Below are 144,179 nucleotides of genomic sequence, written 5' to 3'. Positions count from 1 at the left end.
CACCATGAATATTGCCCCCCCAAAAGTGTCCCCAAGAGACAAGTACAGCTCTCCTTGACACTGCTGAAGGCTTATTGGCTTCACTCGAGTTGGACCTGTGCAACAGGGAGTGAAAGCTGGGCTCGAAATATTTACCATTCAGTCAAGGAAATTCCTCCCTCAGCATATTCATCTTTAAATCTTGGGCTTGTTAATGAACCCCATTTTCTGAGCGGGTGTAGCCAGCGTTGCTGATAGGATAAGACAAAGAAAGCTGGTTAGAAAAATGGTGCTGAAGGCTTTAAATGGCTTCTCCACATGGCTAGGCAAGGATTCATTCTATAGTCCATTTTGCATTCATAAGGACTCATCTGGGAGTTTTGCTCAAATGTGAGTGGAAGTTAAAATTAGCCTGGCCATGGGTAAAAATGTTCTGAAAGCTATTCCTGGGTGAGGGGAAGGGGAAGAGGAGGTGGGTGTCAGCTAGATCGCAGATCCATGCAGCCCTCTACAAAGATCTGCTATGCTAACGAAACGCTGCCTTGTCGTGCTCTTGTACTGGGGAAGTGGCTTTACACTGAGCCAGAAAGCCAGTTATCCTGGCCACCAGAAAGTCATTCACTAATCGAAAGGCAGGATGAAATAAAAACTCATCTCGCCAGATTCTGGCTCATGCGGAGGCCTCTCCCTCCTTAACGGTGCTCTGAACAGGCTGTTGAAGGTTCCCCTTGTGCAGTTGAAAGCTGTCACAAGTTGGAGCTGTCCGAAGGTTGCTCTAAATTGCACAGGGAGGCAATTGCAACTGGAGGCATTGTGGCGTGCAAAGGCGGTCTGGCACAGGGTCCAAAGTAGGTCCAGCACACTTGTGCCAGGACAGGTGCTCCCATTTGGCCAATTAAGAGGGTGGGGTCAGCACCTGAGGCTCTAAAGCACGAGAGAGAATCAGATCCAGGGAGAGACCCAGTGAGTTAGAAGAGATCCAGTGAGCTGGAGAATCAGAGCTGCCTGAGTCATGGGGGGCTGCCAGAGACTGTATGTTTGGGATGTGGGGGATGGTTGGAGGCAGAAGGAGCAGCAGAGGGATTACCTGCTGCTCTAAGCCAGACAGCTGGAGCCAAGGACTAGAGCATGTGTTCACACTGAAATAAAACACCCACTGCTGCCCGTAACAGCTGACTTTTCCTGGAGTGGCTTCACTTGGTGGATGCTGCTTCTGGGCTTGGCCAGCTAGCAATGACTGGTGGGACAGGGAAGTGCTGCAGACCTGGGATAACCAGCAGTAGTGACAGAACTGTAGGAGGACAAAGACCACTTTCCTAGAAATCTGTGTGGTGCTCACCCTGGAGCTGCCCTACATGAAAGCTCCCCTCCACCAGATCCAGAAGTGATCCAGAAGTTCACTACTCCTGATTGTGATCACTTAGTAGCTAACCTGTTTGGCAGATCAGCAGTCAGGGCTGTTACAGAGGTGTTACTGAAGAGTGCTGATGCTTCCGCCATAAAGCTTAAACCTGTCCTTAATTGACTTAAGCTAAATCGATATGTCAGGTTTATATCGATAATATCCATGCAGTCTCTTGCACCGGTTAAACTAAATTGATTTAAAATAACACCTTTGGTGAAACCAGTGCAATTCTGCATGTAGACAAGCCCTCAGACAAAATTTCCACTGAATTGGAGCTTCACCTGAGTAAGGAAAGGAGAATTGAGCCCAACTAAAGCCAAGTCGCTGGCACAAGCACCTGTGGAGATGCAGCTATATTGGTGAAAGTGTTGATATATGTTTGTAGAAGATTATAATTTAGAGAGGCTCCCTCATAAGGAACAGTATAATGAACATAGGAATTTGGAGATGTGCCCTGAAGGCAGGGGTTGGAAACACCCCCTGGTTGTGGGCAGCAGTTCACCAGAGATGCTTGCCAGTTTGATTAAAGTTTAATTCCTTTCTCATTCACTGGTTTGTTATTTAATGAACCCCATGATCATTACATGGTGTCAGAAGTGCTAAATGAGAAGGAAACTGTAGTCATTTTGGTGGTAATTCCTGTGTTTGCTATTGAAAGCAGAGACAAAGGGAGACAGTAGAGAAGCACATGAAGCACCAGGCACAGAGGCTTTTGCAAGTATTTGGTGAGCACAAGAGCAGCTTGACTAGCTTAAGAAGGGGGTGGGGCCAAAAATGGGTGTGTTGCAACCTCCATCCAGTCTGCAATTGTCAGGCAAGATTGCAGAGAACTGGAAAGAATTCAGACAGAGATTTGAATTGTATTTAGCAACCACAGGGGCAGAGGAGAAAAATGATAATGTGAAATCATCGATCTTTTTGCATGTTATTGGGAAGAAAGCACTGGATATTTATGACACCTGTAAGTTTGAAGGAGGAGAAAACTTGAAGTTAAGTAAAATACTGACTAAATTTGAGGAATATTGCATGCCAACAAGGAATGAAACGTTTGAGAGAGACAAATTTTTTACATGTATGCAAAAAACTGATGACAGCATAGGACAGTATGTCACAGAATTAAGGAAACTCAGTAAAACCTCTGACTTTGGTGAGCTGACAGAGCCTCTAGCCAGAGGTAGAATCATTTGTGTCATTAAAGACAATGTGTTAAGAGAGACTGCTCCATGAAGGTGTTTTAACTTCAAAGAATGAGAAAGCTGCAAAAGTATGATTTGGTTGTGACCTTCCTGCCCTGTACATTCATGTTCACTGTAGATGCTCTTTCCAGAGCAGTGACTCCCACTACAAAACCGGAGAAGACTTTAGAGACACAGATGCAAGCCTATGTAGATTTGATTGTAAGGTCAATACCCACAGCTAACAGGAAACGGCAACATATGAAAAAAGGAAGTGAAAAAGATGAATCGTTGGGAATCCTTAAAGAAGTGATAATTAAAGAGTGGCCTGAAGAAATAAGCAGTTGCTCTCCGAGTATAAGAGACTATTGGAACTGCAGACATGAACTTACTGTGATAGATGGGGTGGTTTTCAAGGGCAGTAAGGTTGTAATTCCAATGAGCCTCTGAAAAGAAATGCTACAGAAGATCCACAGGGGTCATTTAGGAATTGAGAAGTGCAAACAACGAGCACGAGAATTTCTATATTGGCCACGGATCAATCATGACATTACTAATGTGGTAGGAAATTGCTTTTCATGCTTGAGATACAAGCCATGCCAGCAGGCAGAGCCACTGAGACCTCACCCAGTTCCACAAAGGCCTTATGAGAAGGTCAACACTGACTTATTTACCTGGCAAGCAAAGGATTATTTAATAGTCACAGATTATTCTCTGTATCCAGAAATTTGTACACCGCACAATGCTAATAGTAAATCAGCGATAGCCGGCATGAAGGGAATCTTCTCCGGACATGGAATTCCAGATGAAGTCTTTAGTGATAATTAGCTGCAGATAAAGGCAATTTGTCATAGATTGGGATTTTCATCACAAAACCCCAAGTCCATATTACCCCAAATCAAATGGACTTGTGGAATGGTCACTATGGACAGTAAAGAACCTTATGAAAGACTTTTGACAGTATGGGTTGATTTGTATGAAGTGGTTTTCCAAAGTACACCTCTGGAGAATGGCTTTTCTCTAGCTCAGCTGGTAATGGGAAGAAGAATCAGATGTAATTTACCAGTTAGTGATAACTTGCTGAAATCTCGTAACAATAAAACCATACAGAAGATGAAGGAAAATCGGAAGCGGAAGTAGAAATATTATTTTGACAAATGGGCCCATGATCTCCCATCTCTTAGCCTAGGTAATAGAGTGTGCTGGAGGAATCATACCTCTAATACTTGGGGCTGAAGGGGTACCATTAAAGAACAGGTGCATCTAAGGTATTATGTAGTCCAGAAGGACACATTTTGATGTAATCAAAGGTATTTATGAGTAACACATTGACAGCAGAGTGGACTCTGGCATATCCCATCTGACTGATCCTTTTTCATCAGTGCACAAAGAAGAAACTGTCAAGGAACAAGAGAACAACTCTAATGAAAGATCAGAGTGGGAGATTAAACACCCTGAAAGACTCAGAGACTTGCTAACCTGCCTGGAGAATGGATATTTGAGGAAAGTGAGTGGTAAAGACTCACTCGAGAGTGGTATAGACTCATAGACTTTAGGGTCAGAAGGGACCAATGTGATCATCTAGTCTGACCTCCTGCACAAAGCAGGCCACAGAACTCTACCCATCCACTTCTATAACAAACCCCTAACCTATGTCCAAGTTATTGAAGTCTTCAAATTGTGGTTTGAAGACCTCAAGCTGCAGAGAATCCACCAGCAAGTGACCCATGCCCCACGCTGCAGAGGAAGACGAAAAACCTCCAGGGCCTCTGCCAGTCTGCCCTGGAGGAAAATTCCTTCCTGACCCCAAATATGGCAATCAGCTAAACCCTGAGCATGTGGGCAAGACTCACCAGCCAGCACTCAGAAAAGAATTCTCTGCAGTAACTCAGATCCCATCCCATCACCGACCACTGGGAATACTTATCTGCTGGTAATCAAAGATCAGTTGCTAAAATTAAGCTATCCCATCATACCATCCCTTCCATAAACTTATCAAGCTTAGTCTTAAAGCCAGATATGTCTTTTGCTCCCACTACTCCCCTTGGAAGGCTGTTCCAGAACTTCACTCCTCTAATAGTTAGAAACCTTCATCTAATTTCAAGTCTAAACTTCCTAGTGTCCAGTTTATACCCATTCATTCTTGTGTCTACATTGGTACTAAGCTTAAATAATTCCTCTCCCTCCCTAATATTAATCCCTCTAATATATTTATAAAGAACAAGCATATCTCTCCTCAGCCTTCTTTTGGCTAGACTAAACAAGCCAAGCTCTTTGAGTCTCCTTTCATATGAGAAGTTTTCCATTCCTCGGATCATCCTAGTAGCCTGTCTCTGAACCTGTTCCAGTTTAAATTCATCCTTCTTAAACATGGGAGACCATGCTGGTAACCTCTCCTTACTACGTAGTTGAGACATTGGGTTTATGGAAATGTACAACATGGGTTGAGAATTTAATGCATGTGTTATTAAATAGTTCTTAGCTGTTTATATATATGTATGTATGTAAGAGTTCATTTGTTTTTCTTTAAGAGGGAAGAGGTAGAGAGTTTGTAGAGATTATAATTTAGAGATGCTCCCTCATAAGGGATAGTATTATGAACATTGGAAATTGGAGATGTGCCCTGGAGGTGGGGGTTGGGAGCAACTGCTCTCTAGTTTGTTCTATTAAAGTTTTATTCTTTTATCATTCACTGGTTTGTTATTTAATGAACCCCAAGACCGTTACAGACAGGACTCTGTGTTTGTGGTGATGTGTTAACTCTGCCAACAAAAGATCGCCTTATGCTGGGATAAGTTGCATCTCAATTTGGGGGCACTGTGGGTGTAGTAGTGTAGTCAAGATGCCATTTTACAATGTTCATTTGAGCCTCTTCTCCAGTTTTAACTGGGGGGTCAAGGGAGTTGTATGGGAAAGGGAGAGGAGCTAGTTAAATACAGATCTTACTGGGTTTATCATGCAAGCACAAATGCATTTTCAATAAAGCAAACACATTAAAGTTTTTAATTAAACCTTAAAAGCTTTTAATTAAAAATGTAAATTATGGCAAACTATTTTATTTTAAATTGTCTCTGTGTGTGTCTCTGTGAATTTTCTTCTGGCATATTCTTATTGACTTGCAACGCTAACAAAGCACTCTAAATGATAGCCCCACCTCTCAGTTTGTACCATGACCTGTACCTTGTTGTGCTTTAGAACAAGCAATGGCACCATAATCAGAGGACATGTACAGTAAGAACCTTACCCACCCCTTCAGAATGTGAAGGATAATGCAGAATGATTTGGAAGTTTCGTTATTCACTGAAGTGAATATATTATTTTTTATACATGACTGATCCACTCCATGCTTCATACCGTTCATAAAACACATCGAATCTCTGCGTACTGGGTTTCCTATGGATAAAATGCTGCAACAGTTAACTACCTCTCGAAATAAATTCTTCCCTCACGCTAAGAAATATAGCATCTGTGCAACCAATTATTTCTAATATTGGATCACAGTTGCTACATTGCCCCTGAAAGAAATACATTTTCCACCAGACCAGTTATTGCAGACCAGTGATACAATGGATATCTACCCCTCCATGTCACATCAGCTCTAGACAGTGCAAAGAACTCTTCAGTATTTTGTCTGACCTTCCCACTGACGGGTTTGATGAAAAGAATCAATGTGAGATACGTGGCTTTTTATCAGACTTGAAAAGAATTTCAGGACACTACCATTAGTAGCCTAGACAGTCCATCTTTTGGAACACAAAAATTGGTACCATCCTGTATCTCCTATCTGCAAACTCTGCCATCTTCAGCTCTTTTTTTTCATTTCCATGCTTGTGTAGGGTGAAATCCTGTCTCCATTCAAGACAATGGGAGTTTTGCCAATGACTTCAAGGGTCAAAATTTCACCCATGAATTCTAAGGCCAGCAGGGAATATTTTGATCACCTGCTTAACACAGCAAAGAATCCTGTGGCACCTTATAGACTAACAGACGTTTTGGAGCATGAGCTTTCGTGGGTGAATACCCACTTCTTCAGATGCATGTGGTGGAAATTTCCAGGGGCAGTATATATATGCTAGCAAGCAAGCTAGAGATAACGAGGTCAGTTCAATCAGAGAGGATGAGGCCCTGTTCTAGCAGTTGAGGTGTGAAAACCAAGAGAGGAGAAACTGGTTCTGTAGTTGGCAAGCCATTCACAGTCTTTGTTCAATCCTGAGCTGATGGTGTCAAATTTGCAGATGAACTGAAGCTTAGCAGTTTCTCTTTGAAGTCTGGTCCTGAAGTTTTTTTGCTGCAGGATGGCCACCTTAAGGTCTGCAATAGTGTGGCCAGGGAGGTTGAAGTGCTCCCCTACAGGTTTTTGTATATTGCCATTCCTAATGTCTGATTTGCGTCCATTTATCCTTTTCCGTAGAGACTGTCCAGTTTGGCCAATGTACGTAGCAGAGGGGCATTGCTGGCATATGATGGCGTATATTACATTGCTATATTATTATTGCGTATATTACATATTACATACTGCAAGACAAACCCAAGAAAGAAACCAACAGGACTCCACTGGCCATCACATATAGCCCCCAGCTAAAACCCCTCCAACGCATCATCAAGGATCTACAACCCATCCTGGACAACGATCCCACACTTTCACAGGCCTTGGGTGGCAGGCCAGTCCTTGCCCACAGACAACCTGCCAACCTGAAACATATTCTCACCAGTAACTGCACACCGCACCATAATAACTCTAGCTCAGGAACCAATCCATGCAACAAACCTTGATGCCAACTCTGCCCACATATCTACACCAGCGACACCATCACAGGACCTAACCAGATCAGCCACACCATCACTGGTTCATTCACCTGCACATCCACCAATGTAATATACGCCATCATATGCCAGCAATGCCCCTCTGCTATGTACATTGGCCAAACTGGACAGTCTCTACGGAAAAGGATAAATGGACACAAATCAGACATTAGGAATGGCAATATACAAAAACCTGTAGGGGAGCACTTCAACCTCCCTGGCCACACTATTGCAGACCTTAAGGTGGCCATCCTGCAGCAAAAAAACTTCAGGACCAGACTTCAAAGAGAAACTGCTAAGCTTCAGTTCATCTGCAAATTTGACACCATCAGCTCAGGATTGAACAAAGACTGTGAATGGCTTGCCAACTACAGAACCAGTTTCTCCTCTCTTGGTTTTCACACCTCAACTGCTAGAACAGGGCCTCATCCTCCCTGATTGAACTGACCTCGTTATCTCTAGCTTGCTTGCTAGCATATATATACTGCCCCTGGAAATTTCCACCACATGCATCTGAAGAAGTGGGTATTCACCCACGAAAGCTCATGCTCCAAAACGTCTGTTAGTCTATAAGGTGCCACAGGATTCTTTGCTGCTTTTACAGATCCAGACTAACACGGCTACCCCTCTGATACTTGACTGCTTAACACAAGCCATAGTGATTCCTGCATCAGTCCCATAACTTGTTGGGCTAGAGCCTATAAGGAGGACATAGCATCACAATGCCAGCTATCTGTGGCCACTTCTTTAATTTTTTCCTCTGTCAGCATACAAAGAAGCATGTCGGCCAATCCCGGAGTAGAGTCTGTTACCTATAGCAAAGCCCAGAAGTGTACCTGCTGTATCAATGCAGCTGGACATTCTTCAGTCACTCTGGGGTATAGGTATATATGTCCTCACTATCTTTATGTGGGACCAGGTGAAGCATAACGGCAAGTGCCAAAGGTGGTGTAAAGTTTACAGAAACAAATATCCAGGAAGACAAGCTTGCTACATTAACTACTGAACCTGATACATCAACGTCTAAAACAGCTGCATCAACAGCGGTATGTGATGCATCAACATATCTATTGCAAGTTGGCAGAAGTCACTGTCAGTCAGCAATCAGGCAAAAACCCAGTCTCAGGTGTAATAGCTATTTGTCAGGTCTTCTGACAAGGCCTCAAACACAAGGACGCTCAGTGATCTCAAGCTCCATCCCATTAGAATAAAGAAGGCTATGCTAGTGATAAGTCAAAAACATATATTGTTCACTGGGACACTCGTTCTGAGGAGTAATGAAAATCCACCACCATGGAATAGAAGTGAATTTAGAAAGGAAATACAAGCATGGACGTGTGCAATATACTGGGTTAAAGCACAACTACCTTTGCTGCCATTCTCGCTGCCGATCAGCTGGAAATCAGGCCCAGCTGGAAAATATGCGGGACTCCTATTCACTAATGTATTAGGAACTGTCATTTCACCTCGCTTCACAGAAACCAAATGATAGCTCTCTGGAGACTGCTGTTGCCCCTGCCTTGGCTTCTGATTCTAATAATTTATTACCCCCAGCATCTCAAGGCTTCCTATCTTCTCCCTGCAGTCAGCATCTCATGTCCCCTTTGTAATCATTGCCCCCCTCTGTTATAGGAATACAAATCTGAACAGGCTGCGTGTTTCTAACAATAATGAAAAAATCAAGAACTTTATAATGGGTTAAAAGTGTTTTTTCCAGGAAAAAACCTCCAATTTTAGAAAGATTCTTTTTTTTTTTTAAATTGAACAATTTTCCTTTTAAAGTTCAGTAATATAAATTCAGCCACATTTCACCAAGTGCCATGATCGTTGTTGTTATAAGATCTTAGGATAAGGGGTGTATTTGTGTGTACCAATTGTGCACATTAAGAAGACAGAGAGTAGATAATTTTTCAATAAACTCGTGTAGAACAATTACTGAATCTAAGTTAGATGTGTGTTCGTAGTTATCTAGGCTCCTTAAACTTCTTTAATGCTACATATTATACTCCTAGTAAGAGCCATGCATTTTACAGCACTGATAAATGGATCTGTTTGGAATTATATTATTTGGTACTAACCATGTAAGTACATGGTGATTACCATGCATTCTTAGGATAATTCATTGTGCAGTTATTGCTGTCTTGTAAAGTAGAGGATTATGAGATCTGAAAAATGCAAGATACATGGTAAATAAGCTTTGGTTTCCTTAGTAATGTAAATTGTAATTGTAAAGTAAATTGCAGGGACAAGCAATTACTATGCACGGTATTTGCAATTCAATTCAATAATAGTTGCATGGTTATATGTACTCTGTGAAATAAAGTGACGTAGCAGTTTGCTCAACTCCTAGCAGAGAGTCAAAAGCATTTTGTTGATTTGTTGCTGAATTCCCAGGTTGCTCATGGTCCTGCCAGAGAGAGACCAATGTTGGACCCTCCATGGTCTCTTCTGTTGCAGCAGGAGGAAATGCTATCTGAGGACAATTATTTAGGGCCTTATCCAAACCCCACTGAACTCAGTGGGAAGCTTTCAATTGAAGTCAATGGGCCATTAGTGTGGAGAGTGAAAACTGAAGCCAGTGTAGACTGGATGCATGGTAAGTGGAGTGTGTCACCCTGAGTGTAAGAGACCAGACCTCTGGGATCTGCACTGGCTCCCCCTGGCTTCTAGGCAGAGTCTAAAGTGCTGGGTTGGACCATGAAAGCCCTAGGTGGCTTTGAACCTGCCTACCTGAGATAGGCCTCTCTCTCTGTGCTGTTCCACCACACATTAGATCAGCTGGGTGCTTGAGCTGGAGTGCAGTTGGCATACATGAGAAGGGCCTGCTTGGCCCCATGTTGGAATTCACCCCTTCCCTTGCTCAGAAATAGCCCCAGATGAATGCCTCTGAGGGTATGCTGCAAAGCTCAGCTTTCCCCCCCACAGACATTTTTTTGAGGGGTGGAGGAAGGTTGTAAGGGAGGGGAGGAGGATTTGGGTGTCTAAGGCCATGGCTTTACTGCCAAGAAGGGTGTTGTGTTTTACCTCAGACACATGCGCTATCCTGAGGTGAAAACACAGCAAAGACCAAGCTCTTGAGTCTAACCATACAGTAAATTTGCCAAGGGCAGCCCAACATCCCTTCCTGGCTTTGGCTAGAGTGAGTTTTGCTGAGAGGTAAAAACTCAGGTTCCTGGTCTTCAGTGTTTCTACCTGGGGGTAATTTGTGCACATTAGTTACCCCAAGGTAAAAAGCGCAGCTTTATTTGGCAGTGAAGACAAGGCCTCTTTGCCTGGCTCGCTGGTGGCGGGTTGTGTTACGTTGTATTGTACTACAGCACTCTGGATGGAAGTTGACATTATGCCAGGCATGCCTGGAGCATGGGGACAGGAGCACCTTAGAGCATCTAAGTAAACAAATACAGATCTTTTTCTTACTCTTGGCTTCAGCCTTAAACCCACACAATGGAGCAAATTTCCCCACTGTTTACAACTGTGCAAAGGTGAGAGAGAAATCAGCATCAGATAAGGGGGAGAACAAAGCAGATTGCAGCTTGTAGAGTTGGGATGCAAGGGCTAACTGACAGCAACAACAATAAAGAGACTAGCAGTTTCGTATTGGGGAAATGAGGCGTGCCAGAAAAGATGTGGGTTAACATAAAGTGGCCACCTCTGATTACTGTCCCTGTCATTCCATTGCCACATGGCTAGTGCCTTTTCTCTTATCAGCTTGCAAACTTACTAGGTGATGCCATGGCAGCCTCATGGGTGTATGTGTAAATGAGATGGCTAAGCCCGCCTGTCTCCAGCTCCACAAAAATTGATGCATCAGGGCAGCGCTCTCCTTGCCTTCAGTCACAGAAGGAGCCCTTTTTAATGTTTGGTGTGCAACTAGAGGGCTCTGAGGATTTATGTTCCTCCCCAGATACCCTGATTTTTATTTGCACAAAACGAGAGTGAGGCCTTTTATTTTAATGAATGTTTCAACTGACCTTAAATATTTTTACTCTTTGAGGTTGAGACAGTTGTAAAGCAAGTAAGAGAGGCAGTTCCTGTGTTGTACACTGCAATGCTCCTCAAAGAAGAACAGAAGCGTTATTTGCAGTCGTTTTAGAAGCCTTAGCAAAACAGCGTCTGCTTTTGGAGTTGGCTCAGTGCCTTTAGATAGTAATCACATGATCAGTTTCCTCAAGGAATCCATGCGTCAAATTTGGAGCTGGTTGATGTGTTTTGTCATCAATAGAAACACATTTAAATACTTTTACTTTGTAAAGTCTATTGTTAATGCAGCTAGAACCCCTGCCCCCCACCTAATTTCTCAAATAACTAATGCCAAGTTTATTTTTTAATATAAAATGGTGTTTACAAAAGTCCAAGTCATAGTGATCGTAAGTCATAGCCTTTAGAATCCCATTGAGATGCAAAACATCTGCAATAATTTTTTCCCTTTGTTTAATTGATTTAATCTTAATAGCAATAATGACACCTCAGGATGTGCTAAAGGTACTTTTTAAAAAATCAGACTTGTGCCCCTTTTTGATATATGATGTAAAAAAGGCCTGAAAGAGATCCCGCCCCCCCAATATCTTTTCCTGCTTGTTTTTTACATTAGAAATTCACCTCTTGTCTTCCCTGGAAGATTCTATGATGCCCAGACAGCTAGGGACATCACCCGAGTCAAGAGAGTGCAAATGGGTGAGAAAGGGATTCTGTAACTCTTTATTTTTTAATTTACATTGGATGCCTGAACTTCAATGTTTAACATTCTCACCCCAATTCAGGTGTGAGCATTAGTAGCACACAGCTTTGGAGAACCTGAGGAAGTTCCGAGAGCAATGGGCTTGCCAGTTCTGAGAATTCTAAGCAGAAAAATAATAATCTGGTTCTTTATACATCATTTAAAAAAAAAACAAGCCCATTTTCCTCCTGTTCATGGTTCACTTTTAATAGAGTAAGATATCGCTTCATTTAGGATGCTTGAAAACTAGTATCTCGTGCCCCCGTCCATTCTGTCAGCTGGATTCCACACACCGGTAGTCACATAATAACAATAGTCATTAAGAACAATTTAAGAGCCAGGGATACAACCTAGAGTCCCCTAGCCTAGACCATGCTGCCATCTAATAGGTATCTCCCTGCTGATTATTAGCCCACACCGACAACGAGACTGCTTCCAGGAATCAGGAATTGTCAGGTGAGTCAAGGGTTGCAGGATTGGGCCCTGAACTGGGAATGAGGCAGGTGGCTCACTGGGAGAGTTGCATGTAATGCAGAATTTAGCCCACTGTCTCCCTACATGGCCTGATCCCGTTTTCATTGAAGCTAGTGGCAAAGCTTTCATTGATAAGCAGGACTGGGCTCAGTTTGAGCTTTGTTCTGGTCCAGGCTGAGAAACCTCTCATGTTATTGTCCAGTGTGAATCCTGACAGCAGGTGTTTCGGGATGGATAGAAAATAATAATGGAGACGAGGCAGCTCCTTGCCCCCAAAATCAAAGTCTCTGGCAGCAGGGATTCTTAGAGAAGGCTTTTCACAGGATGAAGCACTCTGAACTGTCAAGAGATTCCGCTTTGCCTGGCCAAGTGCTTTCTCTGTGTTTCCTAAGAAAAGTAGCGATGGTCGATTATTTAATTAGGTTGAGTGAAGGCTAACAGGGACCATTCACAGGTCTTGCACATCATGACGCTACGAACTGGCGCCCCAGGTTACAAGGTCACAGCTGCACTATTGCCAACATCATGTATCCAAAATTCAGGAGTCAAGTCCCTCCTCCCCACAAAAAGCAACGAGATTATAAGGTTTTAAAAGAATAATAAACATTGGGTGCTTTTGTTTTGGCCTCTGGTTTCTGAGCTCGGAGGGTGCACTCGGGTCACATTTCAAAATTTTCACAGCAACCACAAAGACTAGAAACAACAGCATACAGGGGTTGGTTGTAAAGAGGCAGCAAGTGGCTGTGGGAGAACTCAATGCAGGAGCCGGGCAGGGCTGATGTATGTGGCCATACACAAAACCCACTGCCCCCAGCAGCCCAGTGGTAAGGGTCATACTGGAGGCAGGGTGTGGAGGGGGCATACCTAGAGCACTGAGCACTACGGGGGTGTAACAATGCCAGACTTACCGCTGCGGCACCTCCTGCTGGCCTCGCAGGGAATTAGCTTCCAGCCTCTGGATCGCCCTCTGTTGGCCGGTGTCTTGCTACTGCTGGGCCCCTATGTGCCCCTTTCTACTAGGGTGCTGCCCCCTGGCAGTAACCCCACAGTCTCTGGGTCTCCCCCTTCCAGGAGAACCCCCACCCCCCTATCCCCACCTTGCCTCAGTATACAGCTACTGCCCAGTCCCCATCTAGCCCCCGTTAACTGGGGCAGACTGCAGTATATAAGCCACTTATCTCAGGCTAGGGGGGTTTGCACCTCCTGCCTCTGTTTACTCTTGGGCTGCCCCTGCAACCCCAGTACCTATTCTGCCTTATACTAGGCCTGCAACCTGGGGGGTTTCCAGGCCAGAGCTCCCCAACTCCTCTGGCATTCCTCCAGTCCTGCTCCTGCTCCTGCTCCTGCTCCTGCTCCTGCTCCTGCTCCTGCTCCTGCTCCTGCTCCTGCTCCTGCTCCTGCTCCTGCTCCTGCTCAGGTACGCTCCCCAGCAGCCAGGCCTCTCCCTCTCAAAGGCCAGAGAGAGAGTGTCTGTCTGCTCCTAGCCACTACCCTCTTATAAGGGCCAGCTGGGCCCTGATTGGGGCATGGCCACAGCTGGGGCTGCTTCCCCAATCAGCCTGGGCTGCTTGCCTCCAGTCGCAGCCCTCTCCTGAGCTGTTCTAAGCCCTTTATGACAGGAGCGTGTGACCACCCTGCTACAGGGGGATTCTGTGTGGCTCTATGGGAGGTTACCTCTGCAGGGACTGTTCTAATTTATTCCAAGGGCCATTCAGGCCCTCAAAGCCCCCCAGAGTCCAATGGGACCTGGGCCTGGGCTTGACAGGCTCACGTTACTGACTAGCTCATGCTATTTTATCCAGAGACGTAAGTCCACTGAGTGAGGCCTCTGACAGCCTGGGGCGATCCATGCAGCTCAACACACCCGGCCAGCTACAGAGTCTCCACAGCACCAAGCTACACAGAGCTCGTCGTATGAGCTCCGGAAGGCATCTCTTCCCAGTGTGCTTGTGGTGGACTCTTACCAAGTCACCTTTATTAGATCGCAGTCGTGCCTAGCGAACCCCTCCAAGAGCGGGACCCCGCTGTGTTAGGCGCTGGGACAACACAGACACAGGGCAGGGGGAAACAGAGGCAGTGACATGCGAAAAACACACAGAGAATTTAAGGAGAAAAAGCCCTTTTGAGTATCTTTTGCACCAATCCAGTGGCATCACCCTAACAGCAGCAGACCTTCCTGCTAGAAACTAACCATTTTAAGATACAAGAGATCTCCCCTAGTGGGTGACATGCCTTCTCTAATGCATGAGGTTTGCATTCTAATTGATTTGCTTTCTCCAGCTTAGGTTTTTGTTTTTCAGTTTGCACTTTGGTTTGTTGCAGGGACTGCCTTCCCCATCAGCCGCAAACAGAGACACACATAGATCCAGTCTCATTTGCTTTATTACCACCTAGGGCTCCTACAGCAATGAGCATTTAGGAGAGAAATCCTGCTGCATTGTTTGTGGGTTTGCTGGGTCTAAGAGACAGTCTTTCCCTACACACTTACCCAGGAAGATGCAGGGCTAGAGACCCAGCTAGTATTTAGATTAGCACACGGAGGTGGGCTCAGTTATCAAGTGGGTTTGTGTTATTTGAATGACTTTTGCAGGCTTCTTTTATGTGTTTAAGCTTGCAGTGGGCTCTTACAGCCTCTTTTATCCAAGCTATTCTCCTGTCCTGTTCTCACGGTTGACAGGTGAGTCGTCAGAAAGAAGGAACCCTCTTAAGACAGCGCATTCCATTGCTTCAGTCTGTAAAGGCCAACACTAACTGTAGGAGGTTGGTGGACTATTTATAAATATCAGAGGCGTAGCTGTGTTAGTCTGGATCTGTAAAAGCGGCAAAGAGTTCTGCGGCACCTACTAACAAATGTATTGGAGCATGAGCTTTCGTGGGTGAATACCCACTTCGTCGGATGCATGCTCATCCGAAAGCTCCTGCTCCAATACGTTTGTTAGTCTATAAGGTGCTACAGAACTCTTTGCCTATTTATAAATAATTCATATCTATCAGATCCAGGTATTTCCTGCTTGTCAGTTGCCCACAAACACATCACATTAGCCTCTATCTGTGCATAACGGAGGAGACTGAGCAGAAATGTGTCGTTCAAGTGCATGGTTGCAGCCTCTCTTTTCTCCTGATGTTCACCTTCAGCAGGATCAGGAGGTTCTCCCAGGTTCTTTTTAAAGTCTTCCCGTTATGCAGTCCTCTTTGGCTCCATCTGCCCTCATTTAAACTAGGGTCGGGGGGGAATAACTCCGCTGAAGTAGCCAGAATCACAGTACCAGGATAAATGAGATCAGAAACTTGCCCACCGTGGTGCTCATTTACACTTGCTGGGGACCTGACCCTAGGTTTAAAAAGAAAACCCTGATGAAATCAGCATTGTAGGGGAGTAAAGTTATTTCGCTGCTTCACCAAGCTGCCGCTTTGGTATTTCTTTCCTTTCTTCCTCCTAAGACATCACTGGAAAGACCTTTCTTTAAACTGCCCCCTTTAGTTAGGCTGAGTACTGCTGCTTTTGATGCCCTGGAAAAGAAAACAAAGGAAACCGAGTCAGATAAGCAGGTCTGACATATTTAACCTTTTTGTCAACAAGAATGTTCATTGGCTTCACACTGTGCGTAAAACTTTTCATACAGCTCGAGTAAATAGTCTCCTGAAAGCTACTTTTATTTATAGCTCTGTTGGCTACAGTGGAACTGAACTTGGTTAAAGAAAAATAAAGACACATTTCATTTTTTTCCCAGGTGCAAACATTTTGTATTGTTAAAGTGCATTAGAAAGTCTGGTTATTTTCTGAACTGTCATTGCAGGGGACAAATTATCGAAGGCAGTAAAATGTTAAGTACAAATAAAAACATATTGAAATACTACACAAAGTTATGCATACTGAAGAGCACAATTAAATTAATAAATTCACAGCTGTTAATCCCAGAAGGGACCATTAGATTATATAGTCTGAACTCCTGTATAACACAAGCCACAGAAGTGCATCCAGTTATCCCTGTATTGAGCCCAATAACCTGTGTTTAATTCAAGTGTGTACTGGAGTGGGAGAGAGACCCAAACCTGTCTTACTGAAACCAAATAATGTCCAGAAGATGCTTCATACAATACAACAGCACAGAATGTGAGTGAGCCCAGTGCTGAACAGGGCGATAATCATCATCCCAACAGAGCAATATTAACAGGAAGAGAAGGCAAAAACTAAATGAAAAATAGTAAAACAAGGCCCTGATTCAGAATGACCCTGTCAGGGGACATGTGTGTTGGGGGAAGGGCTGAGGGAGAAAGGGAAATGCCAAGATGAAAGCAGCCGGCAAACAATACAGATCTATCTCCATGGTGACACTCAAGAAAAATAAGCCAAATTAACTAAAGGTGTGAATTTAAAGTGCATTAGTTAAAGCGCATTAGACCCTTGTGTGGGCACTCTTGTTCAGAAGGAAAGTGGCCTTATCCCCCTGCTAGTGTAGTTTGGCTTAACTTTCCGGAGGATCCCCATGGAGCCAAGCCCTAAGTGCAGTGGGGAGAGAGCATGCTCCTATAGACATGCCTCAATCACTGCCACACTCACCCATACTGACCCCTCACAAAGCCCTCCCTATGGGATGGGTCTGTGACCTCAGATGACCAAGCCTGCATTAAGCCTGGGTCCACCTGAGAAGAGGAGGAGGAAAAACTGATCTGATTCAGAACCACGTCGGCACTTGATGAAGAGAAGTGGAGACTGGGGAAATGCAGGTGGTCTTCTTGGAGTTCCTCTGGTACTAAAGAAGGAAGGTGATGCTGGATGCTTGAGGCTAATTGTTGGTGCTGAAAGGAGAGTTTTGGTCATACACAACATTGTGATAGCTTCTGCGAGGAAAGTCTGTTTGCAGTTGGAGCGTTTCACTTAACCAGGAGAGGTCCCTACTTTCTGGATTCAAAGCTAGTAGGGTTATTTAGAAGAGCCTCCAGTAAGGTGTTGCCTGACACAAATAACAGAGCAGAAGAAAATAAGGCAGAAGGAGGAGTTTGTTCCCAAATAAAAGAAGACTTAGAAGAATATTGATATGTTAAGAAATGCAACAGGTACTGGAAACAAAGCAAATCAAAACTGCTACAGATGTTGGCAATTATAATCTATTGAGTATAACTGACACCTGGTAATTCCCACAGCTGACCCAACATGTACAGGAGAGAGATAAAGGGAGGAAGAGGCAAAAGGGTGGCTTTATATTTGCTTAGGCAGTAAGATTTTGGAGCAGGTCCTGTCTTTTTACTGTGTGCCTAGCACAACGGGGACCTGGTCTACAACTGGAGCTTCTAGGCCCCACCACAGTACAAATACGACTAATTTATATGCCAAAAGCATCTACACTGTCATCTGAGAATGACCAGTGAGGTGGTGTAATCTGGGGGTTAGGATACAAGGAATGAAAACAATAGAGAAAGCATATGGTCATGAACTGGTGGGGAGGTGAAATCAGGCCAAGATCTCAACTAAGACCTAGTCTAAATAATGACAAAGTCTAAGAGCTATTGTTCTAGATGTACCAACTGTGTATTCTCTATTGCTAACTTCAGTGTTCTGTCACTCCTGGATCTAAATGCTACCAACTCTTAATATTGATATTCCTAAAAAAAGATATATACACACACATATATACTCTCCCCCTTCCCCGCGAGATCAGACAGATGTTCAGGCATATAAAAATATTCTTACCATAAAATAAGGAGGGGTAGGACCAAGGCCTGATAATAGCAGCGTACACAGAGAGACCAAAATTCTCAGTGGATTTATCCCTCACACTGAATAATTAGTACCTACTTTGTCTTCTTGGTGCTGTTAGAAAGTTACACGTTCATATACTTAGAGGATTCTGTGGTCAACTACAAGGAGACTGTCACTGGCTGTTTGTTAGTGAAAAAAAGCCTTTGGCCACTGGTTCTGGGTCACCTGACTGCTGCTGCTGTGTCATTAGCCCAACTGAAACCAGTTGCCCTGTGAATAAAGCCTTCTAGGAAAAGATGAGCTGGGTTGGTCCCAAGATTCCTTCAGGAGATTTGATTCTTTTAACCCTTCAATTTCATTTGCTAGACAACTGCTGTTCTTTACACTAGTGCTGTGTGCACTGGCGACTCCCAGCCTCCAGCTCCCCAGAATCACAGAAGTAAGAGTTAGAAGAGACCTGTTAGATCATGAAGTCCAGCCCCCTTCCAGTGCAGGACTGTTCACCAGCTCTGAAATAATATGGGTACACTTGATATGCTAGACCTCAGTCTTACAGAGCCAGGGCTGTTGGGAGTGAGCACCTCTCAGGCAATCCACAGCTGTCCTGTTGTCTGTTACCACGTGGGCAAGTGGATTAGATTACTACTACTGTGCCTAGTGAGGGTGAATATAGGATGCACTCCACTAGGGCCTAAGGTGTCTCAGACGGCCTGCCTACATAACAGTCTCATCCTTGGAATCTGCAGGCAGCTACCTGGTGTTCTGTTCACACATTTAAGGAGAGCTACTCTCAATTTGACATCTAGAGCCAATGATTGCACTTCTGCAGCCAGTATTTCACTGGAACTCCTCAGCCCACCTTTTGCATCCTGGCGTCCCACGAGTAGGAATATACAGAAATCACTATGAAGAGTCTATTTGCATTGCTTGTAACAGTGGTTCACTGAGCGCGCATGCAGCCGCTCCCTGCCTGCCTTCCTCTCTTCCTCGCAGCTCTGCTGTAATAGCACTCTGTGGGTGAGTGGGAGGAACTGAGGCAGCTGGGGACACAGGGACCATTTTATAACCTCAGCTCTGGAAACAGTGCCAGGAGAAGGTGCTTGAGCAGCCGTAATGGGCTCTGCTTTCCAGAAGATTCCTGCAGCACGTCCCCCAAGTGTGACTGAGCAGAGGAAAGACTCCTGAAGAACCACGTTTGCAATGGCAATCCCCTGTTTCCCACCCCCATCCCCCCCACTAATAAGGCCATCAGGCAGGTATCATCACCACTGTCATCGTTGCAACATTGGTTATGGTATTTACTGGCATCCGAAAGACCCCACTAATTGTGGCATCTGGATGCACTTTAGATCAAAAGAGAATAACCTTTTCACCAAAGCAGGGTGCTTATATGTCACGATTCACCCCCTGCAGCCCCCAAGCAATCTCCCTGAAAGGAGCACAGAGATCGCCTGTAGGCTGCCGGCCTGTTGTGCCGGCCCAGGAAGGCTTGATGCCCTACCCAGAGGCTGGATCAGGCCCTTTTCCTCAGCAATTCATTTATTATTTAAACAAACACCTCACAAAGTAATGCTAATTCCCCAGTCCTCCTTCCCAGACATCTGCCTAGGAGCCAGCCTGCTTCCTCTAGCTCTCCAGCCCCAGCTGAGCTCAGTCCTTCTAGGAATCCCCTGTCCCTTTCTCAGCGGGGTCTGATTGCTGCCTCTCTCCAGCCTAAACACCTGTTCTTAAAGGGGCTTTGCTTCTGAACAGCACTGGCTGGCCCAGGCTGCCTGGCCCTTAAAGAGACAGCCAACTCCATTACAAGGGCATAGCAGCTAGAAGATTAACTGGCAGGGGAATCAGACCCCTGTAGTTAGTAGGGAATCTGAATAAAGAGATGGTAGTACCCGTTTAAAGAGTCACTTAAAAAGATGTCACTCATATCCGATTTTGAAATAAGATACTCGCAGTAAGTGGGAGTCCCTAGTCTAAACACTTTCTTAAAAGAAAGAATTTAAGAGGCTTTAATTTTAAGGGGATGTTGCTCTCCAGAGATTTGTGCTGTGAAAAATGATCTGTGAATGGTTTACATGAAAAAGGAAGAACGTATCTCAGTGCATCGATATCAGCTTGCCAGGACAGTACATTCTAGGAAAGGCAAAACATAGCAAGATATCACTGTAGGGTCAATAATACAGTGAGATAAATGTGTATCTTATGGAAGCATTAGTTCTTAGGATTAGTCTAAACTGCCGTCAACTCCTAAAGTGCACTGTAATTCCTAGCAAACACTACCAATAGCCTGTTCTTGTACTCTATGGTCAGTGTTTGGTGTGTATGGGGGAGGGGGGAAGACTGATTTAATTACTCTTATTTATTATACACATAGCTACATACTGTAGATATGCCCAGCACTGTAAAGGCAAAAAGACAGCCTTCCTGCCCCCAGAAGTTTAGGATTATAGATTTTTTTGGAATAATAACAGAATAGATTTTTTTCTGGTAGCACCCACATTGTGTTAGGTGCTGTACAAAGCCAAAAGAAGGCAAAGCCCTGCAGCAAAAGGCAAAACGCTTGGGTCATGATCCTGAAGCTGTTGATTTCAGTAATTCTCCGTATGGGCTCAGGATTCTGTCTGCGTGCTACCATATGCTGCACTGGCGCCTTAGAGAGATCATAGTGGCCATTTTTCAATGATCCCCAAAATTGTGATGATTGAGCCTTATTGGGAATTCCCTCCCAAAGACAATGGGTAGCTCTAGATGGCTGGGAACATCTTTGTCTCCACAGTGAAAAGCTTCAGTCTCATCTAGAGCACATGGAAAAATAAAACAGTCTAGTAAAAAACTGTCAGTTGGCAGGATTTGAAATAACCCTAGGCCTGTTTGTTTAATCAGTGTTTTGGGATTTAAAAAAAACACAACTTTTTCCAACATATTTTTTTCACTGTTTCTTTCTTTTCTACCCTCCTCTCTTCCTGTTCCACCTTTCTTTGTTTCCAGAAAAAAAGAAACCTTCGTTTTTTAAAATGACTGGAGAGGAGGGGAAAGGATTGAGATATAAGGAAGAGGACAAAATAAAAGTGATCAATGACAAATATTTTAAAAGATATAATTTTTTTTAAAACGTGAAAAATTTAGACAACATTTTGAAGGAAAATTTTTGATTTTGTAAAAAGACCATTTCCCAACTAGAATGCTTTTAATTCAAAACATTTCAACCAGCTATACCATTGTCTCATAACAGTGGAGCTGCCCAAGAAACAGCTAGTTCAATTTTCCCCTAATAAGGCAGAAGAAGAGACAGACTTTTTTTTTTTTGACATCTTAGACCAGGTTTTCTGTTTCAGTTCAAGCAATAGAACGTCCTTATGAAAGGCGTAGGCACAGGCTATGCTGGTGTCCCATCAGTCCACTATTTGTCATTGCCCCATATAGAAGAAAGTAGAAATATTGAGTCAAATCAGTTGAGAGGAAGAATTTAATCAGAAAAATGTCAATGACAATTGGGAATGATTTAAGAACACCTTACTAGATGCCCCAAAAGCCACAATCCCACAAATGAGGCAGATGGTTGTGCTGGTTAAAAAAAAAACCTGATTTAGAGGGGAAGTGATAGCAACAGCAAAAAAAATAAAATAAAAAAAAATATATAAAATGGAAGAAAGGGGAAGTTGATAGTAATGAATATAAATTAGAAGTTAGGAATTGTAAGAAATTGATAAGGGAAACCAAGGGACATAAGGAGACCTCTATGGCCAGCACAGTTAAGGACAATGAGAAGGAATTTTTTTAAATATATCAAGAAAAAAAAGAATCCTGTCAATAGTATTAGTCCATTACTAGATGGAAATGGTAGAATTATTCAAAGTAGTGTGGAAAAGGCAGAAGTTTCAATAATTATTTCTGTTCACTATTTGGGGAAAAAAAACACATGATGCATTCTCATCATATGGTGATAACACTCCTTCCATTCCACTAGTGTCTCTGGAGGATGTTAAAAATAAGCTACTAAAGTTAGACATTTTTAAATTAGCAGTTTCAGTTAATTGCATTGAAGAGTTTTAAAGGAGATGGCAGAGGAGTTCGCTGGACCATTAATGGTGATTGTCAATAAATCTTGGAGCACTGCAGAGGTTCCAGAAGACTGGAAGAAAGCTCCAGCTGTGCCAATTTTTAAAAGAATAAATGGGGATGATCTTAACAATTATACACCTATCAACCTGACATAGATCCTGGGCAAAATAATGAATCAACTGATATGGGACTTGATTAATAAAGAACTAAAGGAAGGTAATATAATTAATGCAAATCAACCTGGATATATGGAAAATAGATACTGTAAAACTAACCTGCTATGTTTTTTATGAGTTTTTATGAGATTTGGTTGATAAAGCAAATAGTTTTCACATAATAGACTTCGGTAAGGCATTCGACTTGGTACAGCATGAACTTTTGATTAAAAAACTAGAAATATATAGAATTAACACGGCACACATTAACTGCATTAAAAACTGGCTAACTGATAGGTCTTGAAATGTTATTGTAAGCTGGAAATCATCAGCGAGCAGGTATGTTTCTAGAGGGGTTCCATAGAGGTTGGTTCTTGGCCGTATGCAATTTAAAATTTTCATCAATGACCTGGAAGAAAACAAAATCATCATTGATCAAGTGATCTACATCACATGGAAAACTGGGTGCAAGCACATAATATGGCTAATTGTATCCATCTGAGAACAAAGAATGTAGGCCAGACTTATAGGATGGGGGACTCTATCCTGGGAAGCAGTGACTCTGAAAAGGATTTTGGTTGTGTGAGGTGGAGAATCATAGACCACAGGAATAGACGGGACTGCAAGCGCCATCTAGTCTAAACCCTTGCCAAGATGCAGGGTTTGTTGTCTCTAAACCTTTCAAAACAGATGGCTACCCAGCCTCCTTTTGAAAACCTCCAATGAAGACGCCTCCATGGCCTCCCTAGGCAGTCTGTTCCATTGTCCTACTGTGCATACAGTTAGAAAGTTTTCCAGAGATTTAATCTAAATCTGCTATGTGTGGCAGAGCTCTGACCTTGCTCCCATGGGTCCTGTGCTTCTAGGCGGTGTATGCTAGCCTCAGTGGCTCACTGTGACCCTCCACGTAGCCCTTCTCTCTCTAGGGCCAGGGTTATAGTTTACTGAGACCTTTTCATCATAGACCTACAAGGAGGTTGGTGACAGAACTCCCACAGTCTCTGTTCAGCCTCCTGTCCTGACAGAGGCCTGACTTCCCCTCCCAGGAGATGTTCCTGTAGTGGTGGGTTGGGGGGAACCTGGGCCTGCCCTCTACTCAGGGTTCTGGCCCAGGGACGCTAATGGTAGCAGTTGTTGGCAGCCAACCTTTCACTGCCAGAGTTGCTACATTTCCCTGGGCCACTTCCCCACAGCTCTCCTGCTTCTCCTTTCTTCACCCTTACCTTAGGGCTCCCTTAATGAGGGTTTGAGGATGTTTTCATTAACCAGCCCTTCAGACACCCTTCCTCTCCTCTGGCTCCCTGGCTCTCCCCTGTCTGACTGGAGTGAGCCCTTTTCATAGTATCAGCAGGGCCTTAATTAGAGTCAGGTGGCCACATTGACTGAATGGCCTCACCTGACTCTTTGCAGGTTAATCAGAGTCAGGTGTTCTCATTAGCCTGGAGCAGCCCCTGCTCTGGTCAGTCAGGGAACAGAAAACTGTTAATCCAGTGGCCAGTATATCTGCTTTCTGCTATTCTGCTGTACCCAACTGGCCTGGGTCTATCACATATGTTATAGTTTGAACCCAATGCCTTTTGACCTGACCTCTGTGGCAAGAGGAAACAACTTTTCCCGATCTTCTTTATGGCAGCCTTTCAACTATTCAAAGACCACTGTCATGCCCCCTACCATGAATCTCCTCTTTTCCAAACTAAACGTACCCAGTTCCTTCAGCGTTTGCTCGTATGGCTTACATTCCATCCCTTTGATCATCTTCGTCGCTCACCTCTGGATCCTTTCCAGTTTGTCTACATTCTTTCTAAACAACGGTGAACAAAATTGGACACACTACTCAAGACTAAACAGCTCCGAGTAGAGTGGTACTATCACCTCCCGTGACTTGCATGTTATGCCTCTGCTAATGCAACCTGAAATAGCATTTGCTTTTTTTGCAACAGCATGACATTGCTGACTCATGTTGATCTACCACAACTCCCAGATCCTTCTCAGCAGTGAGGCTGCCAAGCCAGGTATCCCCCATTCTGTATTTGTGCATATGGTTTTTCTTTCCTCAGTGTAGCACCTTACATTTGTCTTTGCTGAATTTCATTTTGTTGTCTATAGCCCAGTTCTCCAATTTACCAAGATACCTTTGAATTTAACTCTATCCTCCAATGTATTGACAACTCCCCCACGGCTTTGTCTCCTCTGCATATTTGATTACTATGCTCTCTATTCCTATACCCTGGTCATTAATAAAGATATTTATAATAATACCAGACCCAGAACACAGCCCTGAAGAGCCCCATTTCAGACCTCCTTCCATCATTCCATTAATAGTTACTCTTTGTTTGTAGTTGTTTAATCAATTATTTATCCACTCAATGGCAGTTCCGCCGAGCTCGTATTTCTCCATCTTATTTATCAGAATGTCACATGAGACTGTGTCAAAAGCCTTGCTAAGGTCCAGGTATATTATGTCCACTTCATTCTCCCTATCCATCAAACCAGTTACTCCATCAAAGGAGGAAATCAAGCTGGTTTGGCAGCTTAGTATTTATTCTTAGTAAATCCATGCTGGCTGCTAGTGATCACCCTTCATCCTCCAGATATTTGCAAACTGAATATTTTATCCATTTATCCTGTAGTTCCCTGGCTCCTCTATTCCCCCCGTTTTAAAGATGGGCACCACATTAGTCCTTCTCCAGTCTTCTGGAAGTTCTTATGTCATTCATGAATTTTATTATTTATTAAGTATTATTGCCAGTGGCTCTGAGATTTCTTCCATTAAGTCTTTCAGCACCCTGGGGTGAATAGCATCCCACCCTGCTGACTTGAATTCACTCAAATTAGTCGGAAGATCTCCGACGTGTTCTTTACTTATCCCAATCTGCATCCCTTCCCCTTTATTGTCGATGGTACTTTCACTAGACATCCGGTCACATGTTTTTTTGTGAGAAGACTGAAGCAAAGTAGGAATTGAGCAGCATTGTCTTCTGTGGCAAATTGCCAGCACTATTATGATGAGTCCCATGCTTTCTCCTCTTGTGGGGGTTCAGGGCACCATTTCTCACCCCTGAACTGGGGTATCAAGTGTCCTACTAGTGTCCCAGAAAAGGAGAGTGGAGAGGGAGGGACCTGGGCCCGCCCTCTTCTCCGGGTCCCAGCCCAGGGGCCCTAGGGATAGCGGTGAACCACTTAAACTAGCGATTCCTTCCCCTGGGCTAACTTCCCTCTCTGGCCCTTCAGCTTGTGGGGCTTCCTGCCCTCCCTCTGCTTGGACCAAGTTTCTCCCAACCCCTTGTGTCTGTAGAGTCCCGCTGCTCTGCACAAGCTGGGTTTCCCTTTACCTAGGGTCTTGGTCTTCTGGCCTGCCACAGCACTTCTCCAAACTGCTGTCTGCTCCAATACCAAACCACTCTGCTTCAACTTCTTCCAACTGTCTGATTGAAGCAGGGAGGGTTATCAGGTGTCTGGCTTCAGGTGCTCTAATTGGCTTAATTGGTTTCAGGTGCTCTAATTAATCTGTAGGAGCCTCTCTTCCCTCTACAGGGAATAAGGCTCTCATCATCCTGGGGTTTACATATCTCCCATCTATCACTCTCCTGCTGCCCTCTGCCCTCACTATATCACACTTCCTATCATTGCCCATTACCAGTTCATCTTCTCCTTTGAGCAGTGAACCCCCACCATCCTCAGCACCATATCCTGCACTGGACAAGAGGGGTTTAACCCCACAGTATGGGTGGCGGAAGTCCTGCCCCTCAGACCATGCTGGCCATGTTCCAACTATTGCCTTAGTATAAAAGGGAGCAGCCCAGCTCATTCTGGGCTGACCGCTGGAGGGGAAGGACCTTGGGTGGAGGTTCCAGCCAGAGAGCCAACACAGCCTTTGCCTGCGGGAACCAGAGACCCTAAGAGCCAGACCAGAGGGCTGCAGCTGATGGAGCTGCAGGGAATCACCCACGCTGAGGAGCCCGGGAACCCCAGTGCTCAATGGACTACGACATCTATAAAAAGGGAAATAAAAACAACCCAGGAAACTACAGACCAGTTAGTTTAACTTCTGTACCAGGGAAGATAATGGAGCAGGTAATCAAAGAAATCATATGCAAACACTTGGAAGGTGGTAAGGTGATAGGGAATAGCCAGCATGGATTTGTAAAGAACAAATCGTGTCAAACTAATCTGATAGCGTTCTTTGATAGGATAATGAGCCTTGTGGATAAGGGAGAAGCGGTGGATGTGATATACCTAGACTTTAGTAAGGCATTTGATACAGTCGCGCATGATATTCTTATAGATAAGCTAGGAAAGTACAATTTAGATGGGGTTACTATAAGGTGGGTGCATAACTGGCTGGATAACCGTACTCAGAGAGTAGTTGTTAATGGCTCCCAATCCTGCTGGAAAGGTGTAACAAGTGGGGTTCCGCAGGGGTCTGTTTTGGGACTGGTTCTGTTCAATATCTTCATCAACGATTTAGATGTTGGCATAGAAAGTACGCTTATTAAGTTTGCGGACGATACCAAACTGGGAGGGATTGCAACTGCTTTGGAGGACAGGGTCAAAATTCAAAATGATCTGGACAAATTGGAGAAATGGTCTGAGGTAAACAGGATGAAATTCAATAAAGATAAATGCAAAGTGCTCCACTTAGGAAGGAACAATCAGTTTCACACATACAGAATGGGAAGAGACTGTCTAGGAAGGAGTATGGCAGAAAGAGATCTAGGGGTCATAGTGGACCACAAGCTTAATATGAGTCAACAGTGTGATACTGTTGCAAAAAAAGCAAACATGATTCTGGGATGCATTAACAGGTGTGTTGTAAACAAGACACGAGAAGTCATTCTTCCGCTTTACTCTGTGCTGGTTAGGCCTCAACTGGAGTATTGTGTCCAGTTCTGGGCACCACATTTCAAGAAAGATGTGGAGAAATTGGAGAGGGTCCAGAGAAGAGCAACAAGAATGATTAAAGATCTTGAGAACATGACCTATGAAGGAAGGCTGAAGGAATTGGGTTTGTTTAGTTTGAAAAAGAGAAGACTGAGAGGGGACATGATAGCAGTTTTCAGGTATCTAAAAGGGTGTCATCAGGAGGAGGGAGAAAACTTGTTCACCTTAGCCTCCAATGATAGAACAAGAAGCAATGGGCTTAAACTGCAGCAAGGGAGATTTAGATTGGACATTAGGAAAAAGTTCCTAACTGTCAGGGTAGTTAAACACTGGAATAGATTGCCTAGGGAAGTTGTGTAATCTCCATCTCTGGAGATATTTAAGAGTAGGTTAGATAAATGTCTATTAGGGATGGTCTAGACAGTATTTGGTCCTGCCATGAGGGCAGGGGACTGGACTCGATGACCTCTCGAGGTCCCTTCCAGCCCTACAGTCTATGAGTCTATGAGTCTGGAAACATGGTAGGAAGTGACCCAGGGAGGGTGTGCGAATGGTACCTTCCACCCGAGTGAGGTCCGTATGTTTCGATGGAAGTCCCTGCTGACCCAGTGGCAGACCACTCCGCCACTCTCAGGGGCCTTAGTTGAGGCCCGGTGGAGTCGGGTGGACCTGGGCCTCCCTACCGGGCCCGCCACCAGGGGCCTTCCTACTCCCCAGATCCTGGCCATTGGGACTCACTGCCCCAGGCCTAAGGGCTACGATATTGATTCAGGTCACTGGGCCATGCTGCCCTGAACACAGGGGCTGCTCGAATTGACTTGGGTCATTAGGCTGCCCTGAACGCAAGGGTTGCTAGAAGTGACTCTGGCCGCTTTTGGCCTAAAGGTGGTTGGGGAGAATGTAATGGTGGTTGTAGCACAACCCTGCTCCACCCCGAAAGGGGCACAGGGTGTGCATACCCCCATGATACGTTGTGGAGAATGGAGGCAGCGATTGGACCCTGCTGAAAGGCCCCAGGGGGAGGAGATTATTATTAGAGTAATCCTCCATCACCTGCCTATTTGTCGCTTTGCCCAAGATAGAGAATGGATGCTGGAAAGTCAGCAGCAGCAGGCCCAGCTGATGCAGCAGATTGCTAGTCAACACCAGCTCCAGATCACCCAGCGTCAGGAGCAGCAGCAGCTGCTTCGAGAGTTGTCTATCCAGCCCCAGCCCCAACAAGAATTCCTGATCCAGCAAATGACTGTGCTGATGCACCTGACTGGCACGCCGAACCCCAGCCCAGTTGGACAGGACCCGGGGGCTCTTCCCCCCAGTCTGCTGATACAACCGTCAAAAATGGGGCCTAGTGATGACCTGAGGCATTTTTGGTGACTTTCAAACGGGCAGCCCCTGCCGCCCGGTGGCCACCATGTGGGCTAACCTGTTAACGCCCTACCTGACAAGGCCAGCCTGGGCAGCATACTGGGGGCTAGACCCGCAAGACGCCCTAGTATATGAGAGAGTGAAGGCCACCATCCTGGACCAGACAGGAGTCAACCGAGACATACCGACACTGCTGGGTACCTGCAGGGGGTTAGGCCCCGGGCGGTAGCCCAAAGTCTGAGGGACAACGCCTGGCACAGGCTGGAGCCAGAGAAATGGTCAGGGGCTCAAGCAGCTGTGATTGTTGTCCTTGAACAATTTATCCAGATCCTCCCAGGTGGAAAGAAGGAGTGGGTACAGCAGCACTGGCCGACCATGCTGCCAGAGGCCGTAGAACTAATGGAGCACTACTTGATGGCTGATGTGGCCGCGGAAGCCCCGGAGTCCAAGAAGGAGAGACGGACAGGCTTGGGGGATATTTTGCAAAACAAACCCAGGGGAATCACAACTCCTCCCCCGACCACCAGCTCAGCCCCCAACTCTTGAACAGCGGCACCCAATCAGCTGGACTCAGACCAACAGGGAAGGAGATCCCCAGGTGGGACAGAGTCCACTGAAGGCAGATCCCGGGACCGTTTCTGGGAGTGGGGCCAAGTGGGGCACTTTCGGCAAGACTGTTATGGGCAGGTCTGCGTAGGCCAGGAGAAAAGATCCGGAAAAACTCATAGTACTAGTTCGAGTGGAAGGAATCTCCACAACAGTCTTAGCAGACTTGGGCTGTAGTCAGACAATTATTCATGAGGGACTTGTTCCCGACCTTGAACTCTCCAGGACAAGTATAAACCTTTAGTGTATCCAAGGGGATATACAGCCTTACCCCACCACATGGGTAAGACTTGAGATCTATGGCCAGAAAGAAGCCCTCCAAGTTGCCGTGGCTCCCAGGTTAGCCTACCCTGTGGTGTTGGGATGAGACTGGCCGGAGTTCTGGGAAATCTTGCGAGGCCACAGCCAACAACCCTCCGGGACAAGAAGATGCAGGATCAACAAGGGGGAACTCCTCGGTCACTCCAGGGAAACCAACCCCAGAGAAGGACTATCTCAATCCCCTGAGCAGTCCGCTGAGTCCCCCACCACGTACAGAACACCCTGTTGAAGATGCCCAAGGGAATTGGAGCGGGATGGGGACGTTGTACAGGGAAGAAGGACGAACATCTTTAAGTCAAGCCTGGGAGCAAGCAGTGACCCCAGACCAAGAGGGAGACGATACACTACATCCCCCACAAGGACCACAGTTTGAGATTCAAGAGGACTGCCTTTACCAAGTGCTGCAGGAACCCCAAACAAGGGACAATCTCGGAGCATCTTGGACCTACAGAAAGAGAACTGGGAGGCACAAGAAATGCGGGTCCTGGGAACCACCCACAGTAGCGTTACGGCTCCAGGAGCACCTGCAGGCCTTAGGTGCCTTCACTCGAGAGAACTTGTTGTGAGCTCAGCAACCCAGGAGCAACAATATTATAAAGGGATGAAGGTACGACATTTTGAGCCCAGAGACCAAGTTCTATTATTATTGCCCTCCACCCAGGGCCGGCTCTAGCCATTTCGCCGCCCCAAGCATGGCGGCACGCCACTGGGGGCGCTCTGCCGCTTGTCGGTCCCGCTGCTCCGGTGGACCTCCCGCTGGCATCCTTGCGGAGGGTCCGCCGGTCCCGCAGCTCCAGTGGACCTCCTGCAGGCGTGCCTGCGGATGCTCCACCGAAACCATGGGACCGGTGGACCCTCTGCAGGGACACCTGAGGGAGGTCCACCGGAGCCGCCTGCCGCCCTCCTGGCAACCGGCAGAGCGCCCCCTGCGGCATGCCACCCCAAGCATGCGCTTGGCACTCTGGGGCCTGGAGCCGGCCCTGCCTCCACCTTATCAAAGCTATTAGCCAAGTGGCAAGGCCCCTTTGAAGTGTCTCTCCGGGTAGGATCAGTAGATTACAAAATCAGGCTACCAGGGCGATGGGAAGAAGTATGTATGTACTACATCAACTTGTTGAAAGCCTGGAAGGACAGAGACCTTATTCATAGTACCCTCACCCCCTGAACTAGAACTGGGACCATTAGTAGGATAACCCCTAGGCCCAGGGCGAGTGATAATGGGTGAGAACCTCAGCTCCACACAACAAGCCCCGCAACAATGTCTCATAAAGGACTTTCTGGATGTCTGGTCAACGTGTCCAGGACAGACTGTTGTTATAAGCCACCATATCATGACAAACACAGGACAGAGGGTGAGGGACAACCTTTGGCCCCTCCTCAGGAAGATGTGGGATGTCGTCTGCTAGGATTCGGAAATGATGCTTGAGATGGGAGTCGTGGAGGAATCTCAGGGTGAATGGCGAAGCCCAGTCATTCTAGTTCCAAAACCCAATGGCATCATCTGCTTTTGCACTGATTTCTGAAAAGTCAACGCTATCTCCCAGTTCGATGCATATCCAATGCCTCGCATTGAAGAACTCCTGGGGTGAATAGGAGGAGCCAAATATTTGTTGACACTGGATCTAAAAAAGGGGTATGACACCAAACTCCAGGGCAAAGACTGCCTTTCCCACACCATGCCGCCTCTTCCAGTTCACAATTATGCCTTTTGGACTACATGAGGCAGTCGCCAGTTTCCAGTGGTTGATGAACAAAGCACTGCAGCCCCTATGACCGCTGCATGGCAGCGTATATAGATGACAGTTGTGATTTATAGTGGCAATTGGGAGGACAATCTTCGACACCTAACCAGTGAGGCGGACCTCATGGCCAGCCCTGCAAAATGCTGTCTTGGGCAGGAAGAGGTGACATACCTGGGGTATATGGTAAGTTATGTCCTCTGATTTAAAGGTGCAAGCTCTGTCTAGCCAATACCCCAACACTGACAATGAACAAGCAAGTGCACCAATTCCTGGGATTGGCCAGATATTATCGGCATTTTGTACCGAACTTCGCAACAATAGCAGCCCCCTTTTCTGACCTAACCAAAAGTTCCCAACTCCGGCAGGTGCGGTGGTCCATTAAGTGTCAGGAGGCATTTCAGACCTTGAAGAAACGGCTAGCACAGGAACCAGTCTTCGCACATCCAGACTTCTCAAAGGACTTCATATTGCAAACGGATGCCTCGGCAGTGGGAGTAGGGGCCATCCTATCCAGGAAATCAATGGGGAAGAACACCCCATTTTATATCTAAGTTGTTCCCTAGGGAAATGCACTATTCAACAATTGAAAAGGAGGCCTTGGCAATAAAGTGGGTGGGCTATCGACGCCCTACGCTATTATCTGCTCGGCAGCTCCTTAACACTGGTTACCGATCAGGCACCTCTCCGATAACTACACAGGATGAAGGACGTTAATCCCAGGATTATGCATTGGTACCGCTCCCTCCAACCATATGATTTTCGCGTCTGTCATTGGGCAGGTAAGGCTCACACCAATGTGGACTTCTTCTCCAGGCTGGGAGGGGAGGAGGGGGAGATGGACCACTCGTCGGGATCCCTCTTAAGTGGGTGTGTCTGAGACAGGGTGTGCATACCCTGCACTGGCCAAGAGGGGGTTAACCCCACAGTATAGGCGCCGGAAGTCCCGCCCCTCAGATGATGCTGGACATGCTCCAACTATTTCCTCAGTATAAAAGGGAGCAGCCCAGCTCATTCTAGGCTGACTGCTGGCCAGGAAGGACCTTGGGCAGAGGATCCAGCCAAAGAGCCAGCACAGCCTTTGCCTGCAGGAATTGGAGACCCTGAGAGCCACACCGGAGGGCTGTGACTGACAGAGCCACAGGGAATCATCCATGCTGAGGAGCCCAGGAACCCCAACGTTCAATGGACTATGACGCCTGGAAATATGGTAGAAAGTGACCTAGGGAGGGTGCATGAGCGGTACCTCCCACCTGAGTGAGGTCTGTGTGTTTCAGTGGGAGTCCACTGACTCAGTAGCAGACCACTCCGCCACCAGGGGCCTTCCTCCTCCCTGGATGCTGGCCACTGGGCCGCACTGCTCTGCAGCCAGAGACTGCAATACTGATGCTAGCCACTAGACCATGCTGCCCTGAATGCAAGGATTGCTAGAATTGATTCAGGTCACTAGGAGATCCTGAACGTAAAGGCTGCTAAAAGTGACTCTGGCTGCTTTCTGCCTAGAGGCTGTCAGGGAGAGTGTAATGGCGGTGGTATCACAACCCCGCCCTGCCCCGAAAGGGGGGTGGGGCGTGCACACCCTGCAGCACTCATCCAGAGCTCTCAGTACGTTTGCCGCTCACTTCCTCTAGGACCCTAGAGCAAGTGTAAATATTTTTGACATACAGTGTGATGCCTCCTCCTTTTCCCCATACTGATCATTCCAGAACTAGCTATATCCCTCAGTAAGGGAACTCCAGTCATGGAAATGTACACGATCTCCCAGTGTGATGCTGGGGCCATAAGAGCTAATACAATCGTGGGATGCATAAACAGGGGAATCTCAAGCAGGGCTGGAGAGGTTATTTTACGCCTCTGTACATGGTGCTGGTGTGATCACTAATGGAATGCTGTGTCCAGTTCTGGTGTCCACAAGTCAAGAAGGATGTTCATAAATTGGAGATGGTTCAGAGAAGAGCCATGAGAATGACTGAAGGGTTAGAAAACCTGCCTTATAGCAAGAGACTCCAGGAGCTCAATCTATTTAGCTTAACAAAGAGAAAGTTAAGGGGTGACTTGATCACAGAGCACCTAGATGGGGAACAAATATTTAATAATGAGCTCATCAGACTCGTAGAGAAGAGTATAACATGATCCAGTGCCTGGAAGTTAAAGCTAAACAAATTGAGACTAGAAACGGGGCACACATGTTTAATGGTGGGAGAAACTAATCATTGAAACAATTTACCAACAGCCATGGTGGATTCTCCACCACTGACCATTTAAAATCAGGACTGGATGTTTTTCTAAATGGAATTATTGTGGGGAAAGTTGTGTGGACTTTGCTAGATCAGATTAGACGATGACTGTGGTGCTTCTGGACTATGAATAAAGGCAGAGCTGGGTAAAACTTTTCAAACACAACTTTTTTTCAACAAAAAAAGAGATTCAGTGGCACCAAAACATTTAGTGAATTCAGGTTGATTTCAGGAAATTGCTTTGGTTAAAAACACCCTTAAAGTACCCCCCACCCCCAAATCAAAACATTTTGTTTCTACACATTCAAAACAAAACATATTGATTTTTCAATTCAAAACAACTTTGTTTCAGAATTTGCTATATTTTTATTTAAATTGTTTAAAAATATTTAAAAAGGCTCAAAATGTTTTATTCTGACACACATTTTTTCAATTTGCAGAAAATTAAAAAAAATGTTCAACAATCATTTTCTTTTTCTTTTTTGGGCGGTGGGGGCGGGGAATTGTCAGCAAATCGAAAAATCAGGTACTCACCCAGCTCTACATGACCCAAAAGGACAAACGGCCTGATCGAAAGCCCACTGAAGTCAATGGGAAAACTTCCATTGATTTCATTTGGATTAGGATCTAACAGGCTACCACAGTCAAGTTTGAGCATCCAAGTCATAAGCAAGCCTGTACTGGTCTTTAGAAAGACAACAGCGGGTTCGTATTAAAACTGGCGATAATGCAATGGAATAATGAAGCAGGTGCAGACAGAAACCAAGAGCTGTTATGTATAAAAGGGCGTGAATATTTATGGCACTGCAGTCCAGCTGTCTCGGAATCCAGATCCTAAGGAAGTGATGAAGACAGAATTCGAGTTGGAAATGAAATTATCAGCTAGGTCAAGCACTCAGCGTGCTGTTCCGACTGCTGGATTTCCATCCTGTCCCGAATACTTGACAGTATTGATGTGCATTTGATTAAAATGGATTATCTAGTTGTACAACAGCATAGAGATTCTGCGTAACATGAAGGATGTGTTTCAGCAGAGAAAATATCAGCTATAGAAATGTCACCGCTTTTATGCTGAAGCTGGGGAAGTGGCTACCTCTTCGCAGTGCAGTAGGAATCTGCAGAATCCAAGCTATGATTTTTATGAAACATGAAGACTGAGGTTTTCAAAGCTACTTAGGAGATTTAGAGGCACAATTTCCACTGAAATTACTTGGAGTCTGTGGCCTAACTCCCCTAATCTCAGTCTCCGATTCTAACCCTTAACTGCCCAAATATCTTTCAGATTGTGAGCCCTGCACAAGAGCTGCTCTGCTGCCTGAGTCTGCAGAGAGTCTGACACAATAACTTATCTGCACCGACCATTTTAGGAAGTGTCCCTGCCATTGCTGCAGCATTGGAAAAGGCTTCCTTAGTGCTGACAACTGGATGCTAATGTAGCCCAGTTGCCAATGTTTTTGTTATTACGTTGTGCTGGAAGCAGGATTCTATGATACAAATGCTGTCAGCTGGTCTGCACTAAAGCGCCCACTCATTACTAGCACTGGGGAAGCTGTCTGGGGCTATAGTGATGGTGGGAATTTTCCAGCAATTGTCAGACTTGACCCACCAGAAGGTGAAGGTCAACTCTGCTCGGCCTTGGGAGGACAATATTTAATATAAATGTTGCCAGTTTTATATAGTGCAAGCTGGGGCAGGGGAATACGAGCTTGCCTCTTTAAATCTGAGTCACTGAAAGGGTACGTCCAGACTACCTGCTGTATCGGCAGGTAGCAATCGATTTTTCGGGGATCGATATATCATGTCTCATCTAGACATGATATATCGATCCCCAAATGCACTCCCGTCGACTTCGGAACTCCACCGGAGCGAGCGGTGGTAGTGGAGTCAACACGGGAGCCGACATCGATCCCATGCAGTGAGGACTGGAGGTAAGTCAGAGCAAGATACTTCGACGTCAGCTACGGTATTCCCGTAGCTGAAGTTGCATATCTTACATCGACACTCCCCCCCCCCGCCCCCCCGTGTAGACCAAGCCTAAGAACAGGAAACCTGCCTATCACCCACAGAATCTGCTTAAGAGCCCTTCAAAGATGCCATGAGCCATTTGAACTTCCCTGCTGTCTGAACAGCAGCATCCAAAAACCGGTAGAGTACCCAGAGACAATAGCTCTGAGGAGTCAGGCAACAATTCTCAGATGGGAATGAACCAGTGAGAAGGAAAACAAGGAGCCTTGTCTGTATGGCAAGTCTGACTAAAGGGGTGCTTTTAAATTGATGTAGTTAAATTGGTTGGAAAGCACTGTCCTAAATCCATTCACCCTAGCTGATACTGATTCATCTTAAGTCAATTTCTTGCTGAATTAAGCTAACTTGCCTTAACAGGAGAGGAAGGATGATGCAACGGGTAGGGCACTTGCCTGGGATCAAGGGACCTGGGCTCAGCTCCAGGCTCTGCCACAGACTACCTGGTAACCAGAGACAACTCACTTAATCTTCCTGTGCCTCAGTTCCCCATCTGTAAAACGGGTACAATAGCCCAGCCCTACTTCACAGGGGAGATGGGAAGCTAAATGCATTAAAGACAGGAAGGTGCTCGGATCCAATGGTGATGCGGGCCAGAACAAGTACAGAAACCAGATTAAAAAGTGTTTTGCTCCACTTTAACTAAATCCCCACTGAAAATAATGATTTCAGTGAAACCGTTACAGCTTTAGCCCTAGTCAGGGACCAGGACCCTGCAATGGCTGGCGTAGTACAAACACAGAACAAAAAGATGGGACCTGCTGTAGCGTTTGCAATCAAAATGCCTCAGGGGTCATTTGGGTATTTACCTTCCTTTGTTTAAATTAAAACAGGTTTAAACGTTTTAAAAATCAAATTGTTGGAACCGTTGTAAAACACTCTAACTGTCTCTACAAAGGTTTGCAAATTGCAGCTGGACTTGGCAAAGTGTTTTTATCTCTCATTCCTTTGGCCCCGAAACTTGCCCTTAGAAATGCCTTTTCCTTCCCCTTAAAACAAGAAATGTTGCTTTGGTGCCTGCACAATTTTGGGTCTAGTGTGGAATTTTTATAGCGTGCCAGCGTGGCTTTGAATTTCAAAAGGGATTGTTAGTAATTGGCCAGAGTCCATTTTTTAAAATTAATATTATTTTAAAAGAGGCATAAATTATTTGTGTGCCAGCATGGGGTTTGAAAATTTTGTTGGGTCTAGTTGGCTTCTTTTATTTGGCTTCTTTGGTTTCTTTTTCTGTTGTTGCCTCCCCTCCCCTTTTGTTTTAAAAAGGGAAATGTTATATTTTGCCAGCAGGCTTTTCCATTTTAAAAGGGAAACTGATTATCACCAGCATGTTTGCTCAACTCGACATCTGGAAGAGCAGACTGATAGAGAGTGCAGTAGACTGCGTAGCAAGAATCTTTCATATTATGTCATGTCTGAGGCTAAAGCATGAGACCTGGAATTCACCCTCTTGCACAAAAAGGCAGCTAATCTCACCACTAATCTGCATACCTGCTTCCCCCACCCCCATCCCCTACCCTGCATTGACTTCAAATGTAGTTATGCAGTGCTTAGTAGCTCTGAGAATCATGCCCTGGGGTGAAATCCTGGCCTCTTTAAAGTCTACTGCAAAACTCCCATTGACTTCACTAAGGCCGGAATTCAACTGTAGATGTCTAAATTCAGGCACCTAGAGTTAGGCCACTTTTGAACATCACGGCTTCAATGAATTCCTCTGCTCCTTTTACCGCCACACTGCAGCTGGGGAGGGGAACCAAGGACTCAAGGACTGGCACGACCATAGACACTTAAAACTCTACTGCTAGACTCCTGCCACTGCCCCACACGCTATAACAAGAGCCAAATCCTGAGCCATACTATCTAACCTTGACCAACCTCCGAAATCCACATCGGAAGGACCTGTGTAATCTCTTTGCACCACGAAGAATCTCAGTTCTGTGTCCCTAGGACTTTGCTCCCCTATGGAGCTAAAATCCCACGTGGGCCATGATGGTGCTGATGTAGAGAAGCAGGTTGGAAGGGCTTGTACTGGAAGTTGCAGCCTAGTCAATAGAAGCTGAGGTCTCCATTCTACAGTCGCATAAGGCAAAACCCATTTGCTCAGACTTAGTGCTGTCCCAGGCTCTGGAATTTATCTGTTGTGCATCAGTGTTGTGTTTTTTCCTCTTTACACAACTAAAACAAGGTGGCAAAAAACACACAAGCCCAGCTGGGTCCCGAATAACAGTGTTTAGTAAACATATGCTAACACGAAAGGCCTAGCTGGTCACACACAGGGCTCTGATTGGCTTCTGCCAGCTTCCAAAACCTAGAACACAGTGAGCACCCCAGTAGGGCTCACAAACTACTTCAAGAGATACTACCCTACTCCTGTATGTGACAATCAGGTCATTCTGTTTGCTTCCTTTTGAAGATGGTGCTGCTGCTGCAGCTGAATCGCCTGGACATGCCAAGTGCTAGGGCACGAGCCTGTTGGTTTTGCTCTGTATTTCAGAGCAACCTCAGCTGGGTGTTGTGAGGCATAGAAAGGGCCAGATTCTTGGCTGGTGCAAATCAGGGAAACTCCTCTCAAGTCAGCAGAGCTACACTGATTTACACCTGCCACGGATCTGGCCCTTACTGTCCAGAGAGCAAGGGGGATCTTTGAACAAGAGGTCTGACACAATGTAATTATTTAGGATTGCTAGTCTTCTTCTTCTCATATGTCAGCATAAGAAAAGGAAGAGTGAGAGAAGTCTTGGCACACAATAGCTAAAGACCCCCATGCACTGTGGCTAGCTGACTGACTGCTGCGGCCGACCAGCATCTGCCTCCATATTGCCTCTGGTTCTTAGAAGCCCATTACGTTATTAGGTAATAGCAGCTCGGTAAATATTAGAGCCATTGGTTTATGGGAAGGAGAATCTGCTCTGCGGAACATTAGTGTCTCAGCTTAGCCATGTATCTGCTCAGGAACCAGGGAGCGCTGGAGCTGTGGACTGCTAAGAATAAGGGGGACCACTTAACAAGCCCACAGGGTCTCCTCTGAGCTAGGTGTCAGGTAAATAGCTCTGGATTCCTAGAGCTAAGGGCTGCCAGAAAGAAGAAACAACAAAGGTTATGTTTCCAGGCAACAGCCTGGAAACTCTAAAGCAATAGGCTGTGCACATCAATCAAGCCAGCATCCCAGGAGTGGAGGAGCTGTGGGCTGCCAAAATACATTCAGCACTTTTTCTAACAAAATATTTACCTGTTAAAATGTCACCTTCCTCTTTGATCCGAGGCCCTGAGGTTTTGCTTCTCTGTAGGCAAAACTAGAAATGGTCTGGAGGCAGGAGGATTTCTGTTCTCTCTGGCCAGCCACAGACCAGCTACTCTCAAACGGGGCTCTGCTGGCTCTTACCTACACACAGCTCAAGTGTCTGTGACAGGATGAAAGGATGTTCCCTGTCTTCAAAACACTCCACAAAAAACACTCACTTGGAGAAAACCATATCCAGGGTGAATTTAACTAAACTGTTTCACTAGAGAATTTTAGAAAGTAAAATATGGACCAGGAGACTAATGTATTTTTTCTTGGAATGCTCTTTAGTTTTGCCACCAGCTACCATTTTCATCCCTGTGCCTCTCGTTGAAATCTCTGGAAACTACAGAAAATGGACACTGCTCCTAATATTGTTACCTCATCCTCCGAACACAAGCTCCAACCATATTTTAGCAAAACTCTGGGCTTTGAAGAATGAGAAATGTTTCGTGAGAACATTCGGATTTCTTCAAACTAAAATGTTCTCTAACTTTTACAATTTCTTCCACTGGAAATGAGAAAGTGAGGTTCTCCCACCAAAATTAAATATTTTTAACCATTAAAAATTTCAAAATTCTCTTTATTTCAAATTGAAAAGAACACATTTTCTATTCTGACAGGTTTCTGACTCTAAACGTTCTCAGTAGAGCTTCTTGGAAAATTTTTGTCAAAACAATTTTCCACTGGAAAATGATACTTCAACTAAACCATTTTCTTTTTGCAAAATCTGTCAATTTCAATGAAATTCCTTTTAAAAAATTGGAAAAGTTTTGGAAATGTTGAAACATCCTGTTTTGACATTTTCAGAACAAAAAGTTTCAATTTTTTATTTTGAAATTTACTTTTTATATAAAAATTTTTTTAAAATGTAAAAGGGTCAGAAACCAAATGAAACATTTTGAATTTATCAAACCAAACAGTTTCAAATTTACCCAGAATAAAACGGTTACCTACCTCTCGTGACTGTTGTTCTTCGAGATGTGTTGCTCATGTTGATTCCAAGTAGGAGTGCATATGTCGCATGCACAGTCATTGGAAGGTTTTTCCCCTAGTGGTACCTGTCAAGTCAGCTGTGGAGCCCCCTGGAGTCACACCTTCATGGAGGTGTGTATAGGTCCCTGCTGACCCGCTGCCTCTTCAGTTCCTTCTTACTGGAGTACTCTGCCAGAGGGGAGGCGGGTGGGTCTTGGAATGGACATGAGAAACACATCTCAAAGAACAACAGTTACGAGAGGGAGGTAAGTGTTTTTCTTCTTCAAGTGTTTGCTCATGTCGATTTCAAGTAGGTGACTCCCAAGCCTTACCTAGGAGGTGGGTTCGGAGTTCATGGAATCACTGATTGTAGCACCGCTCTGCCGAAAGCTGCATCGTCTCTGCCCTGCTGTAATGGCTTAGTACGATGAAAAGATGTGGATGGATGACCACATTGCTGCCTTGCGGTTGTCTTAGATAGGAACTTGTGCCAGGAATGCCGTGGAGGATGCCTGAGCCCTTGTGGAGTGTGCCATCAGTGCTGGGGCAGATATCTTTGCCAAGTCATAGCACGCCTGGATACAATGTACTATAGAAGAGTTCCTTTGGGATGAGAATGAATATATGCACTGATTTTCGTCCACATTTGGGAGAGAAAATTTTCAAACTCTCAAAATTTGTCACAAGAAGGAAAATCCCTTTTCCAACCAGCTCAAACTCTGACAAAATTGTTTCACAGAAAATTTCAGGCTCTCAACATTTTGTACCATTTCAAATGAAAATGAATTAAAGATTTACAAAAATTTTCTCAAATTGCTATCTAAATTTTCAACCAGTCAGTGTAGTTACTTTGGATTTAAACCAATGCAAATTCAAAGTTTCACTCATTTAACTAAATTAGTTTGTTGACTATCCTTGTGTAGACACTCTTAATTCAATTTAAAGTTGGATTATATCTACACAACTGAATGCAATAAGGAATCGAATTAAACTAAATTGATATATTGATTTAACCGAACTCCATATATAAACAATGTTTACATTTGAATTTAGAGTGCTCACACAGGATTTTGCATCAGTTTAACTAAATCATTTTAAAATTAGATTTTTATTTAAACTGGTGCAACTTTGAATATAGACAAGGCCCTTGTTCTTCCTCATTCTGTTAAGAGATTTCATTACAAATGGTTCCTTTTAAGACAAAACCTTCAGTACAGAAGCAGCCATTTAGTACAGTATTTTTCCTGGAAGTTAATTTTTTTCTGCTTATGAATTTTCCATGAACAGACTGAAATTCTCACATCTGTTGTGAGTTGAAATTATATATAAACTCATTTGGGGTAAAGTTCTTAGCCTACATTTTGTTCAAACTGCAAAAATTACTACCAAATATGCAATTTACACAATCACATATGCAATTAACTTCTGGACCTTATTTAGCAGTAACTTATGTAATTAAATGGACACTGCAGGAAGCTAGAACTATATGTTCGATGATGTCATTGGTAGAATGTACCGTGTTGTTGAGTTACCCAAGATATCCAATCAAAATAAAGAAACAGCACCATATGACTTATGTAAGTAACCAATACAGAGCAAAATGTGCTTATTACAACTGAATATAGAATTCAAAATGTACTTTCAGCATATATTCAAGAACTTAAGGTAAACATTTTGGTTTAGCAAGTAGTCATGTAGTCGAGTTTGAGCTCCTGAATATTTATGGAAAGGAAATACAAAAGGGTTGAATATCTGGTTGGATCAAAATTCCCTTTAGAATTTTAATGACTATTTGCAGATTTTTTTTTCTGCTATACACTCAGCTCCAGAAATTTGCACTGCTAAGGACTGACTAGTGAGCAAGGCCTTGTTTACACTAGAAAAGGGGTATAGCATATAGCCGTACTGGCAAACCCTTCTAATGTAGGTGCAGCCTATGCTGGCTTTTGCCGTATGATTTATACCAGCTCCCTGAGTGGTACTTTCGGAAATATAAAAATGTTGCAGGCAAACCCACAATCTTAACGGACATTACTACACTGGCAAAAGTTTTTAATGTAGACTTGGCCTTGAGGGACAGCTTAAAGGGACAAAGGAAGCTTGAAATCTAGTCAGTTTAGAGAAATGAGTTTAAAGTAGTTTCAGCTATTGCACCTGCCCCTCTCTGCCTTGCCACATTTTGTGGTTTCCCCGTCATATGTTAATATGTAATGCTTTTCTCTCCTCTGCTGCTGTCTGAAACACTCCCACATGCAGAAAAGAGGAACAAACTGATTGCAAAGGAGAGATGGTGAAACTATCTGTACACAAAATGCTGTCACACGTGCAGTGAGTGATCCAAAATAGAGATTGTTTTGGCTCAGGCTATTCTTTTACCAGTATAACAATCATAGGTGTTACATTGTGCATCAGACTGAAATGTAATTTTTTTTTAAAAAAGTTGGCAATCTCTTAAAAATCACTCTTCTGTAGGGCCGTCAGACAGGATGGGATTCACTGGTGGCCGTAGGGTAAAAGCATTGCTGCAGCTAATGTCTGAACTTTTTACCACTGTCTTCATTTCTTTTCTAACCTGTTATACGAGGCTTTGGGATTGTTTCGCTGCTTGGGTGGGTAATGTTATTTGTGCCAATGCAAAGAGGGTGCAGTATGTTAGAATTCTAATGTGGCATTTACACCAGGGCAATGTTTGTGTAAAATGAGTGTGTGAGGTGCTGCGAAATGGAGACTCCAGCCTTCTGTCTCTAGTTAGCAGTATCAAGAGCTGGGTAAACTTGTAACTGTTGTTATGACACTGAACTTTGTTAGACAATCCCCTGCTTTGAGATATACCAATCTTCTAGAACTGGAAAGGACTTTGAAAGGTCATTGAGTCTAGCCCCCTGCCTTCATTAGCAGGACCAAGTACTGATTTTTGCCCCAGATCCCTAAGTGGCTCCCTCAAGGGCTGAACTCATAACCTTGGGTTTAGCAGGCCAATGCTCAAACCACTGAGCTATCTCTTCCCCCAGTAATGCTGGATGCTCCTGTTTCTCTTTTCTTTCCGGGACTGAGACTTGCCGGGAAGATCTGTCCTTTCCGGGACGGCCCTGCCAACTGGCTGGTATGTGCTGCCTGGGTGAGGTACCGCTCAGAGCGAGCGACATCGGCCATGCAAATGCCGTAGACAGAGGCTCTGTAAGAGTTAAGTTGTGAGCTAACAGTGGTCAGAAGTAGGGTGAGTGCCCACTTCTTTTCACGTTTTCCTGTCTCGCAAACACTGTGAATGCAGTTTGCCACACTGTTTTAAGACACTTCACAGCATCTGAGGTTGAGATGCTGACAGCTGCTTGCTTGGGCGTTAAATTATAGCTGGATAAACCTGAGAACAATTCTTTGGCTTAAATTCCTGTGAATTTCACTTCCTGTGGATTTTGTCTTTTTCAGATACTTCTCTGACACCCCATATCATAGTTTCTGAGGGTCTCACAATCTTTAACATACCCTGTGAAGCAGGGCAGTGCTATTATCCCATTGGATAGAGGGGAAACTGAGGCACAGAGCCACTCTGTGACTTGCCCATGGTCAATCTGTGGCAGAACAGGGAATTGAACCCAAATCCTGGGCTAGTGCCCTAACTGCTGGATCATGTTTCTTATAGTCACAGAGTTTAAGGCTGGAAGAGACCATCTGATCATCTAGTCTGACTCCTGATACATCATAGACCACTAAACCCCACCCAGTTCTCCCTGTATTGAGCCCAGTAACCGGGATCAGACCAATGCAGCACAATCCTCTGGAGACTATACAATTTTACTGCCAGGGCATTCTCTGTTGGAGCCCCGTGAAGCTGGAACACTGTGGCCTGGCTCAGCCCAGATCTGTCAATCCCCCTGCCGCATCACACAAACACATCTCCTTTCAGAGGGCTGTTGGTGGAGAGGTTGTTGAGGGCCACTGGGGAATTCAGCATCTCGTGCGTGCTGCCTGGGTACACTGTCTCGCTGTATGTTGCAGGGCTGCTGTTTCAATTTGGATGGGTAGTGTTTGTTCAGGGTGCATCAGGGGTTCATACAGGCACCAGGTATAATCATCTACATTTCGAGCATCTCTACACTTATCATTTAAAGCAGAAAAAGTCCCTTTTTTTGAGCAAAAATCATGGGACCATCTACATCTGCCAATGACTTTTTGCGGTAGAACTCAGACATTTCAGCACAAAAAGCAGACCACCTCCAGGAGAGCCGTACAGCTCTTACTGGTGACGTTTTTGCAGTGATATGCAAGTGAAGACACTGTCTTTCTGTTTACAGAGCTTTCAGCCTCCGCAGGCTATCCCACAGTACCCAGGTGACCACTCTGGCCAGCAGCTCGGCTGCTCTGAAGCCAGGTAAACAGACGTCTGCCCCACCCCCTGTAAAGCCCTGGGAACTTTGAAACTCCCCTTCCTGTTTTCTTGGCAAGTGCTTACTTATCATCTAGCCTGGTAACAATGCCTGCTCTATGGAGCAAACAATCCCCTGCTTTGAGCAATGCTGAGTTACTGGAGCTCATCAGTATTTGGGGAGAAGAAGCTGAGCAGGGACCCAGGATGCCCCGCGATCAACACCGCCCCTTCCCACAAGATCTGTCATCAAAATGGAGAGAGCTGCACTGTGGGATAGCTGCCCTCCATGCGCTGCTCTCATCCATCGGCGATGGAAGTGCTGCAAATGTAAACATGATCTGACGTCAGCGCTTTTCTTTCACCGGCTCCCTATCACCGCTGAAACTGACAGCGCGAAACCTCTTCGAGAGTCGACATAGCCTAAGTTAGACACTAAACTGGTTTGGGGGGGAAATCTGTGCTTGTGTTTTGAAGCTGCAAAAGGAAGAGATGCCTCCCACTCCAGAGAGACGAACACTGGACTGGAGGGCTGGACTTTCAGCTCTGCCAACGAGGATTTGTCTACATGGCTAAAAACCCATGCAGCAGCGAGTCTCAAAACCCAGGTCAACTGACACAGGTTTGTGGTATGGCACTAAAAACATTCCTGCTCGGGTCAGAGCTCAGGCTCTGAAACGTGGGGGAAAAGATCTGCAAAAGACGCAAAGAAGGCACTTTTGAGATCAAAGAGACTTGTATAAGCAGCATCTGCCCCAGATATCGCGAGTGCTGCCCATGGGGTGAAGTTAAACTGGTTCCAGTGTTTCTCCTCTGGTGATGGAGAAGAAGCATTTCTTAAAGTCTGTGTTTTTGGTCCCAAAAGATAAATTAATTCTTCCCGTAATAAAGCCCCTGAACTCAGCTTCTTACACTACAGGGCTCTCATTTACCTACAACCACAATATCCTGCTTCAAAAGCAGAACACGTCATCAGCTTGCTGTTGGCCATGGTTTTCCTGTTGCTTTAGTGAAAGAAGGCTTTTTATACTAGCTCTGCTCAACGCTGTGTGCAGTGCCGAGGAGCCGTGAAGATGATTTCATATTGTCCCATATGTGGAAAGCCTGTTTACTTTGGTAAGTTTCTTCCATTGGAAGCAAGAGCCCTTTTTCATATGTTTTTTTTAAATGGTAACTGAAGCCAGGCAATTTCTGTTCTACTTCTTTTACATTTGCAGTTAGTGACCCTCCATTCATAATGGCACTTCATCCGCTGGGTATCTAATCAGTTTCAGACAGCCAGTTAAAAGCGGTTTCAGTGCTTCTCATTCCCTCTTCCAGTTTTTGTGCTTTTTATTAAAAAAAATCACATTTTTCTGTTTCTTAAAATATTTTTATTCACCTGTTGTTGTGTGAAAGACCCCCACAAACTGGAGAAGCTGACTCACTCTGACTGTATCGGGGCAGCAGACCTATGAGAAGTGCTGGCAATTGCACAACGTGAATACACTGAACAAAAATAGAGAGAAACACTTTTTCTCTAATCCCTTTCGGGCTTAGATGATACTTTTAATAACTGAAGGAAAAGCATTTTCAGACAGAAATATGATTTTTAACTTGATGGTGTTCTGTAAAGCTCAAAAGCTTGTTTCTTTGACCAACAGAAGTTGGGGTAATAAAACGTATTACCTCACCAAGCAACCTCTTTAATACATTGTCTCTCTATGTATAAATATAATCAGTTCTGAATTATGTGGCTGTCTGGATAGAAAACCTCAAGATCAGATCTCCAAAATTAAACAGGATTAATATGAATTTCCTTCCAAATTTGCTATGAAATATTTTGGCAATGGACAGGAAAAGTTTACTCAACATCTTTCAAAATGTACTATGAAATGTGTTAACTGCTTTTATTAATGAAACCGTAAGACAAGATAAAGCCACAAAATAGCTTTTGGAACCTAGAAGTGATTTACTGTTTCTCAGATCATATTTGCAGTGGTGCAGTAGGCCCGTATGAATTAGGACTGCTGCAGTGTACGAGTTATACATGTGACAGAGAAACAAGGGTGAGTCAATAGTGCAAAAAGGTACACGGAAAAGGTTTGCTCCCTTTTTAAGTTAGCAGTTGTTTCAAAGGATTTATAGGATGAATTATGGTTTATTTTAAAATCACCAGCTATCCTGAGGACCATGCATGGGATGTATTGGGCCGGGGTCGGCAACCTCTGGCAGAGCCACCTAGAGGATTCAGGGGCCTGGGACAAAGCAATTTCGGGGGCCCCTTCTATAAAAAAAATTACAATACTATATTCTCGTGGGGGCCCCTGTGGGGCCTGGCGCAAATTGCCCCACTTGCTCCCCCCCTCATAGGCGGCCCTGGGAAAAATAAACCTTCTGTATCTCGGCACAAATCCAGTTTTGAGAAAACTTCTTTACAAGGTATCACTGGTTCTCAGCATCAGCTAGTGCTAAAAGTCACTAAAGCTCATTAAAAGGGTTGGACAAATATGTGTCGTCAAAACTGTTTCTGGATCGAAAACTAGGGGTTTTTAAAAAGCAGAAAAAAATCACTGACAACGTCTGCTTTCCTTCAAAATTTGTTGTGGGTTTTTTAATTGAAAAGCTGAAATTAGTCTGCCAAAACTTGAATATGGTTTGGGGTTTCAGAAGTGTGTGGCCAAATATCTGCTGCTAGCTGTGTTTGATTGTTTAAAGAAACAATAAAAAAATTCTGCTTAAAAAAAAATCCAAAAATTTTTGAACCACCTCAGCTTGTGACCAAACGCCTGAGCCCATCCAGTCAGAGATTTTTCCAGGTTTCTGATACTCTGATGGCTTTCTTGACTCATATCTGTCTCCATAACTTTGGGTTCATTTAGGTTAGAATATATGAACAGCCATACTGGGTCAAACCAAAGGTCCATCCAGCCCAGTATCCTGTCTACTGACAGTGGCCAATGCCAAGTGCCCCAGAGGGAGTAAACCTAACAGGTAATGATCAAGTGATCTCTCTCCTGCCATCCATCTCCACCCTCTGACAAACAGAGGCTAGGGACACCATTCTGGTTAATAGCCATTAATGGACTTAACCTCCATGCATTTATCTGTTTCCTAGAGACTGGCTCCATGGGGTCCCCCACAAACTGGAGACGGTTACTGTGGGTTTGTCTTTAGGATATCTTATGTACATACTCCACGAACTGAGCATTTGAGCTTGTTCCAAATCTGGGATTAGCCTATGTTGTGAAAACTGAAATGCTCAAAATAGCACATGCATGTGAATGGACATAGGGTGTTAAAATTAAATTACCCCAGGGGTTCTCAAACTGGGGGTGGGGACCCCTCAGGAGGTCATGAGGTTATTACTGGGGGCCGCGAGCTGTCAGCCTCCATCTCAAACCCTGCTTTGCCACCAGCATTTATAATAGTGTTAAATATATAAAAAAGTGTTTTTAATTTATAAGGGGGGGGAGTGTGTCACACTCACAGGTTTGCTATGTGAAAGGGGTCACCAGTACAAAAATTTGAGAACCACTGAACTAATCCCTCTGGAGCCTCAGGAAATGTAGGGGAGGCGGAGGGTCTCCCTTGGTAGAGTTGGGAAGGATATTGCTCTTCTCATGTGATCCCACCCCCAGTGACTAATTTTAAAGGAAGCTGGCCTCCCCTGACATGAATCTCCCTATGGCACTGAATTTAAATATAGACTATAATTTGGCATTTGAGAAGTGAAAGGGATGGTAGCCCTAATGGAAAAGCTAACAGCTGGCTCTTCTGCAAGCCTCAAACTGCTGAATGAGCCTTCCAAACAGCCTGGCCCTGCCCCCCACCAACTTCCTGCCCCCCGACTGCCCGCCCCCCTCAGAATCCCCGACCCATCCTGCTCCTTGCCCCCTCACTGTCCCCCAGAGACCCTTCATTACCACCCCAGGACCCCACCCCTGCTCCCTGTCCCCTGGCTGTCCGAAACCCTATCACCCCCTCGCTGAGTCCTGACAGACCCCTGGAACGCCCAAACTCCAATCCCTCTTTTCCCTGTCCCCTGATCACCCCCTCAACCTCTGCCCCCTCTCTGTCCCCAGGACTCCCTGCCCCTTAGCCAACACCCCCAGCCCCAGCCTCTTACCTCCAACTTCCCCCTCACCCGGAGCCTCAGCCCATCCAGGAGCTTCCCTCGACAGCTGCAGCGTGGCTCCGGCGGGGCCTCTCAGCTCCACTCTGCTCAGAGCCGCATGGAAAGGGGGCAGGTCTGGGAACTCCAGGAGCTCAGCTCCTTCCGCTCAGCCTGGAGCTCGCAGCCCCGCCCCCTGACTACGGGGTTCTGAGCGGGGTGGGGCTCAGGGGCCCTGCCGGAGCCACGTTGCACCTGTCTGGGGCGCTGCTGGATGGGCTGAGGCTCCGGGAAAGGGGAGGGGAGGAAACGGAGCCGGGGAGGGAGCCTCAGCCATGCTCGTGGGGGCCCCTGAGGAGCCCGGGGCCTGGGGCAAATTGTCCCACTTGCCCCCCCTCTGGGCTGCCCTAACCTCTGGCATGAGGCTCGCCAGGGTAAGCACCCTGATGGGATGGGATGGTTTTACCTGCCGCATTGGCAGGTTTGGCCAGTCGCTGGCGAGGGATGTGCCAATGGGAGCGGAGGGGAGCAATGCGGGCGAGGGATGTGCTGGCTACGGCTTCCCGCCACCCCTCCTGGCCTGGAACGGCGAACCACAGCCAGTGGGAGCCACGATTGTCTGAACCTGCCGACGTGGCAGGTAAACAAACTGGCACCCTGGCAAGCCGTGTGCCAGAGGTTGCCAACCCCTGTATTGGGCTATGGGATGGGTTAATCAGAAGCTCAGTACTTGAAGGCTACAAAGGGTAGGGGAGCATATATTGATGGGGTGCTCACAAATCCATGCTTATAAGACATGAGGTAGCACTCGAAAGAGGAGGAGGTTTGAGGAAGATTCATTCAGCTTTTCAGGAAGAGTTTGGAATGTGGAAGAATCCATCTTGTTCCATTTTAGGCTAGTAAAAGCCAGCAGCAGCTTCTTCCATTTGCCCTTTGTCTTCCCCGTTTCCACTTCTGTTTCCTGTGGTTAAAATTACCCAAGATGCCGAGCAAAGCTCTGTATAGCAGGGTGGGTCTCATTAACATTCCAATGGATAGCCAACAGGTCCCATTTGTGATCAAAGGGTAATTCTGCACCATGAGCCACATTTCCCGTGTGCGGGCAGAGGCACAGAAAATGAGTGGATCCAGGTGGTGATGCGGCCCAGAAAGGAGGCTGCTACCTGCGCAACACTGCCTTCCTCCCATTACCTTGTGGAAGCCCCTGGATGCTCCAGGGGTATCTGTTCCCCTGGTTGGGATGGGACTGAGCAACGAATAGAGGAGGCAGAACTAGGGGGCAGGGGAGGGGGAAATCAGCGCTTCCTATAGGAACATCTGCTCTGGTCTACCCCGTGGGAGCACCATAAGCTGTTCATGGTGACCTTACCAGTATTAACTCACGTGCCGTCCCCTCCCACTCTCTGAAATGGCCCCTGAGAGGGGCTGAATGAAGCAGTTGCCTGGGGAACGATGTGCCCATTGGAGAACCAATTGGGTGGCTATGGGGCTGTCAAGGTTTTTTCCCCCACTTTGAACTTTGGAGTACAAATGTGGGGACCTGCATGAACACTTCTAAGCTTAATTACTAGCTTAGATCTGGTAACACTGCCACCACCCAGAAATTTCAGTGTCTGGGGCACTACCTGTCCCCTCAAAACTGTCCCCTCCCTGGGTTGCCTTGAGGGACTTCACCAATTCCCTGAGGAACACAGATCCAAACCCCTTGGATCTTAAAACAAGGAGAAATTAATCATTCCCCCTCCTTTCCCCACCACCAATTCCTGGGGAGTCCAGACCCAATCTCCTTGGATATTAAAACAAGGAAAAATCAATCAGGTTCTTAAAAAGAAAGCTTTTAATTAAAGAAAGAAAAGTAAAAAATTATCTCTGTAAAATCAGGATGGAGAATATTTTACAGGGTAATCAGATTCATATAGCCCGGAGGAAACCCCCTCTAGCCTTAGGTTCAAAGTTACAGCAAACAGAGGTAAAATTCTTCCAGCAAAAAGAAACATTTACAAGTTGAGAAAACAAACATAAGACTAACACGCCTTGCCTGGCTGATTACTTTCAAGTCTGAAACACGAGAGACTGATTTAGAAAGATTTGGAGAGCCTGGATGTACGTCTGGTCCCTCTTAGTCCCAAGAGCGAACAACAACAAACAAAAAGCACAAACAAAAACTTCCCTCTACCAAGATTTGAAAGTATCTTGTCCCCCTATTGGTCCTCTGGTCAGGTGTCAGCCAGGTTTACTGAGCTTCTTAACCCTTTACAGATAAAAGAGACATTAACCCTTAACTATCTGTTTATGACAGGGCCTGAGATTTAGGAGGCAGAACAGATGCAAATGGTCTCCATTCAGATAGCACTGACCTCGGGTACTCTGTGGCTTCCCTGTGTCAAGTCTCCTGTCAGTTCTGCAGCGACTGGCTGAGCGACAAATCCCATTTTCCCCATTATTAAATAATAAAAGCAGAGACTCCATGAACGGACACTCAAAATTTCCTGTGCTTTATAGTGGGGAAATCCAGGAATGGGACAATCTGGCCCATTGCTCTCATTGCATCGTGTCTTCATAGAGACATATAATGAAAAGTTTGCCTGGAAAATGCACTTTCCTGAGGTTTCTATTAACCATGAAGAGTGCATGTGTGCACATATTTCAGGGGGAAAAAAATCTTACAAGAATATTGTAAAACATATTAAAAGACACTATTCGAAACCAGGGAAATTCAGGGTTAAGGTTAAATTAAAGAGAAAACAAACATTTTAAAACATGGGTATGCACAATTCAGGCACCAAACAACCTTAACTCTGTCCCTGCCAGAAGTAAATTTGAGTGTGATTTTGAGGAATTGAATGTGTAACTGTGGGCAGTTGTGTAGTGGAAATAAGAGGGAGTTTACTGTGGAGGTGAGTGCATTTGGGTATTAAGTTTGGGCGGCAAGACGCGTGGTGAGAGGTTGCAGGAGAGGTGAATGCCATAACTAGTGATTTCCTTGATTTTTAGTACTCCTATTAATAGGAAATGACCTTGAGCTAATTGATTCTAATTGAAGGAAGTTTATTATGGGGGATATATATCTTCGAAACATTATGCAAAATTTATACAAGCCCTCTTAGGCAATGGAACACTTTCATTGTAGCAAATTAATTCCTCTGTTACTTGCTTAAGAATGTGTCATTCACTGCATTATTGGAAATATTGTGGCTTGCTACATAGAGCAGGTTTTATTTCAACAGCTTCATTATTTTCCTTTTTTAAAAAATGTTTTGATGGATTATTTAAAACATCACGGTTTGGTGCACAGGAACTGCATGATTTTATAGATGCTCTTCTTTGTTAGCAGCTAATGTATCTGCTTAAGTGGTTACAATAGTGCGTGCTTCATTATAACCTTACCTACCAGCATGGTTCAGCCTCTGTATTGACTGTAATCCCTGCGTTTCATGGGTTTATAATTCAATCATTTAAAATCACATCCAGGTTAATAAACTTTATTAAGAGATTGTTTGTCTAGATGCTTTTTTGGGTAGAAATATGATGCAAATTGGACAAATTATGAAGTTTTAAAGAAATGATTTGCATTAGATTTTTGCGAGGCACATAACTTTCAGCCAAAAAAAAAGGGTTAATTTAAGAATAAAAATTTGGTACCGTTCTGTTTGTGAATTGATATCATTTGATATTTTGAAATGGCTGTTTGAAATATTTATTTTTAAAACACCAGAGATCATACTGCATTTCTATTATGCATTTTTATTTTTAGTAATAATTAGTAATAATAATTGTGTGTCTGCACACACAAATTGCATCAGTTTAACTTAAAAGCAGTTAATAAATGATTTATTTAAATCAGTATTCCCCAATTTTTTTACCTCCCCCAGAGCTGAGGCCAGGAGTGGGGCTGCAGCTCCAAGAAGGGGAGATGTGGACACGGGTCAGGGGGACTGGGGTCACAGCTGGCGGCAGGGTTGGAACCAGGAGTGGAGCCTCAGCTGGGGGACAAGGCCAGCAGTTGGGCCCCTGGGCGTAGGGCTGGCAGCTGGGGCTAGGAACGGAGCTGGGTTGCACTCCCGCCCTGTCTCCCGTGGGAGCTTGCCTGGGCCCCAGCCGTGCCCTCCCCAGTTTGGGGACTGCTGATTTAAGTGGATGAAAACCCATGTATGGACACAGATCAATTTAAAGCTAGTTATAGCAGTTTAGCTTGCACCTGTACATTTACCAACACAAGCACAACCAATGTTTCCTGGTTTAAAATTGATTTAGGTGCGTCCACACAGCCTTTTTCATCAGTTATCTAAATCAGTTTAAACATCGTGGGTGAAATCCTGGCCCCATGAAGTCAAACACCCAGTGATTTCAGTGGGGCCAGGATTTCACCCCACATCTTTAGTTAACCAGGTACAACTTTCTTTGCAGACCGGCCCTAAGGCTTAGTATCATATACTGCTGCAGAGATAAACGGGTCTATTTTAGCATGAATACAATGTTCAGATCCACAGAGACTGGCATTTTCCATGTGCAGTGATCTGTTGGAGCAGATTATAAAGCCCGGTCTTCACTGGGGGTGGGGGGTCGATCTAAGATACGCAACTTCAGCTATGAGAATAGTGTAGCTGAAGTCGAAGCATCTTATTTTGACTTACCTCCTGTCCTCACGGCACAGGATCGATGGCCATGGCTCCCCCATCAACTCCGCTTCCACCTCTTGCCCTGGTGGAGTTCTGGAGTTGACGGGGAGTGCATTCGGGGATCAATTTATCGCGTCTAGACGCAGGGCCGTAGCAACAAAGAACGTGGCCCACTCCGAACATATGTCCGGGGCCCCTTACAATGCAGAAACTGGAATGTGGTATTTATTTTATACAATATACAGGGTTCATGTTATGTATACATAGGCCTACAGTGTACATGTATTCCGTATTTACACAAAGTGCTTCTTTCGAGCCTTGTTCTCCGCAAATTGGTTAATCAACGCATCATAGTCCAGAGATCTGACAATCTTGTTTTCGATTGAGATAACTGCAAGCGCAGAAAGCCTGTCATCTGTCATGGTTGAGCGCAGGATATTCTTGATCAGTTTCATTCTGCTGAAGCTCCTTTCAGCACCAGCGACAGTAACTGGTGTGGTCAGAAGAATTCTGATGCAAATGCAAAGATTCAGATATATCTCCTGAAGGCTGTTCTTGTATATGTACGTTAAAAAATTGTTTGCCCGTGACAAGTCCTCTCTCTTTCTCGATGACATAAATAAAATGATTCAATTCCATTATGAGTTTGTTGGTTTTGTCAGTAAAACCGACATGGATTGTGCAATAGCGTCAATAAATGTCACTTACCTAGTTATACCTTACTTTTTTTGCCACTTTTAGGGGCCCCCTTCCTTGAGGGGCCCCCTCCGGTTGGAGGGTACAGAGGGCACTCGCTACACCTCTGTCTAGACGAGACACGATATATTGATCCCTGATAGATCAATCGCTACCTACCGATCCAGTGGGTAGTGTGGACGTGCCCTTAGTGATCGAAGCTCTTGTTTACTGTCCCTCTTTACACTGGGGACAGAGACCACAGACAACAGATGCCGATATGCCAGAAAGCATGAAAACTGCTTTTTTCCAGTAATTTCCATTTCCAGAGCCCATCCTGCTCCACTGAAACTAAACAAGTTCAGACTGGAAATAAGATGTACATTTTAACAGTGAGAGCAATTAACCATCGGAACAACTTACCAAGGATCGTGGTGGACTCTCCATCCCTGAACATTTTTAATGCGAGATTGGCTCTCGCTCTAAAAGACTTGCGCTAAGAATGATTTTCGCCTGTGTTACACAGGAGGCCAGACTAGATGATCACAATAGTCCCTTCTGGCCTTGGAATCTATGAAATCAAGGTTAATTTTGTCCTTATTTTCAATATTGGCGCAGAAGTGGTCTCTATTTTTGTTCTCAGGGATGAGTCCAATCTCACTAGAGCTGGTCAAAGCTTTTCTTGTTGAAACATATTTTGTTTTGTTTTTTTTATGGAAAGTATTTGCTCAATAAAAGAGGAATTTTCATGATTTTTTTTAAAATTGTTGAAATTTTCAGTGAAAACCCCAAAACAAATCATTTTTGGTTTTGGTGTTTTTGATGAAAACTTGAAATATTTTGAAGAAAACTTTCAAGCAAAATGAAAAAAAATCATTTAAATCAAAATTGTTCGGGGGGAGGGGAAATCACTTTTTGACCATCTGTAGCTATCTACCAAGTTTTACTATGGCAAATGCATTGTCTTGAGTGGAGTTACTCCTGATTTCCAGCGTTGGAAGGGCAAAGACAGTTCAGCTGAAGGGTTTGTCTTCCCTGGAGAGTTAACTCTGCTGATTGCCACACAGGTCTAAATACCTGGGTAAGCCTAACGTGGACATGAGCAGCCACATTGCAAAGTCGCTGTGTTCTCACTGGTGCTCCACACAGTCGTGTGGGTCACCAGGACTTCTGGGGCCACTTCCCATGGTTCTGTGTGCTGCGGTAGCCTGAACTGCCCCACAATTCTTTCCCAGAGAATTGTGGGAGAACGTGTCTGTCCTTCCGGGCCCGTCAAGGAGTTGTGGGAAGGCACTGGAAAATTAGCAGTGCTTGATTAATTTAGCCCACATCTCACTGCAAAGTGGGTGGGTTACCAACCCGAGTGAAAGCCTCAGCCGAGCATTAGCTATTAGCATTAGCTCCAGCTGAGCCAACTAGTTCAAGCTGAAAGTGCTGCCAGATTCAGTTTGTGTGATGACAACAGGGATTAGGGGCAATGCCTGTTTAGGAGCCTGAAGACAAACCATAAATTAGGCCTGCAGGAATGGGACCAATGCTGGGGTGAACACTGGGGATGAAATCCTGGTTCCAGTGAAATCATTTGGACCCTTGACCCTTGGATGCTGATTCAACTTGACTGTCAACCCTTTGGGGTGTGGGGGCTCATCTGAACACCTCCCCTGCTGCAGAGCTGTGCGTCAGCAGTGTGGGGGCTTCCCATGTTACAGGACTCCTGAATTAAACAGCAGAATGTGTTAGCCTCCACGTGCTTTAGAACGCTGCTCAAGAGAGGTTTGCCATTGCCCTCTGGCCAACTGCTCATTTGGCTTCTGTATTTACTGGGCCTCTGATCTACATTTCCAATGCAAACCAGGTTAGTTTGTCAGGCGTCATGACTCAAAAGGCTTCTGTGGTCTGTGCAAAGCTCCTCCTGTAAAGAAGAAACAGGACTTGCCTACAGTGACTATAGGAGGGTTTCTTTCTTCAGGCTGCCGGCCTACGGAGACACCCTGCGGTTCCCACTGGCTCTCTAGCTCGCAGATTGAGCAAAACACTTCAGCACGTGCTTAACTGCAAGTCCATGACTAGACCCATTGATAGTTACTGGGACTGCTCACATGCTTAGAGTCAGGCACGTGCTTAAGTACTTTCCTGAATAGGGGCCTACATGAACAGTCCCTGTGCTCCCTAGTCCTGGCCTGGGCCGAGGAGACTGTTCATTAAGCTCCAATTTGATGTCTTCTCCATGACACGAGGGGACCTGTTCTACGTGACCTTCATTTGGATTTCAGATGCTCCCAGCATGGTTAGAGGACAGACGTTATCGGCATTACCAATGCACGGTGAGAGGACACACACGACTAACATCACTGACGTAAACAGCCCTGCCAGGCACAGCAACTCGGTGAAGGACAGGCACATGCCAAGGGATCACAGGACAGATAATGTTTGTAGCCACTATGAAAATATAGCTGACCTGCTCCTGTCACTTGCACTGATTTTAACAGGTATTTTACTATTGATATCCGTGGTGGCAAGATTTGGGCCCTATATGATCCAAGTAGGGGGAATGTTTGCATCACCAGAACCGTATCTAGGTCACGTTACCCTGATAAGGGAGGAAGTAACTCAGGGTCACCAGGAGCTTTGCTAATGTGCAACTCTGAATAGATTCTTTCATTACATGACCTTTTTAAGTGGCATCCTCCCTGACTGTTCTTTTGTCTTCTTCCTGAGCAATTATTTATGTAACATCCCTTCACAGAGGATATCTCCACTGCCAGGTCTGAGCATCAGGAGGTGGCAGGATGGGATTGTAGCCGTACGTGAGCAAGGTGAAACGGATTTGTACTAAGTTCACTCTGCATTTGCATCAGGGTTATTACACTCTTTAGCAAGCCACCACCACAAAGGCTGATGAAATCTGAGATGCTGGGTGGGGGAAAAAAAAGAAGCGAAGTGCTAGCAAAGAGAAGCCTTTCTGCCACAGGCAGGAAATACCAGTCCTAGCTTGGTCAAAGTGCTTGACAAGACAGAGCAGTTCACTCAAAAACCAGCACACAGAAGATCCACAGAGCAACCCACACCTGCAAGTATGGGGCATGGCTTGAGATAACATTTAGATTTCTGCAATGGAAAACTGGCTATAATTGCTTTCCATAGGCCATGCCCTGCAGTTTTTGCCAGCATCTCTGGAGCCACCGCTGCTGTTGGCTCCCACTGAAAGGTGCTAATAGGTACCAGCCGGGGACTGATCGAAAGAAACTCAGCCCTTGTGAAAACCAGTGGGTGCCAAGCACTCTTTTAGGTCCGACAGAATAAGCAATCCAACCTCCTTCTGTAGTCAAAACAGCTGCCAATAATGGGGGGTCTGCCATAGGCAAAGGCTGCATCAGAGCTGGGCCTGAGGGCTGGTGCTGTGCATGTGGACCGAGCAGCTAAGGCAGGCGGCATGTTGTGTGCGCAGGAGGCAGACAGCCAAGTGAAGGAGTGGTGAGCATGACCCTGAGAGGACGCAGAAGTGCAGGACTTCTTGGGCATAGAACTCACTGGAAGAGCAGTTATGGGGATTTTTGAGCAAGGAAACTGCCTGCTGCTGTTTGTTTCTGTTGTGCTTAGGGGAAAGATGGACTGTGTGCACATGTTTTGCAAACAAACAAGATGACATCAAGAATACATCTGACTAGTTTCGCTGATTTCTCCTCCTCACAGACCCTCTTTCCCCCACCCCCCCCACAACACCGGGGCTTTGGCTAACTGGCTTTAATAAAGGACTAAGGAAGAGCTGAGCATATGATTCCAGATGTGGTGAATTTAGTGTCCCACAGGCCAATCAGCTTGAAGGACTGGCTGACTCATGAAGAGTTTGGGCACGTGGCTAGGACATTAGGGGTCAGATCCTCCTAGTGTAGTGGCAGGTCTGGACTGCTCTGTCACAGCAAGATCTCCCACCTACAGGGATCCTTAGATGACAAAGCACTGCCAGATACTCCTACATCGATCTCCCCTTATCTTCCTAGAGCTGGAGCTTGGGGGCATGGGCAAGTGGGGTTCTTGTGGGAATCATCGGAATCCCCTTTCACATAGACACAGTTTTGTACTTACAGGGGGGAGGGTGATCAGCTTACACTTTCCTCACTAGCAGCTGTTATTTCTCCTGCCGAGCTGTTGAATGGATGAACTCCAATTTTTTAGCGAATTCTACTGCCTCACAACCTGTCCTGCATATCAATTCTCTGACTTCAATTTGCAAGTCCCTGTCCAGCTGCGCTTCAGTAAATTGGCCCGTTTCTAATATAGCATGTGAGTCCTCACCGGCATCTGGATATGCCAGCTACACTGATCTCCTCACATCCTCTGCCAGACCAGGTGTGTGGGGGTAGGATCTCTTCCTTTTCTCTTCTGCTAGCTTTTAGTTGAGTCCTGGCCAACTCAGCTGGACCACTGGTTCCTAACTGCACACCAAGAGCTTGGACCTAGAAGAGGTTTAAAAAGAATGAAACTCCCCCACCCCTAAAGTTTATCTAAGTTGTCCATGGAAACTTTGTGTGTGTGTGTAAATTCAAATGCCAAAATATGTCAAACAAAACTGGGGTCTGTCTTTCTCATGTTGTTTTTCATGAAAATTTTCAAGAGGTCTTGGGTTCGTTCTGATAAAGAATGCAAACAAATTTCAGAACCTCATAATGGTTTGCAAAATGGAATTCTTGTTTTCCAGCCAGCCCCACTCAGTTTAAGGGCAGAAATCAGTGATGCATTCAGTGCATTTACTTAGTATAATTTGTTGAAATGTACACAACTCCTGTTTCCTTTGGACCAAGGGGATCCCATGCTGCACTCAGGCAATTCCCTTCTGCAGAAACCTCAGCTAAAGTGCAATGGTACAAATCCTCCTGTAAGTGGTGTTGGTAGCTCAGTGGGTGGCAGTTTTCTGTCAGAGTCACTACTGAACCAATGCTTGAGAAGGAGGTGTTATATAACTGATTATTATTATTAAGAGCCAGATAACGTGACCAATAGCCAAGCCTTGTCTCATGCTAGTACTGACTGTTACCTTATCGACCTTATAAATAAGGAACATCATCTCGCTGGTACCTTAGTGTCTGAAGAACTAGGCAGCGTAGAAGAAGAAAAGCTCTGTGTGGCTCGAAAGCTTGTCTCGTTTACCTGCAGAAGTTGGCCCAATAAAAGATATCACCCCACCCCCACCATGTCTCTCTAAGTAACTGTCGTCGCTGGTGGTGAATTGACTGAGAACCAACATTATACGGTGCCGCATGCTTAGGTTTCATTTTTCCATTATGTGGCATTTAAGAAGCTTCTGGATTCCCTGACGTTATCTAATCAAACTCAGGGGGACGATACATTTGCAGTTCAAACTTAAGCTGACTTTGAAGTCCATGGAGCTCTGCCAATTTACAGCAGTAAAGGAGGCGGCATTTCACTTTAGTTTGCAAAACACCCACGGATGGTAGAGCTGAAGTGGAAACTGAGTCACAGCCGTGACAGGGAGAGGCAGAGACGCCGTTGTAAAGAACACGCAGCCCTGCCCTGTTGCTTCTGACTGATCCACAGGGATATTATGTGTGTAATGAGGAGCTTAAAGAAGAATCATGGAAAGTATGATGGAAGGAGTGCAGACATTGTAGATGTGCTGAAACATTCCTTCTTCCCACGCTCAGGTTTCTTAGCTGAGTTCACAGGGTATTTGAGGCGATAAGTCATTTTTACAAACACCACCTGATGTATGTTTTTACTAAAGAGAAGCCAAAGCCAGCAGCTTTTACCTGATCCTGTGCTCGGAACTATGGTAGTTTGGATAAAGTGGATCCTGGATTGGAATCATCCCTGGCTTTGCAAAAACCATCATCTGACTGTTGAGGTTCTCGTCTGTATTCTCAGCCCATTCCACATCCGGACATAGAAAGTCTGACAATAGCACAAGCACTAGGTAGGTGTGTATAACAGTGGCACAGACCCCAAACATGCCTCTGTACCAGCTGCTATAACTAAGAAGGTTTAAGTGTGCCAGCCCCCCTACAGAAACTAGAAAAGACACAGTCCCTGCCCCGAAGAGCTTACAATATATGGACAGGCTGCTGCAAGCACTTTAGCTACATTATTTAATAGCCATGTTAAAGCAATGGCTAGACACACCAGCGGGGTTTTGCGGATTTCCATAGTGCTAGGTTCTGCACATCCATGTAATAAGCCATGGTCAATGCCTCGATCAATGTTGACTAAGATAAACAGCACTGCTACCCATCATATTGCGCTAGTGTAAGTCATGTCCAGGGGTTTGCAGTGGTGCAGCTCCACCTCTGGCAAATCCCAGAGTAACCACGGTCAGACAAAGAGTGGGAGAAAAGGAAGGACTATTATTTCATGTTATAGATGGGATAGCCCAGAGATGAAATGACTTGTCCGAGAGCACCAGTTCTGCACACACTATCCAGGTGAGGCCGCACCATTGATTAATATAAAGGCATTAGTACATTGCCAAATAATTCTCAGTCCTGTTCTTTACACATGCTAACATCTTGTTTGTCTCTTTGACCATTGACCAGAGCTGTCTATAAAGATGCCCAGGTCCCTTTCCTGAGTAGATATAGTTAATTTAGAACCTTGTGTGGTGTGTGAGTAGTTTAATTGTTTCCTTCCAGTGCACGCTACTTTGCATTTATGAGCACTGAACTTCACCTGCCATTGTGCTGCCCATTCTCCTAGCCTGACTGAGTCCCTCTGAAGTTCCTCACAGCCTTCTCAGGACTTGACTAACCCAAATAACTAAATTTTGCAGATGTGTAAATGGCAACGCATAGGCAGCTGGTTTCCCTTTTCCCCTGTGATGTGGGGTGGTGCAAACGTACAGCAAGGAAACCCTCTGCTTAGCTAATCCTGGGCAATGATCCCCCATTGACAGCAATGGGAGTCACAACTCACACCAGTAAGACAAAGTGGGTGAGGTGATCTTCTGTGGGACAGAAGTTGGTCCAATAAAAGATATTGGCTCCTTCACCTTGTCTCTCTAGCATCCTGGGACTAACATGGCTACAATCACATGGCATACAACCACGTCAGTAAGGCAGAGAAACTGCTAACCCTAATACCTTGTACATTACACTAAATTAAGTGTCAATTTGTCTCATCAACCAGCTGGCATCAAGTAGCTCGCCACAAATTCAGATACAGCCGATTCTCCAAAATAGCAGAGAGAGCACATTGATCAGTGAGGCTCCATGTCTATAATTCATCTCACTGAGGAGGACAGAGGTGGTGAAAACAAACTTGGACCACCTACTTTGGTTGGATGTCCTGGTCTCATCAGAAAGTGAAAGAGTGGGGCTACTATAAAACACAGCAGAGCCAGTGGTGCTACTAATCTGTCTATGCGTAAAATAAGCACCAGCCGGTAATGAATAAGCGTGTAGCTGGAATATTAACTTGAGGGAATATTACTCACATTGTGCCTTCAAACCGATGCCTGAGAAAGAGGAGTGGCAAGAGTGCAGAATTTAACAGGGAAGAGCAAACATTCTTAAAACCCAGCTACGCTTACAACCCTGCTCACCAAACTGAAGGGCCTGAAAACAGCTCATGTACCAGGAATGAACCATGCGACCTAAACTGACCAAGAGCACTAGTAAGAATTGACTTCCCACTCTGGCGGTGGCCAGGTACTTTATGCTGTTATAATTCAACGTGAGTCTTCAGCTGGGGGTTTCTTTTTAGAAGAAGGATGTTGAACTTGTTGGAGACAGAAATGGTCTATTCCCCATCTCTTTGTCATCTGTTGCTAGAGGCCCCTCTTCTCTCCTCCTTTTAATAATTAAGATTATTTGCATTAAGTTCATGGGCCATATTCAGCCTTGGTGTAAGCAGGTGGACTACGCATGGAAGTTAAGGCACTCATTTATGCCAGGGCTGAACTTAGCCCAGAATTTGATCCTTCAGATGTCAACGGCTCTTTCTTATTTCTTACTTGGTATCATAGTCTTCTGTTTGTGACATCACAGCCATTTCCATAGCAGCCAGTGATGTCATCTCAAAGAATTGCTATGACTTCCAGTGGGGAATAAGTAAGGCTACGATTTAGTCATATGTATTTTTAGTAAAAGTCATGGACAGGTCACGGGCAATAATCAAAAAGTCAAGGCCAGTAACTGGTCCATGACTTCCATGAATCTGTGACTTCCATGAAAGACACTCAGCTTTAGGAATAAGCAACAGGAGTGATCAATTCTCAAGGAACAAACACCACATGTTCCTAATAGTATAAATGTGGTTAAGAAATACAGAGAAGTAGGATACAATTTTTTACTTGATTGTTTGTCAAAGTCCTTGAAAAGGCTTCAGCACTTAGAGGGGTGTTTCCTTCAAAGATTTCAAGGACGTGGTCCAACCCCCACCCACTCACTATGAATTAACTTACGCCAGGATGCCTTTCATCTCTGAGCCCAGGCAAAGAAAACAACAGCACAGCTAAAGACATGCAGAAGAGCTACATAGGAGTTGTGGGTCAGATTCTCAGCTGGTGCCAGTGACTGACACTGGCTGGGGATCTGGCCCATGTAGTTGATTCACAAAAAGAAACTGATTAACACAGGCTGAGAAATACAGCTTAAAGTGGGAGCAAATGAGGAAGAGGAGGAGGAGGATGGCTGGCCCAGTGGTTAGGGTGCTAACTGGGACTCAGTTCTTTGCTCTGCTACAGATTTTCTATATGCCTTTGGGTAAGTTACTTAGCCTCTCTGTGCCTCAGTTCCTGTCTGTACAATGGTGATGACAGCACAGCACTGCTCTGCCTCGCTGGGGATGTCTGGGAGCTTAGTACTGTGGTGATGAGCTCTGCTATGTATGCGAGATACAAACGGCAAAAAAAAAAACTTTAAGCAGAAACGTCAGCACAGCCTTAAAAACTAGGCTTTGCAACACTTTAGCTTGGCCGTTTTCTCTAGAGAGCTGAGGCAGATCAGCACTATATGGACAGGGCCAGCGACCAAGCCTGCTAATGATTTTGGCAAGAAACTCTGCCCTGGCTAATAAAGAATGCCCAGCTCTGGATGAGTCATCAGCCTGTTCTGCCTGCACAGAGGCCCTGTGTCTCTGCACTGCTCCCAGTTCCATTCCCTCTGGCAACCCCCCGCCCCCCACTGCTGCTGCCAGTGCAGACCAGGGAGCAGAGTGTACCAATAACAGCCATGCAGTGTAAAGGGGCCACTGCCAGTGCAGACCAGGGAGTGGTGTGTACCAATAACGGCCGTGCAGTGCAAAGGGACCACTGCCAGTGCAGACCAGGGAGCGCAGTGTACCGATAATGGCCGTGCAGTGTAAGGAATGGACATAGATGCTGAATTGCTCTCTGTTATGGAGAAGGGCCATTCATTTTCTGCTGCCTACACATAGAACTCATGGTTGTTGCATTCACGAAGAGTGATGGTTATTGCTGGGTACTGTGGAAGTTTATTCTGGAGCAGCACAGAGCTTTCTGGTGTAGCTTCTCCTGTCACTCTTGATCATTTATGCACCGGTTACTAGTTGGGATGTAAAATACTCTCCCACTCCCCTCCCCTCCCTTCCCTTCCCACCCCACCGCACAGCACCCAACCCCCTGTCTTGGGCAATCATTTAGGTCTGTGCAGAACAGGTGTGAAAACACCACCATCCTAATCCTGTAGAGTTTGATACCCGCTTTGCACAGAGTGTAACTGACTGAGCAGAGCAATGTGGAATCAGGCTTTGCTGCTGGCGTTCCTAGTTGCTGTAGATCAGTCAGGACGTGACAGGTAAGCTGTTTAACGGAATCCACGCTGATTTACCTGGTGAGAGAGAACAGCAATAGAAGGGAACATGAGGGGGGATTGCTTTTCCCCCTTGGCTGGGGATCCCTTTTTTACTAGAAGCACATTCTAAACACCCGTTCTCATGCATCCTGGCTAATAGACTGGCTAAGACGCCACAGCCGCAGCAATGCTGGGAATGAAAACTGTGTCTACCTTATTCTTAACTCACCCCACATTGCAGTCATTAGCTGGGGGATCACATTCAGAGAGCCAGCTGCCCTTCCCTTTACTCCAGAGGAGAAGTACCTTGTGCTGCTGTTGAAAGGAATGGCCCAAGTGCTACTCAACACAGGTATAGAGACCAGTATCTGCCCCATCTGGGCTAAAGCCAAGACCCAAAAAAGCACCTGACAGACTAGTCACAAGGCAGTGGTGTACTGAACCGGCCCTGCCACCTATTCCCACCACTGCTAGCCCCTTGCTCCTGCTGACCCAATGCCCTTTGAGCGCCTAAGTGACCTGCGCCTGGCTGCGTCGTACCCATGTGTGCTCAGTGAAACTGTTTGCTGGCCAGTCCTCACCTTTGCATGAAGCAGCTTTCCCTGCTTTCTCAAACCGAAGGGATCTGACGGCCTAAGTTGCTAAGCAGAAGCAAGAAAACACAGAAGGGGGAAAACACGAGCCCTAAAGAGCGTGCGTGACCAAGTAACTTTGGGATCCCATAGCACTCGCTAGGCCTTTCTGCGGAGAACACTTGTGTGAGAGAAGGAGGCTCTAAAGTTCAGAGTCTATTCATCGTTGTTGTGTTACCCTTGCTGCTGGCTTTCATTCGATAGGGAGAGGAGCCCTGTACAGACGCCTCATGCAAATAAGCTCGCGCTGAGAGCTGCACTGACATACTAATGCTTCACCTCACCAAGGGCACTCCCACACGTAGGTTGTTCTGAACAGCCTTTCCCCTAGGGCGAGGGGAATGTTCTGTGCTGAGCACGGCTGCAGCATGCCTTGCACTTTAGCAAATGAAGGGAAGATTTTTTTCCCCCTCTAACTGTGCGATGCACTGTGCATTTAATAAGTCCCATTGCATCATACTGCAAGCAAGGGGAGTGGACAGAGTCACTGATGGATTTTTGCTATCAGCATTAAATAGCTCCATTATCAATCAGCAAGTAACCGCAACAGGAAAAAATGGGGCGGCATGGTCACTACATGGAGCTTTTCACTGCATGGTCACCACTGCTTTTAATTATGTTCAGGTCAGCAGTAATCCAACCTCACCGCACCAGACCCTCCGATGGTGTCAATCAACATCGCACCATTTATTTCAGTGGGCAGAGTCTGGGGCACTATATTGATCTAGGTTCTCATAGGGCTTCCATCACTGCATAACATGAGCATCTCGCCTATATTTATTTTTACAACACCCGATGGAGCAGGGCAGAGCTATTATACCCATTTTACAAATGGAAAACCAAGGCACAGAGAGACAAAGTGACTTGGCCAAGCTGTAAGAGACTGGATGCGGGGCCGATGTACCTAATAGTCAGGGTGGGAGGCTGGCCTAGTGGCTGGAGCCCAGCTCAAGAGCCAAGGTACCAAGTCTAGGGAGCACAGCAGAGCCAGAAGCCAAGAATCAGAGCCGGACTTTCAGAGGGAAAGCAGAGCAGCTGCATCAGTAGGAGCACAGAACATTATTGAGTAGCTAGCCCTGCTGCAGGGTTTAAGAATGTGCCTGCTGGTATCTTCAGCTCATTGGGGGAGGTTCATTAGCTGAATCAGCTGAGGACAAGGAGCTGCACCTGGGCTCAGCTGTAGGTCCCTGACACAGTGAGTCTGCAGCAGAGCAGTGAGGTGAGCATAGCTCTTGGTGTCTCAGCGAGCACTCACCCTCCTGCTTTAAATTCTGCTCTGTCGTGCATCCGGCAGACTCCTCAGCTTTCAGTGGATTCTAAAGGTAGATGCTGAAATCCTTGTTTCTCCATGGTAGTTAAAAAAAAAAACCTCATCCTTTGTGTAGATGTCCCATTAGCAGTGTCGAAATTCCTTCTCATCCGCTTGCTGTGTCTTTCAGTTCCAAATGATGTCAAAATCAACTAAATCCCTCAGTAACTTGGCTTGCAGGAAGGCAAAGCGCCCATTGCAGACCGCTTCATGCTCCATAGCTATAAAGAGCACTGACTAAGGTCAAATCTCATCTATTGAACATTTTTGGTTGAAAAGATTTTTCATTGGCCAATAGGGTTTAGCTGAAAATGCAATTTTCAATCTTTGCATGGTCATGTGACAAGAGCAAAGACGCAACGAAAATCACTTTTTTCCGAACACTGAACAAGGAACTCTTTGCACTAAGGAAAACTGTGAGGGCTACAGCCACTCTGTCATTCTGCATTTCACTGCAGAGTTTCCTTAACCCGCTCCCGACTGGTTTCCACCTCTGGATTTAAAGAAAATATTCCCATATCTCCTCACAATTTAGGGACTCAATAGTTTGGCATCTCAAGCCCGCCATGCTGTAAGTTGCTGTGTATGGAAGCAAATTGCATCTGCAGTTTGGCACACGACTATCGACGTTAGCTGTGTAACTGAGGTTCATCTTCTTCATAACATAGGCCTTGAAGGAATCAGTTTCCTTATTACTCTGATTTGTATAAGTCACCTAGGCCCACTCCTTGATCTGTGTCTTAGAAAACCCCTGGACCTTTGCTTGATGACTAGGACACCCTCCAGGAAACCAGATTCTCTAGCTCCTAGTCGAATTCTGCTCTGTCCTGCTGTTCTCCGAGTCTTCCGTCACCTTCCCTACGTACAAAGCCCCCTGGAGGTGTGGAGAGTGTCTCAAAAGTGACAGCAGGAAAACAATGCCCCTGTTTACCACACAGGATTATTATTTGTACTGTAGTGGCTATGGGCCTGAACATGCTAGGAGCTGTACAGACACACAGCAAGAGACAGTCTCTGCCTTGAAGAGCCTATAGTCCAAATGGAGAAGACAGACAAGGGGAAACAGAAGCACACAGACAGAAGTGACTTGCCTAAGGTCATCTAGCAGGTTAGCTGGTAAGAATAAAACCTAGCTCTTGGAGAGAACTTTACAAAGGAGGTCAGTGGTGTTATATCCATTTCACAGATGGGTATACTGAGGCATAGGGGGCAGACAACTTGCCTATGATCATACAGGAGGCTAGTGACGGAGCTGTCATAAACAGATAGCTAAGGGTTAATGTTCTTTTACCTGTAAAGGGTTAACAAAGGGAACCAAACACCTGACCAGAGGACCAATCAGGAAAAAGACTTTTTCAAATCTGGGTGGAGGGAACTTTGGGTGTGAGTTCTTTGTTCTTTGTCTTGGTTCGGTGACCCTCTCGGCTCTGAGAGTGATCTTTCTATCTCCAGGCTTTCTAATCTTCTGTTTCCAAGTTGTAAGTACAAGGATAGTAAGACAATAGGTTTATATTGTTTTTTTGTATTTACATGTGTGTAGTTGCTGGAATGTGTTAAATTGTATTCTGTTTGGATAAGGCTGTTTATTCATTTTTTCTTTTAAGCAATTAACCCTGTATATTGTCACCTTGATACAGAGACCAATTTTATGTCTTTTTCTTTTTTTTATATAAAGCTTTCTTTTTAAGACCTGTTTAAGTGTTTTTCGCTGGTTAAGGCTAAGAAACGAAGGGAGGGGGAAAATCTCTTTGTGTTAGATTTACTAAGCCTGACTTTGCATACCCTCTGGGTGAGGGGGGAGAGAGATTAGATCTCTCGATACTTGTGTTTCAAGGACTTGAAGCAGGGAATCTCCCAGAGTACCCAGGGCGGGGAAATCTGGAAGGAGGTAAAGAGGGTGGAATCCCTTTGTTTAGATTCATGGAGCTTGAATCTGTATATCTCTCCAGGAACCCAGGGAGGGAACACCTGGAGGGGAAGAGGGAGAAGGGAAGTGGGTTATTTCCCTTTGTGGTGAGACTCAGGGCATCTGAGTCTTGGGGGTTCCCCAGGGAAGGTTTTGGGGAGACCAGAGTGAGCCAGACACTGGAATTTTTCTGGCTGGTGGCAGCGATATCAGATCCAAGTTGGTAATTAAGTTTGGAGGTTTCATGCTAGCTTCTCATGTTCTGAACTCTAAGGTTCAGATCTGAGTAGGAAAGTTATGAGAGGAGCCAGGAACAGAACCCAGGTCTCCTGGGTCCCAATGCAGGGCTCTAGCCACTAGGTCTCTTCCTTTGTAACTAGATATCTTATCTCTACTGTAAGACTAATCCAGTCCCACATCAATGCTATTTCTCCTCTAGCAAGTTCTGGACTAGCAGGCTGTCTGAGGGACCAAGGGGGATGATGAAATGAGAAGTTGCTGAGATGGATGAACACAGCACAGCAGATAATACAGAGGCTTCTTCTCCAAGAGGGTTACCATAATCTGCAACAACCTATCATGGTAGAGGATTGGTACATGACTAATGCTGTCTCATTACTTCCTTGAGCCCTTCCATCAGCCTGGCTGTACAATATGAGAATGAGACAACAGAGGGGTGAACTGCTTGGAGCAGGCCCTGTCTTTTTGCTCTGTGTTTGTACAGCTCCTAGCACCATGGGGGCCATGGCTGGGTTGCTAGGCAGTATCGCAATACAAAGAACAACAATAAATGTTGCATTCATTGCACCTATTTAAGAAAATAATGGACATGTGCTTAACCGTCCATCGGTCTTAGTGGACGTACTTCTACAACAGCAGGGCTTTCCTGGCAAAGGGTTAGGGTTACTAAGAGATGCCTGCATATCTCCAAGTGGGCTGTATATTAGAATAAAGTATCAGCCATTAACAAAACCAGTATACATACCCTGGGCCAGTTCTGATCTGGAACCCTACCGCCATCAGTGGAGTTAGTCCTGATTTACGTAAGTGTAAGTGAAATCAGGCTGCTTGTATACAATTGGCTAACAGTAATACGGAATAAACACAAGTATCAGAGGGGTAGCCGTGTTAGTTTGTATCCACAAAAACAACGAGGAGTCCGGTGGCACCTTAAAGACTAACAGATTTATTTAAGTATAAGCTTTCGTGGGCAAAGTGGTTTTTTACCCACAAAAGCTTATGCCTAAATAAATCTGTTAGTCTTTAAGGTGCCACCAAACTCCTTGGAATAAACATGGAGGTTCTTGCAATTATTATAGCTTTCTGCTTGATACAAAAATTAATTATTGGAACCTTAGTCCTCAAGAGTCAAACAGAAACTGAGATTTAATGGATTTACAGGGTAAAACTGCTGTATATTGACAAGTGCCAGAAAAAGATGGAGGTAACCATTTGCAATTTATTGTATGGAATTTTAGCTACATGGATCCCATTAAAATCAACCCAAGTCATTGGAATGAATTCCAGTATAATGCTTCATGACTGCCACGTTATTGTGTTTTCGCAACGTACCATGCTGCACAATGCCTACACTGTGCTGAAGCAATGTCTGTACCCTCCATGATGATTTTGCTAACAGGACGGAGTTTGTTTAATTATTCTTATCTTAAGATATGAGAACAAACAAAAAATGAGATGATTGTTGCATGTGGGCTACCTACTGGCATCAGAAGAAAGGATCTGATGATACCTCTTGGCATTCTGAACTTCCCTGTAGCATCATCCATTTGGTGTTGGAGTGGTGCCTCAGAAGCATTTGAAGCCAGACTGTATGCATTCTCTACTCTTTAGAGCCACTTCACCATGAGTTAAAATGAGTTCTGCTCATTTGTTTAGAGGCTGGATGGACCAGATCCTCAGCTGGTGGGTAAATCTGCGTAGCTTCATTCTAGTTAATAGACCTGTGCTGATATTACACAAGCTGAGGATCTTCTGCTATGTCTTTCATTACTAGTTTCTTCCTGGCCATCTTGTGAATAAAACCCCAAGCACCAGTGTTTCAGGGAAACGTGTAGTTTCTGGGAGGAAAAACAGGCTGCAATGCATGATTTCTACACAAGGCTATATTTGCAGTCTGGTTTGGGAGGAAGAGGAGAGTGACGTTTTCTATGGAAGATCCTCCATTCTCCTGCTACAGTTTGGTCCCCTCTGCCACGGCTTGCACCAGGGTGCTTTCTTAGGTGCTGCAGTCACATTATGGAGCCCAGCAACACAGCTTGTAGATAGAGTTGCGAGTGATGGCGGAGTCCTTGGGACAAAGCAAGGCCAGTTCTGTAATTGCTGTAGGAAAATGGAACCCTGAGTTCAAAGGTATATTGATAGTGAATCATCACATGCAGGGAGGGTTCATTAGAGCTCCTAGAGGGGGAATAATCATTCTGAATTGTCTTCTAAAGGAAGAAAATGGATCTCCCCATCTCACAGCTGTCCAGCTGAGAGATGCTCGTGTTGCAGGTTTCTAGAACGTACATATCAGCATATACTCATACCTTCACTTTCCATCTTCTTCCACTTGTCAATTCCTGGTCCTACCAAAATAACTTTGCCCACTAGATTCAGCCCGCAATGCACTGGTGATTACAAAGCAAGTGAAGTAGAAGCTGAAGCATGAAGCAATGCTGCATGGCTTGATCTCATGTCAGATCTTGCAAATAAACCCCAAAGGGGACTATTTGTGTAGTCTACAAGTACCAAAACTTGCATGGTGCATAAAGCTCCAGGGCCTTGTCTATATGGGGGAAATTGACCTGCATGGCTATTCCAGATTCACCATTCTGCCATAGCTGTTCTGATATAATTTACCGATTCTGGAGTAACTCCCTCATGTGGGCGCTCTGTTCCACAATCAAAGTGATGCTATTCCAGAATAATTACTTTGTCTCCATGGTCACTTTTATACAGGATAAGGCGTTCACATGGGACTTATTCTGGACTAGCTAGAGTGGAATAGTTATTCTAGACAGTCACTTTCTCCTGTGTATACAAGTTCAGATAGTCCACAGTCTAGCCTCACTGAAGTTAACAGCCCCAAGCTTTAACCCTACCCTGAAGTGAACATTTCAGCCAGCAAGCAGAAAGGCTGCCGTGGATCAGTCTGGAATATGGTTACATACAGGTTAGGGGGAACCATGGAGGCAGAGTGTTTAAAAAGCAGCCTTGCCTAGCAAGAAATTGGTCTCTGGAAAATGGAGGGTGAGGGGCACTTTCATTGACAACTCATTTAAATTAGGCTGTTTCAGAGCATGAAGCTGCCACTGTTAACAAATCTCACTGCAGAATGTTACAACTTCACCTGGATGGAAAATGCCATTTGGTTTTTGCACAAAATGTAGAGAAAATGTCCATTCTCTCCCCCTACCACCCAATTTCCCATGAAAGTATTTCATTTTTTTTAAAATGAAAAACCAGCACCCAAAAGCAACAAACATTCAGTGTTTTCATGAAACACTTTTTAGTTTTTCAAAACCAAAAATGGAAAATCTTCACTGAAATCCAAATCAAAACCAGAAATATTTTGCTGACAAATGTTCAGGTTTTGGATTCCAGTTTTTCATTGAAACACCTGAAATGTTTAATCAAAATAAACAATTTTCACCAAAACAATAAATGAATGAATAAATAAATGTGGTCAAAAAGCGATTTTTAGCAAAAAAATCTTTCCAGCTAGCTCTGCTTAAACCTGTGAAGGCAAATATAGATTCTCAAGATGGTTTTTATTATGTGCCTCAATTAGCAGCAAATAATAATCTGTCTTCTTAAAGGGCTGAGAAATGACCTAATTTTCATGGTGTCCTGCTAAGCTTCACAAGCGGTATGCAAGGTACAATTATGAGCCACTGGATGTGTGGACGGTAGTAACTGTATGAGAAATCTATTTGCCTAGTAATTATTTTGGTTCCCGTGAGGATACAGGTACTGTTTCTTTAGTCTATTGCAGGAAGCTATTGCAGGCTTTGGGGAAGGAATTCTACAGGGCTGCAGAGACACACAGAAGCTTTAGGGATATTGCTGGTTTCCTTATTCTCATCGAGATCCTTGTTCATGCTAGAATCCCTCTTTCTGGCATTTTTACCATTGTCTCATGATGATCCCATTTCTTAAGATCAGACTTGGCCTCTCCTTTTTTATGCACATCAATGGAGACCAGAAGGTTCTAATAGAGGGGTGTGAAACAAGAAGGTTATTATAGTCACATTGCTCTATAGATGAAAACGGTCCGTGAACGTAACTAGATAGAAGGTCGGAAGCAAAGTACTCGATTCTGAATGCCTTATATAGTCAGTCTTCCCCATGCTCTGTGCTTTGACTGGTTTTTCCACAGTTAGGCCCTCCCATAAATTGCTCGAAGCTGAGGAGATGGCAAGTGACTCAAACGGCAGAGGAATAAAGAACTCAGAGCAGTTTGTTTCACAGCTGTCAGGAGGTGCATTAAGCTGTAAAATTCTGATATTGTTTCTCTCAAATACTATACAGTGAAATGGAGTCAAACACTAGAGCTAAGCAAATATTGGTGGGTGGTGGTGGGGAATAGAGGGGGAGGTGCCACACATCTTTATTGGAATTCCAAATCACATGTGGCTTTCATATGTTCATGGCCCTTTTATGTTCCCTTTCCATTAACACGTGTGCATTTGAGCTCAGTGAGTGAGAACGCTGGTGAAAATCGAATGTGAAGCTTGGCTGCTCAAACACTCATTGAGAGCAAAACTGAGACAGTGAATTCAATGAAAATTCCCCCTTCACATTGTGTTATTAGCTAAATGTGCTGTCAAATCAGGGGATGGAAACAATGCCACGTCATTTACATAACTAACCAAAACACTGGTGAGTAGTTTATTGCGAACAATCTGCAGACTGAGAATTATTTACTGAAGACATTTGGGAGCATTTCATGATCCGTTCACAGAAAATTTGTTCCCAGAAATAAGGATGACAAAATTATTTAGTGTCATTTATTCACTCAACTCTGTCAAATAAGTTGTGGGCTTTTAAAAAGGATGGATAATTTCAGGATAAGCGACATTTATAGTTATTAGAGACAGTTGAAAGATGGGCCGGAAATACAGTGAGAATTTTTTCCTATTTCCTCATCAAAATTTCAGTGAAATATTTAATTGAAATTTCAACATTGTTCATCCTGGTCTAACGGCTTGCTATGTCATGATCTGGCTAATCGAATCATATGCTTAATGTGTTTGCTACAGGCAGCTGTCAGGCGCCAATTCAAACAGCTATTTAAGCATGTGAGCAGGCCCACTGAAGTCATGCGATTGAAGTTAGAGATGCGCTTAAACACTTGGCTGAACTGGGGCCCCCAATTGCACCGGTGACTAGATGCACTTCAATTGGGGATTTTTCCATCTTTCTCCAAAGCGTCACATATTGCCCACTCATTCTATTAAACTAACAACACTTAGCTCTTATATGATGCTTTTCATCAGTGGATTTCAAAGCGCTTCACAATCTTTAATATAGTTATCTTCCCAACATCCCAGTGAGGGCAAGACATGTTATTATCCTGGTTTTACACGTGGGGAAACAAAACACACAAAGGCCAAGTAACTTGCCCAAGGTTACCCAGGAAGCCTGTGCCAGAGCAGTGAACCCAGGACTATCAACTCCTAGAGGACCATTCCTCCTCTCAGTGCACGATTCCACCAATGACCTGATCAGGGTGGATTTGATTTAAACCAAATTGATACACGATTTAAATCACTAGTCAGAAAGACTTGATTTAATCATGGATTTCTACATAAAAGTGCTTTCTTGTTGGTTGTTATAACCTTAATACATATTCTTCACAACTCAGAGATAGATGTACGTTTCATTTTTAGAAGGTACACACTATATATTATTAAAGTGATTTATTCTGAAAACTTTTCAGATTAGTTTTATAGCTATATCAGAAAGTCAATGATTGTTTGGTTATTTCATTTACCAAAGGTAATTGAAGCAGATATTTATGAAGTCACTGGGAGGTGAACTATCTCCAGTTCATCAGGAAAATCATTAATATTTGGAGGATTTTCTTGTCATGCTATATTAGGAGAAGAATATCATCAGAGAGATATTTAAATTGTTTTAGTTAAATAAAACACTTATGTATTCTGGATTTTTTTCCTTCAACAGCAAACATATTTTTACAAAACAAGCATATGAATTTTTGAATTTAGTTAAGACATTCAAGTTTTTTAAAATCAGGTTTGTTTTTGTTAAAATTGTTTTTTACTAAAATAGTTAAATGAAATATTTAAAAAAAACCTCCCAAATTAAATCAACTATGTCAGCCAGGTCAACATGAGAAACTTTAAATATTGGCTTCTGCAGATAACTCAGTCATCTTCACTTTCATTTTCCTGTTTGTTCATAATCTGGAAAAGAAAAACAAGCTTTCCTGCTTTTTCAGGTTCCAAACGATTTCTCAATTTGGAATGAATTAGTCCAAAGTCAGAAAATGTTCTTTCTACACCGGCAGAAGAAGCTACTGCTGTTAAAAGTGAGATGATCACTTGAACAGTCTCTGAATCCAAGTGCTTAAGTGACTTCCACCAGTTCACTGGTGTGACTCTCTTTAAAACATCATCAGCAAACATATATTTCTTGAACGGTTCACCCTTAGCTCTGAAGTTTATTATAGTTGGCACTATGGAGCGATGATTGCTGGATGTCCATGTCATAGCCAACTCCTCCTCTTCAGCAGTAAAGGTTTGACCCTGGTACCGAGTATTGAGAATATTTGGAAGAAAATGAGCTGGAGATAGTGCTTGTCCCATTTGTTTTTTTAATGGTTGTAATTTAACTCTGTCATAGCATATTTCTCTTTTTAAGATCTGACTCAGTTCCTCCCAAATCTAAACAGCATCAGCAATAGAACAGCTATTTCCCTGCATTTTGTTCAAGGCTACAGAAACAGGCTTCAGGGGACTTAGCATGTGTTCAACATTTCTCTTAAGCCCAATGTTCAGAACTTTGTGATCAAAATTGTGAACAAAAAGATGGTACTGTCACAGCCAAGCTGTCATCAGATTAGGCAAGTTCTTGATATAGTGCTCAAAACAGTCCGCTACTGAGTTTCATCGCCCGTTTTGTGGGAGAGTTAGCTTGGCTCCTCCCACTTTTTTCAGAGCAGCTTCTGCAAGGTGGCTGTTACGGGTGTATTTTGCAATTTGAACAACATTAGCCTTTATTTCTGGAACACTGAAGTCTGTCTAGGAGGTGCATCAAATGAGCACTGCAACCGTATGTTTTTAGCTTGGGACTCTTCACTGCCCCCTACATAATTTCTTCTCATCTTGGATACATTTGCAGCATTGTCTGTGACCAAGCTGCGTACTAGATATTTGAATTTCTTTTTCAGTTTGTTGTAGCTTTTACTGCTACTTGTAAGTATTCTACTGTGTGTGCATTTCCTGATGTATCAACTCTTTCTGTAAGGAAGACATTCCCTTCTTCTGTTGTCACACAAACACATACAACAGGATCATTGTGGACATTACTCCACCCATCAAGACTCAGGTTAACAATTTCACCCTCAAGACCTTTTGCACACTGCTCAGTTTCTCTTTCATACACTTTATCCAGCAATTTGCCTGCGACATCTGCTCTGTTGTGTGGACTGTATCCTGGTCTTCATGATTGAACTATGTTAATGAAGTGGGGATTCTCAATCATACAGAAAGGAGAGTTTGTTGCATAAACAAACTGGACAAATTTTTCATCAATTACCTCTTTTTGTAATCTGCTGGTTCTTATCACAAACTTATCTATGGCTGTTTCTGGACGATGGAGGGTTTTTTCCTCTTTTTGTCACATGTGATATCCATGATGTGATTGAAACACTATCACTAGCAGGTAACTCTGAAACTATAGAAAATGATGGTGATTTTGAAGGTAGATAGTCTTCAGAATCCTGTATGTTGAAGATGGATTCCCCTAAACAAAATAAGTCAACACAGTTATTTAATTATTATTATTACCATACTGCTCATTTAGTATTACTCATTGCGTTCGCTGACACTCAGTACTACTTTAAAGGTGAAATTGTAAAAGGAAGATCTGCCTATTTCAGCTGTTTATTTTTTATCACAACTGCATCTAAAATGCTAGTACCATAGTAACAACTATATTTTTTGCTCAAACATGAGAATTCAAGAATAGTCCAGAAGGAAGACAGGCAGTCCTTAAGAAAGAAGTATGAAATGACAAAGTTTACTAACCTAAAGATCCTGCATGTTCAGACATGTTCCTTCATCATCTACAATGCAGCTTCTTCCTAAGAAGGGACACTTCTCATGATGTTGTTTCATTTGGGCAACCAGGCCTTGCATTTCTTTGTTGCACTGTTTGCATTTTGCATGCTTGCCTGTCTCACCCACAGGTAGAGGAATTTCATTAAAATATCCCTAGGCTGGGTCTCTTTTATGTCCTGCTGCCATTATAGCTTCTCTCTTCTAGTGAGAGAATGGTATGGTGGATCTCAAATCAATGAAGGCTACACTCAGGAAGACCACAAGACTTCCGGAATATGCTGCTCAAACAGTTTCACTTTTGTTTCTACTGTCTGTCCCTCCCTTCTCATATGTATCTCCAGACTTCTCCTCCTTGTCCAGATCTAGTCCGCCCCCAACAATCTTCTATTCATTGAACTTCTTGAAACGTTGCATATTTAGAGAGAGGTAAGGGATTGACTCTGGGTACACAAATTTGCAGAAGGACAATAGGGTTGAGGTCTGTTATTTCTCACCTCAATATATTATTTATTTAGTTAAAAACATTTTTGCTGTTAACAAGCATGTTATCTCTGGAGACAAATCCACAGTGAGATCTGCAAAACTAAACATTTCTGATGGTATCTTCTAGACTCAGCACTGAGTCCCATTGGGTACATAGAAAGATTAATCTAAATAATCTATACAGAAGACCCTGGAACCCCATAAAATTGGGTCCCTAATCTATAAACTATTGGAACTCATTTACAAAACTTTTCTTAAACATTACATGATTATATTGTCTCATACTATAGAATTAGAATTTATAATCCCTATTCAATGATGAGATATCTTTGAGCTACAAAGTAAGTTAATTAAAACTATCTTTAGATAGATTTTTTCCTCAAAAAGCATTTTATCAAAAAAATCCAATGTAAATAAAAAAATCCGATTTAAATAAATATCCATATATTTTTAAATCATTGATTTTTATCCACCCTGGACCTGATCCACTGTAGTAAAAACTGATGCTTCTATAGTTTGCACCAGTAGTTTCACTGCAATCACTCACAGACAATTGCATAATCACAGCTGTGCACAATGGAACCTAAACAAAGTGACTTGGTGAGGTTTACCAAGTGACCACTTTTGCCTGGTGTCATTACAGGAGAGTTCGGTGGCTGCCCAGGAGGAGACACCCTTGTGAAGTTAATTGGATCTTGGTAGGCAGGCTTGAATTTTTCCTCTTGCTTTGGGGCAAGAATGTATGCACTTTATGTGGGGGAAGTGAGGGGACGGGGAATGAAAAGACCTGCTGAAATTCCACTGCATAGTCCCAAGAAAGGAGCAGGGGAGGTCTGGTCTGTACTCTTGAAGTCCTTAACTTCCATGACAGCTTGGCTTTAATGGCCATCCCACTGAAATATTGATTAATTTTTAAACATTTTGTCAGGAAACATCTGTTTATTTCACATTTGGCCAAATGCTCTTCCACCTCTTTGGCCGGCGATAGCAGCAGAGACAACAGTTGAGGGCATCTGACTTGCTGGAGGTTTGTCGACCATATTATTATGGCATAATAATGCATGCACCTCTTTTCTCCTGGGGTTTGCGTCAGGCAGGCAAGGCGTTGCTTTCCAGCAGCGTGCCCTTGTGCTGCAAAGTGACAGGATTCTGTTCCACTGCTCTGAAAAAGTCTGATGTGACAGCAAAGTCAGCAAATGGAGAATTCAGGCCAGTAAATGGGATTCTGAAAAAGTCTGATGTGACAGCAAAGTCAGCAAAAGGAGAATTCAGGCCAGTAAATGGGATTCAGTGGCTGAAGGGATGACATGCATTAGTCACAATATGAATGTTTAAAATGAAGAGGAGCCTGAAGGGCCATCTCATCTTGCTCATCCCTGTGGGTTGCATCTAAAAATCCTGCTTTAGGATCTCTTCTGCCAACCAGCCCGCGATGTACAATCTGATTCATGAAAGCTGCTTCAACCAGCACTACACAAAGTGGGGAGGGGGATCCTTTCCCTTCTTCCTAGGTCATGTGTGCATTTGTACTTTGCTCAAAATGGTTGCTCAGAATCTGCCTATTTCCAGAGAGGTCTGTGCTAATTAATACTATTACTACCGAGATATTTATTACATTTTTCATCAGGAGATCTCAAAGCGCTTTACAAAAGTAGTATCATTATCCCCATTATACAGATGAGGAAACTGAGGCACAGAGGAGTGATGCAACTTGTCAAAGGTAACCTGGAATAGAAGCCTGGTTTGCTGAATCCCAGTCTGGCATGGTACCCATTAGCCAACACCACCTCTCTTTGTTGGTAGTACACTAATTCAAATATGTATGCCCCTGTCCATCTGTCTCCAAAGATAGCCACTGCTGGTAGAGCGGGGTTGTCGGCTTGCAATGACTTACAATGCACAGTCCTTTCTGAACCAAGCAATTTGAGCCTGATGAATCCTGTAGCTTCTGTTTTAATGGGAAGCAGTTAAAGTGGGGATTGGAACCCATGCCACGTTTGATTATGGTACTATAGGTATGGGTGACTGCAGGCTATTACAAAGGTGACTGTGGGATATTACTACAAGGGAAATCAGAAGTGCTCCAGAACGGGTATACCCGCTACTGACCATGTGGCTGTCACAGGCAAATCTGCAAGGTTAGAAATACTGCCCTTCCCATATTGGTAGGGGTGGGTTTCTGCACCTGTCACAGCCACTTCCAATGCCAGTGCTCAGGAAATATGAGAGCCAGAATGACGGAAATCAGCTGTGCTGTGGGAACCTAGAACCAGAGTCCCAGCTGGTGGAACTCACTTGGGGATTGGAGGGAGAGAGACACAGGCGGGGGTCCTCTTGTTAAGCCCCAATCTGCACCAATCCTGTTGAGTTGACACACCACCGCAAGAAAGAGCTTACAGGGGCTGCCAATGGGATCAATATCATGACTGGGCACCGCTTGTGGCCTCTGTTGTCATCTGGCTGCAGCTCTGTTGCAGGTTCTACTCTTAAATGGCTGGTGCCAAACTTCACCTGGGCCTTAGGCCTCCAGGTTAGCCCCCATACTTGTGAGCCTCTGAATAATTCCAAGCCCTACCTGGCTCAGTTAAACTCCAGGGGCCCAGTTCATCATTACCAGCACAGTGCGGCCTCCACAGGAGCCCTGCTGCATGGGGTGATCCAGGGTTGGGCAGGGGCATGCTGGAGGAAAGTGGGCAGGACATGCCAGAGGAATGGGATGTGCCGGGGCATTCTTACTGCCCTGTAGAAATTCTGCCCCTGTGTTGGCCCATAAAACTCCCTAGCCAGCACTCAACCTAGCACCCAGCTGCCCTGAAACAGAGTTACTTCAGGTTTTGGCTGGATATGGGTCCATGTCACCAGGTTCAGATCTAGAACCCACATTTCACCAAATTCAAGCTGTCATTCTGGTCCCATCCAGATTCCAGCTTTGGCCCAACATACCTGAGCCCTGGGGTTTGGATCAGAGTCCAGCCTTTTCCAGAGTTAGAGGGAATTTGGATCTGAAGCTGCAATTTTCCTCCTAGACTTCACTGGAGTCACTAGTACTGCTCTGTAAGAGAGGGAAGAATCTATCCTGTGACATTAAAGGGACATCGGTAACTTGAAATCCAGCCAGTTTTTTAAAAAAGATGTAAACGTTGTTCTAAGTCTTGCCCTTGAGTTCCCTGCTAACGTTTGTGGGTTTAGAATCACATTCCCCCGCTTGGTGTGCGAAACACACACATACAGTACACACCAGGGGAAACTGACTGCGCAGAAAGTGCTGTCAAGTGCAGAACTGGAGACTGGATCAGTACCGAACTACTTCCCCATTGTGTTGCTAGAGAAACCACTCACTGAACGATTTCTTAAAGGGAAAACCTCAGTGCTTGTGATGAGTAAAGCTCTTATCGCCCTTTTCACAGGGGTAGAGATGTTTACCCTGGTGTCCTGATTTAAATCCAGCTCAAATATTCTGCCCATCTAACTTCCCGCTGCCGTTTCAGTCTTCTTCCTGTGTTGTGTAAGGTTACTGTGTGCTGTTAAACAGATGCTGTATTCCACCCCAGAGCTGGCTAAATTTCTGGAGTGGGAAGAACTTCAGAAATGGGGAGAAACACAGTTTACATAGTCCAGTGAGATACACAGGGATAAAAGGGTGCCTTACAAATGTAAGATTATTATTATTATTATTATTGGCTAGTATCCCTGTGGTCTTATACAGACGACTATAATGTACCAGGATCAAAGCCCCTCTACAGGGAAAATATACCAGGGAAATAAATGCCCAATAATTGTCTGACAGCTCCGCAGGGAAGATAAATAAAATGCGTTTGTATGTTTCCTGAAATGAAGTATGTGGCTATAGGGTTGTCCTGATTGTCTTGATCCACTCCCACAAGAATGTTTGCATCAAGCCATGCATTCAGCCTGATCCTGAGCTGTCAGGTGTTATCTCTGAGTTTGATCATATTCTGCCCGGGGAGCTAATAAGTGCTGCCCTCTCCCTTTAGCAGTATTATGTCACAAGATTGAATACATAATTGCCTCAGAGTAAAATTCTAAATAATAAGAAGACAACTAGGTACCAAGCTGACTGCATGATGTATCTCCCTGTGTGCCTTTTTATTCTTAGCTCAAACACAAACCAAGAAAGCATCTACACTGAACAATGTGTGACCTGGGACAGAAATCCTGCCAAAGATAAAAAAAAACAAAAAAACCCTGCCCAAACCCTACACTTGACTGAAGCGAAGAAGAAAGGCAATTTTCGTCCTGGTGAGGCGTGAAATTTCCAACCTGTAAAGTTTAGAAAGAGTAAACTTCAAAAAGGCAAAGCCACAGCAGTGCTGTTGAAACCAACTCACAGAAAAAAGCCAAATTGTCCCTGTATTAAAGATACTACCCCGGCTTTGATTTGAGAAAAAGAGTCTCATTCTTCCCTCTTCCTTGGCAAGTAATTCCACGGATCAAAGACCCATTTCACATATGTTCCACTATTAATGAGGTGCTTGGAGTATAATTACTCATACCGTTTTCTTCTCTTAACAGCTGAGAGGAAGCGTTCTCTAGGCAAAGACTATCATCCCCTTTGTCTGAAGTGTTACCAGTGCAAACGGCAGCTCAGCCCTGGCCAGCACGCAGAGGTAGGAAATGAACTGTCTCTTATCTGCATGCCCACAATAATCCATCTCCTGATCCCATTTCAAAGGGCTGGTTCACACTGGGATGCACTAAAGGCTGCATGCAATATGCTTAGAAGTTTTTTCAGTGTGATAGTTGGGGAGATAAAGCCTGATAGAAAGTGGACATACACAGGGAACAGTAGACAGATTAGAACTATTGCCGCACTAGGGTAGCACCGCCATTTACTAAAAATATCCAGTTTGCCACAGCGATAAAGACAAACCATCGTGTGTCTGTCACACTCCGGTGTGGGGAGGTGGACGGGGGTGAGTGCGTTGAGAGCCAGAGAACATGTTGCACATGGTATCATACACTTTTGTAGAGCCTGGCAGGAATTTTTCAGCAAAATGTTTTTTTTAATCGGAAAATACCAATTTGTCCAAACTGAAGCCATTCACTGCAAGGGCCAGTTTTGATGACTTGCTCATCTTGAAAAATTGTCTGGAGAAAAGAAGTTTTGAAATTGTCCACACGACTTGTGTCGACATTTTCAGAATGAAAAATTCTACTTCAGAAACACTTTTTGGTTAGAAATTTATGGTGATATTTTTTTAAATCTAAATTTAAATTAAATGTTTTGAATGAGCTGAATTATTAAAAAAATGGGAGGTTTGACAGGTGGGAAAATGTGAGATTCTGACTTTTCATCACAATTCAGGATGTGAAAATCTTCCTGCCCAGCTCTACACTGGGGAACTCAAACAGACTCAGATCTGAAGGGTCAGACTATGAAAACCACAGGGGTTGCGGGGTGGGGGAAGGGGTTTGACATACCTCAAGCAATATTGCTGAAAGCCCTGCTTTTGAAGACTGCCCCTGAGCATCAGGGAGAGAACACTTGGGAAGATTTTCCTAGTCTAACCCAAAGTCGATGACCCTTTAGGGATGCTTCAGAATCAATGGGATGGGATTTTGGAGAGGGTTGAGGTGTTCCTCAAATGGGGGAGGTGGGGAGAAATGAAAAGGAGTTTTGAGGAACTGGTGGGCTGGCCAAGTGGAGCTAGCCACTAATGATTTCAGAGCCTAAGTCCCTCTTTCAAAAGGGTTATAGACAGCTGGGGCCATATTTTCAACAGTAACCCCACTCCTCGACTAGAGGGGGATCAGCAGGGGTCCCAAGAGCAGTGGATTTCAAAACAAATAATCCTTTGAGATTACCGGGGCAGTTCTGTCTCTCAGAGCAATTGTCTCAGGCTCTCTGCAGACTCAGGCCCAAGTTTCAAGCTCTTCTTACTAACCATCAGGGCTAGAAACATTTTTTTAAATTAATACTGGAATTCAGAGGTCATCACTTGATTCCAGGAGTTGGAGCCTCAGGCTGCCTCTGCCTTAATGTGTCCCTGCTTCCAAGTCCCAGTGCAGGCAGGGGTGTTCAGGAGTGAGTCTTTGTGGCCATGCATGCACCTGACCTGCCCACATCCGTGGTGGCTGATTTCTCAGGGTAGCCAGAGAGAGCTGCTCTTTATTTGCCTGCAGTACTGCCCGGTGACAGATTCTGCCTACAGGATCTGATTTATACAAGACACCCAACAGCTGTCATGTATCTGCATGCGGTTTCTGATTCTGCAACATACCCAACCATATGCTCCTCTTCTCTAAAATCAGAATCAGTCCTACTGCCACACTCTTCAAATTTCCAGTCACTGAGACAAATGAAGATGGTGGCGGATGCTGCCGCAGACCTTCCTGGCTCTGTGCTACAAACAGCACAGCCCCTACTTGCTTTCTGCAGGTTCATGAAGCAGAAAGGCCAAGAGATCTTTCAGATTCTTCCCCAGAGGGCTGCGGTAAGGGCAAGGCACTAGGACGATGTTGTCTCTAACACACAGTAACCTGGGCAGCAAAGCCAGCGCATACCCCTTAACACGCGATCAGAGCCAAATTCTGCTTGCTGACTAGGCAGAAGTGGGAAGCTGGTGGGAGCCTGTTTTGTGTCTGTCTCATGTGAACTTCTTGTGCCTAAGGTGATATATGCATCACCCCTCCCACTCCAAACAGCCTAATGAGGGACGATCCCCAGCCTGATTTCCGCCTTCTCGAAGACAGTAACAATTGGCTGTGGGTCTGCACCAGGTGGACTGAGCCCAGACCTACTCCCCACTCAGCTGCTCTGGCACTTGTATATTATACACGTTTTAAAATGTCGAAATCAGCCTAGGAGCCTCGGGCCATGGTCCTGGACCCCTTGGGGATTAGATTTTCTTGAAACAAAATGTTTTGATTGACCCCAAACAAGTTTCCCCATCCCCCACCAAAAAAAATTTGTTTCACAGGAAATGAAGTGTCAAAATGTTGGTATTTGCCATGGTTTAAAAAAAAATCAAAAAAGAGGCGGTTCAAAGAAGAGCAAGCAAAATGAGTCTTGAGTATCTACTAGGAGAGATGGAAGGAACTAGTTTGTTTAACCTAAAAACTACCTGAAAAGGCAGCAAGGTACTGGCACACTCCTAAAAGTGGATCAATACAGAAGAAACTATTCTTAGGGGTGTGACAGACCCAGACCAGTGGGGTACAGGAGTCTGGTAGAGGGCAAATATGCTGGTCACTGGAAGAGTAGTTTTCTGTTCTCTGAGTGACCAGAGCAGGAGCTGCACGAGAATAATCAGGAACCTGCTAGAACCAATTAAGGCAGACAGGCTGATTAGAACACCTGCAGCCAATCAAGGCAGGCTAATCAGGACACCTGGGTTTAAAGAGGAGCTCAGTTCAGTTTGCAGTGTGCGTGTGAGGAGCTGGGAGCAAGAGGCGCGAGGAGCTGAGAGTGAGAGAGGGAGGGTGTGCTGCTAGAGGACTAAGGAGTACAAGCGTTACCAGACACCAGGAGGAAGATCCTGTGGTGAGGATAAAGAAGGTGTTTGGAGGAGGCCATGGGGAAGTAGCCCAGGGAGGTGTAGCTGTCATGCAGCTGTTACAGGAGGCACTCTAGACAGCTGCAATCCACAGGGCCCTGGGCTGGAACCCGGAGTAGAGGGCGGGCCCGGGTTCCCCCCAAACCTCCCAACTCCTGATCAGACACAGGAGGGGTTGACCCAGACTGTGGGTTACATCAGAGGGGAAGATCACTGAGGTGAGCAAATCTGCCAATAAGCACAGGACCCACCAAGGTAGAGGAGGAACTTTGTCATAGGGGACACTGGAGCTAAACTAAGGAGCAAGGTGCTGAAGTTAAAAGGATAAAGGGAGGTAGCAGAAGTAACTGATGTTAAGGTCAGTCAGCCAGTGACACGAAGTGTCGAATAAGGTAGCTTGCTATGGCACAATCACTAGACATCTCGAACCTGGAAGCAGGGGTTTTAATTAGGCAATCTGTGAAGGTTCCTTTTCATTTCTGAAAGCTCTGACTCATGGATCTGCTGTCAATCGGCTTTGAATCCAGGTCTCCAGCGGAAGAGACTGACTGTTTAACTCGCTAGCCCCACAGCCATCAGGCCTGGTGGATTAGACCAGAAATAACAGACACCCACCTATTCTGGAAGCAAAGCTGCTTCCCTGAATATGTGCATCCCATCCCCACTGTGTCTGTGGGAAGTTCCTTTTACTAGCAGATTGATTTAAAGTGACTGCTTGTCCTGACAGCCACTATTTCCTGGCAAACGTTGGCCTCTGGCTCAGTTGATTTCATCACATAACCAGCACTCCTTATGCCCCCTCTAACACTGTAGGAATTTGCTTAAAAGCAGAAGTTGAGTTTATTCAGACCAGGCTGCAGTGCAACATTAGTGGCAATGGTGCTATATATCACGAGTTAATTGCAGCGCTGGGGAAAGGCAATTCTTGGAGTTCACATATGTATGTGTGTGTGCGGGGAGCATTAGAAGTGTTTTTCAGCAATAGATAATGAGCGAGATTCAAAATGTCCCGTCGGTGACATACTCCTTGAGTGCCCCCAAAGCCCCACGCACAGTGCAGGAAGAATGGAAAATGCCAGGCAGTAATATTGTACAGTATCCTTTGAGCTCATGACAAGACCTAATGCTCCTAATGGTGGGAAATCTCAGCAGCACTGGCTGGTCATAAAGACCCCCCAGACTCTTGGGATTTGTTTGCTAAGGAAGTTTCCTGACCCACCGGTCATTTCCTTTCTCCATATTTGCTAGGTGTCAGTATGTGGTGAACAGAAGAAAATCCACCCACTCATTTTAATTTCAGGAACTGAAGGGAAATACTAGGTAGTGATGTTTAAAACTAACCCCCCCCATCTGGGTTTTGTTCCTGTTATTCCCTTTGACCTGAGCCATTAGCTAAATACGGGGTGTCATGGGTTGTTCCAGTTAGGGGGACAAACTGGTGATAGAGCCAGGTATTGCCTTTGATGCAATCATGTTTCTTTACAAAGATTATACATAAAGACCTGTTTGCCTGAATACAGCAGGAATTAAATAGCAGGAGACAGTTTCCTTGCTTGCTGTTCCAAGCCTCTCTTTCCAGCCAGCACTCTGCCTAAAAAGCTTTCTCTCAGAACCACATTAGCAGCCTTTTCTTGCTGTCTTCTTGCTCCTTCTGCGGTGCTGTCTTTCTCTCTTCTACTTCTCCCCTCCCGCACACATCCTCACCCACAAACAATGCTCAGCAAAGCCCTCAGCCCACATAGTTCTAATTCCTGGGTAGACTAGCATATGCCTTTGTTTTAGGCTGGAGCTGCTTTAGTGTCTCTTACAAATATCTTAAATGAGGGGTAGCAGCCACACCCAGCAGGTTAAATGAGGTATGATCCAACCCACAACATTATACTATTATTAATTATCTCTGCTGCGGTAGCATCTAGGCCCCAGACATGGATTGGGACCCCAATGTGCAAGGCGCTGTACACACACAGAACAAAAATAATGTCTCCTCAAATCCAACAAGCCGATTATGCCAGTTCAGAGAACCACAAGGGACTAGAATCAGATCCTTAGCACCACTGACTTCAATAGAGCTATGAAAGTTTGTACCAGCTGAGGATCTGGCCCAGGGACTTTAACTGGATAAGAAGCACATAATGAGAAAATGGATCATGTCAGCCCAATGAGAAGGTCCATTATTTACAAGCTCCATCCAACTCTAACTCATTCCCAGGTGCAGTCTCCAACCAGCTCCAGCTGCAGTTGCTTCCAGATGGCCAGCCTGCTTTTGAACTGCATGCAGAATGGCCTGCCTGCTTTTGAACCACATCCAGACGCCATTGCTCCCAAAGCTCTAGACACCGCTTGTTTGAATTGAGCACACACATTATTCCTGATCCCATTTTAAGCAGGACTTGCCCTCTCTGCTCTGGGTTCCATTTCCACAGGCTGCTGAGACACACAATCTTTCCATCTACTTCTATCACTTTAGATCAGGTCCCAACAATTTTAATTCCTCTGGGATTTGAGAGTTTTTTCCCCTCTCCTGAAGTAGAGAGCCACATTGAAAAAGGAAAGTTAGCAGTAGGCTGGCTTGCCAGAAGTTGGGATGGCAGCTACCCGCACTATGATCAGATCTGTCCACTGCTATCAGCTAATATTGAGCTGAAATGAGAAGCTAAAGAGAGATCTATAGTACAAAGCAATGCTCATGATACTTTATTTGAAATGAAAAACTTTGCTTGCGTTTTTTTTTTTAAAGACAGGCCATAACAACAAACCTCTTGCCGAGCTCTCTCTCTACCATTCCCCTTCCCAGCCCTTCAGTCAGTTTGTCTGCTTTCATCCCAAACTCGCCTGTAGCAGCTCTATATTTTGCTCTGTCTGAGTACACCCACATCGGTGCCAGCACTTAAATACCATTAGCAGGAACATTTGGGGGAGGAATAATGACATGCTTTTAGCCCCCATTGAAATGCTTTGGACTCAGTGCAGTTTTTGGGAGATGGAAGCAAACTGAAAAAAAATTAAAAGGAAATGAGAAGTGTCTCTCCTACGGAGTGGAGTAGTTAGCATGGGCTAACCCCATACGTCTAATTCAGATACTGAAATAATCTATTAGCAGAAGGTTTAGGCCTAACAGATTCTGATGGAAAATTATAAAAAATGTCTAACTGTTCTCATTAAATATTTAAAAAAAAAAAAACAACCACTCAATGCAACACTGTTTTTGTTTGCATTTTAAAATTCCCCATGTACTGTTTGGAACCCAAACATTGAAGCATCATGCACATAAGAGAAGTGCAATAAGCCAAGAGAAACTGACTAGGATCCAGTTTGCAGTGTTGTTATAGTTATGTTGGTCCCAGGATATGAAAGAGACAAGGTGGGTGAGGTAATATCTTTTACTGGAACAACTTCTGTCAGTGAAAGAGACAAGCTTTTGAGCTCTACAGAGCTTTTCTTCAGGTGTGGGTAGAGTAATCAGAGTGTCACAGCTCAATAAAAGGTGGAACAATTTGTTACGCATAAGGAATTAACACATGTTGCAAGAAACCATTCAAAATCAAGTAGGAAATTAACACATCTGCAGTCATAGGACAAAGGAGAGTTAGGGCAGGTCTACACTAGAAATGCACATAGGCACAGCTGCACCAATGCAGTTGAATCCCTGTAGTGCATCTGATGAAGACTCTCTAAGCTGATGGGAGAGAGCTCTCCTGTCAGCTTAATAACACCACATCCGTGAGAGGCGGTAGCTATGTCGGTGGGAGAAGTTCTCCTGCCGACACAGCCCTGTCTACATAGGGGAGCAGGGTTAGGGTCATAACTATGCTACTCTAGAGTGTGGGATTTTTCACACCGCTGAATGACTTAGTTATACTGTAGTAAGTCAGCATTGGCCTGCTAAATCCAGGGTTGTGAGTTCAATCCTTGAGGGGGCCATTTAGGGATCAGAGCAAAAATCTGTCTGTGGGTTGGTTCTGCTTTGAGCAGGGTGTTGGACTAGATGACCTCCTGAGGTCCCTTCCAACCCTAATCTTCTATGATTCTAAGTCCCAGGCTCATCATTTAAAGGTGTTGTGCAGGTTTCCTTTGAGGACACGGACTGAGAAGTCAGATATAAAGTGATTACTTTGTGAAAAGTGTTCATCCATAGGTGATTGGATGTTTTTGTCTTTTACAATTTTATTATGCAAGTTCATTCGAAAGCGTAGTGATCGTCTGATTTCATCCACATAATTGTTGTTGGGGCATTTCATGCACTGGATGAGGGACACCATGTTTGTGATAGGCATGTGTAGGACTCATGATTCTTGAAGGGTGTGTTGTAGGGGTTACTGATCATCATAGCAGTAGAGATATGGCTTTAGGTTTTGAATCTGTTGTTCTGGCACGGTCTGGTGCCACTTCCAGTTGGTGTATCCTGGTCTTTGCGGAGTTTGCTTCTGACAAGGAGCTTGGCAAGTTTGGGGGCCGGGGGTTGGAAGGCCAGAAGATGGAAGACAGGAAAGATTTCTTTCAGGATGTGGTCCCCATCAAGTATGGGTTGTAATGGTTTGATGATACCATGCATGGGTCTGAGTGTGGGTTAGCAGATGACAACTAGGGGCGTGGGGTCAGTGCGGTGTTGTTTTTTGTTCTGTATTGAAGCAGATTCTCTCAGGGAATTAGGGTGGCTCATTCCATGATGCAATCTACTTCTCTGGTGAAGAGTCCTTATTTGGTGAAAGCGGTTTTAAGTGTGTTAAGGTGTGCATCCTGAATATTCTCCTCAGAGCATATCCTGTGGTATCTGAGGGCCTGGCTATACATAACCAAATTTCTTGGTGTGTTTGGGGTGGATGCTGAATCTGTGGAGGTAAGTGTGGTGATTCATGGTTTCCTTATATCGAGCTCTAGGACCTTGTTGAAGCTGATGGTGTTTTTCAGGAACAGGACACAGGCGTGGGAGTGTTCTAGAGAGAGTCTGATGTCTGGCTAGTGGTTGTTGAAGTTGTTGGGGGCATTCTAGGAGGGGAGTTTTGGTCATCGGTGGAGACAGCGAAAATAATCGTTGATGTATCTCAGGTATATCATTGATTTCATGCAGCATTTTTCTAGAAATTCTTCCTCTAGGTGGTGCATGAAGAGGTTGGCATATTGTCCTATGACTGCAGCAATTACCCACTTCGTTTAGAATTGTTTCTTGCAATATGTGTTAACTCCTTATGCTTAACGATCTGTTCCCCCTTGTATTTAGCTGTGATACTCTGGATACCTTTCCCAGACCTGAAGAAGAGCTCTCTGTGGAGCTCTAAAGCTTGCCGTCGAATAAAAGATATTTCCTCACCGACCTTGTCTCTCTCTAGAGTCTAGTTTCACAGATTATACAGAAATATAAATAAAGAGATTCATGGTGAAAACCATAAGTCCTGGAGCACCCACTGAAAAATTTAGTGGGTGCTTAGTACCCACTGGCAGCCAGCTCCTCCCTCTCTCCGCCCCCGCAATGCCTCCTGCCTGTCGGTGGCCCTGCTGATCAACTCTTCCCCCTCCATTGCAGCACCTCCCAGCCACTGGGATCAGCTGTTCCTTGCTGTGCAGGAGGTGCTGGAGGGAAGGGAGAGGAGCGGGGATGGGACACACTTGGGAGAGAGGGCAGAACTGGGCAGGAAGAGGCAGGTCAGAGGTGGGGACTGGGGGAAGGGGTGGAGTAGGGGCAGGGCCTGGGGTGGCACAGGAGTTGAGCACCCCGGGACTAGGAGGAAGCTGGCGCTAGTGGTGAAAACATTCTTTCCATTTGAATAATATAAAGAAACACTGGTAACACATGTACAGCCTTTGGGTTTTCTTTAACAATGATTTTAAACCTGACAGTATATTTTTAAGTGAATTATAATAGATCCCTCCTACCTGTTAAAATGTAATTTGTGTGAGTCTTTGTCTCCCCTACTCTGAGTGGTGCCTGCTCCCAATCCAGGTTTCCAACACAAGAGTGCAAATCACGGCTTCTTCCCCATTATGTCTAAACTGCCTCCACTGGCCTGTTATTTACTGCTCAACCAGTGAAGAAATATTTGAGGCTATACAACCTGATGCTGTAAATCCATCACCTCTGACAGCTAAGTAGCACTGGGCCAGCTCAGACCTTGGATGGGGCAGCTAGGTGTTGTGGGAAATGCTATCTGTGGTAGTGCAGGTAGCACGCTTGGCTCTGAATGAGTGCTGAACCCTTGCTCAATGGAGGTGCTGTCTTTCCGATGAGATTCAAAACCAGGATTGGTACCACTTGTGTGTGTTGCTGTTTTTCATGAGACATTTGTCACATCTCATTGCAAAGGTGATTACAATTCCTTGGTGGATAGAGTGAAACTTACCTTCATGTGATGACATGGAAAAATTGAATGAAAGCTATGAGATACAGATAATTACATATTTACATTGCGTTAACTGTCTCTGTAAGCAGGTGGAGAGATTCGGCAGGCAGACAGAGTAGGGGAAATAGCAATCTTTCTAAGATTCATACCTTTTAAGGCCAAAAGGGTCCGTTAATGATAATCAAGTCTGATCTCCTACATGGCACAGGCCTGGGATGCCTGCATGAAGCTCAAGACTGCAGGTTGCATATCATCATATGTTTCAGAAAAAGACATCCAATTTTGATTTACTGACTTTGAGTGATAGAGAATCCACTACATCCTTAGGAGAGCTGTTTCAATGCTTAATCTACTCACTGTTAAAAATGTGCACCTTATTTCTAGCTTTGTTTCCAGACATTACGCTATCTTTATCCTCTAGATTAAAGAGTTATCTGCAGTTAGAAATGTCTTTCCCATTTAAGTATTTGTAGATCATCATCAAGCAATCTCTTAAACTTGTCTAGGACACATTGAATAGACTGAACTTCTTCAGTTACTCATTGTAAGGCAGGTTTTCCAGACAACGACTCATTCTTGTAATTCGTCTCCAAACCCTTTCCAATTTGTCAACATCTTTTTTCATAGATTCACAGATTTCAAAGCCAGAAGGGACCACTGTGATCCTCTGTATAATACATACCACAAAACTCACCCAAAATAATTCCTAGATCAGACCTGTTCGAAAAACATCCCATCTTGGTTTAAAAATTTCCAGTGATGGAGAAGCCATCATAATCCTTGGTAAATTGTTCCAATGGTTAATTACCCTCCCTGACTGTTAAAAATGTACACCTTATTTCCTGTCCGAATTTCTCTAGCTTCAGCTTCCAACCATTGGATCATGCTGGAGCATAAGAGCCGCCATACTAGGTCAGATCATGGTCCGTCTTGCCAAGTATCATATCTCCCATGGTGGCCTGTATCTAAGCTTCAGGGGGAGTGTAAAGAACAGGGCAATTATGGAGTGATCCACCCCTGTCTTCCACTCCGAGTTTCTGGTCGTCAGAGGTCCAGAACTGGACACAATATTCCAGCAGAGATTGCACTAGTGCCAAATACAAGAGGTAAAATCTCCTACTTGAGAATCCCTTGTTTATACATCCAAGAATCATATTAGCCCTTACAGTCACAGGGTTGCACTGGGAACTCATATTCAGCTGCTTGTCCACCAAATCTTTTCAGAGTCACTTGCTCCCAGGATAGAGTCCATGGTCACGTAAGTATGGTCTGCACTCTTTTTTCCTAGGTATATACATTTACATTTAGCCATATTAAAAGGCATATTGTTTGCTTGCACCCAGCTTACCAGGCAATTCAAGTTGCTCTGTATCAGAGACCTGTCCTCTTCGTTATTTACCATTCCCCCAATTTTGATGTAATCTGCAAACTTTATCACTGATTTTATGTTTTCCAGATCACAGATAAAAATGTTGGTAAATTGTAACAATGGCTAAGTACTCTCACTGTTAAAAATCATGGCTTATTTCCAGTCTCAGTTTGTCCATGACTCCATATTCCATGATTTTGTCCAGGATTGATGTCAAGCTAACTGGCCTATAGTGACGTAGGTCATCCTGTTGATCCTTTTAAAATACTGGCACAACATTAATTTTCCCCTAGTATTCCCAGATATTTTAAAAAGCAGCATCAATATTTCAGAAAGTTTGCCAGCTAATTCTTTTAAATCTCATGGGTGCCAGTTATCTGATCCTGCAGATTTAAAAATGTTTAACGTTAGGAGTTACTTTATAACAATTTGTCTAGTTATTGTTGGAATAAAAAGTATTTCATTATCCCTCTAATATGTGGCTACATCATATAGCTTCTTTCCAAATGCACAACAACAATTATTCAACCCTTCTGCTTTTTCTGCAGAATTATTATTATATCTGTCTAGTAAAGAACCTCTGTTATTTCTAGGAATTCCTTTGTTCTTGATTTATGCCCATAGCTTTTTCATTGATACCTTTAGCTTCTGTTATCAATTGTTTGAATTTCATAACTGCTAATGTATAGTCATTACAATCAACTTCCCTCTTTCTCAATTTGTTATATATTGTACTTTATTTTTTATAGCTGATTTCACTTCCTTTCTTAACCAGGATGGTATTTTATGAGAATAAGACTTCTTTCAGGGTTGTAGGATTGTGTTTTATTTAGATATTTAGTAAAGCTTTCCAGTTATCATCCAATTAATTTTTTTTTCTTCTGACCAATTTTGATTGTAATTGTTTCCAGCATCAGAAAAATGGCCCTTTTAAAATGCCAAATATATATATTAATGATCAGGACTATATCCTCTTTGAACATAACAAATGTAATTAGGTCATGAGTACTTGCTCTTAGGCAACTGCTAATTGTTAGCTCAATGATCAATTCTTCTTTATCTGTCAGAATAAGGTCTAATATAGAAATACTCCTAGTTGGATATAATACACTTAGTGTTAGAAAATTATCATCATCTATAGTTTTCAGAAGGACGTTTAAATAGCGGCAGCTTCAAACTTCCTGCATATGTCCCCTCTACTGAACTCCCCAATGACAACATGTTTATTCTTTCTGTGCATTGCAAATGGATGTTTAAAGCGAGGCTTATCCTGCTCTCAATGTCTGTAACAAACTCCCACTGGTCTCCCACCTTGCGTCTCATCAGTGAGAACACTAATCCGTAAGCGCCCTAGGTCCTGTGCTTTGAACTGACGGTAGCTCTAGAGCAGGTAATGGTATTTGCTGCCCACTCTGTCCTGCCTAAATAGGGTGTTTCCTGTGAGACCATTCCCACTACATGAATCCTCCCACCATGTCACAGGAATACCTGAGTGGCCTGCAGTCCTGAGCCCTGCCTCCTTATCCTTCCCTGAACACCTGTGGAAAGGGACAAAAAAATAAACTGCAATTTGTTTGTTAGTGATCAGGTAGTGCCCCTTGCCCCCATGCCACAAGCATCTGTCACAGTCTCTAAGTATACTTTACTATTACATTCCAATACAGTCATAAAGAACTCCAATAGATGCCCAAATCAAAACCCTTCCACAAATACAAATAATCATGCCTTTCCCGCTCAATCTGCCTCCTCTCTGAAGGCCCAGATAAACATCTGATTCTTGAAGCATGATTGGAAGGTCTCTGATCCAAGTGTAGCAGAAAGAGAACCTGAGACATGAGGCCTTGTATCAGAGGCCCGGCATGAGGCCTGAACTAAAGTAGTGGTCAAGCCTTGCTAATATAAAGCAAAGTTAGCAAGAGACAGGCTGTGAGCAGGCTCACAGAACCTGGCAAGAACAAGGCTGGTATTGCAAAAACACACATTCCTGAGAAGTGCTGGGCACAGGACACTCACGTAAACACATTCCAGAAGGGTGCTACCAGCACACCCCAATACCAAGTATGTTACCAACACTCTCCCCAAAGATGATACAAGGATATATTGACCCTCCTCTTAGTGATAAGATCAGGATGACAGTGTGATGGATAGAGATGTTTTGCTCAAACCAATATGCACAAGGTAATGGGTGGTAACAAATCATGTCAGGGGGCAGTAACTAATCACTTCAGAGGGGCAATACGTAACTTGTTTGTACTGGTGTATAAAGAAAGGTCCCAGAAGGAGTGTCTCTGGTCAGCCTAGCAGGGCAGTGGAAAGTCCTGCCATTGGCTGAGGTGTAGGGTGACCAGATGTCCCGATTTTATAGGGACAGTCCTGATTTTTGGGTCTTTTTCTTATATAGGCTCCTATTAGCTCCTACCCCCATCCCGATTTTTCATATTTGCTGTCCGGTCACCCTACTGAGGTGGTCCATTGTCATGGGCACACATGTGCTAGTGTAATGTAGACATTGATCTGGGGAGCTAGGACCGTGCTGGCTGGGCGCCTTCGCTACTGAAACGGGTCTGTGGCTCTCTTAGGTGGTATGATCGAGGTCTGCCGTATCAGCGATCTGCACAGAGCTGGTGTAGTATAGAGAGAACACACATGCACACGCATCCAACATCTGACAACACCAAAGAGCAAAGTGAATTCCAGAGCTGAGAGTCCTTAAATGGAAACTTCCTGCCATCATTCTCTCCCCTACATTTAAACATGGGAGTTCTAAGCTCGAATATCCCAGCAGATCTCAAATATGGATGTGTGACGGGTGGGGGAATCTGTCTGTACGGTTTATGAATTCTGTGTGGGATTATGAACTCCCTGCATGAACTCTCTTTATGAGGCTGCAGACTCTATTTTGGATGTGGGGCTCTTTACCTTCTTAGTGGTCCTGTTACCTCCATGTTGGACTGAATTCCAAAGGCTGATGGCCAAGGGATAACAAGAGAGGGTTGTTGACTTGAGTGCTCAACCATTGAAATGGAATAGCTCTAAACAACCGTCTGGCTCCCAGGACTCTAGGGTCACCTGTTGAGGCTGACCAGGGAGTCACCTGACAGAGGAGACAAAGGAGAGTATAAAAGGCATAATCTGTTCTATTTGCTTTCTCTTTGGTCATTTGTCATGAACTAAAGATGAGAGAAGCTGCAGCAGGCCCCAGATGAGATAGGCGGGGGGAATGGGGAATGCTGCCTGCCTACCTACCAGAACACAGGCAGTCCCCCAGAACTCCCAAAGGAAGGATAAGCCGGAGAAGGGAAATGTGTGTAGAGTTTATTATATTTATATGAGTCTGTGGGTTTATGTGATTAAACAAAGAGCAATAATGTGTTGGAATTCTGTGCATAGTGTCTGTGTGCAACGCCTACCACATGCCTCCTGAGGGAGTTGAACTGTAACGCAGCAGGCTCAGACCTTTGGGTGGAGTTCTGGGAGAGGGGGATTTAATCTACTGGGGTACTTTAGGGGTCAGTGCTGGACCTTGGGGCCTAAGGCAGTTGGGCTGAGGGGCTCCATTTCCATGACAACTTAAGAGACTGAGAGTTAGCACCCAAGAAATTTGCAAGAAAGAGCAAGAGAGGAACCAATACTGCAGCCTGCTGAGGCCCAGGGAAGCTTAAAACATCCAGGGCTCCAGCAGCTGGAGTCCTCACAGCAAGCTGTTTGGCAGCCACTGGAAATGGGTGACGGGATGGATCACTTGATGATTGACTGTTCTGTTCATTCCCTCTGGGGCACCTGGCATTGATCATTGTCAGAAGACAGGATACTGGGCTAGATGATCTTTTGGTCTGGCCCAGTATGTTTTAAGCAAGAGGGCGGCCAATGGGGGAGCCTGACAAGATCTGTGATATGAAGTTAAACAAGGAATGAAAGATGGTTTCTTAGCGCGGAAGTGCCAAACCACACTGGGATTTATAAACCCACCCTTACACTGTGAATATGCAGAGACAAACTGGAAGGAAGACTCTGAAACAGTGTACAAGATATTATCACAAGTGGTGCTTCAGGGGTTTACTGTGTGTAGGAAAAACCTAGTCCCTAGAACTAGCCTTAGTTGTCACTAAACCTCTTGCTGTTCTTCTTTCACAGTATGATGACAAACCCTACTGCAATCACTGCTACCTGCAGCACTTTGGACCAAGAGGTAACATCCTTGCCGACTCACTAGTTCACCCTTCACTATAATCCTGTAATTCAACAGACTGATTTTTAAAAGCAGCCTCTAAATCTGTGCCCCCTGTTTTCCAGGCACAGTCATTTATGTATGGAACAAGAATGAATTTGCCCAAACAAACAGCATTTGTGGGAGCAAATAAGAATTAGATGGTCAACTACCTAATTTGTCCACAGAAATCCCAAGCTGAAGTGCAAATATTTTGTGTAGGCAAGTTTAGATATTGGATTGAAGCCCCTTTGAAAATGCAGTCAATAATATTTAAGGTTAAGATTCTCTTACAGGTATTTTTAGTAAAAATCAGGGACTGGTCACGGGCAATAAACAACAATTCACCCTAGCGCACGACCTGTCCCTGACTTTGACTGAAAATACCCTGAGGGGGGAAGACAGACCAAGCTCTGCCAGGGGCCTGCAGTTGCTCCAGCCCTGATGCTGCTCCTGCGGAAGGGACTGACTGCTGCAGCACCAGCCCCAGGAGGGTAACCCAACCCCAGCCACTGCTCCGCTGGCCCAGGGCTGGCTGCCAGTCAGCTGTTTGGCAGCCCTGGGGCTGGTCACCGGTCACCTGTTCTGGCAGCTGCTGCTCTGGCAGCTTCAGGGCTGACAGCTACTCCAGCCCTGCCCCAGAAAAAATCATGGAGGTTCTGGAAAGTCACAGAATCCATGACCTCCATGACAGAATTGTATCCTTAATAATACTTGATGTTGCATTGACATCTTCCAGTTTCATTTTGCCCTTCTGAGAGGCATATTCTTAGCAAAAGTTTCTATGGCATGAAAAAAGAACGCGACAGAGGGGGCTGTTGGAAGTAGCATGACCTAAAGGAATAAGTGGAAAGTTGGATCTTAGGCATTTCTAAGTTCTAATCTTTGCTCTTCAGCTAGAGACTCTCTCTTTGTTATATGTTTGTATGGCACTTAGGACAACGGGGCGCTGGCCTCCAGTCGCTACCATAATACACATAACAATAAATCTGGGTGGCCTTGGGGAAATCACTTCATCTCCCTGCCTCAGTTTCCCCATCTCTATAATGGGGGTAATAAACCCTCACTCACAGAGGGCCCAGTCCTGCAAATCTTTGTCACCTGAGAAAACACTATTCCACTGTCAGGAGGACTCAATCCTCAATTAGTTAATGATTGTACTGCATTTCTAACACATGGCACTTGATTTGCATCTCGCATCAGTTTTTACAGTGTCATAACTGCATTGTGCTGCCGTGTAGATACTCCTGACCTACAGCGAGAGGAGGATCAGGCAAGTGTTATATGTAATACATGCTAAAGGCATCCTTATTATTATTATTATTGCTGTTTTGCCCTCACTTCTATCTGCTCTGGCTGATGTTGTGGATATTCACAAAACAATGGGACGTAGCTGACACTCAAACAAAAACTCATCAAGAAACCACAAACTGGCTTGATTTGCATCCCCTTGGATAGAGTCCAAAGCGCCTTTCATTCTCGTGTAGCATCTGGTGAAAGATGGGAGAGAGATGAGCCTGAAGAGATGAGCTACTCATTCTACCTCAAAATGCCCGTGCCTGCTCCTGTGAGGATTCTGTCCAGCTCCAGAGGAACAGTTTATAAGGCACATGGGTTTCCATTCCCACTGGTGGGTGAGGCCTTTGCTCCTATGCCAGGAAGAATTACACAAGGTGACAGTTATCTATGAAAAATTATCGGAGCTTTTCCTGTTACTTTGGCCCTGATGTCTATCCGATGAAGTACCATGACGTGTGTGCAGACTGTTTTGCATTGAAAAAAGAGGAGAATGCCTTTCAGAGGCATGGACCTGTGCACGGCCTAAGCTCCATTTCCAGCTAGCTTCAAACTCAGACCCTGATCATAACAGGACAGGTTCTGAAATCCAGCTCCAATGCAGGCATTCGTGTTCAGAGCTAAGTGAATAATGGATGTTTTGGTTCAGGGGCCAAGCCAAAAAATCCTCCCCCAAAATCCAGTTCAATTTGAAACAAAATCAGTTTCCCTCAAAATTTTCATCATATGAAAAACTCTAAAAAAGAAAGAGTTTTGAAACACCATTTGAGGTGATTTGAAACTATGATGATGGTGATGCTTATTTTTACTGTGGCGTTTCAATGGGACTGTTTTTAGGTGGTTTTCATCTTTTTTGTTTAAACTGGCCAAATGTGAAAACAAAATGCCATTGTGAAATGAAAAAAAGTCTAAACAAAATGCTCTTTTGAGAAAAAAATGTTTTCTGGGTATTTTTGGAGGAAATTATTAGGCAAAAGTTGACCCAAATTCGCAAGCAGTTTTAGAGACACCTCCTGCCACCCTCCCCCCACACCAATTGCATTTTTTGGCAAATAAAAAATTTGCCAGAAATGTTTCTCCAAGTTCTCTCCTTGCTGCCTTCATGGGCATAGTGTCTGGGCTCAACGGCATAGCCAGGTTCTAACATCAGGGGGAGCGAACACATTAAAAAAAGGTGCCACCTGACATATCAAATTACACCTCAACCTTGATATAACGTGACCCGATATAACATGAATTCAGATATAACGGGACAAAGCAGTGCTCTGGGGGGCTGCGCAGGCACCCGGTGGGACAGCCCCTCTCATCTCTCCTGAGGGGGCTGCTCTGCAAACTGTGGCCCCTGGAAGCAGGCAGCACACAGGACCGGGGGGTGGGCACAGTCCCCTGCACAAGAGAGACAATCGGACAGAGGTGGACGGGATCTGTTGGGGGTTCGCATGGGGGAGAGGAGGTGGAGGGCTGCACTGGGAGACTCCCCAATGCAGCACCTAGCCACGCTGGCTCTGTGCATCATGAGGCACTCGGGAAAAGGAGGCAGCAAGAGAGAGAGGCTGAGGAGGAGTGCCCTTCCCCTCCCAGCTGGGTCTGTGAGTCCCTGATTTCACAGAGTCCCAGCGCTGCAGGTACCCAGCCCCCAGATACTGGGCTGCAATGCAAGCTAGAGGGGCTGACACAGAGAAGTCAGGACCAGTCAGAGAACTTCCCATGTCATCATGAAAACTCACTCCTGGAAAGCTGGGTGAGGTAATATGGGGGGGCAGGAAGAGTAATATATATCAAGGTGGGTGAGGTAATATATTTTATTGGACCAGCTTCTGTTAGTGAGACAGACAAGCTTTTGAGCTTTCACAGAACTCTTCTTCAGGAAGAAGACAGAACTCCATGAAAGCTCCAAAGCTTGTCTCTCTCTCTCTCACCAACAAAAGTTGCTCCAATAAAGGCCATTACCTCACCCACCTTGTGGCTCTAATTTCCTGGAAACAACAGGGCTACACCAACCCAGCATACAAAAATGCAAGATTCACATGAACAGCACAGAGTGACCACCATCACACCAGGACACTATTTTCACTATTCATCTTAGCATAACGTCATCATCACACCAAGGAAGTAGCACTATCAGGACAATGAGATAAATATGGCCACATGGGCATGCCAAAAATTCACAGTACAAGCACACTGGGATCCACACAGCAGGATAGTAGTGTCAGTTTAGCTCTCAGTCTCGGAGTCCATCCCCACTAAACTAAGCCCAAAGGTTCAGCTAAACACAAGGGCAGCTGCAAATAGTTGTATGAACAGCAGGATCTACACTGCCACAATAGGAGGAGTTGCATGTCAGGGCACTAATTCCCAATCCCAGTGCAAGGCAATATGGGATCCAGGCACCAGGTCCTTAGAACCAGAATTTGTACTCACAGGAGAGTGGGATGAAATTAGAGAGGTTACAGAAGGCGACTCCCAAGAAACAAGGCATTGACCAAATGGCTGGGTGGATGTTAAACAACCATCACCAGCCATTGTATGCAGCAAGTGAATGACAATGAGTAACTTAATGACCACCATCACCAGAGAATTACTCAGCTCTGGGACTCAGCAATGCCTCTCCTTCCTCCCAACATGATCACAAGCCCTTCCCTTAGGAGACAATTCAGGTTTCTCCTGATAGGAGAGGAAAAATCAGGCTACCTCTCCCTGGCCACCCCAACATGGTGCCTGGACTTGTGTCTGCCAGAGCACATGGACTAAACTAAACATATTACAACAGCAGAGAGTTTGATCCAGCCTTCCCTTGGGAGACAATTCCATCCGAACCCCCAAGGCAGAGATTGTGCTGCTATGAAGATTTCCCCTGATAGTCTCAGTTTTCGTCTCCTACCCTACCCCTTATCCCTTCCCCACTGCCTCTTCCGTTCCACCCCTCACCCCCTAAGAGGCAGTCACTCAGATGCCAAGGAGGGGGAACCAAGCACACTACATGGCCACTGTCTCAGAGAGACAGGCATCTCTTCCTGGGCAGGGAGGGCAAGCAGGGACACCACACCCCACAGGAGACCAGGAGATGCGCCTCTCCCCCCCACCAATGCCTGTCCTGGTCCAGCTGCCCGGGGGCAGGGGAGGTTTTTGGAGATGCCGCTAGCTGAGCCCCCTGCTCCCCACCATGCAGACGGCCATCCCACCAGCAGCCAGGTGCTGGCTCTCTCAGCGACCTGGAGGGTTTCCAGTCCCCCGCCCCCAAGCCACCCTCACCACAAGAAAGACCCCCTTTGAAATACACTTATCAGCTGCTGCTACTGGCTGCCTTTAGTTGGGTGAGAGGTTAGGAGCTGCTGCTGCAGGGCCAGAGAAATCACACCTGCCACAGTGCCACAAGAAGCAGGTAGGAGAAGGAGGCGGAGTCTCTCAGCTGCTCAGCCCCTTGCTCCAGGAGCAGTTCCCCTCACTGATTGGCTAGTGGCCAAAAACCAGCTAAACAGCAAGCGCTTGCACTCCCCTATCTAGCTACTCTACTGCCCCCGCCCCCACAGAATAGCTGATGGCTCGTTGGTCCCCATAAACAGTTGACTGGTGGGAGGGTGCCCTTGCCCCTTATAGGGGCATGTCCCAACCGACCTCCTTCTTTCCCAAGGCCCCAGCTTCTCCTCCTCCCTAGGAGCCCAGCTTGCTGGAGCTCAGTTCTTTCCCCCTCCCCTCACTGATTAGCTGTCTCTCAGCAGGAGGGAGACAGACAGCTAATTGGCGAGGCAGAGAGGGGCAGAGTTTATGCAGCACACTAGGGGAAGCCAGCAAAGCCTGCCTGCAGGAGCTCAGCTTGCTGGAGCTCAGTTCTTCCCCTCCCCTCCCTGTTGCAGGACCAGCTGTCTCCCTCCTGCTGGAAGACACAGGTGATCGGCAGGGGTGGGGTATGCAGCACGCTGGGGGAAGCGGGGCAGGCCAAGCTTCAGAGTGGAGCGTGGGCAATCCCACCTAAGGTGGGGCTTTTTTGAAAATGTGCTGAGGGGAAGCAGCTGCTTCCCCTGCACCCCACCAGCTACGCTACTGTCTGCGCTCCTTGCTATTATCTCAGCACCACTCTGTGAGGGAGGGAATTGTTGTTATACAGATGCAGAACTGAGGCACAGAGAAATGAAGTGACTTGTCTAAGGTTACACAGGAAGCTTGTGGGAGAGCAAGAACTGAACCCACGTCTTAAGGGACTCAGACAACAAGCTTTACAACAAGGCCAGGCTTCCCCTCCGAAGAAGCAGCAGAGAATCTGATTCTGATTACATTTACACCAGTGTAAACCAGGAGCGAATTCCCTGAAGTCGGTTACTTATCATTCAAGATCATTTACTGCAGTGCACAGAGGCCCTAGCCAATATCACAGCCTCCCTGTGCGAGGTGCTGCACGTACACATAGTACAATACAAGAGCTTACAGTCTAAGTAGACAAGACAGACAATGGGTGAGAGAAAAGGATATTACATGGAAGCCCAGCTGAGGCACCGAGGAATTGAGTGATTTGCCCAAGGTCACAAAGGAAATCTGGAATAAAGGCAGGAACTGATCTGCATTTCCTAATCCCAAGAGAGAGCCTCCTCTCCATGCACGTGCATGTAGATTGGTGAAATCAGAATCAAGTCCCAGGTTTGCATTAGATCTCTGATCCAAAAAGAAATCGTAAAATTGTACAATGAATGTAGATAGCACGCTGGGTAATGCCCTAGCCTTTCATCTCTAGAAGTGGAAGCCTCACTTCAAAATGAACCTGGAGGTGTTTCATATATAAAAAAACTACTGCATGGTTGGCAGGACTGTATAAAAAGGGACACAGAACGGAAGTTTTGTAGGTTGGGCTAGATCTGTTTGGTGGAAGCTTGCATCACATTCACCCAGCTATAGCCAATGTTTAGAACTCATTGCCACAAGAAAGAAATTCACCCATAGTTGCATAACCAATTAGTCTTATTAATAACCACATTTATTACGGCAGTGCCTAAGGACCACCCAAGAGTGGGGCCCCATTGTGCAAGGTGCTGTACAGAGTAGTAGATGTTCCCTGCCTTGAAGAGCTTACAATCTACATTGAACCGTTCTTTATGGACCTATGCTTGGCATACACACAGGTTTTGTACCAGTATGATTATGAAAAAATCAGTACAACCCCTGGCATGGATGCTGTTATACACTTCCAAAGGTGCCTCATACCAGCATATTTTATTCTGCTTCCTGTGTGGGAATAAGTTGTACTGCTATAAGCACATTTATAACAGCATAATGACATCTCCGCTAGGAGGTTGTACCACTTTAATTATACTGGCGGATTCAAAACACTACAACTTGTATGTGTAGAAAAGGCCTAAGCCCCCTTAAAAACCATTCTTTATGTGGTTATTCATTGAAGAGTTTACACAAAACATTTTCACACTGTGTGTTGTTTGTGTTGTGTGGTGGCTCACCTGAGTCACATGGTAATGTTTCTGGTACCTGGTTGGATGACTGAACCATTTGAAGCAGGAGAACAATGAATAGTCAACTTCTGGTGTGAAAAAATGAGCATTCACACTAAATTCACCAAAAATTTCAGGATTCATGACCTTTTTCATGAACACACATTCCTCAGCGCAACAACATGACCTCAGGAATGACTATTAACCAAACCCAGTGCTTTTATACACAGAAATATTAGTGAATTCCTTTTCTTAGCCACAGAAACTGTTCTACCCAATTGACACTGCAAAAGCTCTTTATGACTAAATTCTCTAAATAAGAGGTATTCCACAGTGCCGTTCTATGCCCAAATGGATCCAATAATTAAGAAATTGAGCTTGCATGTTGAAGAGGATGTTCTCAGAGCTCATGTTTAGTTTGGCTTCTCCTGAGACTCAGAAGTTCATGAGAGTTCCAAAGCTTCTACAGTGCTTTGAGTAGGCATAATTTTCTCCAGTTCTTAATAGCAAGTGGAATCTTTGGTGAATCTCTTTCAAAGATGACAAGACTGCAAGATTAGGTTTTACCGTACGTTTCTGTTTTTAATTCCCCACCCCCGACCCTCAAAATTTAATGTTTCCTTTTGTTCCTCTCTGTGGGCTCTCTTATTCATGTGTCCTCTTGGTATTTTTGTTTTGTTATTTTAAAGGAACAAGACGGCCAACGTTTCGCTCATCTCTCGGGGCAGCTTCCTCTTCCAAAGTTCCAGTGGGAAACCAGAACAGCTCCTAGATGGCCCTGCTTTAATATTCAAAACTCGGAGACTCATTACTGGACTGTGATAAATTAGCAAGACGGCATTGTATTTTTACCCACAGACTAAGAAAAATGCAGCTGAAGAAGAATATTGCTTCTGAGAATGAATGATAATCAGACAAGTCATAAGAGAACATGCTTCTAAACTGAAATCCCGCCTACAGCAGATTAAAATTGTGCTGTGATAAATGAATTTTAATGAGCTACAATGAATTTTAATGGGATATATTCTTGTTTGCGTGAAGGGGACATATAGCATCGACTTGATTTTCCAAAAGCTTAGAAATTGTTGGTTTACTCATCTGTTACCTGAATTGACACTGAAATCTGTAAATAATGATCTCTTTATCAGTATAATCGACTTCCAGGTGGAAACTTTCTCAGCAATGATCAATAGGTGTCTCCAATTATTCCCTGGTTGGACAGCTCGGATGTACAAATCTCTTCACCTCATCTTCTCCAGTAGGGCAAAAAGCTGGAAGCTTGGAACCCATTACTATCAATATTTCCCCAGCTTTCTTCACTGAATCTGTCTTTGACTGGCAGCTGTTGAGAATGTCAGCACATGCCTTGGGTTACTCTAGCTAAGAAATGGTCATCTCTATCATGGTGCAATTTGTCTTAATGTGTACGCGAGATGGAGTGGATGGAACAGTAGGCCAGGGATATCATTTAAGTCCTGTAAAGACACATATATGTCTCTGCATTTGCCCCGTCACGAATGCCTCCAGTGGTCACCCTAAATTCCTATTACAACCAGGGTCCTGACTCAGTCCCCTGAACTTTAAGCATGTGAGTAGGGCCACTGATGTCCATGGTCAGAGTCTAGGCTCCTCTAGTATTGGTAATTTGTTTTCCCCATCAAGTATTGTTCAGATACATAAAATTACAGGCTATTTTTGAATTAACATTGCTAATTCATATAACTGGAGTTTAGTGGGTCTTTGAACCCCCCCCCCATTTCCCCTACATTCTTTCATTGTACTAAATGATCAGACCTAAAGGAATTTCACATCATTAAACACTCACCTACCCACACCCCACTCAAAGAAATACCAATTCATCTGCATTTTTATACAAAAGCAGACTCAAATTAATTAATGGAAAGAAACTCCAGCAGAATGGAAGATGTGATGTTCTCGTACTGAAATGCCTGGCTTATTAAATCTCTACTCCTTGCAAAATAGATGATGGATTTTTAATGTGTGCTCTGGATTCCAATGAGCCAAAGTGAGCTTGAAAACTCCCAATTACTGTATTTTTACCATAGATGTCACTGTGAATAAGTGGTGGTATCATTTCAATATGTGAAATAGACTTCATTTCTGTTTCAATCTGCATTCCAAATTTTCGGAGTTTCTTTCACTATTATGAATCATTCTCACCTTTTTCAGTCTAATATTTTATGCAACAAGTTCCATAACTCTTCCCTCTGAAAATCATACAATCCAGTTGGCAGTTGCCTGGCATCCTTTTTGAACCTAGCTATTGGTGCATGCAAATGGTAAACACCAAGAGGATGATGTTGTTAGCAACTCTGATGCAGTTAACCCGAGTTACAGAATTGGATAACTTTTCCTTGTAGGTGGCTTCGGTCTACATCACATCACAGGATAGGCCTGGGGTTCTCAAACTTCATTGCACCACGACTCCCTTCTGACAACAAAAATTACGACAGGACCCCAGGAGGGGGGAACCCGAAGCCTGAGCTCACCCGAGCCCTGCCACCCAAGGTGGTGGGGGGTGGGGGGGCAGAGCCAAAGCCCCATTGCCCTAGGCTGGGGGGGACCAAAACCCAAGGGCTTCAACTCCAGGCAGCCCCTGTAAGCTTAGTCCCACTGCCCAGGGCCCCAGAAATCTAAGCCAGCCCTGGCAACCCCATTAAACTGGGCTTGCGACTGACTTTAGGGTCCCGACCCACAACCGCTGGGATAGGCCATTGCTGATTGGCTACAAACAGTGTACACATTTTGTGTGTTTCTCAAAAAAAAAATCAAGAAAAAACATCTAAAATAAGTCACTGGGATGCCAAAGGCTCTGAGTGTGATCGCCTATCACCAAAAGCTAAACTGTACAGCTGATCCAAAAGGCCAATTATTTTTCATGGGAAATGAATTTATTCCCCTCCCCCTCAAATTATCCACAATGTGGTTCTTTTAATTATTATTATTATGAAAAAAAACAGAAAACCAAAACATTTATATATATATTTTTTTAAATTACAAATTGTTTTGGATTTTCAAAAAATAAAACCATTTTTTTTACCAATAACTGAACCTAAAATTGAAGAATGACAGTTTTGGGGTAAAATGGCAAAGACATGCATTCAATGAAGTGGATATTCACCCACGAAAGGTCATGCTCCAATACGTTTGTTAGGCTATAAAGTGCCACAGAACTCTTTGCCGCTTTTACAGATCCAGACTAACATGGCTACCCATCTGATATTTGACAGTTTTGGGGTAGAAATTTTCAGCTTCTGGTTTGTCATCAAAAAATGCCCACCAATTCTACTAAAAGGCCATCATCTTTCAGTGGCCTCAGAATTAAACAGAACATTATAAAAGCCTTATTACTGATGGGACTAGAGTCTCTCTCTGTCCTGCCACCTGTTTCTGTTGGTATTTTTATGTAAAAATGTCATGCCTGCCATGCAAAGTGTAATATACTATTGCTAGATAGTCATTGTTTTCCTTTGAGTTTCAATATTGTTTGCTTAGGTGCCAACAGTTAAAATAGTCAAGTAATTGCTTTGATGCTCAAATAGCTGCTTTCACGTAGGACCCTCTGTCTCCCTCCATCTCACAGCCTGGAAGGAAGATCTTTATGCTGTGATGTTCAAAGGAGGCCAAGGCAATTCATCCCAGATACTCAAAGATATTTAAGTGCCTAACTCCCACTAGAGTTAAGTGCTTAAACACCTTTGAGGATCTGGGCTTTAGGCACCAAATCCCATTGAAATTCAACTGGAGTTCAAAGCCAATCAAAGGAAATACTTTTTCATGTCATGATTAACCTAGGAACTCATTGCCACAAGAAGTTGTGGAAGCCAAGAGCTTAACAAGATTCAGAAAGGGCTTGGACATTCATATGGGTATCAAGGGTACCCAATGTTGTCATAACTAATTACAACAAAAATTTGGAAGGGATATTAAACCTCATGCTTCAAGGCTCAAACTAATTCGGGAATCAGGATGAGTCCTCCATGAGGGGAAGATTATCCCACATTTCCCACTCCAGGGTTTTTACACCTTCCCCTGAAGCATCTGGTACAGGCAGCTATCAGAGACGGGATACTGGAATAGGTGGACCAGGAGTTTACTCCAGTCTGCAATTCCTGATGCAGCTGATGAGGAGAGTACCTCTATATTGACTCCGAAAGATGCTGATGGCATGAGAGAGTATGATGGGTATCACCTGTCAACCTCATGTTTGGTCCTCATACAGTACCAGGTAGTGGCGGAGCTGGACACTACTAGCTATGAAGAAGACACAGCAGAGAAATGGGAAGATGGACTCAAAAGCAGACTAGACAAAACACTTAGAGCCCTAGTGCCTTCAGACAGTGCACACCTCTGGGGGGCAGCAGTTGTGGACCCTGGCCATGATACACTCCTAAATAGGAAGGCCTTGTGCTAGCGCAGAGAGATGGATGAAGGGCCTGACCCAAAGTCCATAGAAGGCACTGGAAAGTCACTTCACTGGGTTCTGGATCAGGCCCTACTTGACCCTCCTGGCTCTTTTCAGCTCCACCACCTACACTCACGAAGCAGGTTTGTGGAACAAACATTCATCCCACAAAAATGGGAATAGGTCAAAACTTTTCCATCATACCTGGCTTTGTCGAAAAGCTGAAACCCCAAAAATTTTCAGCCAAAAGGGTTTTTCGACAAAAGGTACACATATTTTGTGGGACCCCCCCGCCCTCCCACACACGATTTTCTAATCAACTCTGCACCTGAGCTGTATTTCTATTTTTCAGGCACCACCTCCACACCACCAACTTTTGTGTTGTGCTAGGACACGGGCCTGCCCCTTGATAGCAATAGTTGAAACATTGATTGTGGAGAAGCCGCAGTTTCATATCCTGTTAGAATGAACTTGACGTTTGGATCTGCTCAGAAAAAATGAACACTGCATAGCAGTGGCAATGAGTAGCATCTATTTATTATGATAAACCTGGCTTTATGGACTGATACACAGAAGCTCTTAACTTCTCTTTGGTATGGTACTTAAAGGCCCTTCGGCGATCGTGTTTTCAAGTACAGATGTGCCAAACAACACGGGAATGTATGTCTTGTGTTTGGTTATTCTACAACAATACCAGTTCCATAGAATACAACTCTGCTAGCATGTACCCAGAGCCTCTTCAGTCCTACCACAAACAGTCCTTCATGTGATCAGTTAGGGGATCTTTTTCAGTTACATGATTAGAACTCACCCATATTTACACATTACGGCCCCCAGACGCCACAGCAGACAACATATAGGCAGGTCGCAGCATGCACAGGAGCTCTGCTAAAATCAGTGTGGCTCAATACTAGCACTACAGTCCAGCCACACACTATCAATTACTTAACGCTCTATGGCTCTGATGTTGCATGTGTTTCAAAGTGGGTGGCCCCTTGTTCCTCCTTGGAGCGCCACTGATTTCGCCGTGCAGGCAGAAGCATCTGCGCACACAGGCCCAATTGCAGGATCAAGGTAAAGTGGGATTTTACTGTGATATTTGCTGTTTTTCTTAAGTCTCCAGCAACTGGAGTCACGTGATTCCATGACAGGTTTCAGAGTGGTAGCCATGTTAGTCTGTATTAGCAAAAAGAACAGGAGTACTTGTGGCACCTTAGAGACTAACAAATTTATTTGAGCATAAGCTTTCATGAGCTTAAGTGGGTTTTAGCACATGAAAGCTTCTGCTCAAATAAATTTGTTAGTCTCTAAGGTGCCACAAGTACTCCTGTTCTTTTTGGTGATTCCATGAGAATCCCAGTTTTCATGAAATAGAGAAATAAGTTTCCAGCCCTCACGGTTGCAGTGGAAAGCCTGAAAATGTGACCTTAGTGCCCACTAAAGGCTCGGAACCAGAAAGTAAATAAAAAGACCCTCAAAATGTATTTTTTTAAAAGCAACTCATGATTGCTAAGTTAATCTCATGATTTTAGATGGACCTGACACATGATTTCTGAGTGCTTGGGGTTGGAAATACTGTTAATAATAACACCTAGCTCTTCCATAGCACTTTTTATCAGTAGGTCTCAAAGCACTTTACAAAGGAGGTCAGTATCATTACCTCCCTTTTATAGAAGGGAAACTGAGGCACAAGGAGGGGCAGCGACTTACTCAAGGTTACCCAATAGACTGGTGGCAGAGCTAGGAATAGGATGCAGAGTCCTGATCTCTCATGGCTACTGAGTGGTCAGCACAAACAACAACAACAATAAAGGTGATAATAAGGCTGCTGGGCTCGTCTTGCGCCTATAGATGCTATTTGGATAATTAACTGTGTGAAAGGAAGTGCCCAGTGCCTGCGCAGGGCAGTGAGATTACCTTGACGGCTTTGACACTGTAGCCCTTTGTAAGTGAAAAACTATTTATCACAAGTTTTTAAAAGGCAATAAAAAAATCACTAGGAGGAATTTGAATTTCTCAAATTACAGCAAGATCCTCCAGGGAATTTCCCATGTAGGTTTTGAACTGAGATGTCTGTGGATTATATTGAAAGAAAACCCAAACAAAACCGCCCTCTGAAGTGAGATTTTGAACACGGCTGTCTGAGGAACTTTAGCATCAAAAGCTCAGATGACAGAACTCTTTTCTCTGGGAAGCCAGCTTACTGCTTGAGGCAGAATTAAGCAACATTACATGTTTAATCAAGGATAAAAATAAATAAATCCAGGCTGATATGTTAACCATGGGCATCCCACATCAACTTTTAAGGAGGCTTCACTCTCCGCCCTCCCCCTGTGTAAGGGAGTTATCTTTTAACACAGATATTTACTCCTTCAGATGATTTTTTTTTAACTGATCTATGTAGAAGTGCTAATGCAGAGCCAGATCCTCGGAAAGAATAAGCTCATTCAACTCCCAACAACTCAAAGGAGAGTTGAGGGTACGGAGGTTCATGAAGGAGGCCCTCAGAACCAGGCCATAGTTAGCCATAATTAAGCACTGGGCCGGGTTACCAAGGGAGGTTGTAGAATCCCTGTCACTGGCAGTTTTTAAGAACACATTGGACAAACCCCTCTCAGGGATGGTCTAGGGTTACTTGGTCCTGCTTCAGTACAAGAGGCTGGACCTGATGACCTCCTGAGGTCACTTCCAGCCTTATAGTTCTATAATCCAATGAAGGGTAAGGCACTCAGAAAAGACACTGGACAAGCACTGGTTGTTTATGTTTCGGTAGCACAGAGAGGACCCAAGTGAGATCAGGAATCCACTGTGCTGGTCACTGCATAACACAGAATTAGAGATGGTCTCTACCCCAGACAGTTTACAATCCAATGCCCTGATTCAGGAAAGCATTCTTAACACTTCATCACATGCTTAAGTATTATACTGACTAAGGCTTAATACACAAGATAGACAGGGTACTTCTACACTGCGTTGTAAACCAGATCTGTGGGACATGGATTCAGTGTTTCCAGGCCCACACTCGAACACTCACACCGCATTGTAAACCTGGGCTTACAGTTGCTGGACCTGGGTCTCACAGCCGTGCTAACATGTCCCTACTGCACCATGCAGGCCTTCTGAGTCAGCTCTGCAGCTCGAGCTGTGTCCACACTGCAGAATGATAGGGCTTGGACATGAGTAACAGTGGACTCAAGCTCTGACCCCTCCCGCAGGTGGCTCCTAGAACCCAGGTCCTCTGTGCTTGCTGACCCGATTTTGAAAGATTTGGTTGGGCAGGAGGGACGGTTGGGCTCAAACCTGACTCTGAGCCTGGGTTTACAATGCAGTATAGACATACCGATAAAGAGTGGGAGGGGAAGCAGAGTCACAGAGAGGAGAAGTGACTTGCCCAAAGTCACACAGGAAAGCTATAGCAGAGCTCCCTGAAGAAGGAGATTGCTCCATCCTCATCTGGGAGGGTGAACCACTTGTCCCCTTTTCTCTTCAGACACAGTTCAGAAGCTCTGACCCCAGCCCAGCTCTCCTTCTAACCCCACACAGCCTCCTCCCCTCTCCTCCCATTCCAATGGGCCATCTGCTGCACTCAGCCATGACTTCTCCTTCAATGAAAAAAAAAATGTGGACCTCCAAATATGTAAATGGTTTTACCCCACAGTACATCATGGTTTTGTTTGGTAGTGCAACAGCACTCTGGGATGCGCGCACTGGCAGAAAAGTATGTGGTAAACTATGGGCTGAGAAAGGTAAATAATGTATCATCTTCCAAAACATTTGTAATAGGTTTAAAAACGGAGCCTTTGGGAAAATGGGAGTATTAGCAGGGAACAAGCATAATAAGAAAATATTACAATTCCACTGCTATATCCTTGGTAACCATAATAGTTAAATCATGACACCATAACTTGTAGGAGGGGAGTTTCAAGCAGCCTTCTAATACACTGCTTCTTCAGAAGAGATGCTATTACGGTGACACAATAGTTTTCTGTGGGTAATTTATTTGAGTGATTAAACTACTGTGATTTATTTTTTGGTGGAACGTATTTTGGGGTTAGCCAAGCTGCAGGATGCTCCAGGGAATAAGTCAGTGCACATGGTAGCGAAGAGAGGAAGAGCGACAGAGATAAAGAGAAACAAAAATCACAGCAAAGAAGGTCAGGCCCACAATGTCCATAATTTAGAGACATCTCGAGCCTGTTTCTTTCTCATAATTTCAGCCAGAATGGAAGAATTTACAAGAAATTCTTTACCGTGGAAGATTAGAGATGTAGAATAGACTCCTCAGTTCTATGGCTAGAAGGGGCACTGGGGCATCTAGTCTGATCTCCTGTATGGCACAGGCCAGAGAACTTCCCTGAAATAATTCTTAGAGAAGATTTAACAGAAAAACACCCAATCTTGATTTAAAAATGGTCAGGCATGGAGAATTCACCATGACCCTTGGTAAGTTGTTTCAATGGTTAATTACTCTCCCTGTTAAAAATTAATGCTTTATTTCCTGTCTGAATTTGTCTAGCTTCAACTTCCAGCCCATGGATCATCCCAGATTCTCCCCTGCATTCAGGTTCCAGGCACGAAGAGCACAAACCTTACTCTAGACATTCCCACGGAGGAAAGGATTTATTCCAGTTACAGGGAGAGTGCCCAGGATCAGGTGTTGATGGGGTCCATCCTTTTTATAGCCACTGAGTCCAGGTTTAAAGGGCAAAGACAAAGACAGAGAGACGGGAAGCAGAGACAGAGATGGTGGGGAGAAAAAAATTTTGGACAATGATAATTTTTTTGAAAATCCCACTCCCACCTCCTTCCTTCTCTCTCTGAAAAATTTCAACCATCTCTATACAAGAGCAGTTCAAGGGGTGTCACAACAGAAATGTCCTCCCTGGGGATAGCACTATCTTTTTGTCCTTCCCATTGTTACGCAGATCTTTACCTCCTTGAAGCCACACAATCAGCGCTGCATGTAGACCCCTACCTTTTAGACAGGGTGGACCAATAAGAATACACTACACCCACCTGTTCACTTCCTGGTACAGATCCAGCTGCTGATTATTACCTGGCTAAGACCCAGTTCTCTCTGACAGCACCTCTCCCCCAGTGTCCTACAATAGTAACAGCGACTGAGAAGGCCATCATGGCTGTTGCTCCACAGGGTTGAGCTCAAAGGAGAAGAGGGAGGTCACTTCCCGGGGCAGGCTATTGAATTCGACAACATCCATGGCCACTAGGCAATTCCAGTACAGACATGGAAAAATCCAGAGCAAGGTCTCTATTTACACCCTGCATTTTGGGTTTCCAGATTCCTTGATGCTCAGTCTTTTTACATTCTCTAAGGTGACAAGGTTTGCTATCTTGGGGCCAGATTCTGAGTCCTTTACATTGACCAGCACCCTCACAGTGGAATGAGGTACTTCTCAGTGCGTGTAAAGGGAGGAGGATCTGGCCAACAAAACCCCTCAACATTGTGCTGGTTCCAAAGACTGGATGGGAAGCATAGTCTTCTGGTTAGGGAGCTAACCTGGGGCCCTGGAGACCCCAATTCAGTTCCCTGATCTTGCACAGACTTTTTCTGTGACCTCGGACAGGACACTGCAATTGAGGATGCGATTGCAGCTCGGATGGACAGACCTGCGCTAGCTTTAATCGAGTTAGCATGGCTTAGAATAGCCGTGAAGACGTAGCAACGTGGGCTGTATAAGCTCACCTGGAAACCCGGGTACATGTGTTCCTAGCCCGTGCAGCGTCTGTGCTGCTGCACCTTCATGGCTATTTTAGCCGCGTTAGCTAGAGTGAAACTAGTGTGTGTATGCATAGCCATGTTGCAAACACACCTCTAGTTGCAGGGCAGATGTACCCCACCTCTCTGTGCTTCAGTTCCCCAGCTGCAAAGAAGGATAACAGCACCTCTCTACCACACAGGGATACTGTGAGCTGCTCAGGCACTATAGCAACAGGGTACATACAAGTGTCTGCTACACAGAAAGCCCTGCCAACAGTCAGCGGCTAAACACTGCCCTCCGATCACTGAATACGCAGCGTAGATCATAACACATGCTACCTGATCGAAATAGCAACGGCTGCGTGCAAAGATCAGCAATGACGATGCTACCCTTGTTTAAATGGCAACGTGACAGTTCTTACTGTGACAACATCTCCACGATGCTAAGCGGGCTCCCATTCCAGTGCGATTAGATCAGTGAGATTGCTGCTTATTTTTCACATTCGGGGAATTCATCAGTTTGTCTCAGGAGCTCAGAGGCCATCATCAGAACTAAGAAACCACCCCTGCTCCTCCTACACAGTCAATATTTTTATAGGATGAAATCTCTTTGGAAACTAATTGGAAAGAGTGATATGCTTTGGAAGCGATTTCTGAACAGCTGGACAGGGTAGCAGAAGGTCAATTCTTCTTCCTTCTCTTCTCCTCTCACTTCTCCTATGTCCTCCTTTTTTTATTCTCTCATTTCCCCCTCATTTCTCTTTTCCTCTCTCTTGTATCCATCTGGTCTGACTTTGGCATGTTTCATTTAACAATCTCCTTTCCAAATCATGAGCCTGGCTTGGTAGACCGTGGAAGTGCTCCTCTCTGGCTAGTTAGCTAGAAAACCAGGCAAGAATATCCACACCTGACCTGAGCTGGTAAAGGTGCGTACAGCGCTGAAGGCAAATCTCATGCCTGCCTTTGAGCCGAACTCATTGAAGCAGCTTTCAGATACGGCAGGCATGTGAGTCTGCCTGCTTATTTGTTTAGCTTAAATGCTGTTGATGACAAGCAGCTCCTAGCCTAGGATAGCTGTAAAGATCAATCCAGGCCCAAGTACGCTGATCAGACAAACCGAGTTCAGCTCCTGTGTGTTCTGGGCTGACTGCACTTCCAGGGAAATAAAACAACTCTGGTCTGTTTTTAGGAACAGAAGCAGAGTCACGAGTGGCAAGGTGAAAAGGGCTAAGTCATGCTAGTAGTGGGGTGGAGAACAGGTCCATCTTGTTGAAAGCAGGTCTGCTCAGGAGTCGAAAGGCGTTTCATGATGAACCCTTACTGGTCTGCAGGGTTTGGCTCCCATGGTACTATGGTTTCCAGTGAATCCAAAACTACTGAAGTGGTTTAAGGACAGATTTTGTGTGGATGCCATCAGCCACTTGTCCTAGTGCCCCTGTATAAGGAATTAGGTATGCATGCTGGAAGAACTGAGGATAACAGACCTATCTTGCTTTCTCCTTTTCCCCTGCACCCATATATTCTTCTTGTGGCAGGATCACTATAGGCAGATAATAAGAATACCTGGCTCTTCTCTGCTTTTTATCCATAGATCTCAAAACACCATACAAAAGTAGACCAGTAGCATTATCCACATTTGATAGATGGGGAAACTGAGGCACAGAGCGGGGAGTAACTTGCCTACGGTCACCCAGCAGCAGAGCCAGGAATAGAACGTAGGTCTCTGGGGTCCTACTCTAGTGCACTAACCTCTAGGCAACACTGCCTTCATGGAGGCAGATAGCACTATGCCCCTTTAAAGAGGTAGCTTCTTTGTGGGCATGGGAAGGCTGACCAACTCCCTCCCTCTCACAATGGTGTTTCCAGTGAAAGGCTTAATGGCTTTATTTCACTCTCTGAGGACAGCAAGAGGGCAGAAGATTTTGCAAGTAAATCACTGGCTAGGGAAGATGTGGAGGGTCTGGGTTTTGTGGAACACTGATCCTCCTTCCATGGGGAAAGAGAGCTATACAGCTTGGATGGCCTCCCCCTCAGTAGAAGGGGGACCATCTCCTTGGGGACAGGTTGTCTAGAGTAGTGCAGAAGGTGTTACACTCATAGCAAAAGGGGAGGGTAAAAAGAGGGCAGAGACGAGCATTCAGCTCAAAAACAAAATTGAGATGTTGAGAACAATCAAGAAACCAAGATTTTCTCCTCTTTGTGTCCTTTGAATTGCCTAGACACCAATTTGAGGCGCCTGTGTAACAAACAAGAGGAATTAGAATAGCTCATTCATGAGCTTAAATTCAGTCATGGTATTACTGAAACCTGGTGGGAGGTTCACACACCTGGAATGTTAAAATCAATGTCAAAAATGTCATTGCCTGTTTCCAAGTCACTGATCATTCGGACAAAAATTATCTTGAATGCTTATGGATCAATGTCCAAACAGATAAAGCACAAGATGGGGTATTAGTGATGTTAGCTACAGACCATCTCCTTACACAACTATTTTCGATATATAGGAAAAAAACCTACGTGATCATGGGGCACTTCAATTTGAGGGACATCTGCTGGAGGTCTCACACTGGCAATGCTAAAACATCCTTGGAATTTCTAAACATTATAGAGGACAATTTCCTAACTCAAAACGTGTTCTTTATTCCATCTCGTCCTAACAGATAAAGAGGAACTGATCATGACTTGATTACATTTATAATGTGCAAGCAGAATAAACTTCAGACCAGCAATATATATAATGGACAAACACCTGTCAGGGATGGTCTAGATAATACTTAGTCCTGCCTTGAGTGCAGAAGACTGGACTAGATGACCTCTCGAGGTCCTTTCTAGTCCTATTATTACGTATACTTGGTGCTTTAATAGGACCAGTTTCACAGAGCTGAAAACAATATGAGCCAAATCAGTTGGGAGAAACAATCAGAAAAGTGTGAATGATAATTGGGAATCATTTAAGAACACCTCACTAGATGCCCAAATAGCCACAATCTCACAAGAGAGGAAGAAGGCTGCACTGGTTAAAAAAACAAAACAAAAAACAACCTGGTTTAGAAAGGAAGAGAAGACAGCTATAAAAAAATAAAAGATTATATATATATATTATATACATATCCACACAAAGGGAAAAAATGGGGAAGTTGATAGTAATTGCAGAAAACTGATAACAGAAGTGGAGGGGACACAAGGAGCAATCTATGGCCAGCACAGTTACAGACAATATAAAGGAGGGTTTTAAAAATATATTAGGAACAAAAAGAATCCTGACAACGGTACTGTTCATTACTAAGTGGAAACGGTAGAATTCTCAATAATGTAGAAAAGGCAGAAGTGTTCAAGAAATATTTCTGTTCTGTATTTGGGGGAAAACAGATGATATAGTCTCATCATATGGTGATAACACTCTTTCCGTTCCACTTGTATCTCTGGAGGACGTTAAGCAGAAGCTACCGAAGTCAGAACTTTTAAATCAGCAGGTTCAAATAACTTGCATGTAAGAGTTTTAAAATAATTGGCTGATGAACTCACTGGACAGTTAATGTTGAATTTTTAATAAGTCTTGGAGCACTGGGAAAGTTCCATAAGACTAGAAGAAAGCTAATAATGTTCCAGGATGTAGTGAGGCAGAGTGGCTTCCCTCTGGACTGGAGATGGAAGGGCCACTACACTCTCCTTGGTGGGCAGAGCGGAACCTGCCCTGTCCCCCTCAATGGAAGGACCAGGGTGGGACAGGAAGTATAAAGTGAGGGCCCTGCAACTCAGTTGAGCAGGAGCCAGCAGAGTAGTCAGATGCCTCAGCCCTGCTGTGGCACCCAGCAGATGAATCTACACTCTGCCACACCCTGCTCCTGGAGGAGATGGACCCAGATGAGGAGTTACCGGGACTGCTGTTGGCTGTCTACCCAAAGGAGCCCAAAGACTGGTGGATACCAGAGGTACCAAGTCCTGGGGAGGTAGGAAGTAGCCCAGGTGCAGCCGACGACTGGCCAGCTACAGGCCTGACCGCTTCTAGGTCGGTGTGTTGTGGTTGGATCCCCGCCGACCCAGTGGCAGGCCCCTCTGCCTCTGCTAGGGCCCTGGGCTGGGATGTGGTGGAGTAGGGCAGGCCCAGGTCCCCCTGCCCCACCAAACTCTGGGGTGGCAGACTCCCCACCTTAGGCCAGGAGGCTTGTGCCCCCTGAGGACTCCTGTCAGCACCCTAGACTGCCTGCTGGGTGCTCAACCCCTTTTGGAGCCCCCCGAGACTGTGGGGATGCTCACTCCTACCTGAACCCCGAGACTGTATGGGTTTGTTGGCTGCCCCAAGCTTAGGCTAAAGCCTGCTCCCTGCTTTGCCCTTCCCAAAGGGCTAGGGCTATGGACTGTGTGTATTTGCTGGCTGCCTTGACTCGGAGGCGCAGGCAATAGCCTGCTACTAGCCCGACCCCGCCAGAGGGCAGGGGCCTGACTGTTAATTGGTGTCAGCCCCTGCTGAGTGGGCTGAGGGCTAAAGATGACTTTGGCGTGCCCCCAACCAAGGGTGGAAACGGAAGCCTGGACTACTGTTGTGTGGTTGCTCTTGTGAGATGGACCCCACTAGCGCGGCCTGAGCCCAAGACTACCACCCCTACACCAAGGCACAGTGGCCTCCCTCCCCACTGGAAAGCGAGGGACCTCTACACAGGGTAAACAGGGATGACCTGAGAAACTATAGCCCTGTTAGCTTGATATCAATCCCAGGCAAGATAATAGAGTGGCTGATCTAGAACTTGATTAATAAAGAACTAAAGGCGGGTCATGTAATTAATGCAAATCAACATGGGTTTATGGAAAATAGATCCTGTCAAACTAACTTGATTTTTTTATGAGATTATAAATTTGGTTGATGAAGGTAATAGTGGTAATGTAATATGCTTAGACTTCTGTATGGCGTTTGACTTAGTACTAGATTTAGTTTTGAATCAAAATGTTAATATAAAAATTGATACGGCACACATTTCATGGATTACAAACTGGCTAACTGATCGGTCTCAAAATGTAACTGTAAACAGGAAACATGAGCGAGCGGGTATATTTCCAGTGGGGTCCCTTAGGGATTGATGGTTGGCCCTAAACTATTTACCTTTTCTTCAGTGATCTGGAAGAAATCATAAAATCATCACTGATAAGGTTTGCAGATGACAAAAACTGGGGGAATGGTAAATATTGAAGAGGACAGGTCACCCATACAGCCTAATCTGGGTGCAAGCAAACAATATGGCATTTTAATACAGCTAAATGTATACACTTAGGAACAAGGAACATAGGCCATACTTATACGATGGGGGACTCTATCCTGGGAAGCAGTGATTCTGAAAAAGATTTGGGGAGGGGTGTCATGGTGGATAATCAGCTGAATATGAGCTCCCAGTGTGACACTGTGGCCAAAAGGGCTAATGCAATCCTGGGATGCATAAACAAATAGACAAATAGACTTTAAGGTCAGAATGGACCATTATGATCATCTAGTCTGACCTCCTGCACAACGCAGGCCACAGAATCTCACCCATCCACTTCTAGAACAAAACTCTAACCTGTGTCTGAGTTATTGAAGTCTTCAAATTGTGGTTTGAAGACCTCAAGCTGCAGAGAATCCTCCAGCAAATGACCTGTCCCCCATGCTGCAGAGGAAGGTGAAAAACCTCCAGGGCCTCTGCCAATAAACAGGAGAATCCCAAGTAGGAGTAGAGAGGTTATTTTACCTCTGTATTTGGCACTGATGCGACTGCTGCTAGAATACTGTCTTCAGTTCTGGTGCCCACAATTCAAGAAGGATGTTGATAAATTGGAGAAGGTTCAGAGAAGAGCCACAAAAATGATTAAAGGATTAGAAAACATACTTTATAGAGATTGAGCTACTTGAGTGTATATATTTAGCTTCACAAAGAGAAGCTTAAAGGGATTACAGTCTAAGTTTTTACATGGAGGAACACATATTTATTAGTGGACTCTTCAGTCTAGCAGAGAAAGGTACAATAGGATCCAATGGCTGCAAACTGAAGCTAGAAAAATTCAGATTGGAAATAAGGCATATTTTTTTAACATTGAAGGTCATTAACCATTGGAACAAATTACCAAGAGTCGTGGTGGATTCTCCATCACTGACAATTTTAAAATCAAGATTGGATGTTTTTCTAACAGATTTGCTCTAGGAATCATTTTGGAGAACTTTTCTAGCCTGTGCTATAGAGGGGGTCAGACTAGATGGTGACAGTGGCCCCTTCTGGCTTTGGAATCTATGAAGAGACATCCAGCTGGGTGGGATCTGGCAGCCTTGGTACTCTCTCAGAAGGCCAAGGCACAGCCCATGATCAAGGCTACCAAAGCTATAGACAACAGGATCTTCAAAAGCTCAGACTTGGGACACAGGTGAGTGAGCTAACTGGGAAATGGTGAACCTGATCTTTGGAGGTGATTAGTGGTCAAGCTGAATTCCTTTGTCTAGCTCCTTCACACCATTCTTTGAGGCAAGGGGTTGGCAGTGACAGAATGTGCTTTCTCCCAAGACTGGAAATGCTGGTTTGTGCAGTTTGAAAGATGCTGTATGAAAAAGTTCAAGTTGTTTTTCCACTAGGACTGGGCAGGAAGAAGTTTTCCTGTCACATGAGAGTTTGAAAAAAATTCTCTCATCCAAATTGAGACAAAAATTGAAATCTGGAAAATTTTTGCAATCAGGAAGGCCAAAGAACAACTGGAGTTGCAGCTAGCAAGGGACATGAAGGGTAACAAGAAGGGTTTCTACAGCTATGTTAGCAACAAGAAGAATGTCAGGGAAAGTGTGGGACCCTTACTGAATGGTGGAGGCAACCTAGTAACAGATGATGTGGAAAAAGTAGAAGTACTCAATGCTTTTGCGTTTTGCCTCGGTCTTCGCAGCCAAGGTCAGCTCCCAGACCGCTGCACTGGGCAGCACAGCATAGGGAGGAGGTGAGCAGCCCTCACCAGTGAAAGACCAGGTTAAGGACTGTTTAGAAAAGCTGGACATGCACAAGTCCATGGGGCCGGATGCAATGCATCTGAGGGTGCTGAGGGAGTTGGCTGATGTGATTGCAGAGCCGTAGACCATTATCTTTGAAAACTCATGGTGATCAGGGGAGGTCCTGAACTGTTGGAAAAAGGCAAATATCGTGCCCATCTTTAAAGAAAGGGAAGAAGGAGAATCCAAGGAACTACAGTCCAGTTAGCCTCTGTCATGGTATAATTCCCCACTCTGAACCTTAGCGTCCAAAAGATGGGGTACCAGCATGAATTCCTCTAAGCTCAATTACCAGCTTAGTACTTGTAGCGCTGCCACCAACCAGGAATTCCAGTGCCTGGTACACTCTGGTCCCCCCAAAACCTTGCCCAGGGACTCCCAAGACCCAGTCCCTCTGGATCTTAACACAAGGAAAGTAAACCCTTTCCCTCACCGTTGCCTCTCCCAGACTTCCCCTCCCTGGGTTACTCTGGAAGATTACTGTGATTCAAACTCCTTGAATCTTAAAACAGAGAGGAAAATTCACCTTCCCCCCTCCTTCTCTCTCCCCCTCCCAGACTCTCCCTGAGAGAGAAAGTAATCCTAACACAGAGAGAAAATTAACCTTTCTCTCCCCCTTCCCTCCTTTCTCCCCATGAATTCCCTGGCGAATCCAGACTCAGTCCCCTGGGCTCTCACCAGAATATAAAAAAACAATCGGGTTCTTAAACAAGAAAAGCTTTTAATTAAAGAAAGAAAAAACAGTAAAAATTATCTTTGTAAATTTAAGATGGAATATGTTACAGGGTCTTTCAGCTATAGACACTGGGAATACCCTCCCAGCCTAAGTATACAAGTACAAATTAAAATCCTTTCAGCAAAATACACATTTGAACTCCTTCCAGCCAAATACACATTTGCAAATAAAGAAAAACAAACATAAGCCTAACTCGCCTAATCTACCTAGTACTCACTATTCTGGACGTATAAGAGACTGTATCAAAGAGATTGGAGAGAAACCTGGTTGCATGTCTGGTCCCTCTCAGAACCCAGAGAGAACAACAACCAAAAACTAACAGCACACACAAAACTTCCCTCCCTCAAGATTTGAAAGTATCCTGTCCTCTGATTGGTCCTCTGGTCAGGTGACAGCCAGGCTCACTGAACTTGTTAACCCTTTACAGGCAAAAGAGACATGAAGTACTTCTGTTCTATTAACCCTTAACCATCTGTTTATGACAGCCTCACCTCAGTCCCTGGAAAAATCATGGATCAAGGAATCAATTTTGAAGCACTTGGAGGAGAGGAAGTGATCAGGAACAGTTAACATGGATTCACCAAGGGCACGTCATGCCTGACCAACTTGTTTGCCTTCTATGATGAGATAACTGTCTCTGTGGATATGGGGAAAGCAGTGGATGTGATCTATCTTGACTTTAGCAAAGCTTTTGATATGGTCTCCCACGGTATTCTTGCCAGCAAGTTAAAGAAGTATGGATTGGATGAATGGACTATAAGGTGGATAGAAAGCTGGCTAGATCTTTGGGCTCAACGGGTAGTGATCAACGGCTCAATGTCTAGTTGAAAGCCAGTATCAAGCGGAGTGCCTCAGGGGTCTGTCCTGGGGCCGGTTTTGTTCAACATCTTCATTCATGATCTGGATGATGGGATGGATTGCACCCTCAGCAAGTTCACAGGTGACACTAAGCTGAGGGGAGAAGTAGATACGCTGGAGAGTAGGGATAAGGTCCAGAGTGACCTAGACAAATTGGAGGATTGGTCCAAAAGAAATCTGATGAGGTTCAACAAGGACAAGTGCAGAGTCCTGCACTTAGGACGGAAGAATCCCATGCACTGCTACAGGCTGGAGACCGACTGGCTAAGTGGCAGTATGGCAGAAAAGGACCTAGGGGTTACAGTGGATGAGAAGCTGGATATGAGTCAGCAGTGTGCCCTTGTTGCCAAGAAGGCTAATGGCATATTGGGCTGCATTAGTAAGAGCACTGCCAGAAGATGGAGAGAAGTGACTATTCCCCTCTATTTGGCACTGGTGAGGCCATATCTGGAGTATTGCATCGTTTTGGGCCCCCACTACAGAAAGGATGTGGACAAATTGGAGAAAGTCCAATGGAGGGCAATTAAAATGATTAGGGGGCTGGGGCACATGACTTATGAGGAGAGGCTGAGGGAACTGGGCTTATTTAGTCTGCAGAAGAGAGGGGTGAGGGGGATTTGATAGCAGCCTTCAGCTACCTCAAAGGGGGTTCCAAAGAGGATGGAGCTCAGCTGTTCTCAGTGGTGGCAGATGACAGAACAAGGAGCAATGGTCTCAAGTTGCAGTGGGGGAGGTCTAGGTTGGATATTAGGAAAAGCCCTGGTGGAATCTCCCTTAGAGCTTTCTAAGGCCTGGCTTGACAAAGCCCTGGCTGGGACGATTTAGTTGGGATTGGTCCTGCTTTGAGCAGGGGTTGGAGTAGGTGACCTCCTGAGGTCTCTTCCAACCCTAATCTTCTATGATTCTATGAAAGCATACCTCCCAGAAAGGTATCAAGAGACCAGTGAATTCCCCAGCCCTTCCCTGCCACTGTCTGGCTGCAACATTGTTCACTATTCCTCCAAGCCCCTGCAATTACCCATTCCCATTCAACTAAGAACCAGTCATTTCACCAGCACCTCCAGACCCAACCATCTCATCAAGGACAGTTAGTGATCCTCCCATGGCATTAGCTTTCCGCGGCTAAGGTTCTTCACTGTTTCCCCATCTCTCTTCAATTTGATGGTGGTGGTATTTCCACATCTCTTTCTCCTCATTCACCCTCTTCCAGGGTCAAATCCTCAGTGAAGGACCAGTTGGACCAATAATTTATATCAATCTCACTCTGGTTGCTTAATTACACAGGGCTTTCTCTGCCTTTACTATGCACAAACTTAGGGGAAGGAGGAGGCCACTATGATATGAAGCTTCCTTTAGAGCTCTTAGAAGAAGGCCTTACATTTATGAACAGATCTACATAAGAAACATGCGCCATGGCAAGCATCAAAGAATTCAGATAAGAATGTGAAACATTCATTTGAAAGGGAGTTTGCTGCTTCCAACGAGGCAAGCCTCAACACAGAGCTTTCAGAAGAATCTGTCCTCAGCAGCTTCTGAAGGCAGATCTGTCTTAAGCTGCCACTTTAATCAGAGTTGTGTGTCTGATATTTAGAGACAAGTCTTTACTGCCTGTCTGGCCGAAAGGTTAGGAAGCAAGAGGGAAGAGGAAATCTTCAGTGTTAAAGAAATGAACGAGAAAGCCTCTTGCTGGGAAGGGAGAGGAGCTTTTGACCTAGACCTGACTCCTTGATGAAAAAGGAAATTGATCCATTTCTGCAAGAATAAAACTCAGCTCCTTAGTGGCTGCCATTTGTTTTATGAAGTCAGGTATATTTGTGCAAGGTCACAATACCTACTGCAGTAGAACACACTGCATCCCCAGAGCTAACTTCCTGGCTCATCTCAAAAGACTAGATGAAAAGAGAAGAGTTTGCATTACACACTATATATTAACAAGTGCATTTCTCCGGCATGGTGCTCTGGGAACACAGAATTTGCCAAACTGGATCAGCACGGTGAGTTACAAACACAAACAAATGCATAAACTGAGCAGGACGTTAGCATCCTGGAACTTGGGGTTGAGCGGATATAGAGTACAGCACCTCATTTGGTGCTGTTAGTGGCTATTTTAGGCCACGGACCAGCAAAGCACTTAAGCATTGAGGCTAAAATAGGATTCAATGGGACTACTCACAGGTTTAAAGTTAAGTATGTGCTTCAGTGCATTGCTGGAGCCTAGGCAGGGTATGAGATATAAAAGATGCCAGAAAATGTGAGAATTTTCCCCACCCCATAGCCCATCCTTGCAGAAAGGAAAAGCATTGCTATGATGCTCAAAAGCAGCACCTACAAGACAAGAGCAGATTAGCGCCAAAGAGAAAGCTGCAATCACTTCAAGCATAAATAATACAAGATTAACATAAGTGACATAATTATTATCCAGCAAGGCAGGAATTCTTCTTCCAGCATCAGCAAATTTTCCTTCAGCACAGAATGCCATCGGCTTCTAAACAACAGGATCCAGCATTACTCGTTGCTGCAGACAATTTAGAATTGAGCTCAAAATATTCTGTAATGACCAGCAATCACCTCTGTGGAGGGTCTGATTTAATGGCAGTTCATAGTCAATCAGCAAAGAATGGATTTTATTTTGAGGATGCAAATGAGATCAGTCATAGTACTTCCTCCTAGCTTCATGCAGATCTTTATTTAGAAATGAAAGGGAAAAAATTGAGGGAGCTAGAGAGAAAGAAAGGGGAGATGTATGATTGCATTGTGAGAGCAGGTTGCATCAGACCTATCTATTCTCACTCCTGAAAGGTAAAACTTTCAGCAGTTCAGCCTGATGGCTGCAATATAGCCTTCATTAATGAGGCTTAATGCAGTAACCTCACAGCAACCAGGTACCTTTGCTTAGTGCAGGGGTGTTAAATGTGCGCAACAGGCAGGCCAGGACCAGTGTACAAATTGTATTGTACAGCCCACAAGACATAAGCGGTTTGTGTAGAATCTCAGCTTTGTTTACAAATAAAATGTCTCTCTCTCGTGGCTGCAGGAATACCCTACCAAATGTAACAGATATAGCAATGTCTGCCAGGGTCTGCAGAGACACGAGAGATGAACTACCTTCTCCCTATTAATCTGATTGGAAGGTCAACTCTAAAGTTCAGTGAGGAGAAGCAGAGTCATTGACTCTTTCACTGCTGGCCAGGCTAGCTGGGGCATGGGGTGGGAGTGAAGTCCTGTGGTGGGAGGGGGCTGGTGAAGGACTTGCCAAAGAAACGGGAGACTCAAAGATGGGGAAGCTGAAGAAAGAAAATCAGAAAGACACCGCAAGCTTGTTTAGGCATGGCTTTGCTCAGCACTGCAAGGCTTACATGACTTAGATGAGTAAGAGCCATTGACTTTCAATCAGATTTAGGCATGTAAGGTCCAGATCCTCAAAAAGGTATTTAAGTGCCTAACTCCCATTGACTGCAAAGGGACTCTGGGCTCAAGTGCCTAAGTCACTTTTGAATCTAAATCCCTCAGGCCATACAACACTGAGCAGAGCAAAGCCTAAATACCTTTAAAATTCTGGATCCAAGCACCTAATCCCAGCTGAAAACTCAAAGTTGTCACAGCACTGCTGAAAGCCTCCCACACCAATTTTGCAGGGATCCATGCAGTGCAAAAATGTCACAGCCAGCTTCAGTTTCCCTCCCTGACCCCTACACACAATCAACAAACAAGCAGGCCACCTCCTGCATTAAATAAATAAAAATTTAAAAAAAAATCACTGAAGCTTCTGACAACTTGTAACTAGCAGAACTTGAATGTTTTTGGTGTTGTGTCCAACAGTTTTGCACAGCTCCACCACAAACCTTAGAACAGCAGATGAGGTAGCAGCCACTGTCAATGCGGGAGAGTCAGCCACATTTGGAAGAGAAATATTCATCCTAACCTCTCCCTCCAGCCCTGGGTAGGTTGTGACAGGTAAATCTAGTGAAACTGTAATACACACCAGTAACAGCTTGTTAGCACTTACACAGTGCTGTGCAAAGCGTGGTATAAACTTTGTGCTGGCAGGTGCGAGTCCCAGCTCCAGGAGACATACCCTCACTAGCTCCGATTGAGCTAGTGTGCTAAAATTACAGTGTAGCCGCGGTGGTCTGAGGAGGAGGAGGAGGAGCAGTCAGCTGCAGCGGCACAGGAGGCGGCGAACAGAGCGGCTAACAGGGGAGTTTCAGTGGGAGTGCTGTTGGAGGAGCAGGTTTTTGTGGTTTTTGTAGTTTGTGGTGTTTGTGTGTGAGTGAGTGTGTGTGCAGGCTGCTAGGGGCTGTATGCTGAGAGCGAGGCTGAGCCCTGAGTTGGGGGCGGGGCTTACCTGATTAGGGGTCCTATATAAGGAGCCAGGCACTCAGGCAGCGGCACAGGAGGCGGCGAACAGAGCGGCTAACAGGGGAGTTTCAGTGGGAGTTTCCAGGGGGAGGTTGCAGGGGAGACCAAGGCAGAGGAACCAGGAAGGCAGACCAGGGAAGAGGCAGGGGTCTGCCAGCAGCCCTGCGCTGGTCGGTGGCCTGCGGTGCGGTGTGAGCTGTGGATTGCCAGGCACAGAGTTGCAGCGCTACGATGGAGGCAGAGGCAGCAGGTGCAGACACACTGAGGATGACTGGGTGCGGCAGCTGCGGCATGTACATGGTCCTAGAGGGAGCACCTGAAAGGAGTTTCATCTGCATGAAGTGTCGTCTGATAGAGCTGCTGGAGGAAAAGGTAAGGGGACTGGAGATGCAAGTGGAAACTCTGGCTGAGTTTAGAAGGGGATTTGAGCAGATGATGGAACACAGACATGATGAGGCACAGGGGACAAGCTCAGGCGAGCGGACAAAAGCAGGACCTAAGGACTCTGAGGAGGGACTGCTGGGTGAGGAAAGTGGACGGTGGAAGCATGTCACTAGGAGAACCAGACAGAGGATAAGACGGGCCAGCAATGGACAAATAGAACTCAGGAATAGGTTTGCTGAGTTGGGAAATGAAGATGGAACACAGCAGGCTGCTGAAGGAGTAACGGCAAGGAAGAAGAGGCAAGCAGCTAGTCCTGCAGATGGAGGGGAGCAGTCAGTGGAGGCGACATCAAGTACGAGCCCTAGGAGGATTGTGAGGGCAAATACAAATCGGGAGGAATCACGGCCAGCTGCTGTGGGGGATAGACCGGAGAATCGCATTGTCACCAGGAAAAGGCAAGTCTACGTGATTGGAGACTCTCTACTGAGAAGAGTAGACAGGCCTGTAACTAGACCTGATCGGGAGAACAGAAGAGTGTGCTGTCTGCCGGGGGCTAAGATACAGGATGTGGACTTGAGCCTGAATACGATCTTAGCAGGAGCGGGAAAAAATCCGTTGATTATCCTTCATGTGGGAACGAACGACACAGCTAGTTACTCACTGGACTGTATCAAGGAGGACTATGTCAGACTGGGGAAGAGGCTTAAAGACATCGAGGCTCAGGTGATCTTCAGTGGGATTCTGCCGGTTCCTAGAGCGGGGCGACGAAGGAGTGACAAGATTATGGCGATCAACAGATGGCTCAGGGAGTGGTGTTATAAGGAGGGCTTTGGGATGTACGGTCACTCGGACGCATTTACGGATAGACGACTGTTTGCTCAGGATGGACTTCATCTCAGCAAGGAGGGAAATAGAATTCTAGGATGGAGGCTCGCCGACCTCATCAAGAGGGCTTTAAACTAGAAAGTTGGGGGAGATGGTTGGGAAATGTTCGGGAGATCTCCACGCCGGAACATAACCTGGAGAGGGAAGTAAACAAAGTGAGCGGGGATACCCTTGCGGCCCCAAGATTTGATCCAAGGAGGAATAGTGGAGTAGAAACCAGAGTAACGGATGATGCTGGTGGTAGAAAGTTTGTGCACGACGGGGGAAAGAATGTCACTGACGCCAAACGCCGAAAATTAAAAGGTTTGTACACTAATGCGAGGAGCCTAGGTAACAAGATGGAGGAACTGGAGTTACTCGTGCAGGAAGTGAAGCCGGATATTATAGGGATTACCGAAACCTGGTGGAATAGTACTCATGACTGGAGCACGGGTATTGAAGGCTATGTGCTGTTCAGAAAAGACAGGAAGAAAGGCAAAGGTGGGGGAGTAGCCTTGTACATCAATGATGAAATTAAATGTAGCGAAATAAGATGCGATGGAATGGATAAGACAGAGTCCGTCTGGGCAAAAATCACGCTGGGTAAAAAAGCAACTAGAGCTTCCCCTGAGATAGTGCTTGGGGTGTGCTACAGACCGCCGGGATCGGATTGGGATATGGATAGAGACCTCTTTAATGTCTTTAATGAAGTAAACACAAAGGGGAAATGTGTGATTATGGGGGACTTCAACTTCCCGGATATAGACTGGAAGACGAGTACTTGCACGAATAATAGGGGTCAGATTTTTCTGGATGTGATAGCGGATGGATTTCTTCATCAAGTAGTTGAAGCACCTACAAGAGGGGATGCCATTTTAGACTTGGTGTTGGTGAGCAGTGAGGACCTCGTAGAAGAAATGGTGGTAGGGGACAACCTTGGTTCGAGTGATCATGAGCTGATTCAGTTCAAACTAGATGGAAGGATAAACAAATGTAGATCTGCGATTAGGGTTTTTGACTTCTCGAGGGCTAATTTTAAAGAGTTAAGGAAATTAGTTAGGGAATTGGACTGGACGGAGGAATTAGTGGATTTAAATGTGGAGGAGGCCTGGAATTACTTTAAGTCACAGCTGCGGAGACTGTCGGAAGCCTGCATCCCGAGAAAGGGGAAAAGAACCATGGGCAGGAGTTGTAGGCCAAACTGGATGAGCAAGCAACTCAGAGAGGGGATTAGACAAAAGCAGAAAGCTTACAGGGAGTGGAAGGAAGGCAGGATCAGTAAAGAAAGCTACCTTGCTGAGGTCAGAACATGTAGGGATAAAGTGAGGAAGGCTAAAAGCCACATTGAACTGGAACTTGCAAAGGGAATCAAAACCAATAGTAAAAGGTTCTACAGCCACATAAATAAGAAGAAAACAAAGAAAGAAGAAGTGGGGCCGCTATACACTGTGGATGGAATGGAGGTTAAGGATAACCTAGGCATGGCCCAACATCTAAACAAGTACTTTGCCTCAGTTTTTAATAAGACTAGTGAGGAACCTTGCGATGATGGAGGGATGATAAACGGGAATGTGGATATGGAAGTGGATATTACTGCAACTGAGGTAGAGGCCGTACTTGAACAGCTCGATGGGACGAAGTCGGAGGGCCCGGACAATCTCCACCCGAGGATATTAAAGGAACTGGCGCGTGAAATTGCGAGCCCGTTAGCGAGAATTTTTAAGCGATCGATAAACTCGGGGGTTGTGCCGTATGACTGGAGGATTGCTAATGTAGTTCCTATTTTTAAGAAAGGGAATAAGAGTGATCCGGGTAATTATAGGCCTGTTAGCTTGACGTCTGTAGTATGTAAGGTCTTGGAAAAAATTTTAAGGGAGAAAGTAGTTAAGGACATAGAGGTCAATGGTAATTGGGACGAATTGCAACACGGATTTACTAAAGGTAGATCGTGCCAAATCAATCTGATCTCCTTCTTTGAGAAGGTGACGGATTACTTAGATAAAGGAAATGCGGTAGATATAATTTACCTAGATTTCAGTAAGGCGTTCGACACGGTTCCGCACACGGAGCTGTTAGTTAAATTGGAAAAGCTGGGAGTGAATATGAAAGTTGTAAGGTGGATAAGGAACTGGTTAAAGGGGAGACTCCAGAGGGTCGTATTGAAAGGTGAACTGTCGGACTGGAAGGAGGTCACCAGTGGAGTCCCTCAAGGATCGGTTTTGGGACCGATCTTATTTAACCTTTTTATTACTGACCTTGGCACAAAGAGCGGGAATGTGCTAATAAAGTTTGCGGATGACACGAAGCTGGGGGGTATTGCTAACACGGAGAAGGACAGGGATACTATTCAGGAAGATCTGAACCACCTTGTAAACTGGAGTAATAGAAATAGGATGAAATACAATAGTGAAAAGTGCAAGGTCATGCATTTAGGAATTAATAATAAGAATTTTGGATATACGTTGGGGGCGCATCAGTTGGAAGCGACGGAGGAAGAGAAGGACCTTGGGGTACTGGTTGATAGCAGGATGACTATGAGTCGCCAATGTGATACGGCTGTTAAAAAAGCAAATGCGATTTTGGGATGCATCAGGCGGGGTATTTCCTGCAAGGATAAGGATGTGTTAGTACCGTTGTATACGGCGTTGGTGAGACCCCATCTGGAATACTGTGTGCAGTTCTGGTGTCCCATGTTCAAGAAGGATGAATTCAAACTGGAACAGGTTCAGAGACGGGCTACGAGGATGATCCGAGGAATGGAAAAACTGCCTTATGAAAGGAGACTCAAAGAGCTTGGCTTGTTTAGCCTGGCCAAAAGAAGGCTGAGGGGGGATATGCTCGCCCTATATAAATATATCAAGGGGGTTAACGTTAGGGAGGGAGAGGAATTATTTAAGTTTAGTACTAATGTAGGCACGAGGACGAATGGGTATAAACTGGATATTAGGAAGTTTAGACTTGAAATTAGACGAAGGTTTCTGACCATTAGGGGAGTGAAGTTCTGGAATAGCCTTCCAAGGGAAGTAGTGGGGGCAAAAGACTTTCCTGGCTTTAAGACAAAGCTTGATAAGTATATGGAGGGGATGTTATGATAGGATCGTTAATTTGGGCAATTGATCTTGAATTACCACCACACAGGTCTGCTCAATGGTCTGCGGGGAGATGTTGGATGCGATGGGTACTGAGTTGCTGCGGAGAATTCCTTCTTGGGTGCTGGCTGGTGACTCTTGCCCACATGCTCAGGGTTTAGCTGATCGCCATATTTGGGGTCAGGAAGGAATTTTCCTCCAGGGCGGATTGGCAGGTGCCCTGGAGGTTTTTCACCTTCCCCTGCAGCGTGGGGCACGGGTCGCTTGCTGGTGGTTTCCCTGCAGCTTGAGGTCTTCAAACCATTTTTGAGGATTTCAATAACTCGGTCCTGGGATAGGGGTTGTTATAAAATTGGATGGGTGGGGTTCTGTGGCCTGCCTTGTGCAGGAGGTCAGACTAGATGATCAGATTGGTCCCTTCTGACCTATGAGTCTATGAGTCTATGAGCTAGTTGGCCTGAGGATGTACCTAGTGTCTCAGACTTGGAGCAGCTATCCCCTCCCACCACCGTAACTACACTCTATTTTTAGCATGCTAGCTCAGTCGGCCACATCCCCAGCAGCTCAAAGTGTAGACACACCCTCTGTAACACCCTGCAAGGTGCACAGGTATTGTCATTTAACGCCTCGAGGAGAGGAGAACCTGGGCTATGCACAGCATGGGTTTTGAAGAGGAAGTCAAGCCAGACAAATGTGTTGTCATTCAGTAAAAAAAAACCCCAAACAGTTAAGCAATGGAATGAATCCACTAAGACACTACAGCTTATGGTTCTGTGGCCATCTGATTCTTTATACCAGCTGTTCTGTAGCAGAGGGCAGCAAACTCCAAATTATGAAGGGGTCACTCAAGCAATTTAGCCTGTGTTGAGAGGGCCTAAGGGAGCTAGCCAGTAGAGCTGTTCAGAAAACATCCCGCCCCCATGGGAAGTTTCAAGTTTCAGCAAAAAATAAAAAACTCATTTTTTTCTAATTCCGTGCCTCATGGGAGTTGTAGTTCAGATATCTCATACCCATGGTTCTACCCTATAGACCCAGCTCCTTTGGTTGGACAACATCTCCCATGATGCATACGACTCTCCCTTCTTGGGGAGGGGAGATTGTATATCACGGCAATCGCATGGACTCAGGATATCATGGGAGATGTAGTTCACGCTCCCATTCTCTTCTATGGGCTGGGATCCCCAGTCAGATTACAAATCCCATGAGGTTCTGTGGCAGCAGTTCAGAATTTAATTATTTCAGTTTTGGGGTGTTCAGTTTTTCAATAAAAATGGAAGTTTCCCATGGGAATGGGGAGCTATTTCCCTGCTGAGCAAAGAAATCAAATAATGAAGGACTTCAGCATCTACTGCAACTGGCATCTTATTTTGGTGCTGTGTGTGGTTGGTGGCTGGGAGATACCACCACCATTCTCCCACCATCCCGAAGCTGACACAAGCCAACAAAATATCAGAGCACAAGACATTTTGAACATCTGGTCAAGCGACTGCAAGTGGTGTTGGTGTCTCAAGTAGGTGGACCATGGTTTGTGGGCATAGCTTGGGAGAATATCACTATTTTCCCCCTAATTTGAGCCTTGGGTTGGAGAAGCAAAATGCCATAGGGCAAAAGTCACATGAACCTCCATGGTGGAGGATCAGGGCCGTGGACAGCAGCTCTCTGCAAAGTCCCACCTGAGTCCCTCCCACACTCTGGGACCCAGAGGGTAAGCAGAATGAAGGAATGATATTTTGAAATCACTGTTGCTTCTCCAGTCCACATCCCTAACAAGGAGCAAAAGGGTTGATGTTCTTCTGCCCATGGCATTAGAGAGGGAGATTTGGCACATAGGTCTTAAATGATAATAGTAGGACTTGTAGAAGTCACCTGAACGCCACCGAAAATCATAGAATCATAGAATATCAGGGTTGGAAGAGACCTCAGGAGGTCATCTAGTCCAACCCCCTGCTCAAAGCAGGACCAATTCGCAACTAAATCATCCCAGCCTGGGCTTTGTCAAGCCTGACCTTAAAAACCTCTAAGGAAGGAGATTCCACCACCTCCCTAGGGAACCCAGTCCAGTGTTTCACCACTCTCTGAGTGAAAAAGTTTTTCCTAAATCTCCCCCACTGCAACTTGAGACCATTACTCCTTGTTCTGTCATCGGGTACCACTGAGAACAGTCTAGATCCATCCTCTTTAGAACCCCCTTTCAGGTAGTTGAAAGCAGCTATCAAATCCCGCCTCATTCTTCTCTTCTGCAGACTAAACAATCCCACTTCCCTCAGCCTCTCCTCATAAGTCATGTGCTCCAGCCCCCTAATCATTTTTGCTGCCCTCCGCTGGACTCTTTCCAATATTTCCACATCCTTCTTGTAGTGTGGGGCCCAAAACTGGACACAGTACTCCAGATGAGGCCTCACCAATGTCGAAAAGAGAGGAATGATCACATCCCTCGATCTGCTGGCAGTGCTCCTATTTATACAGACCAAAATGCCATTAGCCTTCTTGGCAACAAGGGCACACTGTTAACTCATATCCAGCTTCTCGTCCACTGTAACCCCTAGGTCCTTTTCTGCAGAACTGCTTCCTAGCCATTCAGTCCCTAGTCTGTAACAGTGAATGGGATTCTTCCGTCCTAAGTGCAGGACTCTGCACTTGTCCTTGTTGAACCTCATCAGGTTTCTTTTGGCCCAGTCCTCTAATTTGTCTAGGTCCCTCTGTATCCTATCCCTACCCTCCAGCGTATCTAACACTCCTCCCAGTTTAGTGTCATCTGCAAACTTGCTGAGAGTGTAGTCCATGTCATCCTCCAGATCATTAAATGAAGATATTGAACAAAACTGGACCCAGGACAGACCCTTGGGACACTCCACTTGAAACCGGCTGCCAACTAGACATTGAGCTATTGATCACGACCCGTTGAGCCTGACGATCTAGCCAGCTTTCTATCCACCTTTATAGTCCAATCATCCAGCCCATACTTCTTTAACCTGCTGGCAAGAATACTGTGGGAGACCATATCAAAAGCTTTGCTAAAGTCAAGGAATAACACGTCCTCTGCTTTCCCCTCATCCACAGACCCAGTTATCTCCTCATAGAAGGCAATTAGGTTAGTAAGGCATGACGTGCCCTTGGTGAATCCATGATCACTGTTCCTGATCACTTTCCTCTCCTCTAAGTGCTTCAGAATTGATACCTTGACGACCTGCCCCATGATTTTTTCAGGGACTAAGGTGAGGCTGACTGGTCTGTAGTTACCCGGATCCTCCTTCCTCCCTTTTTTAAAGATGGGCTCTACATTAGCCTTTTTCCAGTCATCTGGGACCTCCCCCATTCGCCATGAGTTTTCAAAGATAATGGCCAATGGCTCTGCAATCACATCCGCCAACTTCTTTAGCACCCTCGGATGCAGCGCATCCGGCCCCATGGACTTGTGCTAGTCCAGTTTTTCTAAATATCCCGAACTACTTCTTTCTCCACAGAGGGCTGGTCACCTTCTCCCCGTACTGTGCTGCCCAGTGCAGCAGTCTGAGAGCTGACCTTGTTTGTGAAGACAGAGGCAAAAAAATCATTGAGTACATTAGCTTTTTCCACATCCTTTGTCACTAGGTTGCCTCCCTCATTCAGTAAGGGCCCCACAGTTTCCTTGACTTTCTTCTTGTTGCTAACATACCTGTAGAAACCCTTCTTGTTACTCTTAACTTCTCTTGCTAGCTGCAACTCCAAGTGTGATTTGGCCTTCCTGATTTCACTCCTGCATGCCTGAGCCATATTTTTATACTCCTCCCTGGTCATTTGTCCAATCTTCCACTTCTTGTAAGCTTCTTTTTTGGTTTAAGATGAGCAAGGATTTCACTGTTAAGCCAAGTTGGTCACCTGCCATATTTACTATTCTTTCTACACACTGGGATGGCTTTTTTCCTGCAACCTCAATAAGGATTCTTTAAAATACAGCCAGCTCTCCTGGACTCCTTTCCCCCTCATGTTATTTTCCCAGGGGATCCTGCCCATCAGCTCCCTGAGGGAGTCAAAGTCTGCTTTTCTGAAGTCCAGGGTCTGTAGTCTGCTGCTCTCCTTTCTTTTTTGTGTCAGGATCCTGAACTCGACCATCTCACAGTCACTGCCTCCCAGGTTCCCATCCACTTTTGCTTCCTCTAATAATTCTTCCTGGTTTGTGAGCAGCAGGTCAAGAAGAGCTCTGCCCCTAGTTGGTTCCTCCAGCACTTGCACCAGGAAATTGTCCCCTACACTTTCCAAAAACTTCCTGGATTGTCTGTGCAATAAGGCCGCCTGAAAACAACATGGCAAAGAGCTGCGGAACCTGAGCTGAAAAACCTGGGGCACAGCTGGGGAACCATTGAAAGACTTGCCAGAAACAGACAGGAATGGAGGAGCTTCGTCATTGCCCTAAACGCCAGAGGTGTAATAGGAACATGATGATGATGATGCAGAGGTCAGATACTTGGTTCTTCTCTTCCAGAGTGTTATGACCCAATCTCATTAAATCGTTTCCCTCTGGCAACATTTCCATGTGTGGTATAGAAACTCATTTGCTTCTTGAATCTTCCTGGTCTCATACCTACAATGAAGTGTCATTATCACACGGTGACGGTGTACTAGAAAGTGTACACTAAACCGATGCAGTTTCACTACATGTTAGAAATGTAGTAAGGGGGGAAAAGGTGATTTCTGAAAATTATTCTTGGAAAATATGCAGCATTCCAAGCATTGTGTTTGTTTGTACTCCATGTAAATACATATGGAAAAGGGGAAGATTCTGTTCAGCTGTTCTCAGCCAGAAGTCTTTTAATAATAAATCATAATTTGCTTTCATTCCAGGTCCTCAAAGCACTTCATGACATGAGCTTTATGTTAAGCCCAAAGACATTCTTGGAAGGGAAGTATTAGGGTGGTCAAAAAATTTCCATCAAAACTTTTTTTTGACTGAAAATGAGGGTTTTGACTAAAGGAAAAGTGTTGACAAAAAGGGCAAGAAAATATTTTCAAAATTTTCAATATTTTTTTGATTTAGAAAACCAAAGAATTTTTGTTCTTTGGCTGAAAAGTTCCAATTTTGGATGAAAAGTCAAAGCATTCCATAGTAGCTGCTTCCCTACCCCCGCCAAACAAACTCTGATTATATTATCCCCATTTAACAGATGGGGAATTTGAGGCAGACAGGGTAAGTGGTTTGCCCAAGTCACACATCAAGTTCCTGGCAGAGTCTAGAACAGAAGCCAAGGGCTTGGCTCTATGGTGCGGTAATGTGCCAGGGGTGTGATATCTCACGTGCACTCACATTGCACTTTAACTGGCCTGTATAGATGCTTTTGTTAGGCAACCTTTAATGTGCACCACCCAAGTCTGTGCTTGAGAAATCCCCTCCCCACGGGGCACATTACCACACTGTGTGGAGAAGCCGTAAGTCTCCTGTTTGCTGGTTTGGGGCCTTAATCACTGCACAAAATTTTGCCTCTTAAATGAAAAGAATAGGGGTGGCTGCCGAGTAGGGCAAAGTATCAAGAGTATTCAGTGGTTGCTTTGCAGTTACCCAGTGGAAAACATGTCGATTTCCTACCAGGAAGTTCTTCTGGCTTAAGCCCCCTGATTCAGTTCTAAGTGCATCATACTTTAGTTTAAAGTTACTGCAGTTTACGATAGTTGTAGTAGGAATGGCCAAGAGCTGAAAGAGGCAAAAAAACAGACTCACCTGCACCTTCGGACTGGCAGTGATCTTTATTATTTCCCCCCCAAGGTCTTCTTTGTTGGTGTATATTAGCCAGGCCTACAGGGAATCTCCTGGCTGAACTAGATTAATTCACATGGAGTGATGAGAGTTGCAATCCATCACTGAGCAAAGAAAACAAACACAAACCAGAGGAAATAGTTGGCAGAGGGAATGTCAACAAACACATTTGCACCAAAGTCAAAGTGTGAAAATGGGATTTGTTTTTAATAGTTCCCATAAGGTATTTTGTGAATGACCTTCCAACCATTAAGACTGTTTAATGTCTTTTCTCTCCAGATACCCTTCACGAAGTCCTTAGATCCCTCCATTTCCCCCCACCTCTTCTCCCATCCACATACGGAGAAGCCCTCGAGTGTATGTATTCCCATGGCAGAGGTGATGTCAGACTGGACCAGACCACTGGTCCATCTAGGCCAGTAGCCAGTCTGACATGCATTGATATTAGCTACTTCAGAGGTAGCTAGGGAATAACTTTCCCTCCACACACATTTCTGCCTAACCCCTATTAGAGATTGAGTTTTGCCCTAATGAATCAGAGTGACTGTGCCTAGAGTGAAATCTCAGTTCCTAGTGAATTTGCACGTCCCCTTCCCTTAGACACACTGCTGCCACCATCTTTCTTGTCAGGGACAGAGCAGACTCCCTTCAGATCCAGTCACCTTAACTCCCTACTTTGGGGAGGGCTCACTATTGAGTGGCAAAAAATGACCTTTTTTTGGCCTGGAAACGAAATGCCAGGAACTTATCTCTGAGCGTTATAGCCCCAAAATGGGAGGTGTATTTTTTTTGTGGGTTTGCATCAGAGCCTTGATGTCACCTGAATGCTGTGCTTTGTCCCGGGGGATGTAAGGGCTGGCAGGAAAGCATCACACTCAAAGAAAACTCTATCCCATGTTGAAAAATATAAAGGAGACACGATGGATTTCTGCTTTAACAATGGGCTGTGTTAGGAATCATGCTACAATAGCCCACGGAAAAGCAGCTGAGATTTAGATGCTGCCTAGTATATTTTTATTCTATTGGGTACCTAGAGAAGATGGCGGAAATACAATTTGTTTTACATATGAAAAACCAGCATGGAATTTTTATATTCTATCAAGAGAAGCTCTCTGCTCCCTGAGCAGCAGAAGACGGATGAGGAAAGAATATGCAAATAACCTCCTTGCCTTGATGGGAAAAAAAGTGACCGTCTGTATTCAAATTCCTAGAATGAGACCAGAGACTAATTCATCAGGCTCAGATTGCTCTTTGATCAGGGCTGCCTTGCTAGCTCCATGCTGGCAAGGCCTCATAGACAGACAAGATCCAGGGCTTGATTCTCTTAGTCAGCCACATCTGCATGCAAATGAAAGAAACTTGGCAGCACCATGCTGGCTAGGAGATACCAACTGCTGACTCTGCCACAGTGAGATGAAGAGCACTGTTCAGTGCAAGAACAAATGAAGGGGAAGAGATGGTGGGGGGAGGGAGGAAATTGGATTTCACTGGGCCGGTTCAGGCTTTGTGTCCTGAAACAGTCAGTCATTCTTGTCACATATGCCAGCTAATTTCCTCCCCTTGTTAAAACCGCTGCTCAGATCACCACATCCATATAGCAAGACGGAAATGTAACACTCCTGTGGGAAGGGTCAGGGAAATGCAGAAGCAGAGAGTAACTGAATGACTAAGGAGATGCAGCCAATCTTCACTGGGGGCATTCAGGAGTCAGGCTTCCCCCATGCTCCAACAATAGCTTTTGAGAAAAGAGCATATACCGTGGTGGTTCTAATGCTCCCCGTGCAATGACAAAAGCAGCAATCCTGCAGCGATCACATCACTGTGGAGCATTCTTGGGGTACATCTCCTCCACACACTAAGCCTGGCTCTGTGGGGCTCGGGGTCATGGACTCGGTATTTCCAAGCCAGGTCTCACAACTGTGCTAATGTGTCCATACTGACTCTGGTCTGCGGCTTGATTGGTGTCCTTATTGCAAAATGACAGGGCTCAGACCAGAATTTCAGTGGGACTCTGGCTCTGACCCACCTGCTTAGCAGGGTTCTAGGACCCTGGACCTGAGTCAGAGTGATCTGTGTGTGAATGGAAAGGGGGCTTGGGCTCAATCCTGGGTCAGAGCCCTACCTTAGTGTGCTGTGTAGATAAACCTTATGTGGGATGGACTTTAGGGTCCGATCCCTCATTGGATCCATGGAGGCTATTTCTGATCATATCACTATGGAGCATTCTATGTGGCCTGGCTCTTTAAGGACCAACTTTGCAATGATGATACCATTTGGGAACAGAGCTCGTTGAGGGGGAAAAATGTTAAAATTTCTAAGTCATTTTCATTTAGCAAGATTTGAAATGGATGCATTTGGGTTTTCCTCTCCCCGCAAAAAAAAATCTAGAAAATTATTTTAAATGGAACATGTTCTCAAAATGCTTATTAACATTTGTTTTTCAAAAGCCCTCTTGAGAAATTTAGATGCAATTTCCCCCCCCAAAATGTCACCAAAAATGAAAGATTTCCAAAAAATTGAGAGTGTTTGGCAAAATGTGTAAAGAAAATATTTTGACAACAAAAATACTGGTTTGAAAAATATTGGACAGATCTTCTATGGGACCCTGTATGTGGCCTGCCACTTTAGGTCAGTCTTTTCCGCAGAGATAACCTGGACTCTTATCCCTAACCCCCTCCCATCCACACATAAAACCTTCTCATTCAAGTGTAGTGGTGCTTTAAACCCAGGCTCCAGCTGGCCCATCCGGAGCTGTAGACTAAGGCCTGGCTTCTACTTTCCCTAGGTCTGGTAACCCATCTGCTTTGCAGTGAGGACACAGGCTAAACCACTCAAGTGCTGATAGTCCTCCAATATCTTCCCACGATCCTCTGTGTGCCCAGAAAGACAAATGTTCATGCAATTCACTGGCAGAGAAAGAATCACAGAACAGCTCAGGTTACTGTGGCACAAAGAGCCATGGGGTATGCCCCTCAAAGCCCTAGTGACAGACCCAGAGGAGTGCAGCACCAGTGAAGACACAACAACTCCACTCACACCAGGGCTTGGCCATCCCAGGTTTTCAGATGTGGGTGCCAATCATGCAAGTTAACTCTGCAGACCCTTTCGGGTCTGATTCCAAAACATGCTCCACCTAGGGGCAGGGGTCCAAGTGCACTGAGCTCACTGCAGGATTGGGGCCCTTAAATGCAAGCTGGCATGGAATGCCCTTTAGTGATCCTCTCTTAATTCACACTGGTGACCAAGTGTGTCAAGAGCAAACCCCTTTGAAGTGAAAGGTCATTCCTCTTTGCATTCATATTCCCTTTGTAGGTGCCTTCATTATTGTACACAATCTGCCTTTTGCAGCCCTGTGATTCTTTAATGCGGTTTGCATCTTTACATTAAGTACATGTGCAGCCCAAAGACATTCTATGCTCATTATTTTCCCCGCGGATTTATGAACAGAGGGATGACACCCAAAGGGTTGGCCTTCACAGCAAGCCAGACCGATTCTCAGGATGCCATGTATAATTTATATTGGCCATATGCTTGCTTTGTCACACCTACCTGACACATTAGCATATGCCACTGCATAGCATTCCACACAAACAGCCATATACAGAGCATCAGTGCAAATGAATGGTATTAGGAAATGTTTGCATGCCACTAAGTAATACTAAAAATAATTCTGAGGTTTTCCTAAATAGAAATCACCATCCTCAGAGAGACATATGAATTTCTATGTCCTTCATTAGGGTGACTTATGATTCCCTAGTTTTTCTACACCCCTAAGGTGATACTTTAAAATGACTCTCCTCTCTCTCTCCTTTCTCACACACACACACAAAATGGATATGAAAATACATATATGGCCATCCCATCTCTCCATGAGAGATTTTATTCAGAGATCAGTATCATTACCCCTGCTTCACAGATAGGGAAACTGAGGCACAGAAGGGGAAGTTGCTGCTTCCCCTCCGACACTTGCTGCATCTTCTCCAACTCCTTAGTCTATTTCCCTGGCTGCTTCTCCGCAGCTCTCTGCCCCTATCTCAGGACTTCAATCTGCTCATCTTATTCAGCCAGGAGCTTGCTCTCACTCCCCGGATTCTGCCTAGCACTGCTCTGCCCAAGGCACTTGCGTTCTTCCTCCTGCCAGTTCTCCCTCCCTGAGCTCCAGGGAGCAACTGAAGCTGCTCTGCCCTGCAGCCCTTCTTATATGGACCTGCCCGTCCCTGATTGGCTGCTCCTCTCAGCCCTTCTCAGATTGGGTGCCTTCTCCACAGCCTCCCTATGGCTCTATTAACCCCTTACAGCAGTGGTGGGCAACCTGCAGCCCATCAGGATAATCCACTGGCAGGCCACGAGACAGCTTGTTTACATTGACTGTGTGCAGGCATGGCCACTCGCAGCTCCCAGTGGCTGCGGTTAGTTGTTCCCGGCCAATGGGAGCTGCGGGAAGTGGCATGGGCTGCAGGGATGTACTGGCCGCCATTTCCTGCAGCTCGTGCTCTTTCACAACTCTTAGATGTAAGTTATCTATCCTGATTTAAAAGTGTCTAACTTTAGTAGCTTCTGTTTAACCTCCTCCAGAGATATTAGTGGAATAGAAAGTGTTATCACCATATGATGAGACTATATCATCTGTTTTTCCTGCGAGTACAGAACAGAAATATTTATTGAACACTTCTGCCTTTTCTACATTATTGAAAATTCTACCATTTCCATCTAGCAGTGATCCAATACCATTGTCAGGCTTCTTTTTGTTCCTAATATATTTTTATTAACCTCCTTCATATTGTCATTAGCTTTGATGGCCATAGAGTTCTCCTTGTGGCTTTTGGCTTCTCATCAATTTTCCTACCTTCTGATTTATATTCGTTACCATCAATTGCCTCTTTCTTCCATTTGTTAAATACACACATGCACTTATTTTTTACAGCTGCCTTCTTGCTCAAATTGTAGGATTGTGGCTTTTGGGGCATTTAAGTATGTTGTTCTTAAAGGAGTCACAATTATTCACATTTTTCTGATTGAAAATGTGAGATAACCTAATTCATTCAGCCTCAGATAGCCCCAGCTGGGGTCACCCCACTGATTTCTCGTTTCTGCTCCAAATCACCCTCTTTAGATGGACTTTCTCCAGCCTACCCAGCGGTCAGGGCTGAGGTTCAGTGGTGCATTGAAGCCTGCAGTTCACCCACCCATGCAGTTTGTTTAAACAAAGAGCTTTAGCAATGTCCAGTCTTTTAAGTACTAATGTTACAGCTGTTAGCTGAAAGTGCAGTACTACAGAAATTCCAATCCCAAGGAGCTATAAAAAAAATTAAAAAACAAATCTCTATTTATGTTCACGGTCAGATCACCGCTCTGCAGTCCGAAATTCCTGACAGTGTTGGAAACCTGGTTCATTTAGAGAATCCCTCTCCAAATGGAAAAAAAACAATCTCGATTCTTCAGGACCACAACATACCCTGGAAATGGCCTACAGAAGATTTGTCATTTTAGGCAAATACTGAGAATATTTGTGTGTCTTGTCCCCAGAACAGATGCTTCTGGGATCTACTATGTTCAACTTGAACTTCAATTAACCAGTCAAGACACAATCAGTTCTAGCTAACATTGCTTTCTCAGCTCTTTTGCAAGAAACATATGTATTCTCAGTAGACAACCCTGACTTGTACCTCACTTTTGTTTGAAGTTATTCTCCTAGGACAGAGTAAATTTGCACTTGAAAAGCCCACAGGCCAACATCTGGGTGTCTGTCATCTTTCCAGCCCTTTAGCCAGAATTGTTTTTTCACTAGGTCATGGATCTCTGCATCATAAAAGGAATGATTGACCTTGCTTTAGAAGGCAAGGGGCTGACATTACGAATCATGAAGCAGAAAGCTGGGGGGTGGGGTGGGAGAGAAGAGCATTTTCTTCAGTAGCTAGCCCAAAATATACATTCCTAAACTTTCTTCTCCCTTTGGAAGGAATCACAGTGGGTACAAGAAGAATCAAACAATTCTGAAAACATTAGGGGCTAGACTGTTATCATAAACAGATGGCTAAAGGTTAATGTCTCTTTCACCTGAAAAAAAAAGTAACCTGAAGCACCTGACCAGAGGACCAATCAGGAAACAGGACTTTTTTCAACTCTGGGTGGAGGGAAGTTTGTGTGTGAGTCCTTTGTTCTTGGTCTTCTGCCTGACACTCTCTCAGCTATGAGAAGGATTTTTCTATTTCCTGCTTTCTAATCTTCTGTTTCCAAGTTGTGAGTACAAAGTTGGTTTGTTGTTTTGTATTTACATGTCTATAGTTGCTGGAGTGCTTTGAATTGTATTCTTTTTGAATAAGGCTGTTTATTCAATATTCTTTTAAGCAAATGACTCTGTATTTGTCACCTTAATACAGAGAGACCATTTTTATGTATTTTTCTTTCTTTTTATATAAAGCTTTCTTTTAAGACCTGTTGGAGTTTTTCTTTAGTGGGGAACTCCCGGGAATTAAGTCTGCAGCACCAGGGAATTGGTGGGAGGAAGAAGTCAGGGGGAAATCTGTGTGTGTTAGATTTACTAGCCTGACTTTGCATTCCCTCTGGGTGAAGAGGGAAGTACTTCTGTTTTCCAGGACTGAAAATACAGAGAGTGGACTCCCTCTGTTTAGATTCACGGAGGTTGCTTCTGTGTATCTCTTCAGGAACACCTGGAAGGGGGGAAGGGAAAAGGTTTATTTCCCTTTGTTGTGAGACTCAAGGGATTTGGGTCTTGGGGTCCCCAGGGAAGGTTTTTTGGGGGACCAGAGTGCCCCAAAACACTCTAATTTTTTGGGTGGTGGCAGCTTTACCAGGTCCAAGCTGGTAACTAAGCTTGGAGGTTTTCATGCTAACCCCCATATTTTGGACACTAAGGTCCAAATCTGGGACTAGGTTATGATAACTGTGACTTGGTCTATGCCCCCCTGGCAAGGTGGGGGGGTGAGAGCGAGTCTAAAACCTCCTTGCACCTGGCACCCCCCATAACCTCCCTGAGAGAGGGGAGTGGCCAAGTGGCTGTGCCTTGGCTTCACCTTGACTGCTTGTTGGCAATAGAGCTGAGCCTCCCTGGGGGGACAGTGGCGGGGGGTGTAGTCACCTTTTGCTATTGTAGAGCAGTAAATCACTGCGGGAAGCAGGGGACGTGTATTGTGACTCAGAGGGGTGTCAGTCACATGGCTTCCATGGGCTACTCCTGGGGTGGGGCAGTTGCCACTACCCCTTGCTCAGCACTGTGGCTCTGGGCAGAATGCAGCCGTCAGGGGCAGTTCTATGTATTTTGCCGCCCCAAGCACGGCAGGCAGGTGGCTTTCGGCGGAGTGCCTGCAGGAGGTCCGTCGGTACCGCGCCTTTGGCATGCCCATCACCAAATTGCCGCCGAAACCGCGGGACTGGCGGTCGGCAGACCTCCTGCAGGCAAGCCGCCGAAGGCAGCCTGACTGCCGCCCTCATGGCGACTGGCAGGCTGCCCCCCGCGGCTTGCTGCCCCAGGCACGTGGTTGGTACGCTGGTCCCTGGGGCCACCCCTGGCAGCCGTGAAGGCACAGTGCAGCACTGGGTGACCAGGATTCTAAATACTACATCTAAATAGCCAGAGGGACATTCATCCTTAGGATTTTAATTAAAGGACTTAAACATAATATTTAAAAAAAAAAAAGGACCAGATTGACCTGGAAGCTGCCATCTCCACAGCCTGTTGGTACTGAGTATGGCTCATGGCTAAGTTACCCTCAGTGAAGAGAGCTTACTAGAATAACTTGCCTTACAGCCGCTTTGAATGTCTTATGAATGTCATGAATTCAAGGGAGCTGTCATGCTCCTGTACCACATATGGACTGGCTACGGAGCTTCTTTTTAAGTGAGATACACACCAGATGTATTCATGATTAAATCCTTTAATGCTCTCACAAGTATGGCTGGGGTTAGCTTAAATAAGGTATTTTATACACAGCACCACCTAGTGGCTGAACAGCATAATACAGTTTAACGTTCAATTACATCGCCCCTTTAATTTCTACATTCCTACTATTTACAAAATTTACATTATCCCACTATCTTTGAAATTCAGTACGTATCAGTTTGTTGAGTGCATCTAAATCATACTGGTTTTCTAATGACATGTCCCGAACGCATAACAACTTGATCATCTGGCTGTCAATTAGTTGCAATGACTTGCTGTGGTAGGTCTGGAATCCTTAAGTTTTCTTCTTGTTTTTCTGAATCTGTCATCTATAGAGCTTGTACTGTTGATTTTTCTCTGTTTGAGGAACAAACTGTAGAGGTCAATGGTTTGTTTGCCTCTCCACTATTGGTCTCAATCACATATGATCTGGTCCATATCACATATGATCTGGTCCATTCTTCTCTATCCAATTTGACACAAACATTCACCAGGTTCTAGACTCAGCAGTTTTTGGAGTGTCAGCTGTTGTTAAAAAAAAAAACAAAAAAAAAACCAGTGTTCATAAGCTCCTTTTGCCTTTTAATCAGACTTGACTACTCTTCATGTCTGGCTACTTTGGAGATGGAACTACTATTCCAAATTTGGAAAAGAATCTGAGTTGTCTTCCCACTTGGAGTTGTACTAGACAACATTCAGTAGCTGCAATTCATGTTGATCTGTAGCTCAGAAGAGCTTTCTGCTGTAGGATTTTCTTGGCTGTCTGTACAGCTCTCAGCCTCTCCATTTGTTCGTGGGTAATGTCAGCTGCTAGTAATATGATCAAAATCATATTTCCTTCAGAATGACAAATTCTGCTGCAGTGAATTGTGGTCCATTGTCTGTCACAAATTCTTCCAGAATAACAAAATGAGCAAAAGTG

At 44.9% G+C, this 144,179-nt stretch overlaps 1 protein-coding gene across 2 annotated transcripts; it reads left to right on the top strand.

The window, feature by feature from the left end:
* Positions 1–44,558: 44,558 nt before the first annotated feature.
* On the top strand, positions 44,559–103,192 carry LOC127046343 (cysteine-rich protein 1-like). Of its 2 annotated transcripts, XM_050943254.1 has the most exons (4): positions 44,584–45,370; positions 80,578–80,672; positions 95,400–95,454; positions 102,893–103,192. In XM_050943254.1, exons 1-4 carry the CDS (start codon positions 45,328–45,330, stop codon positions 102,973–102,975), a joined length of 276 nt encoding a protein of 91 aa, XP_050799211.1. In that variant the 5' UTR covers positions 44,584–45,327; the 3' UTR covers positions 102,976–103,192. The 2 variants fall into 2 exon arrangements, with proteins under 2 accessions (XP_050799210.1, XP_050799211.1); XM_050943253.1 differs by lacking the exon at positions 95,400–95,454 and having other exon boundaries at positions 44,559–45,370.
* The last annotated feature ends 40,987 nt before the right edge of the window (positions 103,193–144,179 follow it).

This window comes from Gopherus flavomarginatus, chromosome 3, assembly GCF_025201925.1.
Source record: "Gopherus flavomarginatus isolate rGopFla2 chromosome 3, rGopFla2.mat.asm, whole genome shotgun sequence".
Taxonomy (NCBI): domain Eukaryota; kingdom Metazoa; phylum Chordata; order Testudines; family Testudinidae; genus Gopherus; species Gopherus flavomarginatus.
The sequence above is the reverse complement of the archived record's forward strand: the minus strand, read 5'-3'. Positions and strand labels throughout refer to the sequence as shown.

Excerpts from the sequence above, each read along its gene's own strand:
- LOC127046343 (XM_050943253.1), top strand. The coding sequence starts at position 45,328 with ATGATTTCATATTGTCCCATATGTGGAAAGCCTGTTTACTTTG. Across the intron at positions 45,371-80,577 it reads TGGAAAGCCTGTTTACTTTG|CTGAGAGGAAGCGTTCTCTA; the intron begins GTAAGTTTCTTC and ends TTCTCTTAACAG. Across the intron at positions 80,673-102,892 it reads GCCCTGGCCAGCACGCAGAG|GAACAAGACGGCCAACGTTT; the intron begins GTAGGAAATGAA and ends GTTATTTTAAAG.